The sequence below is a fragment of the Plecotus auritus genome, assembly GCF_963455305.1.
Source record: "Plecotus auritus genome assembly, chromosome: 3".
Classification (NCBI taxonomy): Eukaryota; Metazoa; Chordata; class Mammalia; order Chiroptera; family Vespertilionidae; genus Plecotus; species Plecotus auritus.
Window position 1 is genome coordinate 162687770 of NC_137772.1, and position 144179 is coordinate 162831948.

The 144179-nt window shown below is 41.2% G+C and overlaps 1 protein-coding gene across 1 annotated transcript; it reads left to right on the plus strand.

The window, feature by feature from the left end:
* The first annotated feature begins 34694 nt into the window (after positions 1-34694).
* WIF1 (WNT inhibitory factor 1) lies at positions 34695-116713 on the plus strand. The gene is made up of 10 exons (XM_080661152.1): positions 34695-35096; positions 35568-35707; positions 82914-83022; positions 98892-99032; positions 99964-100059; positions 101068-101163; positions 105703-105798; positions 111341-111436; positions 112213-112308; positions 115867-116713. Exons 1-10 carry the CDS (start codon positions 34949-34951, stop codon positions 115986-115988), a joined length of 1140 nt encoding a protein of 379 aa, XP_080517278.1. The 5' UTR covers positions 34695-34948; the 3' UTR covers positions 115989-116713.
* Positions 116714-144179: the final 27466 nt, after the last annotated feature.

Consider the following 144179-nt stretch of genomic DNA (forward strand, 5'->3'; position numbering starts at 1 on the left):
TACCCCCCACCCTGCCTCCAAGTGGCTGAAGCAGCCACGCCCAGGCTTCCTGTGGCCTAAGTAGATTTTTGATTTTTGCTGCCATCATCTACCCAGTGTCCCCTTGGCTCAGGGCTGTGCTGTCCTTCCCTTTGGATATCCTATCCCCCATCCCTTTTCCCTAAGTAGATTCAATTTTTCTTAAATCACCGTCTGAGATGGCTATTTAGTCTGCCCTCGCACCCCACCAAGTTAATCTTTCATATTGTATGTTCATTTTTATCTCCATTATTAGTTTGTTAACTATACCTCTTTATTTTATATTTTAGTGTTTTTCCCCCTAGGATTTAAAATATTTATCTTTAACTTAGTACAGTCTACTTTCAAATAACACTCTACTAAGCACATATAATGAAGAATCTTATTACAGTACTAGAGGCCGGGTGCACGAAATTCGTGCATGGGGGGGAGGGTGTCCCTTAGCCCAGCCTGCACCCTCTCCAATCTGGGACATCCCTCTCACAATCCAGGACTACTGGCTCCCAACTGCTAGCCTGCCTGCCTGCCTGATCACCCCCTAACCACTCCCCTGCCAGCCTGATCGATACCTAACTGCTCCCCTGCCAGTCTGATTGCCACTAACTGCCCTCCCTGCAGGCCTGGTCCCCCCCACATCTTGTGGCAGCCATCTTGTGTCCACATGGGGGCGGCCATCTTTGACCACATGGGGGCGGCCATCTTGTGTGTTGGAGTGAAGGTCAATTTGCATATTACCTCTTTATTATATAGGACTAGAGGCCCGGTGCATGAAATTCGCGCACGGGAAGGGGGTCCCCTAAGCTCGGCCTGCACGCTCTCCAATCGGGGACCCCTCAGGACCTCTGGCTCCTAACCGCTCACCTGCCTGACAGCCTGATCCCCCTAAATGCTCTCCCCTGACACCCTATTTGCCCTAACTGCTCTCCCCTGCTGGCCTGGTCCCCCTAACTGCTCTCCCCTGCCTGCCTGATCCCCTCTAACATCCTCTGCCTTGGCCCCGCCAACATGGCTTTGTCTGTTTCCTCCTTCTTATTCTTTGTGCTATTGCTCTTATATCTTTTACTTTAAACTTCACAATTCAAGGTCGTCCAGAAGATGTTCAGTCTAATTAGCATATTACCCTTTTATTAGTATAGATGCCACCTTGTCCTAAAAATGCAGGTTGTTCACAGGTTTTCCTATCGTGGAAGGGGAGCCCGCAGTAGCATCCTGGGTTCTGACCAGGGCTTATGCGCTTGTGCTTTATCTCAGCAGATGTGATTCCTTGAAGAAGACTCTTGGACGTACCTTGAACATTTCTATCGAATTTGCCAAATCATCCTCCAAAAATGTTGAACCACTTTAAACTCCCACCAGCAACCATGCATGTGCCCTCTGTGCCACTTTGATGCTGATATCATTGATTTCTCCCTAGAAGCTTCCCTCCAGTCAGCCAAGACTGCTTAGTACTTGAGCCAACCTCATTGTTCAGCTGGGGACTTGATTTCCCGAGACAGAATTATGGAGGAGGAAAAATAGTTTTCCTTTACTTTTCTGCGTTCTTAGTGGAGGCCCTTGTAATGAAAGACAGATCACCAAGAGAAAAACAAAAGTTCATTAATATGTGTACCTCGTGTATATGTGGGAGATCCCAGGGAAAAATGAGTAACTCCCCAAGGTGGCTTAGAATGCAGATTTAAATACCTTCTTCCTAGGGAAAGGGGACGGGAGATGTAGGCCTCTTAGAGGAGAGTAAATGATATTTAGGAAAGATGAATGGGGGTGGGGAAATAGTTTATAACAAAGTTTGGGTGTTATGTCAACTTCTACTCTCCTGTCCTGTGACAGGAGTCAGTCTTCTCTGCCTGATGACACTTCTCCTGTCAAGGAGAGCTATGACATTTAAGCTCCTTTAGTGGGGTCCGATTTTAGGCAGATCAGGAGACTTCAGTGAAATCCTCTGCATGCATTTGCTGTTTTTCAAGCATCTGCAGCTCAAGATCATCAATATAACAACACAGCATATGTTGGGGTGGCATGTTCTCTGACCTTCAGAATAAACCCAACAAAAGCTTGTTTCCTCTCTTAGATGATTTGCCACAATAGCATTATTCCCTGGAGACAGTATTCTGACCAGACCTTCCTGGCAGTGTTCATAACATACCTTGTGTTTGTAGAAAGGTGTGGGCCACATCACTAAATAATCCAGGGGCAGTTTTCTCATCTTGTGGAAAGGGAGATAAAGTTATGACAGTTTATCTCCCTTTCCACAGGTTTCTTACAGGTTTGTATCTCCGCTGCCCTCCCCCACCCGCCAGTAGCCCCAGCGCCTCCGCCTCAGGCCTTGGGGCTGCTGGGTGCCAGGCCTGCGGGTTTGTGTCTCCAATCCTCCCCATCCCCCCCCTTCCAGCCCCAGGTCTGTGGTGGCGGGCCTTGGGGCTGCTGGGTGCCAGCCTCCCTATGGGTTTGTGTCTCCAATCCAGCCCCCTGAAGCCCCAGCGCAGCCATGGCGGGGCTTGGGACTGCTGGGTGCCGGCCTCCCTGTGGGTTTGTGTCTCCCATCCGCCAGGCCGCCCCAGCACCACCGGCCGCTATGGGCCTCACCATCTTGGTTGGGTTAATTTGCATACTCACTCCTATTGGCTGGTAGCATAGTGGAGGTACGGTCAATTTGCATGCTTCTCTTTTATTAGATAGGATACTTCTGTTTCCTCCTTCTTATTCTTTGTGCTATTGCTCTTATATCTTTTACTTTAAACTTCACAATTCATTATTATTTTAGCTTTAAAAAGTCAATTTTTAAAAAGATATAATTTTATTGATTTCACAGAGGAAGGAAGAGAAAGAGAGAGATAGAAACATCAATGATGAGAGACAATCATTGATTGGCTGCCTCCTGCATGCCCCATACTGGGGATCGAGCCCAACACCCAGGCATGTGCCCTGACTGGGAATCGAACTGTGACCCCCTGGTTCATAGGTCCACACTCAACCACTGAGCCACTCCAGCTGGTCAAAAGTCAATTCTTTTTAAAGAAAAAAATTTTAAAGACAAACATTATTTTTATATTTATCCACATATTTAGCATTTCGGATTTTTATCTGATACTAGTGGCCTGGTGCACAAAATTCAGTTTATTGAGTTTCTTGGGTCTATGACTTTATAGTTTTCATCTAACTTGAGGTATTCAGATATTCTTTTTTCAAATATTCTTTTCTTCCCCATCTCCCTCCCTCTTTCTATAATTCTAATTACATATTTATATAAATCTGCTTAATATTGTTTCACAAATCACTGAAGGTCTATTTTTTTTCTGTCTTTTTTTCCTTCTCTGTGGTTTTGGCTTAGAAAATTTCTAATGCTGTGTCTTCAAGTTTTTTCTATTATATCTAATTCTGCTCTTAAGCCCATTCAGTCAACTTTTCATTTCAGATATAGCACTTTTCAGTGTACAAGTACAATTGTATCTTTATAGCTGCCATCTCTCTCTTCAGTATATTCATGTTTTCCTTTATGCCCTTGAGCATATTTAAAGTAGTTGCTTATAAGTCCTTATCTGTGAAGTCCAGCATTTCTTGGTCTTTTTCTTTTGACTTATTTGTCTTCTAATTAATGTGTTACCTTTCTTCTTCACATGCCTGGTAAATTTTTATTGGAAGTTAGACATTATAAATTTAGGTTTTAAATGTCTGGATTTAAAATCTTTTGTTTAAATACTGTTGAATCTTGTTTTGAAGGGAATTAACTTACTTGCATATTAGCTGGATCCTTTTGAATCTTGTTTTTAAGCTTTATTAGAGTACATCTAGGGTAGTCTTTACTCTAGAACATGTTTAACCCTACCATGAAAGGATTATCCTCGGGTCTCTACCAAGTGCCTCAGTGTTCAACAAGGTCTCATCACTTTGATTGATTGGAACCAAATGTCTCCTAGCTGTGTGAGCTCTAGAAATTTTTCAGCTTATAGTTTGCAGTAGCTCATATATATATATATATATATGTATATATATATATATACACATACATATCCTATATAATAAAAGCCTAATGTGCTAAGTGTCCGACTGTTCATTTGACCACTCTACCAGTCACTATGAAGCACAGTGACCACCAGGGGGCAGACACTCCGACCAGTAGGTTAGCTTGCTGCTGGGATCTGGCCAATAAAGACTGAGCGAGATGGGCCAGACACACCCTGAAGCCCTCCCGTGGTCCCTCCCTGGCCCCGATTGTGCACCGGTGGGGTCTTTCAGCCTGGCCTGTGCCTTCTTGCAACCTGCGACCCCTCGGGGGATGTTGGAGAGCCAGTTTTTGCCTGATCCCTGCAGGCCAGGCCGAGGGACCCCACCAGTGCACGAATCTGTGTACCAGGCCTCTAGTATATATATATATATTATTAATTTTAGAGAGGAAAGGAAAGGAAGAGAAAGATAGAAACATTAATGATGAGAGAGAATCATTGATCAGCTGCCTCTTGCATGCCCCCTACTGGTGATCAAGCCCGAAACCCAGCCATGTGCACTGGGAGTCAAACCGTGACCTTCTGGTTCATAGATCGATGCCAGCGCAGGGAGCGGGCCTAAGCCGGCAGGAAGACATTCCTTTCCCAGTCCGGGACCCCTCCCTCCTTACTGCCCACCTGCTTGCTGCTCCTTACTGCTAGGCTTGCTGCCCCTTAGCGCTGCTGCAGAGGCAGGAGAGGCTCCTGCCACTGCTGCTGTGCTCGCCAGCTGTGAGCCCAGCTTCTGGCTAAGTGGTGCTCTCCCTGTGGGAGCGCACTAACCACCAAGGGGCAGCTCCTGCATTGAGCGTCTGCCCCCTGGTGGTCAGTGCGCACCATAGTGACCAGTCATTCCACAGTCAAGATTCCGAACAGTTAACATTTCTCCCACCACACCCCTCCCCCACACCCCAGTTCGGTCGATTTGCATATTAGGGTTTTATTACATAAGATGCAATGGGAGGATGAGTTCAGTTACTTCATCATAGCCAGCAGAGAAAATTTCAGTTTCAGTAATTATCTACTCATGGACAATTTTATGTCATCTATACCTCCAGTTCCATCCCACTTTTCCTAAATATGCCACAGAAACTACCAATTTTAAGTTAATGGCGAGTGGGATGATTATAAACTCAATTATGAGTAACTAGTTGAAGGAGTACCACATGAAAGTAGATTGTGTGCCACAGATGCCAGAATCTACAGTTTGGGCATCAGTACCTTCTTCATTTTGCCTTCAAATCTATGGTTCAGCTGACAGACAATAAAGGTTCTTTAAATTTTTTTTTTAAATCATTTGAATTCACTGTGAAGCAATTTATTTATTTATTTTTAATATATATTTTTATTGATTTCAGAGAGGAAGGGATAGAGAAAGAGAGATGGAAACATCAATGATGAGAGAGAATCATTGATTGGCTGCCTCCTGCATGCCCCCCACTGGGGATTGAGCCCACAACCTGGGCATGTGCCTTGACTGGTAATTGAACCATGATTCATAAGTTGACGTTCAACCACTGAGCCATAATGGCTGGGCTGTTAAACAATTTATTAAAGTGATATTTATTTGGTTCTTTAAGAAAGCCAGCACACTGGATATGAATTACAGATCCTTAGCATAGGTATCAATTAGTGATTATCTAAATGTTATATTCTTGTTACTTATTCATGTAGCTTAATTGGTTGAATGGCTGTTAGGTAAGAAAATTTAAGGAACTAATAATCATTTTGACACCTATTATTTGGGTACCACCCAAAGTAAGGCATTTATTAGTTAATGTTCTCTGTTAACCATTTTAATTGCCTACAGTAAGTGAACTAAACATTTCTACAAGTTAAAATTTCCCAAAGTAGGTTCAGAAGGCTGCAGAATAAATACTATTAATGGCAAAAAGCCTTTAACACCCTAGCCAAAACACTGAACTATTGTAAACACCTTATAAAAAACATGAGATGTATTTTCTGTCAATAGAAGTACATTTTTCTTCTAGAAATGTAAGTGATGTTATTAAGAAAACATTTTTTTCTTTCTTAGTAAATTTAGATGGTAGTATAATATGAGCCCTGGTATTTTATTTTATTTTATTTTATTTTACTTTACTTTAAAGGTATAATACCAGCAATGAATGGAAAAACTTAAAAATTCACAGAATTCTTCCAGTTAGCACAAAACTAGTAAGGCAGTTGTGGTAATAAAAAAAAAAATCAGTAGAATAAGTGTCGAGGTTTTAATCTTAACTGCCAATAACTTACTGGTTGAGATGTAGTTCATTTATTGTCACGAATTCTATAAAAAAATGTTTTTCTCTCTACATATCCGACACTAAGTATCCTATCTAATAAAAGAGTAATATGCAAATTAACCATCAATCCGCCACACCCACAAGCCATGCCCACAAGCCATGCCCACAGACATAAAGCCAGTCACATAATCTGGCATTTAAATGTGTTCTTTTAAAAATTCATGAGGGCACATTTTTAAGATTACTATGGGCACAAATGATATTCAGTATTTTACCTAAATAAAGCCAGTCACATAATCTGGCAGGAGCAAATATGCAAATAAACCCAACCAAGATGGCTACAGCCACAGAGAGCAGGAGGGAGGCTTGGGTTTCCCCAGCAATGGAGGAAGCCAAGCTTTCCGCCTGCCCTTGTCGGCCTAGGCCTCCACTCAAGGCTACAAAGTTTCAATGATAGAAGATACATAAACCCAAACAGAAATGGCGGCAGCCACGGAGCTGGAAAGAGCAGGAGGCTAGGGTTGCCCCCGGCGATGGAGGAAGCCAAACTTTCCACACACCTTGGCCGGCCCAGGCCTCACTTAAGGCTACAAAGTTTCAATTATAGAAGATACATAAATCCCCCCAAAAATGGCTGCCACCATGGAGCAAGCAGAAGGCTTGGCTCCGCTCCAGGCTACAAAGTTTCAATTGTAGAAGATAAATAAACCCCAGATACCAGGGCCTCCGCTTGGGTCACCAGGGGGCGTGGCCAGCCTGCAAACCACCACAGGCCCCTCGCCCAGGCTGCCCCATGCCCAAGGGAACCCCCACCCTGATCCGGGACACCCTTCAGGGCAAACCAGCCAGCCCCCACCCGTGCACCAGGCCTCTATCCTATCTAATAAAAGAGTAATATGCAGATTGACCATCACTCCAACACACAAGATGGCTGCCCCATGTGGTCAAAGATCCTGCCCCCATGTGGACACAAGATGGCCACCACAAGATGGCCAGCAGGGGAGGGCAGTTGGGAGGGACCAGGCCTGCAGGGGAGGGCAGTTAGGGGTGACCAAGCTGGCAGAGGAGGGAAGTTGGGGGCAACCAGGCCTGCAGGGAAAGGCAGTTGGGAGGGACCCAGGCCTGCAGGGGAGAGCAGTTGGGCGGGACCCAGGCCTGCAGGGGAGAGCAGTTGGGGGGACCAGGGCTGCAGGGGAGGGCAGTTAGGGAAAAACAGGTTGGCAGGGAAACAGTTAGGCATCAATCAGGCTGGCAGGGGAGTGGTTAGGGGGTGATCAGGCTGGCAGGCAGAAGCAGTTAGGGGCAATCAGGAAGGCAGGCAGGCGAGCAGTTGGGAGCCAGCAGTCCTGGATTGTGAGAGGGATGTCTGACTTCCCGTTTAGGCCCGATCCTATTGGTAGGATTGGGCCTAAACGGGCAGTCGGACATCCCTCGAGGGGTCCCAGATTGGAGAGGGTGCAGGCTGGGCTGAGGGACACAACCCCTCCCCACCCCCCGTGCACAAATTTCGTGCACCGGGCCTCTAGTTTACAGGAGAATTGTGAGAATGAGTCATTCAGTCTCTAGAGATGTAGACAACTCTGTGGAGGCACGAATGTCATCAGTGGCTTCTATGCCTACCTAGCTCAGTGGGTCTCAACACTGAGACCCAACACTACCATTTTGGTTGTCTTATTTTCTGTGTTTTATTTGTGTGTGTGTTTTCATGTGTTTTTAAGCATTTAAAATTTTATAAACAGTAAAATTTATTTTTTTTAGTGGGCATGTCTATAAGTTTGACAAATGCATTGAGTTGTGTAATCCCTACCACAGTCAAGATTCCGAACAGTTAACATTTCTCCCACCACACCCCTCCCCACACCCCAAATTCCCTCATGCTGTCCCTTAGTAATAAACCTTCTTGGGAACCCCTAGCTTTTGGCAACCATGGATGTGTCTCCTGTTCTATAATGATTTTCCAGAATGTCACATAAATTGAATCACACAGTATATAGACTTTATAGACTGACCCCAAACTGCCTTTTTAAAAATAATAGGTATTCTGTTATTCCTGCTTTACTATACTTAAATAGAATTCAAAGATAATACTAGTATTATCTACACTGACACAAAATCTCAAAATAATAAATATGATGCTCTAATATATATAAGGGAAGCAAAAAAATAAGCAATAAAATAATATGTATTTGAAATGAAAATGGTTGAGCATGGCTATTCTTGACCTAATAAAGTAATCAGATGCCTGCATCTACTTTAATGAAAAAATTTGGTTTTAAGGGAAGCAAGAAGATCAGAAGCTAATATGGATAAAAAGTACAGGAAAAGAGCAGAAGTGTGATGTGATTTTTCCAAAATGTGAATAATTTTTGGTAAAGATCCAAAAAAAACCAAACACAATCTTACCTCTCACAGAATCTTACTATTCCCAGTAGAAGTGTTTCTGGAAAATTCAGTGTATATTAAAAACTATGTTTATATGTAAAATGGAGCTAGGTTTCTAGGTTGAGATCATTATAAATGAGTTTTCATGTACATGAATCTCCAGCAGGGTAATCAAAAGATGTGTAGACTGTGGGACTAGTCTGTTCACGTATGATCCTCTCTTGTGCATAGGAGGACATCTACCATCCCTGGTTTATACCCTGTAAGAGCCCAAAGCTCCCTCCGATCATTGTAACAACCAATAATACCCCCACAAATTTCTAAAATGCCTCCTAGTGGGGGGCTCACTGGCTAAGATGAAGTAACTCTTGTGCCATTCAATACTCTCATCTAGTGTTAATGTTTACCAATCTTTTGTTTACCAATTTAATTCTGCACATACCTTCATATTTGGAAAGGAAGGTCTTGCGTTCTAACTCTATAAATATATTTCCCATAATAGAAGTCAATAAAGTATCATTTTGGTTTACCCCAGTTCTGTTTTGAGTTTGCTTAGCTTGAAGAAATCTCTCAGATCCTGATCAACTTGAAAGTAACAAAACTAAGATTTGTCTGTACAACATAACTTCCTATTTCGTGTTAACTCTGCCAAGGTATTGCCCCCTCAATAAGCCTTACTTTCATAATTAGCTAATCTCCCTTGAAATTTTAAATGTGTTCTTTTAAAAATTCATGAGGGCACATTTTTAAGATTACTATGGGCACAAATGATATTCAGTATTTTACCTAAATAAAGCCAGTCACATAATCTGGCATTTAAAAATTTTGATTATTTCCACAAGTGGAAAGAAAATATGTCATATTGAGATGGTCCAAGGAAATTTGAGAATTCTCAAGAATGAGTGCAAAATAGAGGAGGGGGTGGAGGGGATGGGGAGAGATTAACTAAAGAACATATATGAGTAACCCATGGACACAGTCAATAGTGTGGGGAAGGCCTGGTGGGGGAGGCGGCAGGGGCTGGGTGGAGGGGAGTTAAGGGGGGGGAGTGAGGAACACCTGTAATACTGTCAACAATACATTTAAAAAAAAGAATGAGTACAAGATAGAAGAATTCAACTCTTATTGTGGGTATCAGTTATCAATGAGGCAACTTCCACAATATATATTATAAAATCCTTGGTAAAAGTTTAAAATTATGAAGTTTTTGTTTATTTGTACATGGGAAGAGTTTATAGAGTCACAGTGCTCTCTGAGATTCTAGTTGTTACTGCTGGATAGCACAGATGAAGAAGTTAGACCCATGCCCTTATCATCTACCGTGTTTCCCCGAAAATAAGACAGTGTCTTATATTAATTTTTGCTCCCAAAGACACGCTAGGTCTTCTTTTCAGGGGATGTCTTATTTTTCCATGAAGAAGAATACGGTACACATTTATTGTTAAATGAAAATAAAGGAAATTTATTACCTGTATACGGTACGGTAGTACGGTAGTTGTCAACACAAACCAGACAAACTGTGACTCCTACAGTATCAAGAATTTACTCATTTATTCAATGACAATCATGTCATCATCTTCTGGAACATCATCATAACAATCCAATTCCTGAATTTCCTGGTGAATTTCTTGTGACTCCATTTCTTTCAGAATCAGTGGACCAAATCTCTCATGTTTAGCAATAGCACTGTCTTTAAATGAGTACTTCTTGTCAAGGTAGCCTGCTTGCAGTGCATTTGCAATGCAACTGTCAGTGATTTTCTCCCATGAATTCTTCACCCAAGTCACAACTTCTTGCAGTTTAGGTTTCACAAAGTTTCCACGCTGATTTCTCTCCATTCTATTTTCAATGTAGTCATTAATTTCCATGCGCAAATTGTCTTTGAATGGCTTGTTTATTGCAATATCAAGAGTCTGGAGATAGGCCGTCATTCCTGCGGGAATCATCATCTGATCTATTTTTCTTTCGTGAAGAAATGTCTTCATGTCTTTAGCGCAGTGAGTGCTGGCTGCATCCCAGACTAGCAGACCTCTTTGGCTCCCTCGCATAACAAGCGGCAGCATTAAATCGACCCACTTCCTTATAACTGCTTGTGTGGCCCAGGCTTTTTCAATTTCAAGAATAAAAACGCCCAAAACACGTTCAATCTTTTCCTTCTTGCCCTTAGCAATGATTAAAGGTGGGATTTTAGTGCCATCCAGACGAATTGCCAAAATACAGGAAACAACGTGCACTTTCGTAAGCAGTGGAGGGAATGTACGCTAAGGAGGCACCCCGCTGTTCAATTGTTGTTTGAGATGATTGGCCCAGAAACACTGCAGTTTCATCCATAGCAATCATGTTGGAAAGACTGTATTTAGAGAAGTCAGCATCATCAATAAAGGACTTGAATGCAAGTGCTCGCTTAATAACTTGCGTATCTTCCAACCTAAACAATGTTGTAGATCTTCTTAAAGACAGTTCACTTCGCTGAAGAAAATTATCCAGCCAGTGTTGTGATGCTTTGAAGTCTTTGGGGGCTATGTCAAACTGTGGTGCCATTGCAAGGGCAAATTCTTGAATCTGAGCCCTATTCCCAACCAAAGCCTTTCCTCTCCTGTCAACAACCCATTCACAGATCAGGTCTTCCAGCTCGGAAAATAATGGTTGCTGACCTGATCCACACTTGTGCTTTTTAGCATTTCCCTTGTCCACTTGTTCAATGAGGTTACCATACTCTGCTCGCCATTTTCGGACCAATCAGATACTCAACATCTTCTCTTTGCAGAAAGCAGTAAGATTTTGGCCCCAAGAGTCTTCCACGATTCCTTTCTTGTACTCCACGGAGTAGCTTTTTCTTTTTGCGCTCATTTCTAGGGGTAAAAAAAAGGAATTGGGGTATCAAGGTGGGGGGAGGGGGATCACTCAAAATGACAGAGGGGGGGATCAGAGGGAGAAATCAAAATGGCACAGGAGAATCAGAGGGGGGATTACCATTTTAGTAACCCCTTTTGATCCTCCTGTGTCATTTTGATTGTCCCCTCTGATCCTCCTGTGTCATTTTGATTGTCCCCTCTGATCCTCCTTTGTCATTTTGATTGCCCCCTCTGATCCTCCTGTGTCATTTTAAGTGATCCCCCTCCCCCCACCCCTGTGCCACTGAACACCTTCACCAGACATTCCCCCTACCCCTTCATCAGACATTTACCCCCTGGGGCCTGCCTGGGGACTGTCACTGGGCTTCCCGGGGCCTGGATCTGGGCTGGAGCAGGGTCTGCCACTGACTGAGAACCTTCAGTCATCATGAAGGCGGCCGCGAGCATCAGGTAGTGTCACCAGAGACAGACCAGCACTCACCACCTTTGCTGCGTCCTGTCCGCTCTAATCCTCCTGTTCTTCTACACGCATCTGCAAAAGTCTCCTCCTCTCTCCCGCCCCGTGCTCACCGCTCACTCCAACCTCCGCTCCGCCTCCACACAGCAGTGACGTCAGGACTCCGCGTAACGTCACTGGTTGCTAGATGCCAGTCAGAGCGGCCCTAGTGACCAGTTTATGGTAAATTAATTTTCATTCTGAGACAGAGCCTGGGGGCCTTATTTTCGGGGGATGCCTTATATTTCACTCAGAAGGAAACCTGTAAGTAGGTCTTATTTTCGGAGGATGTTTTATTTTCGGGGAAACATGGTATTATATGGCAAAGGTTTTATTGCAATATCTAGAGGGCAAAGCAAAATTTCCTCCTGGGAATAAATTATATTAGTGATAAATGTCCAAGGCATTCATGTCATTAGAACAGTCTGAGTTAAGAGTAAATTTTTGCAGACTGACTGTAGTAAGTTGGAAGAGGCTAGTAACTTATAAGAGGGAACCAACCATAGCCATTTGGATTCAAATATTGCATTGTCTTTTAATGTATATCTAATAGTCACTCATAAAGTTCCTTTTATATTTTAGGCATTTTAAATCCAGAAGTATTAGTTACACTGAATCTGAGTTGAAGTAGCCAATCAATCAAAGTGTCCTTAAATACATGTACTCAATTATTGGGGGTAGGGGGTGCTATCCTGAGTCCACAATCTGCATTCTTTCCATTACCGTATATTGCTTCCCAAATACTAGTAGTGCTAAAAGCCTAAAGAAAAGGAGAAATTTTGTGGAGAAAGTAAGTACATAGTAAACAAGGCTCCAAACAGCATGCAATTCCTTGGTATTCTTGCAAAAAATGAGAAAGGTTTTTGTAAAACCTGATTTTATCAAGCTTGTTGATAGCTAACCTTTAATAATGCTATTGCAGATTCCCAAACAGTCATCATTCATGGGGAGCATGACATTTTTATTCAATCTCTTTGCTTGAAAAAAACCCAAACCATTAAATACCTTTCAAACAAAGGGAAATAACTTTACTATTCTTTCTTATTAATACCTGTATATTATAAAAGATTTAAATAACACAACCAAATGATATAAAGAAGAAAGTGAAAATCTGGAGAAACATAACCATCTAATATTAATAACTATTCACACAAGTAGTGTCTAGATATACACCAAATATGTTAAAATACAAACATATTTTATGTATTTATTTTTCATTGAATGCTTTATTTTATTTTATTTTTAATTACTACTATTTTAATATATTTTTATTGATTTCAGAGAGGAAGGGAGAGAGAGACAGAGATAGAAACATCAATGATGAGAGAGAAATCATTGATTGGCTGCCTTCTGCATGCCCCCTACTGGGGATTGAGCCTGCAACCCGGGCATGTGCCCTTGACTGGAATCAAACCCGAAACGTTTTAGTCCACAGGTTGACACTCTATCCACTGAGCCACACCGGCCAGGGCCAGACATATTTTAAACCATAGTGTATTTATACTGTAATTATACCACAATCATTCATGCTGTTTTGCAGCTCTTTTTTAAAATTTTAAAATAATGAGGCCTGGAAGAATGGGGAGGACAAAATGGTGGCGGAATAGACGGACGTGTCTTGAGCCTCGTCCTGGAGTAGATAGAATGAGCGGCTGAAACAAATAACATCCACCCTGAACTGGCGAAAGAGACTCAGCTGGTGAGACAATTTGCAGCTGGGAAGGGCAGAGGACCCCTGGAGAAAGGTAAAATCAAGGATCTGGGCAGGAGAGATCTGCCAGACCTCCAAGCCCAGAGGGTCAGAGGGAAACTGCACGGCACTGAGCCATGTCCCTTGGGACAGGCACAGCATCTGACTGTGGAAAGGAGGTCCGCAGGCTGCTGGTGGCAGGGGATTCTAGATCTGGGTCCACAATCACGAAAGATTGAGCCCAGAGGGGGCAGCCTGAAGGGCTGACGAGACCACGTAGTGCCGGCAGGAGAGGAGCTCACAGAGGCGCAGTCTTTCCCCTGTCCAAGGAGCAGTAGTTGTGTGAGTGGCCCACTCCCCCATCCAAGGAACAGCAACCACGCAAGCAGCATTTCCCTGTCCGAGGAGCAGCAGCTGCACAAGTAGCCTGCCCAGGACTGAGGAGCAGCAGCCCCACACAGCCTGCCCCCATCTGAGGAGCAGCAGCTGTGCGCAGCCCACAGCCTGCAGCCTGCACCCGTCCGAGGAGCAGCAGCTGTGTGAACAACCTGCCACTGTCCTAGGAGCAGCAGCTGCACGAGCAGCCTGTCCCCATCCGAGGAGAAATAGCTGTGTGAGCAGCCCATCCCAGTCGGAGGAGCAGCAGCTCCGTGAGAAGCCGCCCCCGTCCGAGGAGCAGCAACTGCGCAAGCAGCCCACTCCCATCTGAGGAGCAACAGCTGCACGAGCAGCCTGGCCTCATCTGAGGAGCAGAAGCTCCATGAGCAGCCTGCCCCATTTGAGGAGCCGCAGCCACCTGAGCAGTCTTCCCCAGTCCGAGGAGCAGCAGCACACGAGCAGACAGCCCACATCCGAGGAGCAGCAGCCATGTGCGGCCTACACCCACCTGAGGAGTAGCAGCCGGTTGAGCGGCGCACCCTCGCCTGAGGAGCAGCAGGTGCACGTGCAGCTCATTCCTGTCTGAGGAGCAGCAGCCGCACAAGCAGCCTGTTCTCCATCTGACGAGCAGCAGCCATGCGAGCAGCCTGCTCCCGTCTGAGGAGCAGCAGCTGTGTGAGCAGCCCAGCCCCAAACAAGAAGTAGCAGCCCTGTGAGCAACCTGCTCCTGTTCAAAAAGCAACAGCCTCACAAGCAGCTTGCCCTGTCCAAGGAGAAGCAGTGCATGCAGCCCGCCCTCGTCTGAGGAGCAGCACCTGTGTGCAGTTCACCCCCATCCAAGGAGCAGCAGTCTTGTGATCAGCCCACTCCCATCTGAAGAGCAGAAGCTGTGCACGCAACCTCCCCTCACCAGCCAGAGGAGCCACCACTGCTGCAAACAGCACCCACCAGAGGAGCCACTGCAAACTGAGGAGAAGCTGCTGCCATGACCACCCAAGGAGCAACTGCAGCCTGAGGAGCCACTGCCACCCAAGGAGCAGCCCCTGCATGACTCAACATCTAGATCCGTTGGTGAGTTCAAAAATGGGGAGACAAAGACACCCCCAAAGGAAAGCAAAGGAGGAATCACCAGAAAAGCAGCTAAGTGAAGCAGAGGCATGAAATATGTGAGAAAAAAGAATTCAGAATAAGGGTCATACAGTTCATAAACCAGATGGATGAAAAAAAACAACAACTTTTGTAAGAATCAAGAAGAAATGAAGAGTGATATAGCTGCAACAAAAAACACCATGGAAAGTTTCAATAGTAGACTAGGAGAAGCAGAGGACTGGATTAGCGAATTAGAAGATAGGGAAGCAAAGCACACCCAAACTGAACTACAATTGGAGAAAAAAATTAAAAGACAGGAGGAGAGCCTAAGGGAGCTATGGAACAACATGAAACGAAGCAACATACAAATAATAGGAGTGCCAGAACAACAGGAAGAGGAACAAGGGTTAGCAAACCTATTTGAATAAATAATGTCGGAAAACTCCCCTTATGTGGGGATAAAAAAGTCACACAAGCACAGAGAGTCCCAAACAAGATGAACCCGAAAATACCCACAGCAAGACACATCATAATTATGATGGCAAATGTTCAGGACAAAGAGAGAATCTTAAAGGCTGCAATAGAGAGACATAAAGTTATGTACAAGGGATCTCCCATTAGAATATCAAATGATTTCTCAACAGAAACACATCAGGCCAGAAAAGAATGGAAGGGAATTTACAAAGTGATGCAAACCAAGGGACTGAATCCAAGAATACTCTATCCAGCAAGGTTATCATTCAAAATTGAAGGGGAAATAAGGAGCTTCACAGACAAAAAAAAAAAAAAAAAAAAAAAAAAAAAAAAGGGCTAAGAAAGTTTGTCACTACAAAGCTGGAAATGTAAGAAATGTTAAAGGGACAGGTGTAAAAAGAAGAAGAAAAAAAAGGTAAGATGTAACACAGGCACAAAAAATAAAAATGGCTACAAACAAGTATCTATCAATAATAACTTTAAATGTATACAGAATAAATGCTCTAAACAAAAGACTTTGAGTGGCTGAATGGATAAAAAAACATGACCCATATATATTCTGTCTACAAGAGACCCACCTCAGAACAAGGCTCTCACACAGACTGAAAGTGAAAGGATGGAAAAATATCTTTCAGGCAAATGGAAATGAAAAAAAAAAAGCTGGGAAAGCAATACTTATATCTGACAAAATAGACCTCAAAGTGAAGGCCATAACAAGAGATAAAGAAGGCCACTTCATTATACTAAAGGGATCAATACAACAAGAGGATATAACCCTGATAAACATATATGCACCCAATGCAGGAGCACCCAAATACATAAAAAAACTCCTGGAAGATATCAAGGGAGAGATCAACAACAATACAATCATAGTAGGGGACTTTAATACACCACTGACATCATTGGATAAATCCTCTAGACAAAAAATCAGCAAAGAAACAGCAATCCCAAAAGACTCACTAGAGCAGATGAACTTAATTGACATCTTCAGAATATTTCACCCCAAAGTCACGGAATATACGTTCTTCTCAAGTGCACATGGGATATTTTCAATAATAGACCACATATGGGGTCACAAACAAAATCTCCCCAAATTCAAGAAGATTGAAATCATATCAAGCATCTTCTCAGACCACAAGGGCGTAATATTAGAAATAAACTACAATAAAAATAATCCAAAAAATTCAAACACTTGGAAGCTGAATAGCATGCTATTAAACAATAATTGGGTTACCAAAGAGATCAAAGAAGAAATTAAAACACAATAAAAACACAACAATCCAAAATCTATGGGACACAATGAAAGCAGTCCTGAGAGGGAAATTTATAGCTCTACAGGCCTACCTCAAAAAACAAGAAATAATGGTAGTAAATCATCTAATTCTACAACTTAAAGAATTAGAAAGAAAGCAACAAGAAAAGCCCAGAGTAAGCAGAAGGAAGGAGATAATAAAGATCAGAGCAGAAATAAATGACATAGAGACCAAAAAAATAATAATACAAAAGATCAATAAAACCAAGAGCTGGTTCTTTGAAAGGATAAACAAGATTGATGAACCTCTAGCCAGGCTCACCAAGAAGCCAAGAGAGAGGACCCAAATAAACAAAATCAAAAATGAGAGAGGCGAAATAACAACAGACCCCACTGAAATACAAAGGATTGTTAAAAAATTCTATGGACAACTCTATTCCAACAAACTAGACAACCTGAAGGAAATGGACATATTCCTAGAAAAATACAACCTTCCAAAACTCAATCAGGAAGATTCTAAAAATCTCAATAGGCTGATAACTATGGAAGAAACTGAAGCAGTCATCAAAAAGATTCCAGCAAACAAAAGCCCAGGGCCAGAAGGCTTCACAGGGGAGTTTTACCAAACATTCAAGGAACTATCCTCCTCAGACTATTCCAAAAAGTTCAAGAGGAAGGAACACTTCCAAGTTCATTCTATGAAGCCAGCATCACTCTAACACCAAAACCAGATAAAGACAACACAATGAAAGAGAATTACAAGCCAATATCTCTCATGAACATAGATGCCAAAATCCTCAACAAAATTCTAGCAAATCGGATCCAGCAGTACATCAGAAAGATCATACACCATGACCAAGTAGGATTTATCCTGGGGATGCAAGGATGGTACAATATTCGCAAATCAATAAACATGATACATCACATAAACAAACTGAGAGATAAAAATCACATAGTCATATCAATTGATGCAGAAAAAGCATTTGACAAAATCCAACACCCTTTCTTGATAAAAACTCTCAGCAAGGTGGGAATAGAAGGATCATACCTCAACATAATAAAAGCCATATATGACAAACTCACAGCCAACATCATACTCCATGGGCAAAAACTAAAACCATTTCCCCTAAGAACAGGAACAAGACAGGGTTGCCCACTCTCACCAATGCTGTTCAACATAGTACTGGAAGTACTAGCCATTGCAATTAGACAAGAAGAAGAAGAAGAAGAAATAAAAGGCATCCAAATTGAAAAAGAAGAAGTAAAACTGTCCTTATTCACAGAAGACATGATACTGTACATAGAAAACCCTAAAGACTCCATCAAAAAATTATTAGACTTAATAAATGAATTTGGCAATGTAGGAGGATACAAAATTAATGCCAAGAAATCTATGGCATTTCTATACACCAATAGTGAACTTACAGAAAGAGAGACTAAAAAAGCAATCCCATTTACCATCGCACCAAAAAAATTAAGATACCTAGGAATATACTTAACTAAGGAGATAAAAGACCTATACCTGGAAAACTACATGACACTGAAAAAAGAGATAGAGGAAAATGTAAACAGATGGAAGAACATACCATGTTCATGGATTGGTAGAATGAACATCATTAAAATGTCCATACTACCCAAAGCAATCTATAGATTCAATGCACTCCCCATTAAAATACCAACAGCATATTTCACAGACCTAGAACGAACTCTCCAGAAATTCATCTGGAATGAAAAAAGATCCCGAATAGCTTCTGCAATCCTGAGAAAGAAGAACAAAGTAGGTGGGATCTCAATACCAGATATCAAGCTGTATTACAAAGCCACTGTTCTCAAAACAGCCTAGTACTGGCACAAGAACAGACGTATAGATCAATGGAATAGAATAGAGAACCCAGAAATCGACCCAAATCACTATGCTCAATTAATATTTGATAAAGGAGGCATGAATATACAATGGAGTCAATACAGTCTCTTCAATAGATGGTGTTGGGAAAATTGGACAGATACATGCAAAAAAAATGAAACTAGACCCCAACTTACACCATACACAAAAATAAACTCAAAATGGATACAGAACTTAAACATAAGATGGGAAACCATACAAATACTAGAGGAATCCACAGGCAGCAAAATCTCTGACATATGCCAAAGCAATTTCTTCACTGATACCGCTCCTAGGGCAATGGAAGCTAAAGAGAAAATAAACAAATGGGACTACATCAAAATAAAAAGCTTTTGCACAGCAAAAGAAACCATCAATATAACAATAAGAAAGCCCACTGCATGGGAGAACATACTTACAAATGTTATCACTGATAAGGGTTTAATCTCCACCATTTATAGGGAACTCATACAACTTAACAAAAGGAAGATAAACAACCCAATCAAAAAATGGGCAAAGGGCCTAAATAGATACTTTTTGAAAGAAGACGGAAGGAAGGCCAAGAGACATATGAAAACCTGCTCAAAGTCACTAATCTTCTGAGAGATGCAACTCAAAACAACAGTGCGGTACCATCTCACACCTGTCAGAATGGCAATCATCAACAAATCAACAAATGACAAGTCCTGGTGAGGATGCAGAGAAAAAGGAACCCTTGTGCATTGCTGGTGGGAATGCAGACTGGTGCAGTCACTGTGGAGAACAGTATGGAGTTTCCTCAAAAAATTAAAAATGGAACTCCCATTTGACCCAGTGATCCCACTTCTAGGAATATATCCCAAGAAACAAGAAACACCCTTCAGAAAGGATATATGCATCCCTATGTTCATAGCAGCATAATTCACCATAGCTAAGATTTGGAAACAGCCTAAGTGCCCATCAGCAGATGAGTGGATTAGAATACTGTAGTACATCTACACAATGGAATACTATGCTGCAGTAAAAAAGAAGGAATTCTTACCATTTTCAACAGCATGGATGGAACTGGAGAGCATTATGCTAAGTGAAATAAGCTAGTCAGAGAAAGAGAAATGTAACATGATCTCACTCATTTATGGAATACAAGAGGCCCAGTGCATGAAATTCGTTCATGGGAGGGGGTTCCCTCAGCCCAGCCTGCACCCTCTTCAATCAGGTACCCCTTGGGGGATGTCAGACTGCCGGTTTAGGCCTGATCCCTGTGGGCCTGGCAGTCGGACATCCCTCTTGCAATCTGGGACCACTGGCTCCTAATCGCTCACCTGCCTGCTTGCCTAATCGCCCCTAACCACTCTGTCTGCCTGCTTGATCACCTCTAACTGCTCCCCTGCCAGCCTGATCACCCCCAACTGCCCTCCCCTACAGACCAGATCTCGCCCCCAAATGCCCTCCCCTGCTGGCATGATCGCCCCTAACTGCCTCTGCCTTGGCCCCCACCACCATGGCTTTGTCCAGAAAGAAGTTGGATGTCCAGAAGATGGCCAGTCGACCCGGTCTAATTCACATATTACACTTTTATTAGTATAGGTAGATTATATAGGATAGGATTGCTTAAATGGGGGGAGGGGGAGAGCCTTTTTCAGTAGGAGGAGATGCTCTTGGCAGACAAAAATACATAATCTCAATATCTGGACTGACAGCCCGCCATATGCACTATACTGCCAAACAAGTCATTAAAAAATTGAACTGCTTTCTTACACCTTACACCAAACAGCTGTTGCTCTTAAAACCCTTTCTCAGCCCCGACCTTAGGTTCTACCTTCGCAGTTCACTCAGATTAGGTTCTGATTGGTCTGTTTCTATGCCAGTCAGAGTCAAAAGCTCTGCCTCTTAGGCAGCCATTGGCTCCTTGCAGTTCACCCAGATTTGGTTCTGATTGGTTGGTTTCTATGCCAGTCAGCGTCTCCAGGCCTATCTCTGGGCCCAATCCGCAGCCTCTGTGGCAGCTGCACATCAGACCTTACCTCTCTCTCTCCAGGCCTTGCCAGCAGCCATGGTAGCTACTGATCAGGCACCACCTCTCTCTCTCTCTGGGCCTTACCAGCAGTCGTATTGGCTGCTTATCAGGCCCTGCCTCTTTCTCTCTCCAGGCCTTGCCAGCAGCTGCAGTGGCTGCAGATCAGGCCCTGCTTCTCTCTCCGGGCCTGATCCACAGCCGCTGCACCCACTTCACCCCACCCACACCCCCTCCGCCCCGCCCACCCGCAGGCTGCCAGCCTTGCTGTGATAGGAGCCTGTGGACTGCAGGGGAGGGACCGAGAGGTGCTCCATGCACTTCCTCGTGACTAGTCATCTGTCTGGTTATTTAGGTAGTGATGGCCCCTGGCCTTTTATAATGTAGACTAGTGGCCAGGTGTACAAAATTTGTGCACATTAAAAGGGGATTAATTAGAGGAAATATTTTAATATTGTTATTTGCCCTTTCTCTATAATAGAAGTGTCAGAGATGAAAGAAAATTAGTAAAATGTATATGAAAATCTTCCTCCTGTCAGAGTCTGGGGTGCACCACGAGACCCACAGTCAAGTCCCCGCCCACCCACATGCGCCTCAAAATCGACTAAGACCCAGACCCGGCCTGCCCCCCCCATTGGGCTAGATCCAGACCCAGCCAGTCCCACCCTTGTCAAGCCCCGCCAGGTGGGGTGCACAGCTTCAGGTCCCCTGGCCCAGCGTCAGGGTAGGGGGCTTAGCCTGAGGTCCCCCAGCCCGGGCCAGGATGGGGGTGTGCGCCTTGAGGTCCCTTGTCAAGCCCCGCTGGGTGGGGGATGTGGCCTGAGATCCCCTGTGAAGCCCTGCCTGGTGGGGGGCATGGCCTGAGGTCCCCCGTGAAGCCCCGCTGGGCAGGGGGTGCAGCTTAAGGTTCTCGGCCTGGTGCTGGGTGGAGGGTGTGGCCTGAGGTCCCCCGGCCTGGTGCTGGGGTTGGGGGAGCTGCCTGAGGTCCCCCGGCCCAGCACCAGGGTGGGGGGGTTGCACCTTGAAGTCCCCCGTCAAGCCACACTGGGCGGGGGGCACAACCTTAGGTCCCCCGTCAAGCCCCACTGGTCATGGGGCACGGCCTGAGGTCCCCCAGCCTGGCGCCAGGGTAGGGGGAGCAGCCTGAGGTCCCCTGTCAACCCCCATGGGGGCAGGGGGCGTGCAGACTTAGGTCCCTGCTGATTGCTTGTTAAGGCTCATTATGGGAACTTGGCCTCTGCTGTGGGTGCAGTCATTTTGTGTTACAGAAATCCCGCGTCTGCTGTGGGCACAGCCATCTTGTTTTATAGAAATCCTCGCCTCCGGCGTGGGCACCGCCATCTTTGTGGCAGAGTGACAGTCAATTTGCATATTCCTTCTTTATTATATATGTAGATAATGAACAACATAAACTGATGAACAAAAACAGATCCAGAAACAGAGAAGCATCAATCAGACTGTCAAACCTCAGAGGGAAGGTAGGGGAGGGTGGGGGTAAAGGGGGAGAGATCAACCAAAGGACTTTTATGCATGCATATAAGCCTAACCAATCGACATAGACAACAGGGGGGTGAGAGCATGAGTGGGGTTGTTGGGGGGGGGGATGGAGGGATAAGGACACATATGTAATACCTTAATCAATAAAGAAATTTAAAAAATAATAAAATAATGAGGACTTTTATGTCCACAAATTCCACTAGACACCATTTTAACTTGCAGCATGACATTGCACTATATGCTCACTCATTCAGTTTATGTGATATTATTTCTAATTCTTTAATATTGAAAAGTTTGTCAGGAAATTCTTGTTCATATATGTTTTATGTATACCTAATTATTTAATAAATTCTCAGAAGTAAAAATTCTTGTTAAAGAATATACATATATAAAACGTTGATACAAGATACTATATTGCTTTCTAGAAAGATTGCACCCATTTCTACATTCCCCAACAGCAAATGCTGTTGAATCGTCTTCATCTTTACTCTGGCAAAAGGTAAAAGAGAATATCTCATTATTTTTATTTGAATTTCTGGATATCTTTTAAAATGTTAAATGACCATAGATTTTTATTTATTTGTGGGTGTATGCCAATTACCTGAAACTGTACCCGTTTTCTATTGGGATATTCTCTTTTTCAATTTTAGTAAAAATCACCTTTTATTAAAGATTTGAACCCAACATTTCCCCCTCAACATGTTTTTTCTTTAATTAAAGTTTTTTTCAATTACAGCTTGAAAAAATAGTCAATATCATTTTGTATTAGTTTCAGGTGTACACTGGTTAGGCACTCATATATTTTGCAAAGTGTTTCCAATACCCAAATGACATTATACATAGTTATTACAGGATTATTGACTATATTTCCAATGCTGTACTTTATATCCTCATGACTATTTTGTAACTATCAATCTGTACTTCTCAATCCATTCACTTTTCACCCAGTCCTCCAACCCCTCTCTTCTCTGTCAACCACTAGTTTCTCTGTATCTATGAGACTTTTTCTGTTTTGTTTGTTCATTTATATTGTTCTTTAGGGTCTATATATAAATAAAATTATATGGTATTTATCTTTCTCTGACTGACTTATTTCACTTAATATAATTACCTCTAAGTCCATCCATACTGTTGCAAATAGTAAAATTTTATTGTTTTTTATGGTGGAGTAATATTCCATCATATATACTAGTATATGTATCACAGCTTTTTTTTATCCACTCAATTATTGATGGGCACTTGTCTAGAAAGCTCTTTATTTCTCCTTCAATTTTAAATGATAACCTTTGTGGGTAAAATAGTTTTGGTTGTGGGTCCTTGCTTTTTTTTAAATTTAAATTCTTCATTATTTAAAGTATACATATGTCTCCTTCTCCGCCCCCCCCCCCCCCCATTGACCTCTCCCTGGCTGCTCCCACCTCCCAGCACATGCCTTCACCCCCCTACTGTCTGTGTCCTTTGGTTGTGCTTATATGCATGCATACAAGTCCTTTGGTTGATTTCTTACCCACCCCCCTCCCACCTGTAGATCCTTGTTTTTTATCACTTTGAATATTTCATGCCAATCCCTTTGGGCCTGAAATGTTTTTGTTGCAAAATCAGCTGACAATTTTATGGTAGCTCCCTTGTAGGTAACTAATTGTCTTTCTCTTGCAGCCTTTAAGATTGTCTTTTTGTCTTTAACCTTTGCCATTTTAATTATAATGTGTCTCTTGGTATGGTCCTCCTTGGGTTCATCTTTTTTAGACTAGGTTTATGTGTCTTTTTCCTTCACCAGGTTAGGGAACTTTTCAGTCATTATTTCTTTAAATAGATCTCAACTTCTTGTGCTCGCTCTTCTTCTGGTACTCCTATGTTGTAGATATTGGTACATTTCATGTTGTCCCAAATGTCCCTTAAACTAGTCTCATGTTTTTTAATTCTTTTTTTTTCTTTTTGCTGCTCTGATCGGGTGTTTTCTGCTACCTTGCCTTCAAAAACACTTATTCTATCCTCTGCTTCTTCTAACCTACTGTTTATCCCTTCTAGTGTATTCTTCATTTCAGATATTGTATTCTTCCTTTCTGTATTTTTTGCTTCATGGTTTCTATGTTTGTTTGTTTTTCGTGCTTACAATATCTTTGTTTAAGTTCTCACTGATTTCATCCATTCTTTCCCTAAGTTCCTTTAACAGCCTTATAACCATTGCTTTGAATTCTATATCTGGTAGATTGCTTGCTTCCATTTCCTTTAGCTCCTTTTCTGGAGATTTCTCCTGTTTTTTCATTTGAGGCATGTTTCTCTGTGTTCACATTTTGGCTGCCTCTTTGTGTTTGTTTCTGTGTATTAGGTAGATCTGCTATATCTCCTAGTCTTGGTAGAATGGTCTTTGTCATAGGTGTCCTGTGGGACCCCGTAGTGCTGTCTCCTTGATCACCTGAGCTGGGTGCAGCAGGAATGTCCTTTGTGCGGGTTATGTGAACCCTCATGTTGTAATCGAGTCTTGTTTGTTGTTGACCATTTGTGCATGGGTTTATCCTCAGGCAGGCTGACTGTTGGATTGACCCCAACCATCATGCATTAGCTGCTGTGCAGGTGGAATTTGGCTCAGCACGGTCTGTAGCCTGCTGAGATCTCTCTTTGGATATACCATTTGTGAAACTAATTGGATCCTGCTCTGATGTTGTCTGAAGTTTGCCACTGATCTATTGGTTCTGGGGCCTCTTGGGAGGGACCCAGGTGCCTGTGCCTTGCCCTGAGCAACCTGTGTGGAGCTAAAAATATACCCACCATTTGTGGCTGCCTCTGCTGGGACTGGGTGTGTATGAGAAGGATCAAGTTGTACACTAAGGCCTGCTTCCTCCAGCAACAAGCCCAGGGGCAGGTCAGCCCAAAGCACCTCAAGATCTGTCTCTACCTACCTCCACCTGCCTTCACCTGTCAGCTGCCTGTTAGCCTCAGTCACTGAAAGAGCCTCTGGTGGTACTTGCATTGCATGAGATAGGTTCTCCATGAGTCACCAGGTAGGGGCAAAGTGGTGTTTGCCAAATTAATACAGGTTCAAATTCAGTGTCAGCGCTAGGTCTGAGGCCACTCAGGAGATGTCCCAAGGTACACCAAGGTTAGCTGCTATCTTCTGGATGCCTGCAAACCCCTGTGGTAAGGCAGGGTCTCACGGAGTCATCAGGGTGAGGCCAGCAGAGTTTATCAGGCCCAAACTGACCAAGATTTGGCCCTGTAAAGAGAGGGCTCTGTACTGGTTGGGTGAGCGAGGGAAAAATGGTCCTAGTCCTAGAGCCATACAACTCAGTCTGTCCTGGATTCTGCCTGGACCTCCTGGAGAGCCTGAGCTGGCAGGGCGGAGCAACAGGGAATCCAGAGGGTGGGGCTAGTGAGTCTCCCCACCCATCTGACCCAAGGGTGGGTAGAGGGAATGGTCACTACCCCAGAGCCACAGAATTCAGTCTGTCCCAGATTCTACCCAGACCTCCTGGTGAACCCGAGCTCTTCAGGGTGGGCTGCCAGGAGTTGGGAGTGTGGGGCCACTGGGAGTCCAGAGAGTGGGGCTAGTGGATCTCCTGTGAGGGGGAGGTGCTTGTGAGCCTCATGGGAAGGTGGGGGAAATAGAGCCCACCACAGAGCACAGGATTCAGTTACTGACCTTCCCTAAATCTGCCCACACCTCTACACCCTGGGCCCAGACAGCTAACTCCTCCCTAGGGCGTGAGCTCCACAGGGTGGGGTGACAGGGAGTCCAGAGGGTGGTGAGGCTCTTGCATTCCCCCAGACGAATGCTGTATGGAGGGGGAAGGCTCCACCCAAGAAAGAGGGCATCTGCAGTGTGAGAGAGGGACTCAGCTCAGGGACCCTCCCGTGGCTGTCCCTTCAGCTCTCTCTCTCTGGAGCTATAAACCCCAGTCTCTCCTCACACAACTCTAGTCTGTTCCACCCTCCCTCTGCCAGAGCCTTGTGTGAGTGGCTATAAGTGATATTTTGTATGCTGGCTCTTTAAGCGGCCGCCTGGGTGTCTAGTGGACTCCCATCTCTCCCTGATGGAGAGAATCCTCACTGATTTTCACAGCCAGATGTTATGTAGGCGACTCTTCCTGGCTTTGGTTCTCGGGGCTGGGGAGCCTGGAGTGGGGCTGAGACCTCACACTCCTCAGGGGAAACCTTTGCATCTGTGATATCCCCCTGATTCTCAGCCACCGCCCATGGGACTGAGGCCAGCCCTCTTTGTGACTTCACCCTTCCTACCAGTCTCAATGTGGCTTTTTGGTAAATCCTTGGTTGTAAGACTTCTGTTCAGCTAGTCTTCAGTTGGTTATTTGGGTTGATTGTTCTACATTTAGTTGTAATTCCAGTTTGGTCCTGGGAGGAGGTGTGTGTATCTTCTACATACTCTATCGCCATCTTGGATCTATCCCCTCAACATATTATTTATCTTTTAATGTTATTTCTTGTATCTATGAACATATAGAATATAGATATAGAGAAACACATATATAGATATGTAGCTATATGTATACAGAGACCATATAAAGATAGACGAGGAAAGAGAAGAAAAGAAAGAAAGAAAGAAAGAAAGAAAGAAAGAAAGAAAGAAAGAAAGAAAGGAAGAAAGAGAGGAGGAAGAAAGAGAGGAGAAAGAAAGAAGTTAGCAAACATATCAACATATCTTTGGTGTTTTTCTTAGAAAAATGGTCAGATGCTCACCTAAATTATTTTCTAGAATGTTTCTTTTCCCAACTGATATACAAAATAAATGTCTTCACCTCACCCCTCAGGTCTTTGCCATTCCTCAGCCTCACCAGAGAAAGAGTCAGAAAAGGAAGGAGTGAGTTATTTTGTGGAGGTAGGAGTCACATAGACACCAAAACAACCCTATCAAAATGATGGATGAGGAGGTGTGCCTGCTCCTGCTTGAGGCAAAATGGCCTTATCAAAGCTATGTCAATAGTGTCCTGCTGCTTTTTTTGAGGCTCATTATGAATTAAGCTCCTCCACATAGTACTCATGGGATTTTCCAGTGCTTCAGGTGTCTGTGTCCTAAGATACCTGTGTCTGTGATAACTTTCTGGATGTAAGAATGGGTGAAGGACTAGAACCCAGATTAGCAGGTAAATTGGAGAGAAGAATTGGGGGAAGGTTCATAATGCTCTGTAGACTTCAGAGATCAATGATCAAGAAACCCCTCCCACTGCTGTTTTGAGGATGGCCTCACATCCACAGGTGAGCGAGCAGCTTCATACCCAGGCCTTGAGTCAGCTCTTCAGACCACTGCTTCTAGAACTCATAAAATAGCAGCTACTGGTGAGGCTTTGCAGTTTCAAATGAATTATGTAGTTATTATTGAAATGACACATTTGGGTTCTGAGTTCCTTTTTCTTATAAATTTGTAATTTCTTTATATATTCTGGATAAGAGTCTTATATATCTCAGGTATCTTCTCCTACTCTATGGCTTCTCTTTTCACTCTCAACACTCTCTTTTGATAAAAAGAGGTTTTTAATTTTAATATAGTACAATTTACCAATTCTTTCTTTTATGGAGAGTGCTTTTTGTGTCCCAGTGAAACATCAATATTTTTTTATTTCTTTAAAAATTTTAAAACAAATTTAGTGAAATACACTTGACACATAATAAACTGCACATATTTAAAGTGTACGATTTTTTAACCTTTTGGGAGTGATGGACCGTGTACATCAAGCATGTCAAACTCAAAGGCTTACACGGGCCAAATAAACGAGGTTTAAGTTTATGTGGGCCGCAAAAAAACAAAAGCTTCAATTTTCATAGAAACATAGGTTTATTTCAATAGAGACATGCTGAATACAAAGGGCTGAAATAAATGAGTCACCATTAATATAAAATAATAGAACATTTTAATAAAAATTAATATTTCTTTCTTGAACATTAACTTACCAGGCACTGAATAACTGCACAAATTAATAAGTGTAACGCAAATAAACCTATCTTTCTTGTTCTCCGAAAGCAAAATATTTCCTGTTGCGCACACCAAACAAGTCAGTCTAAGACTATGTGGCCATTGGCTGCTAAAATATTCACTGCCAGTATTAGTGGAGAGGAGTGGTGCGCCTGCGTGTAAGGCGCGTTAATGGAAATGAATGCAACACGATTATAGTAATCAGTCACTAGTGAACGTTGTAGTTCATTATTAATAATTATGTATAACAGGATATTGTAAAAATTAAGTTATGAAATTTTTATTGAAATGTCTTGCTGGGCTGCAAAGATATTCATTGTGGGCTGCATGTGGCTTGTAGGCTGTGAGTTTGACATGCTTGGTGTACATTATCTTGGTTGTGATGATAATTTCATGGTTAAATACATATGTCGAAACATCAATTTTAATAGCTCACTAACATTTCACCCTATGAAGGTATTGTACTTTGTTTTCCATTTCTCTATTATTGTGCAATAAAATTATTTTCCTTTTCCTCCACCATAAAAGAAATACTTCTGTTAAGTGTCACAGGGATGCAGCAGCATGTATGAACAGAAAATAATAGATATGGTCTGTGGAAGAAAAGATATGTGGTAGGTTGCTTGGCAATGCCCTCACGTGAGGAAAGAATAGCTAGAGCGCTGCCCGGGGTGATGAGGAGTGCTCAGGTTGTGCTGTGCTCCAGTAATGAGCTGTCATGTGTTGTGATGCACAGTTCTTAAGTGATAAAGTATGCAGGCAGCATAGCAAGAGGTGCTGGCTTAGGCTGGTGACAGCTGCCTACTTTGGGAGAAACTGACTGAAGCAGGAAAGAAAAAGATCTTTCTCTTCTTAAAAATGGCTTTTAATTACATTTTTTAAACATCAGAAAATATTTGTGCTTAAAGTGAAATTTATTCCATAGTCCCAGGTCCCACTTCCCATAGATAAGTTCCTGGAACTATTTTGACATGTAACCTTTTAGATATTTTCTATGCATTGTTTTATATACATACTACAGGCCTAGTGCATGAAATTTGTGCACAGGTAGGGTCCCTAGCAGCTGCTGGCTGCCGGCCAGGGCCTCCCTTCCCTGGCTGCTGGCCGCCAGCCAGGGCCTTCCTTTGTTCCACGCCGCCCCCTGATGGTCAGCACACATCATAGCAAGCGATTGAACTCCTGGTCAGTTGAACTCCTGAGGGGACACTTTGCATATTAAGCTTTTATATAGATAGATTAACTACACACACACACACACACACACACACACACACACACACAGTTTATTTGTCTTTTAAAAACAGGACTGCATTAAAAATAATGCTTGGTGCCCTAGCCAGTTTGGCTCAGTGGATATAGCATTGGCCTATGGACTGAAGGGTCTTGGGTTTTATTCCGGTCAAGGGCATGTACCTCCGTTGCAGACTTGGTCAGAGTGTGTGCGGGAGGCAACCAATCGATGTCTCTCATTTACATCAGTGTTTCTCTCTCTCTGTCTCCCCACCTTCCTTCCACTCTCTAAAAATCAATGGGAAATATCCTTGGGTGAGGATTAACATAAATAAATAAATAAATAAATAAATAAATAAATAAATAAATAAATAAATAAGTAAAAATAATGCTTGATTACTTGCTCTATTCACTTTCTATGTCCCCCTTTCTATGCCAGTGTGCTACAAGGGGGCCTGCTTCCATCTTTCTCAAAACACAGCTCACGGTGCTGCAGATATGCCTCAATCTCAATCTCAACACCTGTAGTGACCAAGACAGCCTTGGCTGAGACCATGATGCAGAATGGCTGGCAGAAATGGCACTGACAAGATCCCCCTCTACAGCAGGCTTTGCCCTTTTTCCCACACAACCACACTTCCAGCCCCCTTAGCCCTGAGGTACTTTCTCCCTGCCTGTCCCATAGCCTCTCCTCCAGGCCACAACTCAGATGCCTAACGAAGCCCAGCAAGTCAAGTAGACAGTGAAAAGGCTCCATAGAGGAGTACTGTAACCGTAAGAAGTAGGGAGCACTAGCCCTGTTTGAATGGCAGTCCCTACTCACACACATCCCCTTGTGAGGAGGGAACACTGACAGAGGCCTAAATCTTCCTGGAAAAAGCCACGAGAAGCCAGAAAAGGCCTTAGGAAGCTAGAAATCCAAATTTTTATGAGAAATCTTCTGATTTTCAAATGTCAGCAGCTAAGTGTCTTGAATGCATCTAGGTATTTACCTTTTATTTTAAAATTAAACTTTATTTTTTAGAATAGCTTTACCGAAAAATGGCAAAGATAGTATAGAGAGTTCCCATCTACCCCATACTCAGTTTTCCCTTACTAACATTTTACATTAAGAATGGTGTATTTGTTATAACTAATCAGCCAATATTAACACATGGTTATTAACAGTTTATTCAGATTCTTTAGTTTTTATCCGATGTCCCTTTTCTGTTCCAGGATTCCATCCAGGATAGCATACTACATTTAGTTGTCATGTGTCTTCAGGCTCCTCGGCTGTGACAGTTTCTCAGACTTCCCTTATGTTTAATGACCTTGACAGTTTGGAGGATTACTCAGCAGATATTTTGTAGAATGTCTCTCAATTTGGCTTTTCTGATACTTTTCTCATGATTAGACAGAGGCTATGGGTTTTCAGGAGATGGCCACAGAAGTAAAGTGCCATTCTCATCACACCATATCAAGGGTACATACTGTCAACATAACTTATCACTGCTGGTGTTGACCTTGATCACCTAGGTGAGGTAATAGCTGTCAGGTCTCTCCATTGTAAAGTTACCTCCCTCTGCCTTTCCAAACTGAACTCTATGAAAGGAAGTCTCTCTGCACAGCCCACAGTTAAGGAGTGGGCAGTTATGCTTTACCTCCTTGAGGACAATGTCTCTCCATAAATTTGGGGGGATTCTTCTCAGCACAATCTTCCATAACCAACTCCTACCTTTTTTAGCTTCATCCAGCCACTCCCTCTTCCCCCCACTCCAGGTTCATCAGACTGCAGAGTGCTACTGGCAGATCCTTGATTGCACTATTCCTTCTCTAGTCTCCTTGTCCTTGCTATTGCCACTCTCTGTGCCTGGACACCCCTCCCTCCCTTGCATGTTCAATTTCCCTTTAACCATTAAGGCTGCTCAAGTTCCCTGCACTCTAGGAAGTTCTCCCAGAACACAATCTGCATCAAGAGATTTTCCCCACTCACCCCCACCCCCCCAGTCCCCAAGTACCCCGTTTACGTTTCCTCATGGTGTTCATTCCTACTGTTCATTCTTAACACGCTTGCCTGTTAGACTGAGAATCTGAGAACAGGGGCTGTCTTTTTAGTTGCCTTTCCCCTGTGCCTGTACAGGGCACACATAAGACACTTAGTTGATGTTTTTTGAATGGATGAATTAAAAAGCTTCCAGAATCCCAGATATGAGATTTCTTCTTTGAATTTCCAGTCCTCGTCAACAATCACTATATTCTGCCTTCCATTATGGTTACTTGGGTGCTTGTCTTACTCATTTTAACTCCAATGGTCTTCAAGGGCTGGGGTCACTTTTTGTTTTTCATGTAGTTTCATGATGTTTCTTTCTTTCTTTCTTTCTTTTTTTAATTTATCATTGATTAAGGTATCACATATTTGTCCTCATCCCCCCATTCCCATCCCAAACCCCTCCCCACGCATGCCCCACCCCCCTGTTGTCCGAGACCACTGGTTAGGCTTATATGCATGCATACAAGTCCTTTGGTTGATCTCTCCCCCTTACCCCCACCCTCCCCTACCTTCCCTCTGAGGTTTGACAGTCTGATCGATGCTTCCCTGTCTCCGGGTCTGTTTTTGTTCATCAGTTTATGTTGTTCATTATTTCCCCTAGATGAGTGAGATCATGTGATACTAGAAATACACTTATAAGAACCGAAAATGAGACAAGCAATTATGATGTTTCTTACTGCCTTTGTCTTTCCTGTACTTTCTAGGTCAGTGTCTTGCACAAAATAGATGCTTAATAAATCTTTTTTGGAATGAGTGAATGAGTTAATGAACAAATAAATGAACCTGCATGCAAATGTAATTGATGAGAATAAATTACACAAGGAAAGAAGGGATAATGGACTGGAAAATCAATGGTAGAATTTCCAAACTAAACAAAGTTGATTGGTAATACATTGTGTCCTAGCATATTATTTCCGAATTTTTATCATGTGCAAATATATGTTGTTGTATTTTTATTTGAGTGGAGAAACTTAAAAACATCACTGCATTCTGAATGAAAACAAAAGCCACTTTCACAGCTCCTTAGCAACAGAAAGTCAAGCCTGATTTAGCTCTTAGGTGGATCTTCCCCTCAAAAGACATACTCGGTTACTCTTGGAAATATCTGACCGGTGTATAACATATGTTTCTTCCTTCCCTTTAAAGACCAAAAGGGTTCAAATCCAAGATTTTTTAAAAATAACCTTTTCTCTATAATAAAATACGAATTTTCTAATTATTCACTGTTGGGGAGAAGTGAACAGAAACCATCCATTCTAGAAGGGAAAATAATTCTTTAGAGCAAGATATATTCCCATTATCACCAACACCAAACTCCGCTGCTGCAGAAGAATCCCACTTTGAGGAATTTGAATTAGGAAACTGAGTACCTCTTTTTCTCTACCAAAAAGGACATTTCATGGATTATTTTTTAATTACTGGTGTTTGATTAGAACAACCTGTAGAGGGCGTCATTGCACCAAGAGCCATAGGGGCTTGAGTAATACTAAGCAAAAAATTTCAATTAAAACCACACTTTCTGGAGTCAAAGAAAATGTCCATTGTTTTGTGAAATTATCTTTACTGAGGAGGCAATTGGCATTACAATGCTAAAGTGCTTTAAAGATTGCCCAATGCATATGAATACATTATATAAATGAATATTTTCTGAAATTTTTGAAAAGAGGTTAACTATTTTTATTTTAAAGGGAGAACAATTGTGAAGTTTTGGATTCAAACATACTTAAATGTTATTTACTTACCAGTATGAAGTATAGCAGTGAAGAGCATGGGCATTGAAATCACCGTGCCTGCCTGGGTTTTGAACCCTGACTCTGCCACTTACCAGCTAGGTAACCACAGGCAACTTATTGGACCTTTTTGAGCCTTGTTTCCCCATCAATAAAATGGAAATAATTATAGTACCTACTTAAAAGAGTTGTGAGGATTAAGTAAGCACTTCAAATAAAAATCCTTTTAAAATTAAGACACTGTAAGTTCAAATAGTCACGGGCTTATCTAAATCTCTTCAAAGATCAACAATTGTACAACTGAAAATATTTCATAACTGGAACCGCATATTCTGCTCTTTTTAGTAACTTCTCACGACCTAACATTGAATAACCTCTCATGACCTAACGTTTATTTAACTCCATGTGTGCACATGTTCAGCGTCTCCTCTGTTGTTTCTGTTTGGTTTTCCCTCTTGAACTGTCCACAAAGCACCGAGTGAAACACCGCCACAGCCCAGACACTCAGTCCTTGGGCATTTGTCGCAGCATCTGGGTACTAAAGAACAAAGAGAAGTAAACAAACCTTTTCTGAGTCTGAAATCTTTCTTTAAAAATAAAAAATAACCCCAACCTTTTGCTTCTGTTTTCTTTGCGCATCCAAGGGGCTGGGTAAGGGGAAAGTTAAGTCCCTTCTGCTGGGGGCGGGTGGGTGGGTGAGGCTGTAGTTCACTGCCAGGCAACTACTCTTCCCACGGCAAGACCAGCGCCTTGGGCTTGTCCTCCAGCGCCTGTGATTTCAGGACCAGAGCACGCCTCCAAGTTTTTTGAAACACCAGGAAATATAAAGATATTCACAACTTTTGGGAGCCCTACACCTACGGGGTCAGGGACTCCTGTCATCCAGAGCCCAGGGAACTGTTCCTGGCGCTGCTGGGTTAGCAGAGAGAAGGGCCTCCCCAACTGTGCAAGCACCCTCCAGGGTGCCTGACAAGTGCAGAATGAAAGCCCGCGTCAAGCCCAGTGCCTGCGCTCGGGGCAGCACCGGACGCTGGAGACTCGGGTTTTAAGAGCAGGGCAACGCGCAACATGTCAGCGTAGCGCGGATCAGAGAGGATGGCTTTGCAGAGAGCGGAATGATAGGCGGAAAGGGAGAAGTGGAAGAAAACGCGCCTTCATTTAGCACCAGGGTAGAAATGGGACCCGTCTTCATCACCATCGGCGCTCAATCAAGCCCTGAGAGCTCAGCTCACCCTATTTCCCTAGGCCCATGCCTCACCTGGCTGGAGTCATAGGCTAGTGCAGTCCTAGGGGTGCCTCCCAACACCCCTTTCGCAACCACCTCCACCACGCGCCTCCTTTGTACGCGTTCCCACTTGGCCCACCGCCGGGGAAACGCAGCCTCTGGGGTCCCGCGCCGCGCCGCCCCGCCCCCGCGCGCTCCGCAGCGCCCCCCCAGTGGCAGCTCGCTGGGCCTCGTCACTCCTCACACGCACCCCACTGGCGCCCTCCCTTCCCGCTCTTCCTCTCTCCCCGTATTTAACCCTCTGGCTGTAGGTCTCGCCGGGCGTGCTGGCATCTGCTGCTCTGCCAGTCTCGCGTCTCTGCGGTCCCCCTCGCTCCTGCGCCCTCGCCGGCAGCCCGGCTCGCGCCGCTCTTTCCCTCCCTCCTCCTCCGGTTCTCCCGGGCTCACTCGCCCGGAGCGGGACGCTACGCGCGCAGACGTCTACGCGGAACAGGGAGGGCGCGGGAGCTGCAGGTTGGGGTAGGTGCGGCCGAAGGAGTTTCAGCGGCGAGAGCCACCAGCGAGGAGGTCCGCACTAGCATGGCCCGAAGAAGCGCCCTTCCTGCCGCCGCGCTCGGGCTCTGGAGCATCCTCCCGTGCCTGTTGGGGCTGCGGGCGGAGGTCGGGCAGCCGCGGGAGGAAAGCCTGTACCTGTGGATCGATGCTCACCAGGCAAGAGTGCTCATAGGTAAGGCTCCAGAGCCCAGCACCTTCCTCTGCCTGTATCTTCACTCTCTTTCCAACTCTTCCATTAAAGAAGGAGAGATGCACGACTTTAGTATTTTTTAAAACTTAATTTCCAAGGAAGGTTGCTCCCCCTTCTAATGAGCTATTCCATCTGAAAGCATATAAACTTCTCTCTCACGAAACTTAGGCTCATCTAACATTCGGATCTTGCTGTTGTTAGTTTCTACAATCCTCCGTTTTTAGCTGGACCCAGCATTTGTTACCACCAGTTAACACCCCTTCTCCCTGAAAGCGTGAGCCTGTTGGCATCATTCTTATCACACACAGAGGAAAATGAATCGGTACCAAGGCAGGTGCTTTGTGGAAAGCAATGAACCATATGATTCTTTGGTGTTCTTCTTGCATGCACTGCTGATTTTGATTCTTTTAAGTCCACCTAGTTTGATAGTTTTGTTTCTTTTTCTAAAACCAGGATTTGAAGAAGATATCCTGATTGTTTCAGAAGGGAAAATGGCCCCCTTCACACATGATTTCAGAAAAGCACAACAGAGAATGCCAGCTATTCCTGTCAATATCCACTCCATGAATTTTACCTGGCAAGCTGCAGGCAAGGTAAGTTCTGATAACCAGAAAGGGTGGAGAAAATGACCCTTTAATATTTCCACTGCTAATGACAGTGTATATAATGACTGTATGGTGTGTAGTCTGGTATATTTTTATAATGTTTAAGAATGGTTTCTCATCTGATCTCCAAAACAAATAAAGAATTAACCCCCATTTATTTAAACATGCTACATAAATTAAGGATTCCCAAAGGAAAAGAGCAAGCAATGTGCCTAAAATCTCACTATTTTGATAAGACTCGGTGTCTTCAGACTGCTGGAATACAAAGACCTCAAATATCAACAGCACTAATTTCTGTAATTATTGACATTAAAATTTAACATAATATTTAAAAGGCTATTTTCCCCCCATAGCATATACTAATTACTTATGGCATTTATACTTTACAGTCCGTTTTAAAGCCTATACGTATTTTTGACATTGTGCACTTGAAAAAAATTGGTATGTTGAATGTTACTGGAATGATGTGAATGTTATATATTTCTGGTAGAAATTCATAGACTCAAAAAGTGTCATATAAGAACATTTGGCCCTGGCCAGTTTGGCTCAGTGGATAAAGCATCAATCTGAAGGGTCCTGGGTTCTATTTTGGTCAAGGGCACATGCCCGGGTTATGGGCTTAATCCCTGGGGGATTGGGGGTGCAGGAGGTAGCGATCAATGATTGTCTCTCATCATTGGTGTTTCTATCTCTCTCCCTCTCCCTTCCTCTCTGAAATCAATAAAAATAAATAAATATATATACATAAAAGAACATTTGTAAAATATTACAGGCTATTGACTTTTTAAAGTTACCATTTAAATAATTTTATATGAAAAAATAAAATTGCAATATATTTTTATAAAGAAGTATTTCTTTTATTTCCTAGCACATTAGCATCTTTCATATGTTACCTTTTGTACAGTTTCAGTATCACATAAATTACCTCTAATGACAAATGGTAAGTAATAAATTCTTTTGCTCATTGGTTGGTAAAATGTGTCTAATATAAAAATCATTGTAATTTTAATTAAAATCACATTTTCAGGTCTTTTTTTAATTGGTTGGTAAAATGTGTCTAATATGAAAATCATTGTAATTTTAATTAAAATCACATTTTCAGGCCTTTTTTAAAATTCTAAAATAATTAAATGGATATTTTCATGAAGACTGTGATCCAGAAAAAAACCTCTTTATAAAAAGTAACTATTTTAAATTGAGAAACCACATTGGTTCCTCTTAATTACTTGTTATAGTATGGGCATGACCGTTTTAGCTGTCTCTTTTCCCTCAGATCTATTCTCTCATTTTTCTTTTCCAAAGTAGATCAAACCTAAACCCTTTGACACTTCATTGTTGCAACAACAACAAAATAAATGAGAGAGATGTTTTGTATCCACCGAAGTTCATAGCCAGAAGGCCATCTATTCTGATACCCTCATTTTGCATTTGAGTTCACTGAGGCTCTTACTGCTCTCTAGAAAGATTATTGCTTTTCTTCCTACAATTCCCTCTTTATAGATACTTAATGGACAGTTAATTTTGGAATATTGTAAAACCAGTAATAAATCAATAAATGACCTTTTTATTATCATTTTGTTTCACCTGAATCGTTTACTTGTGTTTGACTCCTATCAAATGGGGTCAATATTAATTCTGTGTTTTTAAAAAGAACATTTTCCTTACCTATACTTTTATGGATTCATAAGAACCATTAGAAAGTAGCTTGACTTACACCCCTCCCTAGCTGAAAGCGTTTGGTAACTGTAGAAGAAGCAGAAAATGTCAATAGCTCTTATCTATTTATTATCTACTTATTTTTCATCTGAGTTTTGTCTTCCAAAGAATGGAATTTGAAGCAATGGCTTAAATTTCATGTTATTTCCCCTGTTGCTTTATGACATAGTGTGTGTTTGCAAACATTGGCACATTGTTGAGTACAAAATGGAATACATTTCAAACAACCTCAGGAAAATTTTTTTTGTAGGGGATTAGAGGAGATGGTAGAACTGGCATGGAGATGAAGCTTCTAGCATCTTTCTCTCTCCTGTTTGAGTGTTGATTACCCATGTGGATTACCTCATTATGCAGGACAATGCTAGCACCTCAATTAAATTATCTCCCTCTCTGTGCCCGGTCTGCTCTGGATAGGCTACCATAGGTAACTGAAATCTGGTGTCTGTTGTTCTTAGGGAGGAGGGTAGTGACAGGGTAGGATCTTTACAATGCCAAACAGCAAGACGTTTGAATATATTATTTAAATTTGACCCATTTTACTCCATAAAGTTATGTAATCCTAGTACCATAATTTTTGAAATGTGTGGAAATTTTGAAGGTGGGAAAAATAATGACTTCAATACTAATTAAATATTTTAAAAGGCATCTCTAGCTAAAGCCAAACCACATCAAAACATCTACATGGAAAATGTAAAGTTCATTCCATGATCTAGTTATTTCATCCAAATAATAGCAAACATTTAGGGATTTCAACACAAGCAAAACACATAACTGATTAATGAAAATTTAAACTTAATATGTAAGTGTTTTGGCAACACTGGAAGAAAGTTAAAATAATTTTAGGATTGAAGAGCTTGTAGAGGCAATAGGTGTTATCTATTTCCAGTAAGTGATCAGTCCAATAACCCAAGGTGTTCTTGGACGATTTAAAATAACGTTCAAGTTCTACTTCAAGCAAATACAAATAAAAATTACAGTGATACTCATTTCTCCACATCAAGTTGGTCAAGTTTTGTTGTTGTTGTTTTTTTTAGTGTTTTTAGTATGTGGAGAATTGTACATATTCATATGTGGCTGATGCATGTTAGCCCTTTCGCAAGGCAATTAGAATATGATGGCAAAAGGTTTGATCTAGATCCTTTGACTGGGCAATTTTACTTCCAGAGGTTCATCCTAAAGCTATAATCATGGATTTGAGTAAAAATTTTAGTGCAAGACTGTCCCTCATCATGCTTTTTATAAAAATTAAAAAATGGATGGAACCTAGGAGTCCACTGATAGTGGCAGGAGAATGCAATGAAGCATTAGTGAGAACATTCTAGACCTCTACTCAAAGCCATGGAAAGATGTTCATGACAAATTGTCAGTAGTCCATAACAGCATATTCTGTTTGATTGCATTACAAAATATGCAGGCAGACATAGGAAAAAAACATTTGATAAATGTCTGATCCTCCATGCTGTAAACATTGGTTACATCTGCATATGTTATATATATATTTTTTCCACAATGAATGTGCATTGATTTAGAATTAAAAATTATTTTATATTATATGTGTGTGAAAAGGTGTACTTTAGAGTTTAAAGTTATATGATATTTGTCTTATAGTTTATGGATGTTTATTATCTAGTGTCATTTTTACACTACACATTACAAAATGGTAAAACAAACGGTTTTCATAGCTGATCATAACTATGGATCCAAAAGAATTCTCTAACACTTATTGGATGGTCACCAGTATCTTTTGAGATCCCTGAAAATCTGCTTTGGAAGGCTTTCCTGCCTGAAATCAAATGACCTGACCTCTTTCTCTTCCTGAAATCCTCATTTTCCATGGAAAACACTGTCTCCACTTTATCATCCATTTAAAATACTCATTTTCTGTCATGCACCTTTTCAAGGCTTTTATATGAGAGAAGAATTTCTACAAAAGAAGCTTTAGGCTTAAAAGATTTTTAGTAATTAGGAAAATACCCTTTGTTACTGCATATAACTTTTAATAGTTGATATATTTTTTTTCTTTTTAATAAATCTTTATTGTTCAGATTATTACAATTGTTCCTCTTTTTTCCCCCATATCTCCCCTCCACCTGGTTCCCACCCCACCTTCTGCCCTTACCACCACCACCCGTCCTCATCCATAGGTGTACGATTTTTGTCCAGTCACTTCCCGCACCCCTCACACCCCTTTCCCCCCAAGAATTGTCAGTTCACTCCCTTTCTATGCCCCTGATTCTATTATATTCGCCAGTTTATTCTGTTCATCAGATTTTTTATTCACTTGATTTTTAGATTCATTTGTTGATAGATATGTATTTGTTGTTCATAATTTTTACCTTTACCTTTTTCTTCTTCTTCCTATTCTTAAAGAATACCTTTCAGCATTTCATATAATACTGGTTTGGCGGTGATGAACTCCTTTAGCTTTTTCTTATCTGTGAAGCTCTTTATATAACCTTCAATTCTGAATGATAGCTTTGCTGGGTAGAGTAATCTTGGTTGTAGGTTCTTGCTATTCATCACTTTGAATATTTCTTGCCACTCCCGTCTGGCCTGCATAGTTTCTGTTGAGAAATCAGCTGACAATCATATGGGTGCTCCCTTGTAAGTAACTAACTGTTTTTCTCTTGCTGCTTTTAATATTCTCTCTTTGTCTTTTGCTCTTGGCATTTTAATTATGATGTGTCTTGGTGTGGTCCTCTATGGATTCCTTTTGTTTGGGGTTCTCTGCGCTTCTTGGACTGGTAAGTCTATTTCTTTCACCAGGTGGGGGAAGTTTTCAGTCATTATTTCTTCAAATAGGTTTTCAGTATCTTGCTCTCTCTCTTCTTCTGGCACATCCATAATTCTGATGTTGGTATGCTTGAAGTTGTCCCAGAGGCTCCTTACACTATCTTCTTATTTTTGGATTCTTTTTTCTTTTTCGGTTGGGTGTTTTCTGCTTCTTCGTATTTCAAATCTTTGACTTGATTCTTGCGATCCTCTAGTCTGCTGTTGGATCTCTGTATAATATTTTTTATTTCAGTCAGTGTATGCTTAATTTCTAGTTGGTCCTTTTTCATATCCTCGAGGGTCTCACTAAATTTATTGGCCTTTTCTATAAAATCCTTGAAAAAACCTTATAATCATGGTTTTGAACTCTATATCCAGTCATTTGCTTTCCTCCATTTCTTTCATTTGTGACCTATTTCTTTGTCTCCACATTTTGGTTGCTTCCCTGAGTTGATAGAGTGGCTTTGTGTGCTAGGTGTCCTATAGGGCCCAGTGGCTCAGCCTCCCCAGTTACCTGAGGTGGACACTCTTGGTGCACCCCTTTGTGGGCTGTGTGCACAGTCTTGTTGTAGTTAAGCCTTGATTGTTGTTGGTATCACTGGGAGGAATTGACCTCCAGGCCTATTGGCTGTGAGGATCAGCTGTGTCTACGATGGGAGAACTTCTGTGCTGGAGACACCCTTATGAGATAAGACTTGCTTCAGTGGGGCTTTGGTGCTCACTGAGTCTGCCCCCTGAGTGTGTCCCTTATGGATCTGAGGAGTTGTAATCTGGATGGTCCCACTCTGACCCCTGGGTACACTGGCTCTTGGATCTCCAAGGAGGTGCTAATTTAGCCTCTGCCTGAGGCCACCCAGCAGGAGCTACGGAGAGATCTGCAGATTCCTCTTCTTTGTTTGGGTTTTGGAGGTGCCCAGATGAGTCCCAGCTGTGAAGCAGTGCAAGCTGCTGTGGGGCCTTGGGCCTTCTTTTGGATGTTCTGGGTCTCACTGACTCAGCTGTAGTTTGTTAGGTAAGTTTAGAATTCAAAGGACCCATTCATATGCAAAAGCCTCTGCGCTCAGCTTGGATGCGGGGGAGTCTCAGGGTGGAGCAACCAGCAATGGCTTCCCATCAGCCCTGCCCTAAGAGGCCCCTGGTTCTCAGTGTCCCACGGTAATCGCTGCAAGCACCTCTGAGAGAAAGCCGCCCTTGAGTTTCGCCCACTGCCAGACAGTCCAGTTTCTCCCCGTATGAGTCTGGGTCCCCAGAGTCTGGCCCGGAACTGGAGTTCAGAGAGGTCGGGAGCTTTTGTCTCCCTCCTGATTGAGAAAGCCAGCCACGTACTCAGTTGCCAATCCTCTCCAGGCACCCTCTCCACGTGCACGCCTCCGTACCTCTGCCTTCCGTAGCTCCTGTGAGTCTCAAGTGTGCTTTTCTCTTTCCTTCTAGTTGTAGAATTTTCTAGGTTCTGGATGATGTCCGTTTTGTCTTTTAGTTGTAGTTTTGAAAGTGTTGTGCGAGGCAGCAGTTTAGGTGTTTACCTATGCTGCCATCTTGGTTTCTCCATCTAATAGTTGATATTTTTCAATGAAGCATTCCTTATTCTAACCTTTCCCTGAATTTGAGACAGGTAGAGGTCATGAGCAACCACCCTAGTTTTCTAAACTATGCACTAATTAAACATTTTATTTGGAAAATAACCCCTTTCTAAACCTAATGGCTTTCAAATAAAATTTTAATGAGAAGTTTGTTAGACAAATCTGAATTCTAATATTAAGACACTGCTTCTCATTTCCATAGGAACCAATTTAACATAAGGCCAAGTTTTTTCATTTATGTAGATCATACAATAAATGTGTGTTTAACACAATCTTATAAAATTTGTAAAGATCGCATAGGCTTGATTTTAATAACTCTAATATAGTCTATCACCTGCATTACAATGCTAAGGCACTATGAATTGAGAACCTAGTTAATAGGGCATCTCTTTTAGGTTGGCTTTTTCAGCAGTGGTAATGGATTTATGCTGAGCCATCTATATACTACTTTTCCAGCCTCCTTGTGACCAAATGCCTGGTTTTCTGAGATCGTTGGTAAGGGCTGGGCTGAAATTGGTGTCTATGGAATAGAAATTCTCTGGATGAAGATAACTGGTCAATATTAACTCTAAACCTACCACTGGGATTACTAGCAAGTTCTAATCACTGTACTAACAGATCCAGATCTTAGAATAAGCTTTTTATCATGTATAGGGATCACAATTCTTTTTAAAAATATATATATTTTATTGATTTTTTTTACAGAGAGGAAGGGAGAGGGAGAGGGATAGAGAGTTAGAAACATCAATGAGAGAGAAACATCGATCAGCTGCCTCCTGCACACCTCCTTCTGGGGATGTGCCTGCAACCAAGGTATAGTCCGCAGGCCGACACTCTATCCACTGAGCCAAACTGGTTAGGGCGGGATCACAATTCTTATAACCACTAGAAGTCAGTGATATAGATTTATTTACTCAATTTCAAGATGTTTAAAAACAAAAATGAAAAGTACTACTGTGGGTACAGGATAGGAATTGCAGAATTTTGTCTGTTGTCCTGGGGAGCTGGGTGGTCATGTGTATATTGTAGAAGAATTGGTTTTATTGGGTTAAACTGCAGAAATGTGTTCCTTTGTTTTATGTATAACCATTGAAAATGGGAAATACTAGATATGCTGAAGATACAATGTATCCATGAGATATTTTCCAACATGAAAGGTTATTTATAAACGTGTTCATAACCCTTGCTGGCTCCCTATCAATGAAAAACAAAACTTCTTGAGTTATTGAAAACTGCCCAAAATAATAACAATAAAAATAATTCAAAATCAAGTCTAAAGAAAGCTTGACAACTTTGCCTGGATAGTGGTGTCTTTGTGAATGATTCCTATCAGTAACACCCAAATTCAGCTTTAAAATGAGGAAAATTCCATTGGGGAAAAGAAAAAGAAGTCATAAACAATCTATTTTCCTGACAACTGACCCACATTTTTTGCTGATGCTTTAAAAAATAGAATTACTCTATTGTTTCTGTAATATCAACTGGATAATCCGATTCTGTTATTAAAATTCCCGTAAAACTCCGGATAGCTTGTTTTTGCAATGTAGGGTTTGATATGATGTAATACTGGTCCCATTAAACTGGCTACAGTTTGCAGTCTCAAATTTCCTATTAGGCTGGTTAAGTTAAGGAGAACTGTATTAAAATACTTTCCCCCTTCCTTTCTCCCCATGACAAAAATCAAAGAAAAACAATAGTGAATTTAAATTCAAGTACCTCCTCTCCCTCTTCAAAGAAACTGCCAAATACCCCTACACACCTCCTTTCAACTCTGAAGTTACGGTAACACTCATTATTAACAGTATTATTTAAATCCCTTAATGTATACTGTCCGCATTTTTTCCTAATGGAGTTATGATTGTTTTGCTAGTTACAATCCAAGTGGCTGCATACCTCTGCCATCCTGGGGTTTGCCGTCATACCTTCGCGGTGGTTTTATATCACCAAATGGAGGAAATGCCTTATTTTGTGACCTCTGTTCCATGGTTTCAAAGTGGGAATGTGAATATGTTTACATACTGTGGGCATGATTTTTTTTTTAAAGAAGGTACTCATATTAAAAGTGCAGCTTTAAACCTTTAATGTTTAGGTACTGCTATGCTGTGGTGTTTTGCATTGTGGTGTTGTGGATATGCCACAAGGGATCAAAGAGTAATTCTGCAGAGAGCCCATTTCATTTAGCAAAGTAGGCATGTGCCAGCCATCTGTTGTATCTGCTGATAGAAAACAGCAGTAAGTTTCTCAAACTTTTGCCAGAAAAAAAAAAAAAAAGACTTTATTGCTTAGAGGAGATGAGTTACAAGGTACCTTGTAAGCAACATCTGGTTCTGTAGCGATTTACATGGCATAAATGTAAACTCCACTATGTCTTCCCTACACAGTGGCATAAAGGCCCGTAAACAGCCCCTTCCCCGCTATCCTCCATGTTTATTCCTGACTTTACAAAGCTTGCACAAATAAAAATCTCTTAAGTGGTCGTGGTGAAGAGAAAGGTATGATATTCAATAAAGCATTTTGTTTTGGATTAAATTCATTGAACTTAAATGTCCCTGATGAATAGGATGGGTGCTGTGAAGGGGAAACTTTGGGGATTAAAAGTTCAGTGAAAATGCTTCATCCTGTAGCCGGAGCTCTGTTGGATCAGGGCTTCTTTTGATGCAGTGATTAAAGCAGCTTGCCCCACTTGCCAACATGGGAGCAGTTTGGTCACATTTCCTTCGTGCAGTGGTCAGCAAACTGTGGCTCGCGAGCCACATGCGGCTCTTTGGCCCCTTGAGTGTGGCTCTTCCACAAAATACCACGTGTGGGCGCGCACAGACAGTGCAATTGAAACTTCGTGGCCCATGCGCAGAAGTCGGTTTTTGGCCTGGGCGAGTCTATTTTGGTTAGAACACTCAAGGGGCCAAAGAGCCGCATGTGGCTTAGTGGATGGGGCGGTTTTCCCCCCAAGCATTTTTTTCTGTATGCCTCAAGCACTCAATCAATAAACACAGGCACTGAGTTAGTCACAGATCATACCAAGAGAAATAAACATGGTCCTTGCCCTCAGGGAGCTCATTGTCTGGGAAACAAATATTCATCACACTCATTGAAATGAGGTTGGAAAGTATAGGGTTGGCTGAGAGCACAAAAAAACGCCACTCTTTTTCCTGCTTGGGGGAGGAAGGAAACCAGCTGGGAGCCCTTCCCTGAGCTCACTGAGCAGGTGTTGTCTAAAGTAATTCCTGAAGGTAATAAGCATTCATCAGACAAGCAAGGGGGCAAATGCCTTCCAAGTGGTGAGCTCGGGCTGTTCAAGTGCCTGGAGGTCTTAAAGGGGAAGGCACATTCTGTCAGGGGTGGGAAACCTTTTTTCTGCCAAGGGCCATTTGGATATTTATAACATCATTTTCAGGCTAGACAAAATTGTCAACTTAAAAATTAGCCTGCTATATTTGGTCAACCATTTAATTAACTCACCTTTAATGCCTTGGCAGAGCCAGACCAAATGAGTTCTCAGTCCTTACATGGCCTGTGGGTGCCACCCCTGTTCTAGGTAAGCATGAGGGGCCTCATATCTGAGAGGTAATGGAAATTCAATGAAGGGGATTTCAAGGTCAAATAATGGAGAAAGATTCTGGGGAGGAAAAAAAAGATAAAAACAGTTCAGGGAGATTTCTCTTCTCTGCTGTGAAGAGAATAGACTCAACATTTTGCAAGTTTGTCCCGGGGATGTATTAAGTCAATCTTTGGTTTATGTGTTGGGAGGACAGTGGTTTTTCCACACCATGATTTAGCTCTTCTTTTTCACTTAACTTTGTAAGAGTTTGTGATAATTAGTATCAGCTCCAGGTTAATTTTTTTAGGTGAGTAGGAAGGAACTATAAAAAATTGCTTTTATTTCTTTTAGTGCGTAGTATTTTTAAAAAATCAATTTAATTTTCTAATGCAACCTAGAACTTTGAACTTAATGTAAAACAATGAGTAAATAAGAAAAATAATGTTAATTTAAAAAAGAATTGATTTAGCATCTACTCTCAACTCCTATATTACTCTTTAAAATATCATGAGAAGTATAATAAAGGTACAGAAATTACGTCTGGAGATCCTTTAGTTAAAATAATGAGAGGTTGAACACTAGAAATGGGTTTATTTAAAACAAACCTGCTTCTTCAAGTGTTCTATGTTCACTTAAAACTTATTAATTAAAATTCAAAAGTCACGGGACAATTTCTGTTCGTCTCTGTTTTTCTCAGATAGAGCTACGGATATCTAGCCTCCAGAGCTGTACGCTTTGTCTTCTTTTTAAATGTTATGGATGAATATGATTAAAGACTCTTGGAAATTTTCAGGCATCTTTTGAAACTCATTCACCTGAACAAAATATCACAGAGCAGCTGTGTGTTTTGAAGGACTTGAAGGACACACTTGAAGCATATTGAACCTAGGACAAGGGACAGATTAGGGATTGAGTTCATCGCTGGCAACATTGGAAAGGAGCTAAACCCAGTCCTGGCTTCACCACTTGGGGCCAGAACTCAGATCCTGCCCTGGTGGGAAAACATAGTTTAGAACCAATTCCCTGACCTTGAGAAAATTTGAAGCTATCAGGAGAGGCAGACATATATAAACAGGTCACCTTAATAATTCCTGTTCTGTGATACTGTGGAAGTGCTGGGGTGTTCCTAGGTTATAATGAGCGCAGAGAGAAGTAACTCTGAGCTGTCTGATTTGAGTTAGCCAAGCAAAGCCTGGGAATGGGATGATTTCCAGGGAAGGGAAACGGTTTGAAGTAAGGCATAGAGCTTAGAAATGCTTTATTTGGGGAATTAGTACTTTGGTGTGGCTGGAGTGTTCGTAAAAGGTAGGAAGTGGAGAGGTAGGCAGGGCTAGTTCCTAAAGGACTTTGTCCAGCAGTAAAGCATTTGGGACTTACTCTACAAATATTAAGTCAACCCATGGAAAAGTCCAAAACAGAGAACAATAGGGTCAGAGTTAACTGTTTAGATCATCTTGTGAGCAGGATGGAAAATAGCTTTGAAGGGAGTTGACTGTAAGGGGAGAAATCAGGGATAATGAGATGTAAAATCAGCGAAGATGGGAAGGGAAAAATAGATTGGGGGAGCATTTAGGAGATAACAATCTGAAAGTCTTGGTGCTAGGAAGGAGCACCTCATTTCTTCCACTCCCTGCTTTGTTAACTTGGCAGTAGTCTTGTTAGCCTCTCTGTCCCCCCAACCCTCAAGCTCATCCTTCCTGCCTCAGGGCCTTTGCACATTAACTTTCCTTCACCTAACTGCACTCCTGCCTGATTTCTGTGTGGCTTGCTTCTGTGTTTCCCCCATGTCTGATAAAATGTTACATCCTTTAAAAGACTTTTTCCTGACTTCCCCTCTCTAAAACAACACGCCACCCCCCCACCCCCCCGTCACTCTGAGTCTCTCTCTACTGTCTATTTTTTTAAATGGCATTTAGTATAATGATACTTGATTATATTTTACTAGAGACCCGGTGCACGAAATTTGTGAACTTGGGGGGGGGGTGTCCCTCAGCCCAGCCTGCGCCCTCTTGCAGTCTAGGAGCCCTCAGGGGATGTCCGACAGATGGCTTAAGCCTGCTCCTCGCGGGGAGTGGGCCTAAGCCAGCAGTTGGATATCCTTAGTGCTGCGCGGAGGCGGGAGAGGCTCCTGCCACTGCTGCTGTGCTTGCCAGCTGTGAGCCCAGCTTCTGGCTGAGCAGTGCTCCCCCTGTGGGAGCACACTGACCACCAGGGGGCAGCTCCTGCATTAAGTGTCTGCCCCCTGGTGGTCAGTGAGCATCATAGTGACTGGTCATTCCCTGTTGGGCCGAAACTGGCTCTCCGACATCCCCCGAGGGGTCCCGGATTGCAAGAGGGCACAGGATGGGCCAAGGGACCCCACTGGTACATGATTGAGGCCAGGGAGGGATGTGGGAGGTTGGCCAGGTGGGGAGGGACCACAGGAGGGCTCCAGGGCATGTCCAGCCCATCTAGCTCAGTCCCGATCAGCCGGACCCTAGCAGCAAGCTAACCTACTGGTCAGAGTGTCTGCCCCCTGGTGGTCAGTGCATGTCAGAGCTAGCAGTTGAGCGGCTTTAGCATATCATTAGCATATTACACTTTGATTGGTTGAACGGCCAACCAGACACTTAGCACATTAGGCTTTTATTATATAGGATTTTAATTGTTTGACTCTCCCATTCAATGTAAGCTCATGAGAGCAAGGACTTTGTCCTGTTAAACATATAACTCCAGCCCCTGGAACAGCTCCTGACACAATAATAAGCAGTCAATAACTATTTGTTGAATGAATGAATGCATGAGGTAGGTCTCATTATTATTATTCCCATTTGATAGGTAGTAAGTGGCAGAGCTGGGATTCAAACCTAGGCAGTTGGGATTCAAACCTAACCCTTGCTCTGATAAAGTGCTAAATAGAGGTGTGAATACAGAGTGAGCTCTGGAACACAGAGGAGGAAGCAGCGAATTTTGGCTAAGGAAGTAGAGGGAAAGCTACTATAGAACTAGGATTTGAAAGACACACTTGAAGCATAGCCAATGCTACCATGTCCTAGGTTCTGAAAATACACACTTTAATCATCGGAGGTGGGAGTGGGGCATAGGAGGCAGGGCCATCACAGGCAGAGGCAAGGGAGTTGTGAGAGTGCATTCTGGGAGATGCTAATGGTGCCCAAGACTGGGATTGATGTGTGGAAGGAAGAATACTGGGGGCTAGGGTGGGGGAAGATAAGGCTAGAACTCAATTCTTTTATCTATTAGAAAAGCAGTTTGGATTGCCTCCAAACTCCTTCCAAATTCTAATATATATATATATATATATATATATATATATATATATATATATATATATATATATAATGTTCTTATTGATTTCAGAGAGAGGAACAGAGAGGGAGAGAGGGATAGAAACATCAATGATGAGGGAGAATCATCAATCAGCTGCCTCCTGCTTGCCACCTACTGGGGATGGAGCCTACAACATGGGTATGTACCCTGACCAGGAATCAAACCGTGACCTCCTGGTTCAAAGGTTGATGCTCAATCACTGAGCAACACTGGCTGGGCTAAATTCTAAAATATTTTTATTCTGTTTCTTAAGTAAAACCTCTTCCATCATTTAACATGTATGGTCATATCTTTATACAAACTGGGTATCTGTTTATATGTTTTTAAAAACCAAGAGAGAAATATTCTTCCTCCAAAATTGTCTTGATGTCCAACTTAAAAGAATTCACCTCAGAATACTCTATTTATTCTATGCTAATAATAATGAACAGCACCTACATAATGCATATTCTGGGCTGGGCACTCTTCTAAGCACTTACAATCACATTGTCACAATTACCCTGAGGTAGGCACCATTATTATCCCCATTAATGAGGAAACTAGAACATTAGAAAGTCAGGTTACTTGCCCAAAATTCCATAGCTAAGAACACTTATGTGCATGTTTATTATACACTTCGGAGATCTTCCTTTGATAACTTTTAAAATATCTTCTCATTTCAAAAAGTAACAATTCAAAAAACATTTATCAGTGCTACTATGTCCTAGGTTCTTAGTATTTACACTTTAATTGACCCAACTGCCTTCTGGGAATACACCAGCTGGTGGCAAAGACTGTGGCATCAATAAGGCAATCATAATAATTGTGATACGTTCTCAGGACCAACATGTGCAGTTGAATAAGGTTTTTCATTGCATAAGGGAACCTGACCAAACCAGCAAGTTCAACCCCACCAAGTTGAAATCCAGCCCACATTTCATTTGTCAAGTCTTACAGCTGGACACAGAGCCTCACAGCCCAGCAGGGACACTTCTACCTAATTTGCACAGAGCCTTCATATGGGCTAGCTGTGGCCCATTAAATACCCTATGAAAAGTCCTATGGGAGCATAAAGCCAGAGGATTTGCTGTTGATTGGGTAAATTTAGAATTTCGTATGTTCTGGAGAAGATAGCACAGAAGAGGTAAGATCTACACACAAAAGATGATCAGTAGGCAGACAGTGGCCACGGCAGGTGGGGATGAGATGGGCATTTGAGGTATACTGAATGACCCACAGGGCGGTACACAGGATTCAGAATCATTGGTGTACTTGGAAAAGGACAGTTCAGAATGGTTGGGGTTTATGGAACAGATCTGAGTAATATAGATCTAAAACAGTAAGTTTGGGAAGTTATGAGGATTTCTGTATGCCATAGTTGACTTGTCTTATAGAAAATGGGAAGCCATTGAAAGTTTAAAAATAGATGACAATATCATATCTGTGTGAAAGATAACGTGGGTGGCAGATGGAGGGTAAGGATGAGGTGCCTGGCTGAGTTCTAGGTGCCAAATAGGAAGTTAAGACACCGCAAGAGATGACAAGGGTGTGAATAAAGGCAAGCAGTGAGGAGAGAAGAAGGAACAGACTCTAGAGCTATCTGTTGGTGGAGTTGACAGGACTTAGTGAATGTGGGTGTTATGGAAATGAGAGTAGAGGATGACTCTGAGATGGTTATGTCTTAACTGAGAAATGATACAGAAAATGGATGAACAGTTTGAGGTTCAAAGATAGTGGAGTCCATTTAGAAATTGCTGAATGTGAATTTCTGCTCAGCATTCAGAGGGAAAAGTCTCCTATGCATTTGAAAATGAGTCTAGAACTAAGACATGAGGTGTAAAATAGAAGTGCTGACTTTGGAAACTGTGGATCCTTCTCTTCCTTCCTCTCTTCTTTTGACTTCAACTCAATAAATATTTACTGAGGGCCTACCTAATGCCAAAGCTTGTGCTGAATGCTAAAAAAACACACACAAAAGTAGCCTGGCCGGTGTGGCTCAGTGGTTGAAGCACTGACCTATGAACCAAGAGGTCTTGATTTGATTCCCCATCAGGGCACATGCCTGGGTTGCGGGCTTGATCCCCAGGGCGGGGTGTGTAGGAGGCAGCCAATCAATGCTTCTCTTTCCTCATTGATGTTTCTATCTCTCTTTTCCTCTCAGAAATCAATAAAAATATATTAAAAAAAGAAATGTAAATTGTGTATGGCACTTGCTTACAGGAGATTACAATAATGCAATGTTAAATGTGTTATTATTGCAATATGAACAAGGTGCTGTGAAAGTACCGAGGAGGGAGCATTAACTGTTGGTAGAGGAGTGAATTATCTGCACAGGGTTCCTGGTGTTGTTCAGGACATAGCCTGAGCAATGTATACCTAAGACATGCATATTTGGAACACCTTCTTTGCTTAACCCAGGGCTTTTATGTACTTGAGATAGTTTGGCTTAATGTATTCTGCCTTTCACTTGTATTTCCTGGAAATGAATACAAGTGACACCTTACCACTAGGTGACAGAGCAAGTCAGCCCTCCCAAATTGAACATCTACTAGTAGAACTACTCTTGAGGAAACAGTCTGTGGGAGCTGAAGATGGGCTTGAATAAACCCACATTGTATGGCTTGTTAGGTTGCCTCATTTCCAAGGGCTGTTTCAGTATTAGTCATGGATGCACCATTGGGAGGATTCACATCGGAAGTCAAGTCCGAGTAGGACATCTCCTGCTTAAGGCAATAACCAGATGGATCCCCAGTAGACTTGTAAAATTACTCTGTTATTTGGCTTTTGAGTACTTAGTGAAGTAACTTGATTCTTATCATTTGGAAGTTCAGTCAATATTTATATTTCCAGTTGGACCTTCAATAGGATGTGAGATTACATTTATGTTTCTGTCACTTACAGCAGTAGCCAGCAGGTGGCAATGTAAAAAGTTACTTCTTTGTAAAATTTTCCAACTCAACATTTTTTAAGGCTGTGCAGGTGCTCTCTAAGAGGCCCATTTGTGGGGTACAGTGATCTTTAGGCAGTTAATTTCAATAGACCATTAATACATCCAATAAGTCAGAAAATATACTTTCTCAAATTCAGTGTCACTGAAAGCATTACAACTCATCATATGTTTGAGAGCTCATCCTAAATAACCAAAAATGTGAATGGTTTCACTATACACTGATCACCTCTCTCTTTCTATTAAATAATTGCTCGATTTCATGTAGGAGTCAAGGAATCTGTATGTTCATCCATTTTTTTTCTTTGCTTTCTCTAGCTGTACTTTTAGATAGAATAGCAGAGTTGGAAGAGTTCCCAGAGTTCATCTACCCCATCAAGCCCAACCTTTCTCTGAAGCATCCATGAGTTATGGTCTCTCAACCTTTAGTTGAACATGCTCAGGGGCAGGGAACTTACTAAAGCAGAATTTATTTCATAATTTTGATTGTGGTGATCATAGGAAGTTGTTCTCTATCATGGGTCAAAACCTGCCTTCCAGGTGTAACTTTAACTTGAATATAGCAAGACCACTGGTCTCAGGACTCCCATTTGGAGACTCCTACCTTGCATTTATACCCTAAAGATGGCTGATTGGTCACCTCCATTGCTGATATAGGGCCTCAGGTTCATTTACTCCTGCTACTCCTCTAGCAAAGAGCAGCTATTTCTGAGTTCTTAGAAAGGCTGTATACATGCCATCTGGGAGGGAGTTGTCTTGACCTCTGCCGCTGCAGTGGGGCCTGGGAGAGGCTGCGTCTCAGGTCCAGGTGCAGCCTCTCCAAGCTCCTAAGCTATAAGGACTCAAGGGGTTGGCCTATGTTCCCCACAGGCCTTATGGCCTCAGAGCAGGTTGGCATTTTCTGGAGAAATGAGGAGTCTAGCCCTTTCCTCAGTTTGACATTGCACTTTGTCACTTGGTACCTAAAGCAGCATGGCTTAATACCCTGACCCCAACTGAAGACACCAACATGAATTTCCTGCAGCCCAAGTCCCCATAGAAGTTAGGCCTTGTCTTTAGTGCCAGGCCCTAGAATCTCTCAGTCTAAATGTTCATCTTGCACTGGCCAGTGTAGCTTAGTTATAAGAGTGTTGCCAGTGCACCACAGGATCTCGGGTTTGATTCCGGTCAAGAGTACATCCTGGGTTGCAGGTTTTGATCCCTGGCCCCAGTCAGAGTGTGTGTGGAAGGCAACCAATCGATTGATGTGTCTCTCTCACATCAATATTTCTTTCTCTCTTTCCCCCCAACCCTCCGTGCCTTCCACTCTCTCTAAAAATCAATGGAAAAAATATGCCCGGGTGCCTCCTGTCCCCTTACGCCCCAGGCAACTGCATAAAGAAATGTCCCTATTATCAGGTCCCCTGAATCTCATGTGTGCCAACGGGTGCCGCAGACCACCAGGCATAGCTGAACCCCAAATCCCAATAGAGGCTCCACTGGAATGCCTATCACATCTATAATTCTTGGCCTTCGTCCTCTGCCTGACCTCTGGACCCTGAGGGAGTATGTTTTAACCTCTTTTTGATTGGCAACCAACCCACAGGCATTTGAGGACAGCTCACATTGTCTGTTTTCTTTGCCAACATCCCCAATTTCTTCAGCTACTTCACATAAGCAGTTCTGTATTTCTTCAACCTTGACTCCTAAATACTTATCAAAAGTATAAAATTGTCAGAGATGAAATTTACTGGTACTTTACTCTTTATACTCTGATAAGAAGAGTTCATTGCTAAATTACAGATTAACTTTATTAGTTCTGGAATTGTGAAATCAGTTACTGGTCTGTAAATCTTATGTGATAAGGAAAAGAAGAAAGGAAGAGAAGATAAAAAGAGAGAAATAGCTAACACTTACTAGGTATATTTTACTTGCCATCATTGTGAAAATCACTTTTTTTCTAGTTTAATCCTCACAGCAACCCTTTGAGATAAGCACTACTAATATTCTCATTTTACAAAAACGGCAACTGGGTCACAAAAAGGTTAAGCAACTTGCCTAAGGTCACTCAACTAAGGGGTAATGGAGCCAGGATTTAAACTCAGGTGGTCTGACTCCAGAATCCGTGATGAAACTGCAACTTGAACCCTTTGAAACAGATTTTCCTGAACCTGCATCTATATTATTGAGACATTTTATTTCATCCATGCTGTGGAGTGTGAGTTAGGTAAGGACCCTGACCAGTAAAACCCTTACACTATTCAAGGAGGTTAAAATAGCATCACTTTACTAAATATTAGGTTGATGCACTTGAAGTTGTCATTTTTAGTCAGTCAAAATGGTTGAATTTCATCTGATTTAACCTATTAAGAACTGACCTTTATTGGACATTCACTGTGTGCACGCAGTTCTTCTCAGTAATTGACATAGATTATCTCATTTCATATTGGGACCTATTCTATGAGCTGAAGGTACTATTTTCATCTCCAGTAAAACATGTAAGAAGACTGAGATGTAGAGGAATTATGTAACTTGCCCAAGACCATATCTTAGTCACCTGAAGAGCCTGGATGTCAACCCTGGCAGTCGTATGGCAAAGTAGGCATATATATGTATATAGTTTTTCACCTCTATGTTATAAATGAGTAGCCAATCTGTCTATCCAAATCACTTTTTAAAGAAGACTTTCATTTAGAGAGACCCATCTTACAAGGTAAATATCAAATCATCTAAGTCAAGACACAGTTTAGGAGCCAGAGAGAACGAATGCAAAATCCCACTTGCCTCCAGACTGGCTGGATGTCTTTGGTTCCCAAAGTTGGATTTCTAAACTTACCTGATTTCTTGGGTATCTGCGGACTTGAGTTGGAGTTCTATGTTATCCAGGACTTGAAGGAACATTTACTCATGAACTGAGGGAGAGAGTATAAATTGGTACAGCTCTCTTGAATTGACGTAAGAGTTGTCCTATATTCTGCTAATAGCAGTGACACCTTTCTATATTGCACTTAATAGTTTAAAACATTCTTCCATTTATATCATCTCATAAGGTTAATTTAATCCTCACAATGACTGTGAAAAATCCTGCATTAATGAAACTGCAGATAACTCAATATGAGGAATAACTATATACTAGTAATTTGCAGTGAGTGGCCCATTGCCAAAAGTAAAATAATTCAAACCTGATCTTTACTAGCTGTGCATTTTTCTTTAATGTAAAAAATATTGGTGTGTTTATGCTTTTATAGAAATGCTTTTGCCTTTCAATAAAAATAAGTAAGGTCCCATTCAATAAATACTATATAAATTATAAGGAAACTTTCATTGGAAAATGTAAATGGATTACCATTCCATTCCATAGTAAGCATACAAATAATTACCCTTAGTCTGTTTTCATACTCAGTATTTCAGATATTTTTTTGCCATCAGTTCCTTGAGAAATCGTGCATACACAAGATTCTTCTAGAATGATACTTATATACCATATTTTCTGTCTTCCTGCCTAACAGTGAGAGAAGTTACTATCAAAGAGGCACCTCTGTAAATTTGTGCTCTGAGTGCCTTGCTTGCCTCCCCCTAGTCCAGGCCCTGAACATACTAGAGGACACGATGTGTGATGGGTAATTGTATGTGTCCAGAAATTTGGTCAAACATTATTCTTGATGTATCTGTGAAGGCATTTTGGAAACGATTAATATTTGACTTGGGTGGGCCTCATCCAATCAGTTGAATGCCTGAATAGAACAAAAAGGCAGACTCTCCTAGAAATAAGAGAGAACTCTTGTCTGACCTCCTGCAAACTGAAACACTGGCTCCTCTTGGGTCTGAGCCGGCCTGCTCTCAGACTGGAACTTACACCATTGGCTCTCCTCATTCCCAGGCCTTCGGACTCCGATCGAACTAAACCACTGGTCCTCAGTCTCTAGCTTGCCAACTACAGATCCGGGGACTTGTCAGCCTCCATGATCACATGAAACAATTCCTTAAAATAAATTTATCTATCTATCTATCTCTATCTATCTATCTCTGTTTTTCTCTCTATCCTATTGGTTCCTTTTCTCTGGAGAACTCTGACTAACATACCATATTTTCTGTCTTCACTGCCTAACAGTGGGAGAAGTTACTATCAAAGAGGCAAACAGCAGCAAGGGGTCAAATCTTGATCAACTTAAACTCTTGGGGACCTTGGTTTCTTCAAGTATTAAAAGGAAATAATTAATTTTCTGTTTACAGATGCAGCAATATGCAGTTGCATAATGTGTACAAAATACTTGACACGTAGTAGACACTGAAAAAGTAGGGTCCTTTCTTCCCTTTGTATTAGTGAGCTGTGAGTGCTAAGTGGGAGCCATGAGGCCAAAGAAAGGGAGTCTGCCAGACCCCAGGCTGGGGAGTGCGCTGGCAGGATGCCCAAATTCCACTCTAAGTGATGGCGTCCCACTCTCTGAACTCAGTGTCACACTGAGCTGGCCTGAGGAGACCTGGCTTCTGGCCCGGCTCCCACACCATCTATCTGGGACCTCAGACAAGTATTTCATTTTCTCATCTGTAAAATAATGGGGTTCCTTTTGGGTCTAAAAAGTCTGTGATTTATTATTAGTCATTATCATTTCTGCATTGTTCTTGGTTTTGTGTTTGAATTCAAGTCACAGAAAGAAAAACTTAGACAATGGGGTTAATTGTAACAAAAGAATAAAACAAACTTTGGGCAGAATTAACTTTTCAAAATACCATTTGTCCAAATAATGCTAATAAAGGCTACTAAAATCTATTTTAGTTAACTTTTATCTCGTTTCCCTACTATCTTGATTTCAGACCATTCAATTTGACTAATAAACTGACTTGGGGAGTTACATTCTGAGGCAGATAAGCAGGACAGCTATATTACTACTATTTCCCCTTTAAGACCTCCCCCAAACAGTAGCTCCTTTTAGATACCGAGAACAGTTATTCCTGGCATGGTTCTTTACAAAGAACTGAGGAATCAACTCTGAGATTTTTGTCTCTGTTGCAAATTGAGGTTGTTCACATTTCGAGCTGTCTCTGTAGTAATTATAACTTGCGAAACTCGTTACTCACTTGGGAACATGAACTGGACTTCATTATAGTTTGCAATACTTAATTTCCTGGGTGTAACTATTTCTTTTTATGAATCCTTACAGAGTTTTATTTTAAGTTCATTACTTTTTTCCATCATAAACTAGTATACACTCTAAAACTACAGAAAAAGAGAAAGCAGAATGGGAGAGGGTAATTCATGTATAGTTAACGCATGTAAGAAAATTTTAATATTTTGGTGTTTTCCCATCTAGTATTTTTCCATTGGAATACCAATTTGTGTCCCTTTTTTGGTTTGTTGTTTGCTTAAAGGCAGTGGGGCAGTTTCCCATGTTGTTACATATTCTATAAATGATTTTTTTAATGGCTGCACAATATTCTGTAATTTATTTAAACATTCTTTTATTTAGATGATGTCTTTGGATAACTTTTCACTGTTATAAATAACACTGTGAATAGCAACTTGATGCATAAAACTTTTTCCACATTAGCTTTACTACTTCCTTAGGACTGAGTTCCACAAGTGGAATTTCTGAGTCAAAGCATCTGATCATCGCACAGGCTCTTGGCACGTTATGTGATTGCTGAATGGCTTGTAACGGCTACTCCATATCCCAACAGCGTTATACCAGGATGTCGTTTTTAGTATCCCTTTGTGGCTTATTTCTAAACCTCCAAATGAAACTTTCCAAATGGTACTGGTGATTATTGATTTGTGCCTGCATTTTTAAGTTCTGACAGGTTTATCTCAGTGGGAATTTCATACTGTAGGGGGCAGTGAGGGATCAGTAAGCAGCTTCTCCCTTTTCATACTGGGATGTTAAGGCCCATCATGGTAAAAAGTTCTGCATGAGGTTGATTATTAATTGTGAACATAGGACTCTTCAAATAGATATTAATTATAAACGATACTTCTAGTCTACATATATAAAACTAATGGGTGATTTCTAAAAAATACAATAGGTAATTTTTTTAACATAGCAGGGAAACACATTTTCTACTAATTTTAAGTGAATATGAATAAACATTTATATGAGTTTCTCTGCACATATGTAGATATTTTTATCCAGAAATATTTTGAAATAACAGTGATTGGAACATTTATTTTTGCACATATGTTCTTTAATTTTTTATGTATTAATTTATTTCCCCAACACTCAGTGGTATAATATCCTCAGTTTTCATAGGGGCAAGGCACACAGGTGTTAGCAAGTAGTTATTGACATCAGTGGCTAGAACATAGCACTCTCTAAGAGGAAGAATGGTGTATTTGCTACATTTATCAAAATAAGGGCACTCCAAGCAAATAAATATACTCTTATGGGTGTTCTGTAAAAGGGAAGACAAATTTATTTGCTAGTCAGAGCTCCCAGAGCTGTACATCCAAGTGGAGGGAGGGAAAAGAGTAGAGCTATACAGAGAAGTCTTTAAGAGAAAGCACTCAGCAGACTCGAGCTGGTTTCACTTGAATCAGCAGTCCTGGTATCTTAGTAAATACTCCGCATGTTAGCCTTTGAAGTGTCTGTTAACTTCTGCTGAATTTGCTCTCTGTGGAATAGAATGTTTCAGGGAGTAACAAGAGCCTGGTAGGTAGACACAGATTATTGTTTATAAACTGCTGGCTTCTCGGCTGCAGAGCATCTTCTGCAGCCACTTCAAAGCCGGCAGCCCTTGTGTGCTTCTTTGAGCAAAATCTCCTGTGGCGAGCACAAGGCAAACAGAAGGGAAACAGGCAGGTCTGATGGAGGGAAGTCATTCTCAATCACACTGTTGGCTCACTCTGAATGATCTCGTCAATTGGTTATTAAAATGTATCTCTGAATTTTGAAAACACCAGAAATCTATAAAGGCAAAAGTGTGCACCCAAGGATGTCTGTGCAGCAATTTCCAGCTGTGTATGTATTAGAAAGATTACTCATTAGGTCTTAGATCATTAAAAGCACAGAACTAATATACTGAGACTTTAATATTGAGAACTAACTCTTTACTGAGCCCCATCCTCCACCTAGTTATCTAAGCAGAATGAACTGTATTCTTCACAGATGCTCAGGACTGTATATTAACCCTTAGATGAATTTGTCAAGGGCCTCCACTTAGTATCATAAACTCTTAGAATGGAAGGAATCTTAAAGATTCCTTCAACCACCTAATTTTTCAGACAGAAGAACTGAGGATCTGAGATGATGACCAACTCTCTGAGGATCACAGAGAGAACTGGCAACAGAGCTGACAAAAGAGCAAGTATCTTCTGGCAGCCAGAGCCGAGCTCTCCACATCACCACTACATCACAATTCAAAGGTCCCATAAAGTGGAAGGGAAGAATTGCTTACAATTTTTCTCCCAGAATGGAGTATGAGGAAGTCTGCTGATCTGTTATTCAGTCTAATAATCTCTCTCTTTCTCTCCCTCCCTCCCTTCCGCCCTCCTTCCTTCCCTCCCTCCCTCCCTCCCTCCTCCTCCTCCTCCTTCTTCCTCCTCTCTCTCTCTCTCCCTCCTTCCCCCCCCCCTCTCGTTCAGTTTTGAGGAGATAGCTAGAGGGGTGGTTAAGGCACTGCAGTTCTGGCTGTGATGCATTTCACCCAGCTTATTCCTAGGACGTGGTAGATATTTAACAATGGTGGTCCCCAAATCTCAGGCTAATGTCAGTGTTGGGTTCCCCCCTTTAATTTCAGCATTAGCCCAATGGAAATGGTTGGTAGGGTGGCAGTATGGTGTCATGAAAAGCATGCTGAACCAGTTCTGATGGATGGGACTTGGAATATAACAACTTCCCTGGCCTGCAGTTTCCCCACATGCTCTCCTAGAATTTTTCCAGCTCGAAAGTGTCTTGTTTGGCCATTTTAGCTTAGAGGTTCTTTGGGAAGACTAACTTGTTCACAGAGCTCTCTGAGATCCCTTATGGTGGAAATTCCATCAGCATCAAAAGGAACTACACATACAGATTTTTCAACGAGAGCTGGAAAGTATTTAATAGAGAATATATATATTTTAAAATAACATTGTTTTTACATAACTTTGAAAAGTTGTCCTGACTCTGTGCTAACCTGTTTCTAAGAGCTGAGTTCATAGATTGACTTTGTCTTTTATCCACTGCCGATGGAGGAAGAAAGACACAACATGTTGACCCTTATGTTCTGTTATCTTTCTCTTGATTCATGTTAGAATGTTGGCTCTTTCTTGGAAATGAATTCTTCACCTCAGAATCCACCAAACTAGCATTATAACCCCTCTCCCTTTCCTTTCTTCTTTCATTTAATAAACATGATCCCCCCCCCCATGGTACTAGAATTTCTGTTACTTTAATTTCCTTTAATAATTTTACCCAAAGTGATGTGGTGGATGTGGCACAAAAGAAAACTGAGGAAAAACAATAGGACAGAAATACATGAGAGATAATTTCAAGTTGATCCTAAAAAAGGCTGATGGGGAAATCATCAATAAGTTAACAAACAACAAATGTTGGTCAGGATGTGGAGAAAAGAGAACCCTCATGCACTGTGGTGGGAATGCAGATTGGTGCAAACATTTTGGAAAATAGTATGGAAGTTCCTCAAAATATTAAAAATGAAACTTCCTTATGACCCAACAATTCCACTTCTGGGTATATATCTGAAGAAATCCAAAACATTATTTTGAAAGACTATATGCACCCCTATATTTATTGTAGTGTTATTTACAATAGTCAAGATATGGAAGCAACCCAAGTGCCCATCAGTATACAAGTGTATAAAAAAGTGGTGGTACATCTATACAATGGAATATTACTTGGCCATAAAAAAGAATGAAACCATACCATTTGTGACAGCATGAATGAACGTAGATGGTATTATGCTAAGTGAAATAAGTCAGAGAGAGATACACAAATACCATATGATTTTACTTATATGTGGAATCTAAAAAGCAAAGTAAACAAAACAAAAACAGACTCATAGACACAGACATCAGACTGATGGTTGCCAGAGGGGAGGCAGGTTGGGGGACTGGGTAAAGATCGTTAAGGGATTAATATTATTTTGTGACAGATTGATAGTCACAAAATAGTCATGGGGATGTAAAGTACAGTATAGGGAATATAGTCAATAACATTGTAATAACTATATATGGAGCTAGTGAAATATCAGGGGGGCCACATTGTAAAGTATATGATTATCTAACCACTATGCTGTACACCTGAAACTAATCTATAATAATAAAAGCTTAATATGCAAATCGACTGAACAACTGCCCAGATGTCCTTTGAAGGACCTTCCAGAGGAAGCCAGGGCTGCAGCCACAGGAGGGATTGAGGCAGCTGCTGTGGCTGCAAGGGAAGGTTCGAGGTAGCCGCCACGGCTGCAAAGGCCTACTCTTGCAGAATTTCGTGTATCAGGCCTCTAGTACAAAATAATATTGGATATAAACTGTTATTAGAAAACAAAATGTTAAAAAAGAAAGAGCTCTATGGAAATATTTACTCTCTGGGAAGAAGATAATTTAGAAATAATTATTAGGGAAGGATTTGACTTTTTGGAACAAAGTAATTTTGGATTCGGAAGAGTAGTACAGAATAGCATGAGCAAATGATAAAACTTGGGAGTGGAAAAAGTAGAAAAAGAAGTAAACAATGGACCGGTACAGAGCAGAAGAGTGAGGAGGGATTGTTGGCAGGAAGACCACTTGTGAATGCAAGTATTTTTTTTTAAATTATAGTTGGCATACAACATCATATTATTTTCAGGTATACAATACAGTGACTTGACTACTATATACCTTACAAAATGATCACCATGGTAAGTCTAATAACCATCTGTTACATACAAAGTTATTACAATATTATTGACTGTATTCTCTATGCTGTACTTTACATCCCTGTGACTTATTTATTTTATAACTAGAAGTTTGTGCCTTTCAGCCCCCTCACTTTTTCACCATTTCCCCCATTGCCCTTCCCTCTGGCGACCATCAGTTTGTTCAAAAATAAACTGAACGAATAAACAAAACAAAACAGAAACAGCAAGAGTTTTTTTTTTTAATATATTTTATTGATTTTTTACAGAGAGGAAGAGAGAGGGACAGAAAGTCAGAAACATCGATGAGAGAGAGACATCGATCAGCTGCCTCCTGCACGCCCCCCACTGGGGATGTGCCCGCAACCCAGGTACATGCCCTTGACCGGAATCGAACCTGGGACCCTTCAGTCCGCAGGCCGACGCTCTATCCACTGAGCCAAACCAGTTAGGGCAACAGCAAGAGTTTTTTAAGGTCAACCATAGATTAGCAGAGCAGGAAGGGATCTCTGTATCTAACAGGAAGCATATAGGGGCAGACCTTTAACTACCTTCCGTAAGAACCCAGCCATCACTTTGGCTATCCAGAGTTTCAACATTTAAAAAAATTTTTTTAAATTGATTTCAGAGAGGAAGAGAGAGATAGAAACATCAATGATGAGAGACAATCATTGGTCAGCTGCCTCCTGCACACCCCAGGTATCAGGACCAGGAATCGAACCTTGACCTCCTAGTTCATAGGTCAATGTTCAACCCCTGAGCCACACCAACTGGGCTGGAGTTTCAACATTTTGATCGCCTACACTCCATCCAGAATCTTCCTTGGTACAATGAAGTCTTATTTCTTTTTGTTATACCTTTCAGGGCTTTAGAACAATAGACAAAAATTCAAGAACTATAGACAACAATGAACTTGGTAAAGTGATTAATCTGAATACTTAATTTAAAAAAACAGTTCTTCATAAGACTTTTTATTTTATTTATTTATTTATTTATTTATTTATTTATTTATTTATTTTTTTTAAAATATATTTTATTGATATTTTACAGAGAGGAAGGAAGAGGGATAGAGAGTTAGAAACATCGATCAGCTGCCTCTTGCACACCCCCTACTGGGGATGTGCCCGCAACCAAGGTACATGCCCTTGACCGGAATCGAACCTGGGACCTTTCAGTCCGCAGGCCGACGCTCTATCCACTGAGCCAAACCGGTTTTGGCATTCATAAGACTTTTTAAATAGTTTCATAAATTTTGATATGTTTTTCTGAATCCTTCTAATTCATTCATATCATTTAAAATAGATACTAGTATTATATCTAATGCATAGCATGGAGGAAGAATTTTTTTAAATATATTTTTATTGACTTTAGAGAGAGAGGAAGGGAGACAGAGATAGAAACATCAATGAGAGAGAAACATTGATCAGCTGCCTCCTGCATACTACCCACTGGGGATGGAGCCCCCAACCCAGGCATGTGCCCTGACCAGGTATTGAACCCAGGGACCTCTTGGTGCATGGGTTGACATTCAACCACAGAGACATGCCGGCCGGGGTAAAGGAAGAATTTTACAGACAAGTTCACTTTTTTCATATAACAAAATATTTCTAACTCATATTTAGCTTGTGGTAAACTATGATTTTCCAAATCTGATTTGCCTAGTCTCAGTTGCCTCACTATGCTTCCCATTATGCAACCCATTCTGTGGTTGGCCTTTTGAGCCTGAAAATTTTAATTCTAGTTTTAATGTTGTCATATTTAATTAGTTAAGAATTTTTGGATACTTCTTTCAGAGAATTAAAACCTAATTAGTTTTAAAAAGTCTACAACTTTTCTGGGTACCCTCACATACTATCTAATAAAATAATATTATGCAAATTAACCATCACTCTGCTACACCCACAAGCCACGCCCACCAGCCAATCAGGAGAGAGTATGCAAATTAACCCAACCAAGATGGCTGCGGTCACAGAGCGAGCAGGAGGCTTGGGTTTCCCCGGCAATGGAGGAAGACAAGCTTTCCACACACCTTGGTGGGCCCAGGCCTCCACTCAAGGCTACAAAGTTTCAATTATAGAAGATAAATAAATCCCAACAAAAATGGCGGCAGCCACGGAGCTGGAGAGAGCAGGAGGCTTGAGTTGCCCCCGGCGATGGAGGAAGCCAAACTTCTGAAGCCCTGGCCTGCCTTGGCCTCCGCTTAAGGCTACAAAGTTTCAATTATAGAAGATAAATAAATGCCAGATCCAAGGGCCTCTGCTTGGGTCACCAGGGGGTGTGGCTGGCCTGCAAACACCACAGGCCCCCTCGCCCAGGCCACCCCACACCCCAAGGGAACCCCCACCCTGATCTAGGACACCCTTCAGGGCAAACCAGCTGGCCCCCACCCATGCACCAGGCCTCTATCCTATCTAATAAAAGAGTAATATGCAAATTGACCATCACTCCAACACACAAGATGGCTGCCCCTATGTGGTCAAAGATCCTGCCCCCATGTGGACACAAGATGGCCACCACAAGATGGCCAGCAGGGGAGGGCAGTTGCTGGGGACCAGGCCTGCAGGGGAGGGCAGTTAGGGGTGACCAGGCCTGCAGGGGAGGGCAGTTAGGGGTGACCAGGCCCCAGGGAAGGGCAGTTAGGGGCAATCAGGCTGGCAGAGGAGCAGTTAGGCATCAATCAGGCTGTCAGGGGAATGGTTAGGGGGTGATCAGGCTGGCAGGCAGAAGTGGTTAGGGGCAATCAGGAAGGCAGGCAAACGAGCAGTTGGGAGCCAGCAGTGGATTGTGAGAGGGATGTCCGACTGCCCGTTTAGTAGGATCCGGCCTAAACGGGCAGTCAGACATCCCTTGAGGGGTTCCATATTGGAGATGGTGCAGGCTGGGCTAAGGGACCACCCCCCCCCCTCCGTGCATGAATTTCGTGCACCGGGCGGGCCTCTAGTTTTGTTTATAGAAGTCACTAATCAGAATATCTAATAGATTGGTTTTCAAGACCAATCTGAATGAAACACCACCCAGTATGTATTCCAGGCTGACATAGGTTTATGCTTTGGGTATGGCACTTAAGTGCATTGTTTTGTTTGTTTCTTTGTTTGTTTGTTTGTTTTTGATTTTTTGTTTTCTTTCTTTTTTTTTAATATATTTTATTGATTTTATTTTATTTTTTATTTTTTTAAATAAATCTTTATTCAGATTATTACAATTGTTTCTCCTTTTTCCCCCCATAGCTCCCCTCCACCTGGTTCCCACCCCACCTTCTGCCCTTACCTCCCCCCCACTGTCCTCATCCATAGGTGTATGATTTTTGTCCAGTCTCTTCCTGAACCCCCCATACTCCTTTCCCCCTGAGAATTATCAGTCCACTCCCTTTCTATGCCCCTGATTCTATTATATTCACCAGATTATTCTGTTCCTCAGGTTTTTAATTCATTTGATTTTTAGGTTCACTTGTTGATAGATATGTATTTGTTGTTCATAATTTTAATCTTTACTTTTTTCTTCTTCCTCTTCTTTAAGAATACCTTTCCGCATTTCATATAATACTGGTTTGGTGGTGATGAACTCCTTTAGCTTTTTCTTATCTGTGAAGCTCTTTATCTGCCTTCAATTCTGAATGATAGCTTTGCTGGGTAGAGTAATCTTGGTTGTAGGTTCTTGCTTTCATCACATTGAAAATTTCTTGCCACTCCCGTCTGGCCTGCATAGTTTCTGTTGAGCAATCAGCTGACAATCGTATGGGTGCTCCCTTGTAGGTAATTAACTGTTTTTCTCTTGCTGCTTTTAATATTCTCTCTTTGTCTTTTGCTCTTGGCATTTTAATTATGATGTGTCTTGGTGTGGTCCTCTTTGGATTCCTTTTGTTTGGGGTTCTGTGCGCTTCCTGGACTTGTAAGTCTATTTCTTTCACCAGGTGGGGGAAGTTTTCGGTCATTATTTCTTCAAATAGGTTTTCAGTATCTTGCTCTCTCTCTTCTTCTGGCACCCCCATAATTCTGATGTTGGTACGCTTGAAGTTGTCCCAGAGTCTTCTTACACTATCTTCAACTTTTTGGATTTTTATTTTTGCTTTTTGCTTTTTCGGTTGAGTGTTTTTTGCTTCTTTGTATTTCAATTCTTTGACTTGATTCTTGTGTTCCTCTAGTCTGTTTTTGGGTCTCTGTATAATATTTTTTATTTCAGTCAGTGTATGTTTAATTTCTAGTTGGTCCTTTTTCATATCTTCGAGGGTCTCGTTATATTTATCGGCCTTTTCTAAGATATTCTTGAAAAGCCTTATAACCGTGGTTTTGAATTCTATATCCAGTCATTTGTTTTCCTCCATTTCTTTCGTTTGTGATGTTTCTTTGATGCCGCATTTTCACTGCTTCCCTGAGTTGGTAGGGTAAATTTGTGTGCTAGGTTTCCTATATGGCCCAGTGGGTCAGCCTCCCCAGTTAACCTGAGGTGGACACTCTTGGTGCACCCCTTTGTGGATTGTGTGTACCGCCTTGTTGTAATGAAGTCTTGATTGTTGTTGGTATCACTGGGAGGAATTGACCTCCAGGCCAGTTGGCTGTAAGGATCAGCTGTGTCTATGCTGGGAGAAGTTCGGTGCTGGAGACAGCCTTATAGGATTAGACTTGCCAAATTGCAATAGCCTCTGTGCTCAGCTTGGATGGGGTGGAGTCTCAGGGCGGAGCAGACAGTCTTGGCTTCCCGTCAGCCTTGCCCTTGCGCGCACTCGTAGACCTCTGCCTTCCCCAGCTCCCGAGTCTCTGCCCGAGAGTCCAGACTCCCCCCACAAGAGCGTGGGTCCCCAGGGGCTCGCCTGGAACTGGGGTTCAGTGCAGTCAGAACTGGGGCTCAGTGCAGTCAGGAGCCTCTGACTCCCTTCCACTAGGGAAAGCCTGTGGCAACCTCCGCTGCCTTTGTGCGCACTGGCACGCGCGCGCCTTCAGACCTCTGCCTTCCCCGGCTCCTGAGTCTCCGCCCGAGAGTCCAGACTCCCCCCACAAGAGCGTGGGTCCCCAGGGTCTTAAGTGCATTGTTTAGCCATCCATAGAATGGTAAAGATGGGATTTCTCATTGAGGGAAGGAATCAGTAGTGATTTTGAAATGGAGGTAGTCTCTTTCTATTGATTCTTATCCTCTTTTTTGAGTAAGAACAGTTCTGTCAGGCACTGTTTGCTTCTTGTGACTCTATATTGATGTATAGGTTATTCCTCTACTTCATAACTATAATTTTGCTACTGTTAATGAATTGTAATGTAAATATCTGTGTTTTCCGATGGTCTTAGGCTCTACAGCAGCGGTTCTCAACCTGTGGGTCGCGACATTACGATTCATAACAGTAGCAAAATTACAGTTATGAAGTAGCAACGAAAATAATTTTATGGTTGGGGGTCACCACAACATGAGGAACTGTATTAAAGGATCGCAGCATTAGGAAGGTTGAGAACCACTGCTCTAGGTATTAAAAGAGCCATGAAAACAGATGCTGATGCTGTCTGGTCTACAATTTCCAGAGCCATCTATCTTTGTATGTGTGTGTGCCAAAAAAAAAAAAAAAAAAAAAAATGAAGAAGAAGAATTCCCAGTGTCTTTGAGCTTCCATACATTCACACAAATCATGATTCAGCTCTTATCAGCCCTGTTGATTTGCACACATCCAGTTTTCCCATTGGTCTATTTCTTTTCCACTTTATGTTGTCTGTTATCCTCTGTCACAACTGGAGACCAAAACCAGTTCACTGATATTTTCTTAAAGAACAATTAGTCAAGCTGAGCCTTCTCCCCATTGGTGTTACTGGTCTTCTTTGATCATCATCCCTTCTTTTGTGTGTGTGCAAGACATTTGAGATTACTTTTATAAGATAAAATTGGACAATTGAAAACAGATGGGTAAATTGTTATTTACCAATGTATATGTCTCTGTCTTTAGGAATTATAATTGAATAGAGGAGATATGGGGCCAAATATCACTTTTTAAAATGTAGATGATTACAATGAATGGAGTCAGTAATAATTAAAATTTTAATTTGAAAGCTATTTTCATGTGAAGAAGTTCTATATAGTGGCAGTAGTGTCACAAAGATTACTTTAACAGTGATATTTTGAACTAAAAAATCTAAATGTACATCAATTTGCTGGAAATTAGCTTTGGCAACTTTTGAATATGTTCCAAAAGAAAAATAATCATGATACAGGTAACAAAACTGAATCAGGTGACAATGGGGTGGGGTAGTATGGTTGTGAGGAAGGAGGCAGTCTTGCATAATACATATAGCTCTTCCCCAAACATAGCTGTTGAACTTTCTCAAAAGGCTATGAAACTTTTCACAGCTACTGTCAGCCTCAAACTGTTCAGGCCCTTAAGTTAGGGTGTGGGGACCTAATGCAAAAATAGCTGCTTTCATGTGCCCCCTTATTACTTACTGGTTTTGCCTTTGTCAACTCATCTCACTTTAAAGATCAGATGTTTAGTCCAAAAAGATGGGACTAATCTTTTTTGGACATCTTTTATTCTGTCATTAAGTGTCCCTTCAATTCAGACTTCTTTGTCCTCTTAGATCAGAAAACTCTGGGTTTTTGTTTTGTTTCTTAACTGCTGTGGGCCTGGGTTAGGTACTTTTCCTCCCAAATATTCTCTTGTAAGCTTACTGCTCTTATTCCCAAAGTGAAGCCAATTAAATTACACTGAACACCTACATTTTAAATTGAGTAATAATATAATTTAACTGGGAGGGAGAGGGAGAGGGAGAGGAAGAGAGAGAGAAAGAGAGAGAGAGAGAGAGAGAGAGAGAGAGAGAGAGAGAGAGAGAGAGAGAAACAGAGAAACAGAGAAATAAATATAAATGTTAGGTAATGTAGATAATGACATAATGGCTTCCTAACCAGGTCCCAGTCATTCGAGAACTTGACATGAGAGCATACCTTTGCTAAATGAATATACTTTCCACTTAAGCTTTTAACAATTATTTGTTGGAAAAGCCTTTTCTTTTCCAGGATACTGTATATTTTTAAAGCACACAAGCCATGCAGTTAAGTAAAAAGTTACTGGCTTAGATTAAATTGCTTTACACAAATGAGCATCAAATGGATTCGGGGGAAATATTTATTTTTTTAAGCTTTCCAAAAATTCTGTCCATTAGGTCCCCACACCCTAACTTAAGGGCCTGAACAGTTTGAGGCTGACAGTAGCTGTGAAAAGTTTCATAGCCTTTTGAGAAAGTTCAACGGCTATGTTTGGGGAAGAGCTATATGTATTATGCAAGACTGCTAGCGAGTACAGAGATTGTTACATATGGGATTCATAAAGGTCCAATTACAGGACCGTCACTGTTTGCCATGGTTTTAACTTATGTAAGTTATTGATTATACTTTCATGAGATCATAATCAAAAGGTTATTCTTTGGTAATGGTGTGTTAGAAGAGCTTTATCCCAAACTTCAAAGCTGTCCTCTGAGCCCTGAGAACAAAGGCTTAGAAGTTTGAAGCAGGAGCAGAATCAGTCTGTATGAGTTAACGACGTTCCAGCCATCCGGGAGCTGAATCAGCCCATCCACGTGCGTGGACTTCCTCTCATCACATCAGATCAACAGTCATCACTAAAAGATGACAGTAGATTCAGCTTTAATGTGCCTTTAAAAAAAATGAATCAGCATGACTAACCGTGGTGTCTGCTCACATCTGCTCCGTAACCATTTATTTTAACTATAAAGCCCTGTCATTCATGGTGCTCGAAGCAGAGACTGATGATCGTTAACTAGGTTTACATCTAGGAAGGGGAATGGCAAGTACTAAAAAATGTACAGAAAATAATTCTTAGAAATGAGAAAGCTGTATGTAATGTACAGTAATTAAAAGGTAATAAAGGAGAGTTCAGATTTGTCCTAATATTCTGGCATGCTTTAAGTGAAGTTGGTTACAATGGAAAATATGCTGCCCCCTCCTTGGCTTTTCAAATCCTAATAAGGATCTAAAAGCTTAAAGCTATTACACAAATCAGCATCTTTACTTTTTCACAAAGTCCCACAGACCTACCATGCAGGTTACTTCCTCCCTGGGCCTTCGATGAACCCTCAGGCAGACCCTGGAATTCTCTAGTCAGCCAGAGGTAATAAAATGTCTTCTGATTACTTTAGTGCTAAGCTTATTCTCATCTCAGTAATTAAATTACCCACCTCTCTGTAGTAGTTAGAATTCTGATTTTTATTCATAGTTAAAACTCCTCCCCACCCTTAGCTGCAGCCTGGAAGGCACCATGGCTGCCTTTTCTCACTAGACCGTACCTCCTGCTCCTGCAGGGCTGAAGGCCAGTGTGCAGGTAGGAGGCATGGAAGAGAGAGACAGGAGATAAGAAGCAGGGCATCAAGATCGCCTGCAGGGTTTACCTCTGGCCTCAGAGGATGTGTGGAGCTGGATCTTGTTATTATGGGCCCTTTCCAGGGTTCCTCCACAGGGAGCATCTGATCCTTTGCCTGTCACAGGGCAGTGCTTCCCCTCTGGCCACATACTGAGAACTACAGCGTGTCGCGCACTCTTGTCTTGCCACACTGGCCTCCCTTCTATTTCCTGATCATTCCAGGGGCCATCCCATCTGGGGTACTTGACACTAACTGTTCCTTTTGGTGTAGTGGTTTAGTCCCTGGTATTTGTTCAATTATTTACAAGTTTTCTAACACTCATATCCCCCTACCTGTATGGCTATAGAAACTTTTCTGATGAAGACAAAAATACATAATACGTTTTTAAGAAATACTGGTTTCAGTCAATAGTATTTATTGCCTATATTGTCGTGTACAGTGTTAGGCAAGGTGAGTGCTAAAGTCTGTCCTTATCTTTGAGAAACTCTGATGTATCTATAAAAGATAACTTAAAAAAAAAACCCTCAGTCCTGCCAGTGTGGCTCAGTGGTTGAGCATTGACCTATGAACCAGGAGGTCATGGTTCTATTCCTGGTCAGGGCACATGCCTGGGTTGTGGGTATGATCCCCAGTAGGGGGCGTACAGGAGGCAGTGGATTGATGAGTCTCTGTCATCATTGATACTAATCTTTCTCTCTCCCTCTCCCTTCTTCTCTGAAATCAATAAAAAATATATATTTTTAAAATACCCTCAAACCAATTAGAAATTATTTCTTAATATAATCAAATATCCAGTTAAATTTTCAACTGTCTCTCATAAATGTCATACTTTTTAACAAACATTTTAATGTCATATACTTTAAAAGGTCTGTGTATTTGACTGAGAACCCAGAAAAGGCCCGTACATCATGATTGGTTGATCTGTCTTTTAGGTCTTTTAGTCTGTGAGTTTCCCATCCACCTCTCTCATTTTTCATTCCTACAATTTTTTGTTGAGCAAACAGGGTTTTGGCCTACAAACTTTCCTTGCCTCGATTTTGCTGATTACATCTTCGTGGGGGTAGTTTTACTTGTTTTCTGTCCTCTAAATTTCCTGTAAATTAATGGTTCGATAAGACATTTCTAATTTGTTTTCAATCTAAAAAAATAAGGTGCCCAAACTCGTTTGGCTCAGTGGATAGAGTGTCAGCCTGCAGACTGAAGGGTCCCAGGTTCTATTCCAGTCAAGGGCACGTACCATGGTTGCAGGCTTATTCCCCAGTAGGGGCCATGCAAGAGGCAGCCAATTGATAATGTTCCTCTCTCATTGATGTTTCTATCTCTCTATCCTCTCACTTCCTCTCTCTCTCTAAGAAGTCAATAAAAACATATTAAAAAAAAAGAAATAAGGTAATTGTAATTTTGACTATATATACTAACCTGAACTGTAAACTCACATCTGCAATAAGCAGAAAAGGAAAAGAATTTTTAGACTATTTTCACAGCCGCTACTCTTCTTTTGAACTCTTCTTCCAATACACACAGCACATGGCTGATATCCTTCAGGAATGTGAGAGCACCCTTGATCACCCTCCTCCAGTCCCAAACACCCAGAAATACAAAGACTGCTCCTTCCTACCTACAGGTTCCCCCACTATCTGGAAACTTATGCCACATTTCCCCAACAAGAGTGGGTATTCTACTTGTGCATTAATCTACACTAATAAAAGAGAAAGATGCAACTTGACTGTACCTTCGTGATGCCCATCAGCCAATCAGGAGTGAGTATGCAAATTAACCCAACAAATATGGTGGGTTAATTTGCATACACTGGCCCCAGCAGCGGAGGGTGGGTTGCTTGTGTCGTTGCCATAGCGACGACGCAGGCATTCCGCACTGCCCCAGCCACTCTGGGCCTCTGGGCAGCATGGGAAGGCGGAAAGGCAGTTCCGGGGCCTGAGCAAAAGCGGTGCCAGCAGCCAGAGGAAGGAAGGCCCATTCTTGCATGAATCTTCATGCATCGGGCCTCTAGTCCTGTTAATAAAATGACTACAATTTGTTCAATGCTTGTTGTGTTCAACATTTGCTACCTACTTTACACGTTCTTTAATCCTTGCAGCAATGCTATCAAGTAGGTGCTGGCCTATCTTTAGTTCCTCAAGCTTGCCGAAGTCCTGTCAGAGCTTATACCCCTGCCTGACCTTCCTTCTGCTGAAAATGCTTCCCCCTCTTTCACCTCTTTAACTTCATCTAGCAAATCTCAGTTGTGCCTTCTTTCTTGGGCAAGCCTTTCTTGACCCCCTAGCTATATCAAATTACATATTCTCCCAAGTACAACATTCTTCTCCTCTGAAGCACTTTACCACAGTCTTAATTTTATAATTATTTGATTAATGATCAACTTTTGTCCAGCCTGCAAGCCAGACAGATTTCTCCATAAGGACAAATACTAGATCTCTTTTTATTCATCCTTGCAATTGTGGGCATACACAATGCCTAGTGCCTGACACACTCAATGCCTATGTGTTGAATGAATAAAAGGTGAAGACTTTGCCCAAGGCCAGCGAGTAAGTAGGTGGTATTAGAATTCAAGCCAAGTTGGTCTGACTGTAGCCTCAATTTTACCCCAGTTCACCCCTGCCTGTGCATGCTGTTGTTTGGACTGTTAGGTGTCTCCATGGAGAGCCAGATCAGGACCAGCTTAGTCTCCTGTGCATGGCCAGGTATCGCCCATTTCCTGCTGACCTGTGATTGGGATGCCGATGTCTACCTCTCTCAATCAAGGCTTCACTCGTATACTTGGGTTTCTTTTTCATTTAATGTCAGAAATTTCATGACTTGGAGTAGACATGGTAAGACATGATTCACCTATTTTTTGAGGGGCTATCACTAATTTATCTTAACACTTATATTTATTTTTTTTATAAACAGTTTTTGAGCCACAAAGAATATGCTAGTCCCTGGGGATTCAAATAAAAATAAATCCCCTCCTGAGACTAAAGTTTAATGGGGAAGACAAGTAAATAGATTGTTACTATAAGTATAATAATAAAGATAAGGGAAAATACAGGAAAGAAGCATGTGGAGCAGGAAGGCTTTACAAAGAGGTGACATTTCACCTGAGCCTGGAGCGGAAATCAGTTTTGCAGGAAGTAGACGTTCCAGGCATAAAATAAGGGCAGGGTTCATGAGAGAGTGTGGTGGCTCAGTGGACTCAAAGCTTGCTGTGGCTGGGTCAAGGACTTGGAAAGGAAGACATGAGAGAAGAGGCAGGTAGGTGGGCAGAACCAGTGAGAAATGTCCGAATTTTGGTAGTAACAATAGAAAGCAAGAGAAGAGAATAGATCTGAGAAATCAATGAAAGTTTATGGAGATGTTTGATAAAAGTTAGTCTAGAAAGACTGCCAAGTTTATGTCTTGGGCAGTCAGGTACATAGTGCTTGTTTTCTAAAGAAGATAAGTGAACAGGTTCATTGAGAAGGTAATGAGTTTGGTTCAGACATGTTAAATCCAAGACAGAGATGTCTGGTAGTCAGCTATTGATATGAATCTGGAGTTCGGAAGAAGGGTGAAACTGGAGATACAAATGGGAGGTCACTGAAATGTAGGTGTGAATTGAAGTTATGGAAACAGATAAGAGACCCTGAGAGTCATGGACTCTAAGAATGAGATGAAAGAGCTGAGTTCTGCTGTCCCCTGAGTCATATACATATGAACACAAAAGCTATGCGTTTTCTAAGGGTGCATTGAGCCCACATTCAGAACGCTTCGCAAGGTGCAGTTATATAAAGAGAAGCATATGAAGGTCATTCGCGATAGACTGATCAGAGAAGGAAAAGGAAAACTCAAAGACACTGTTGTTGCTATATATAGGTCAAAAAAGAAGAGGAAGAGAAGTTAATTGTAATAAAAAATTTCAGAGAATACAGGAGAGATTAAGGTGGAAAAGTGTTCAATGGATATAACAACTTGGACATCATCAGTGACCTTTCATCAAAACATTTTAATAGTAATGGGGGCAAAAGCCATACTGTAGTAAGCTGAAGACTTATGGGCAAGAAAACTGAGGCCATGATTATAGACGCATTGTGATGTCAGGAAGGAAGGAAGATAGCCTGGCAGAGACAAGTGTTTGGTTCTTAATCTTTTCATCACATTAATATATATGAGGGAAGATGACATTATTTAGGGAACCAATCTCAGAGGATATGGGAAGGAAGCAGGAATGAATGTGGCTGGAGGAAAACTTGAGAGAATTCATCATTAGCAAAATCTTTTCTTGAGGTAATCAGTTGAGTGAAGATAGCAGGAATGGGGTGGAGGACTTTGGTGAATCTATGGAATTGTTGCGTGTAGAAGGGAGAGACTAGTAATGTTAGAAAGAATTGCTCAGGGGTTTTAGGGGGCAATTGAAGTTGGCCACATAGATTTAACCAGTCCTCAGATTATGGATTTTCATCATCAGTGTTTTCCAGGATATTGCTTCTGTTCTGCCTCAGTTTCTCTTTTTCTTAAGGAGGTTGAATGGTGCAAATATCCAGAGGACCTTAGAAAATTAAAAAGGCTAATTGTGCTGCATGTTCTAGGGCCTATGGAAAAATTTATAGTGATAACTATGAGTTGAATCTTCTGTTAGCAAGACTTGTTCCCTAAATTTTGGACTTTGAAAATCTGTAACTGTGAAGTTACAGACTTATTTTTTTTCTGTTTGGCTCTTGGATTGGAACGGAACACCTAGACGTATCTTGTAATGCAGTATTCTGATACATGAAATTGCAACTATATGAACAAAGAAGTCAAATTAAGGCATATTTCATAACCTTTACCAAAGTAGTTTAATGCCTTTTTCCAAAACATAAAGTTAAAGAGAAAAGTCTGGTGTTTTTTTTTCTGGTTTTCATAAAAAAGTAAGTTAATAATGTCCATGTGGATTCAATGAAAAAATACACCAAGGAATTTCAGAAAACTACCTAAGGCTAAAACTAAGAAAAATATGGCCTAATGTTAAATCATTTGAAAGCCATCATTGGGAATATCTCCTGACATTTCTATGACAGCTAAAAAATTTCACTCACCTTTTATCAGTAGAGTAAAATTATACCCCTAGAGATAATGATACATTATACAGAACTCTGAAAGAAATGGGACATTAATTTTGCCTCTTTTGAGCTACGTGTCTGTGCTACCCAAATTTGTTTGTACATTTTATAATGTTATTCTGTGTTTTAAAATGTGGTGTGTTGAAATACACTGCCATGTTATTTGCATGAAGAAAAGATAACAAGGGGATGAGATGCTAATGAAGAATAAATGTACTACATGAGCTGTAAGAATAATTGTTCAGTTTTAAAATTATTGTTAAAGAAATAATTCTCGGCAATTCTCTCTCCCCCTTTATAAACGAATATCCAATGACTACTGCTTTTGAAGCTATAAGAAATATTTAAATATAAATTTTGTCCAGCCAGTGTGGCTCAGTGGATTGAGTGCTGTCTGATGCACCAAGAGGTCATTGGCTCGATTCTCAGTCAGGGCACATGCCCGGTTTGCAATCCCCAGTAGGGGGCATGCGGGATACAGCCAATCAGTGTTTCTAATCAATGTTTCTATCTAACTGTGAAATGCTTGAATTAGGGCAGGCTTACTGTGAGAAGGAGCCACTGTCCCAGAAACCTTGAGAAATAATGAGGAATGAAGTTTTCAGAAGCCCCACTGCTGCCTACATGCCCTTTCCATGGAAAGCATTGTGCTGAATGGGGACTCTATTTTGTTTAGAGCTTACTTTGTGTTTATACTGATATACCTTCCCCCCCCCCCCAAGTCTTTAAGAAAATAAAAATAAAACTTTTCCATTCCCCAATGCTCTGGTTTTCTATTTTCTTTTTTACCTCTCCCTCAGCATTAACAAATAAAACACTGTAGCTTTGGGTTTTATCTAATTTTGAATTCATATCTAATATGAATACATTGCTTTCATATCTTAAAAGAGAGTGACTAGCCAGTGATTTGTCAGATATCCTGGTCTGTTTCTGGTTTGCATGAGCAATGGTGATTCCAAACCGTAGGAGGAAAAAAATGGAAATGTTTTAGATATTTCAGATTTATGTGAAGCCAAACCGTGTGATCTCCTGCCAGTTTTAGTTTACAAAACTCTCATCCTGGATGTATTTACTTGGACTTTAAGTTTTAACATTACCATTATATTCCAATAACTTTACTCCCTCCACCCAGCCCTCTGACTGTGGTCTAATGTGTATTAAGATGATTACTAGGACAGATTGAGATTCTCTCTTTAAGCAATGTTCATTTAAATGTCAATTTAAGCCAAGACCAGTGAAAAAATTAACTACTCTGCAAGAGAAGGGACTGTTCTTTTTTGCTTCTGAAACAAGTTCTTCTTAGAGCCAGTTTCAAAGAAGTCAGGAAAAAAGTTATCGTTGATATTTCAGTTTCCACGTGATGTTGTAATTAAATATTGTAATTTATAGAAGGCAAAACTTATACAGTTTTATAAAACATAAACTTTTAAAATTAAATCAATTACATAAATCACAATATATGTAACTTTTGGAAGGAAACTCATGGGTAATGAAGAGCATTGGACAAAGCCATGTTTCAGAACTGGGCCTTGTTTGCACTATCTGCTCACATTCTTTCTGGGGGCCCCATTGCCTAGGTTTTGTCCCAGAACAAGTATAAAACAATTATAAACTACACACAGATTGGCTGGATATCAAATGTCAATGTTCCTTCAATTGCTATTTTTTTCAAAAATGTTCTCTATGTATGCTGTGGTGACTAGCTATACAGCAAAGTGAAAGAGATGGAACTGCCTTATGACCCAGCAATTCCACTTCTGGGAATGTATCCTAAGAATCCCAAAACACCAATCAGAAAGAATATATGAACCCCTATGTTCTTCATTGCAGCATTATTTACAATAGCCAAGATCTGGACCCAAGTGCCTATCAGTAGACGAGTGGATAAAAAAGCTATGGCACATTTACACAATGGAATACTACCAGGCTATAAAAAAGAAGGAAATCTTACCTTTTGTTACAACATGGAGGCACCTGGAGGGTATTATGCTAAGTGAAATAAGCCAGTCAGAGGAAGACAAATACCATATGACTTCATTTACATGTGGAATCTAATGAACAAAATAAGCTAACAAACAAAATAGAACCATAGATACATAGAATAGACTGACAGCTGTCAGAAAAGAGGCAGTTTGGGGGACTGGGTGAAAAAGATGAAGGGATTAATAAAAAAAAAAAAACCACATAGCCGAAACCGGTTTGGCTCAGTGGATAGAGCGTCAGCCTGCGGACTGAAGGGTCCCAGGTTCGAGTCCGGTTAAGGGCATGTACCTTGGTTGCGGGCACATCCCCAGTAGGGGGTGTGCAGGAGGCAGCTGATCGATGTTTCTCTCTCATCGATGTTTCTAGCTCTCTATCCCTCTCCCTTCCTCTCTGTAAAAAACCAATAAAATATATTTAAAAAACAAACAAACAAAAAAAAAACCACATAGATACAGACAACAGTATGGTGATTACCAGAGGGAAAGGGGGGTGGGGGAGGTGAAAGAGGGTAAAGGGTGGATAAATGGTGACAGAAAGAGACTTGACTTAGGGTGGGGAACGCATGATGAAGCATTCAGATGATGTGTTATAGAGTTGTAGACTTGAAACCTGTATGGTTTTATTAACCAATATCACCCCAATAAGTTTAATATATATGTAAAAAGATAATCTTTTGACCCATAAAAGTAATTTAGCAATTGCCAGAACAGAAAAGCTGCTGCTTGTCAGTGGAACCAGAAGCTAATGCCATTTCATCACAACAATGTGTTCAGGGATGCCCTGGCTTATGCATCTGGATGCTTCTCGGTAAATCATTCATTCATCCAGCAGATACTTATTAAATACCTTGCTTGTGCACAATGCTGCATGACTGCCGATAGAATGTTGGGAAAAAATGCAGCCTCATCCTTAACCACAAGTAATTCAAAATGTATATGATAATACATGACCTATACCTGTGAAAAGTTTAATAATGCATGGTGGTATATGTTTAAAGGCTGAGCTGATTTAAGTCCTATCACCGGTCAGTACAGATGAAAACACTAGGATAGAGAACATGGCTATGTTATATTCAGAGCAGGCCCAGTGAGATGCAGAAGACCCCTGTTGGAGAGTAGTAATCTAAAGAACAAAATAAGCAAACAAACGCAATTGAAACAGACTCAGACACCGAGAGTGGACTGGTGGTTGCCAGAGGGGAGAGGAGATGGGGAACTGGGTGAAAGAGGTGAAGAAATTGAGAAGTACAGATTGGTAGTTACAAATGGTCACAGGGATGTACAGTACAGCATAGGGAGTATAGTCAATAATATTGTAATAACCATGTATGGTGCCAGGTGGGTACTGGAAATATCGGAAAAAAACAATTTGTAAAGTATGATTGTCTCTAACCACGATGCTGCACACCTGAAACCAATACAAAATAATATTGAAAGTAAACTGTAATTGATAAATTAAAGTAAAACAAATAAATAAAATTTGGAGGACATTTAGGCCAAAGGCCTTATCTTGGAGATAAGGGAGACAGGAAAGGATTATGACATGGCAAAAGTTATGTTTTACTTAGATATATTGGTTTATATTATGCCAGATATATTAAAGAGGAAGGCAAGATGGATATTTCAGAAAATGTTATGATAATGCCAATGAAGAAGTAAAGGCTGGGTTAAGATGGAAGCAGTGGGAATGAAAGGAAGGGACAGAATCAAAAGATAGATAATGAGAAAGGATAAGATTTTGATGTTTGGCTATCGGGAGATGACATAGAGGCAAGAAACAATGACAAGTCTGAGGTTCAGTACCTTTGTGATAGGAAAAACGCTAATACTCTTGACAGACATAAAGAAATCGGGAGGGGAAGCTGGTTTGGGATGACAATAATTAGACTCCACGAGACAAGCATGGCCATGAGGCAGTGCCAATGGTTCACATCAAGCATCATTGCCCGAAAGGAAATATTTCCATCTGTGAGTGCATGAATTTTATGACAGAATATAAAGAGAGAAGAGAAGAGCTGAGGCCCAAGTCTTAGCGATTTTCTGTGATCAAGAGCTGAGAGGTGGAGAGTTAATGAGGAAATGTCGGAAACATGGGACCTGGGAGGAGAGTCAGCAGAGTGTCACAGAATCCAAGGAGAATGAGTTTTGAGTTTGAAGGACGAAATTTTACAGAGAGGTGACAAGAAGAATGCCGAGGGAGAATGTGAGATCTGAAAATTTCTGGTCTAGACATTCAGGCGTCAGGTTATTTTAAGCATTGGGCATGCTTATACGTTTGAGACTTTCACATTGAACTATTTTCCTCTCTTCATCATTTCAGTAGATTTCTTCTTGCCTTTCACACACATTGTAGGAGCTATTCCATAACCTTTTAATAATTCTCAAACTCCCTGTGCTGCTAATCTGGACATACATCTATGCTATAAAAATAGTAGGCTGCTGTGAGAATGAAATGAATAGTGACTCAACAAAAATTAGCTCTAAAGTTTTAAACCTTAAGGCATCTCTATGTTTTGTAACTCTAAACCACCTGAAAGTTTCTTTGGGACAAATATATTTTGGGGGGACAAAAAGTTTATTTGGGACAAATTGTTTTGGTGTTTTCCCATGAGCAATTAGCTCAGCATCAGGATATATGAAATTAAAAGAGGTTTGAGCACCTCTTTGAGAGCCTTCATGGTTTTATGAAGAACCTTTGATTCTTAACTCGGAGGATCCTGCAATTATTGTGCTTATTAGATTAAATATATATACCATAAACCCAAAACTTCAAATGTGGAAAGGAATACCAGGTTTTCTCCATTCCTCCCAATAGTTAATGCAATTCTCTGTTCTCTTTGTCTACCCAAAGAAAGCACGCCAGAATGAAGGCTGTATGAGTTGTCTCATTTTGCTGTTTAAATGATATCTTCATCACTTCTGAAAGGAACAACCCCAATATTCAGCCAAGTCTCTTAGGAACAAGTTAAATGGCCTCCAGCACTCCTCTCTTGATAAAGTTTGTGTGTCTTTTATACTTCTTCATGAAAAGAAAATTTACTGCATGCAAACCAGGCCAGCATGATTTTTCAGCAATTTAATTTAGAAGTGAATTATTCTCCTGAATAGGCCCATTCTTTGTTTGAATACAAGGCAATCTTTCATGTGTTTCCCAAATAAGCACTCTCCATGCCTCTACCTGAGTTTCCACCAGTGTCATTTAATGAAACAAAATGTACTTTTTCCTAATAGAGGTTGCATGCTCTCCAATATGCCACCTCCCTATTACAGTTCCTGCTCTGACTTCCTTTTATCTAAGTAGTAAATCTACAATTTATGAAACTTGTTCCCAAACTTTAAGGCTGGCTCTCTGTTCTCTTTGGCATAGAAGTTAGGTTTTCTTTGACCCCAAATAGTTTTTCCAGTGAAGAGGTTTGGGACTAAGAATATTTATTATATTATAAACAAAGTGAAAACAGAGAGTCCTGTCTAGAAGTTAGAATATGACATTACAAATCTATTGCTTATTTCATCAACCATTTTCTATAACATTGAGGGAAATATTTAAAATTTTATGTTAAATGAGTAATATATTTCAGCTCTGCCTCATGGTGATGATTGTCTATGGAAATATTTATATGGTATTGGTGGTTTTGGTAGATCTCTTTATAATGACAAAGTGAAACTTTAAAAGAAATCAGTGTCAAAATCAGAGACAAAGGGTTAGTCAATCTCTAAGTGGTTTTCAAGTTGGAATTCTTAATAAGGCAATGAAAATAATACATGAGCAAACAAACCACTTTTTAAAAAATATGCTAAGTATAAAGAAAATTACATATTTCAGAGATTATGAAACACTATCATCTTCTACAAGAGAGACAAACAAAAATGTTGACTCTGGCAACTGCCTTTGCTGATAAGATCCAAGTAAGAAATTGTTTGAATCAGTTCTTGACCTGTGATACAGTCTTAGAACTGCAGGAGAAAAACCATAATATAGACTGATTCTCAAAGAAATCAGCTAAAGCCTCTGAGGTGTGAAATTTGTTATTGATAAGATCAGAGTATTGGCTGTCCAGAGAAGTCCATCAAGCCTAAATACATCATGTTGAATGGTCATGCCAACTCCCTGATATTGAATACAGTGGATTCCATGCTTCTCAGCCTACTTAATGTGGCCATACTCAAAAGCTACAACAGGAGACCCAAATGCTCTATACAGTGATTTTCAACCGGTGTGCCACAACACACTGGTGTGCTAAAAGAATTTTTAAAACATGCAATATCTATTTAGTCAGAGGCACTGACCTCTTTTCCCTAGAATTTGTGAAACTTGTTCCCAAACTTTTAGGCTGGGTCTGTTCTCTTTGGCATAGAAGTTAGGTTTTCTTTAACACCAAACATTATCAGTAAAGTGTAAAGGGAAGTGTAGCTGGGAGAAGTAATTTATGATAACATTTTATTTATGTCATATAAAAAGTTGACAACAGCCAGCACAACAATAGCTGTCTGGTCTGAATAAATTAAAATTATACCCTTTTTTGCCAGGTTGACAAAAAATATATTTTTTGGTGTGCCACAGAATTTTAGTAGTTTATGTGCTATGATATGAGAAAAGTTGAAAATCGCTGCTCTATGAAGTTGTTTCTGGACTCTGAGTGAAATTCTTTCAGTTCCACATTCTTTGAACATCATCAACAGTTTCTGGAATAGACATTCAGAAGCTACTTTAATAGTGAGTGAAGGGTGGGGGTGGGCTAGAAGGGGTAAATGGGGGGGGGGGGGGAGAAAGGGGACATATGTAAATACTTTCAACAATAAATATTTTTTAAGTGAGTATTGTTTTCTTGAAGCACACTTTCAAGGAGACATGCAAGAGTTTTAAATGAGATTGTTATGTGAGCACAGCCACACTAAATAGAAGTCCAAGAAGAATAGTTGATTGATGATCACATGGGTACATGATTAATGTTTGCTTTTAAATAAATGTATTTATTTCACTATAAAAGGTATGGAACTACATGTAAAAAATTTGAAAAAGAGAGAGAAGCAAAAAAAAAGTTATTTATCCTACACTATCATTGTTTTCATCTTTATCTAATTTTTCATCCCTTTTCTTATTAACATATAAAATGATTTTTATAAATTACTGGGTACAAATATACACTAGAATACTACTCAGCCATAAGAAAAAATGAAATACTTCCATTTGCAACAATATGGATTCCTCTTGAGAATATCATGCTAAGCAAAATAAGTCAGATGGAAAAGGACAAGAGCCATATGATTTCACTCATGTAGGATATAAAACAGAAAGCAACAAATGAACAGACAAAACAAAAAGTTCATAGACACAGACAACAGTATGAAGGTTACCAGACGAAAAGGGGGCTGAGGCGGGGTGAAGAAGGTTAAGGGGGTCAGATATATGGTCACTTTGGGTGGTGAGCACACAAGTAATACACAGATGATGTATTTATAGAATCATACACTTGAAACTTATATAATCTTATTAATAAATGTCACCCCATTAAATAGTTTTTAAAACTTATTGAAATTATGTTTTTATAATTGTAATTTTAAATATACCAGCCATATAAACATAGATTTAATTTAGAATGTGATAAAGCTAGAGTATATATAATTATGGAGCAGCAAATGATAACTTATTAGAGGGTATTGGAAACAATATAGCCACTGAAATACTTTTTTTTCCAGAGTGTTTGCACTCCATCCATGCAATTCTTTTCCATTGTTATATGTACTGTTAATACAAATGTTTAGAATAAGTCTTGGCACATGGTATGCATACATGGACGTTTGTTGTATCATTGTCGCTAGTTGTTATTATTGTACCTGGCAATATAAATAATCCAAAGTTATTAAATATTAGTGCATCCAGCACTCAATCTATTCATAAAACCAACTAAAATATGTTTTGGAACAAAATGTTAAGTGATAAACATTATCAGTAAAGTGTAAGGAAAGTGTAGCTGGGAGAAGTAATTCATGATACACAATTTTAAGTGGTTATGTGCTCCAGAGGTCTGTAGTGAAAATGTCATTCTCCCTCAAAGGGATGAGTTGAGAAATGCCTTCTCACTCTCTGTGGTTTCCATGGTGCTGACTGTCATGCCATTTTTGTAGGCAGAATACTTCTATGAATTCCTGTCCTTGCGCTCTCTGGATAAAGGCATCATGGCAGATCCAACCGTCAATGTCCCTCTGCTGGGAACAGTGCCTCACAAGGCCTCAGGTGGGTGGTCTTTGCCTCAGAGAAAGGTTTACCCTTAAAATGTAATGATGATGGGAATAATATTTAAGATACAGATACCACCCATTAGAGGGATTATGGGATATTTTCCTGATAAGATTACTTGATTTTAGGACAGCTCAGTTGTTATGTCTTTACCAGTATATCCTTTGGGCAAAAAATAAGGATGGGAGTGAAGAAATGGCAGTTTTATAAATTCCTAAAAAAATTTAGGTAGTCCCAGCTCATATATTTCCAGATTAAAAACAAGAAAGTTTCCAGGTGAGATATATCTGGCCAGTGAGTGTGGATTATCGTAGTGCACAGAAATGTGGCAAAGATGGAAAGTGAGTGACTGGGGGCCAATGGGGTAAATGAAGAAAAACTGCAAAGTGAGCATTGTACAGTAGTCCCCCCTTATCTGCAGTTTCACTCTCTGTTGTTTCAGTTACCCTGGGATAATTGTGGTCCAAAAATGCTAAATGGAAAATTCCAGAAATAAACAATTTATAAATTTTAAATCGTGCACTGTTCTGAGTAGTGTGATGAAACTCACACCACCCCTCTGTCCAGCCCACAACGTGAATTATCCTTTTGTCCAGCACATCCATGCTGTATATGCTACACACCCATCTCAGGAATCAGACTATCACAGGGCTTGTGTTTTAGTAACTCTTATGTTACTCAATAAGGACCCCAAAGCAAAATAGTAGTGATGCTGGCAATTTGAATATGCCAAAGAGACACCAAAGTGTTTCTTTTAAGTGAAAAGGTGAATATAGTACAGTAAGTTATTTTTCAGAGAGACCACATTTACATAACGCTTATTGCAGTATCCTATATAATAAAAGCCTAATATGCTAAGTGTCCAGTCATCCGGTAGGCCGTTCAACCAATCAAAGCATAATATGCTAATGATATGCTAAGGCTGCTCAACCGCTTGCTCTAACTTGCACTGACCACCAAGAGGCAGATGCTCTGACTGATAGGTTAGCTTGCTGCTGGGGTCCAGCCGATCGGGACTGAGCAAGATGGGCCGGACATGCCCTGGAGCCCTCCTATGGTCCCGCCCCAGCTGGCCAACCTCCCGTCTCCCTCCCTGGCCCCAATCATGCGCTGGTGGGGTCCCTTGGACTGGCCTGTACCCTCTCGCAATCTGGGAACCCTCAGGGGATGTTGAAGAGCCAGTTTTAGCCTGATCCTGCAGGCCAGGCCGAGGGACCCCACTGGTGCACGAATTGGTACACCAGGCCGCTAGTATTATTAGAATTGTTCTATTGTATTATATTTTTTATTGTTAACCTCTTACTGTGCCTAATTTATAAATTAAACTTTATCATAGGTATGTATGTGTAGTGAAAAACGTATAGGGTTTGGTACTGTCTGTGGTTTCAGGCATCCACTGGGGGTCTTGGAACATCTCCCTCACAGGTAAGGGTGGACTACTGTATTAAATAGGAATTTTCCATATGAAAAAAGTGGAAGAAAGGGGGTTAGTCTTTCAGATCTAATCATTCTTCTTTGCTAAGAAAATAAAAGTATGTGATATTTAGTTAGAGCTTTTAGTTTGCAAAGTACCCATTCATGCATTATCTAATTTGAGTTCTGGGAGGCAGTCAAGGCCAGAATTACAGCTCCATTTTACAAATTAGAAAATGAAGGTTTATGAGGTTTAATTGACTTTCTCAAAGTCATATATTGGTAATAAGCAATGGAGCTGAAACTAGAGCCCAGGTTTTATGACTTTTAGAAAAATACAGATCACTTATGTTAACATGTTCAAATATTTTCTTCCAGTCTTTTTTCTATGAGCATATTTTTCATAGTTGTAGTAAAGTTATATAACTTTGGTTTTGCATCAATACTTTTTTTTCTTTTAGCATTTTAACATATGCATTTTCCTGTTTCATAGATTTTTCCAAAAGTTGTTTTTAATGCCCTTATAATATTCCATTTTATGAACCTGACATGATTTATTTATTCATTCCTTTATTGTGTGCTACTTAGATTGTTATCAGGGTCTGAATCTAGAAATATCACAATACACATCCTTTTTAAGTAGCAGACAGTCACTGGGCAGGAGTTCTGTGTTTTATTCACTGCAACTGCCAACACAAGGCCCAGCACAGAGTGGGCATTCAGAAAATACTTGATTAATGTGTGTGTCAAAATCTTGGTGCTCATCTCATTATTTTGGTAAAATATATTCTTAGAAGTCCAATTATTTTGTCAAAGGATATGAACTATGCACTTTTTAAAAGACTCTTAGAACAAATTGTCAAAATGCAATTACTTTCCACCAAGATTGCCCCCATTTGTACCCTGGCTAGCAGCGTGGGAGAGTGCCTGGCTTACTGTGTGTAACCTCTCAACATGGGTTATTGATCATCTTAACTGCTTGGCTGACTTAAAAAAGTGAAAAGTGGTTTCTCAGTGTTCTTTTAATTTGACTTTTAAAAATTCCTATTGAGGTAGAACATTTACTTTTATCTATTAGACAATGTAAAATGTCTATGTACCATCCGCATTTTTACATTGAAATAATAGTGTTCTTATTGATTTGCAAAGCTCTCTATATGCTAAGTATATTTACCCTTTAATGCAATTCTTTTCTTTTTTACTGAATGCATTGGAGTGACATTGGTTAATAAAATTATATAGGTTTCAGGTGTACAATTCTACAGTACATCATCTGTATATTGTACTGTGTGTTCACCAACTCAAATCATGTCTCCTTTCATCACCATTTATCTCCCCTTTTCCCTCTGGTAATCACTGTACTGTTATCTTTGTCTATGAGGTTTTTTTTTTCTTAATCCCTTCACCTTTTTTCACCATGCCCCTCCCCTATGACACCTGTCAGTCTGTTCTCTATCTATAAGTCTGTCTCTATTTTGTTTGTTAGTTTGTTTAAATACATTTTTTATTGATTTCAGAGAGGAAGGGAGAGAAAGAGAGTGATAGAAACATCAATAATGAGAGAGAATCATTGATTGGCTGCCTCCTGCACACCCCACACTGGGGATCAAGCCTGCAACCCGGGCATGTGCCCTGGCCTGGAATCGAACCGTGACCTCTTGTTTCATAGATTGACACTCAACCACTGAGCAACACTGGCCAGGCTGTTAGTTTATTTTGTTCATTTGATTCCACATATGAGTGAGATCATATGGCACTTGTCTTTCTCTGAGTGGCTTATTTCACTTAGCATAATCATCTCCAGGTTCCTCTACGCTGTCATAAAGAGATCATTCTTTTTTTTATGGCTGAGTAGTATCCCATTGTGTAAATGTGTACCACAGCTTTTTTATCCATTAATCTACTGATGGACACTTGGATTCCTTCCATAGCGTGGCTATTGTAAATAACACTACAATGAACATAGTAGGGGTGTGTATATTCTTTCAAATTAGTGCAATTCTTATTTAATATATTATTTTTATATTTTTTGAGGGAGGTAGAGTTTTCAGGGTCTTTAAAACTCTACGTGGTCAAACCTATCTTTTCTTTGTGATTTTTAAAATTACTTTTATGCTTGGAAATCAATTCCTCTTCTAAAGAGCAGGTAAGTGATAACTTAGACATGCTTCTAATGTTTTATATAAATTTATTTTGGCAATTGTATGAGGTAAGGCTGTCACCTGAATTATTTTTCTGAGTCATCAACTTTACCAATTTGAGATGTTGAATCAATTCATGATATCCTCTTTATTTCATACTAGAGGCCCAGTGCACGAAATTCATGCATGGGGGTGTCCCCTCAGCCCAGCCTGCACCCTCTCCAATCTGGGACTCCTTGGGGGATGTCCAACTGCTGGTTTAGGCCCAATCCCTGCCTGCCTGCCTGGTTGCCCCTAACTGCCTCCCCCCTGATGGCCTGTTTGCCCTTCACTGCCCCCCCTGCTGGCCTGGTCACTCCCAACTGCCCCCCCTGCTGGCCTGGTTGCCCCCAACTGCTCCCCCCCTACTGGCTAGTCGCCCCTCACTCCCCCCCACCCCTGCTGGCCTGATCGCCCTAACTGTGTCCTGCTACTGGCCAGGTCGCCCCCAACTGCCCCCTCCCTGCTGGCCTGGTTGCTCCTCACTGCCCCCCCGCCAACCTGGTCACCCCTTTCTGCCCCCCCGCCAGCCTGGTCACCCCCAACTGCCGCCCGCGCTGGCCTAGTTGACCCTCACTGCCCTGCCTGCCAGCCTAATCACCCCCAAATGGCCCCCCTGCCGGCCTGGTTGCCTCCAACTGCACCCCCCACCAGCCTGGTCACCCCTAACTGGTCGCCCCTAACTGCCCCCCCCCCCCGCCAGCCTGGTCGCCTCCAACTGCCCCCCCCCCCCGCTGGCCTGGTTGCCCCCAACTGCCCCCCCCCACCGGCCTGATTGCCCCTCACGTCCCCTTCCCGCCCCCCCCCCCCCCGCCAGCCTGGTTGCCCCACGCAGACTGTTCAGTCATTTGGTCGTCGCTCACTAACCCCCCTGCCGGCCTGGTTGCCCCACGCAGCCTGCTTGTATAGTCGTTTGGTTGTCCCTCACTAACCCCCCTGCTGGCCTGGTTGTAGGCAGCCATATTGTGAGGGCATGATGGTCATTTTGCATATTACCTCTTTATTACATAGGATTAACTTCTTTTATACATGGGGGTTGTTTTAGAGCATACTGTTTGTTCTAATACGGTATTATTTGTAGTTTTATAATATTTTTTAAATAATTGATAACATAACCTCTTTTTTTAAATTAGTCTTCTTCTAGAGAGATGTTAGATTTTGTCAGATGTCAAATGAAGATCTCATTAGGAGATAATTTAAATCTATTAAATAATCGGGAAATCAGTTACAGTTATCTACTTCCAATGGCTCAGTATTGCCATATCCCAGCATAAGAGCTGGGGACTGAATGAGCACAGAGCCTTCCTAATTTCCTGGCATAGTGCCAGTGTGAGTGTAGATAGGAAGAGTGAATTTGTGTTTCTCTTGGGTCATCCCAGTGCTGCAGTGTGACTAGCAGCCCACCCAGAGGATTTGCTTCCAATCTAATGGGCTTGAGGTTCTTGAAAGCCCATCTGAATGAATGAGGCCTTGGGTTCTGGAGATTCATTAGCCTGTGATATGTAGCTGCAGGGGCAGGGATATCCCACCGCAGAGACAGGGATATCCCAATTCCACTCAAATGGCATTTCTGGGGCTTTACTATATCATGGAGACACAGAAGACACTCTGATCACCAAGTTCTGGAATATGGCCATGTCACATGTCTCATATCATGTTATTTTTTTAAAAATATTTTTATTGATTTCAGAGAGGGATAGAGAGATAGAAATATCAATGATGATTATCATTGATCAGTTGCTTCCTGCACGCCCCCAACTGGGGATGGAGCCTGCAACCTGGGCTTGTGCCCTGACTGGGAATCAAAGCATGACCTCCTGGTTCATAGGTCAATGCTCAACCACTGAGCTACACCAGCCAGGCCTAAAATGCATAATTACATTAATTACACAGTTACACCTGCTCAATTCCAATTAAGTCTTAATTTTTTGAATTTATAATTTAATGCTTGAATCTTAAATTGTCCCAGCTTTATTCGCTTTTTGTAGTAAAAAAAGCTTACTGAAATTTTACTTCTCAGGATATTGAAACAATAAGAGTTTGAACATATGATGTGAGACTTTTAATAGATCATGTTTAGATACAACATCATCCTATCTAATAAAAGAGTAATATGCAAATTGACCATCACTCCAACACACAAGATGGCTGCCCCCATGTGGACACAAGATGGCCGCCACAAGATAGCCAGCAGGGGAGGGCAGTTGGGAGGGACCAGGCCTGCAAGGGAGGGCAGTTGGGGGCAATCAAGCCTGCAGGGGAGGGCAGTTAGGGGTGACCAGGCCAGCAGAGGAGGGAAGTTGGGGGCGACCGGGCCTGCAGGGAAGGGCAGTTGGGGGGAACCCAGGCCTGCAGAAGAGAACAGTTGGGGGCGACCGGGCCTGCAGGGAAGGGCAGTTGGGGGGAACCCAGGCCTGCAGAAGAGAATAGTTGGGGGGGACCAGGCCTGCAGGGGAGGGCAGTTAGGGGTGACCAGGCCTGCAGGGGAGGGCAGTTAGGGGCAAACAGGCTAGCAGGGGAGCAGTTAGGCATCAATCAGGCTGTCAGGGGAGTGTTTAGGGGGTGATCAGGCTAGCAGGCAGAAGCAGTTAGGGGCAATCAGGAAGGCAGGCAGGCGAGCAGTTGGGAGCCAACAGTCCTGGATTGTGAGAGGGATGTCCGACTGCCTGATCGGGCCTAAACGGGCAGTCGGACATCCATCGAGGGGTCCCAGATTGGAGAGGGTGCAGGCTGGGCTGAGGGACACACATACGCGTGCACGAATTTCATGCACCGGGCCTCTAGGGTTCTAATAATTTAGAATCTTTATACGTAATAAAATTTAGAGGGGAAAAAATGGATGATGCTTTGGGCAAGGAGACTTGAAAAAGAACAAGCCTTCCAGGACTAGGTTACTTGTGCACACACACGCACACACACACTTTGCATGTACAACTCCCCCACACAATAGGTTTTGGAGGCAGATGTAGGATTTGTTTGCAAAAAATGCAGGTGCAAGAAGTTTATGGGAATTTCAGTCCATTGCAGGGCAGTTATTCATTAGCCTCATTAGCTCAGTCCCCACAGTAGGAGCAGTGAGGGTACCTTGAATTATTAAAAAGTAACCAAATCAGTGTGTCTTTGCTCCTAAGCATTCAGGTAGTGTTCATTATTCTACTGGCCTATTTTATACCCCCAAGCTGCTAAGCCATTCTTTTATCCCACTGATTCCTTATATGCCTACCCATTGAAAAAGAAAACTCTTGATCTTTAACAGTTATGAAGTGCCTGCCTCTGGCATCTGCAGGGATCAAAAACAGGAAATACAAACTGCAGGGTGGTTCCGTAAAATAACGGAGTTGGATAACAAAAAACATAAAGTTTCCATAAAACCCAGGCTTTGCCTCTTTGAACACTCCGTCTGTGTCATACCAGGAAACCAAGAGAGCAGTGGTGTTTCTCAATCAAGACTTTCAGGAATCCAATGTCTAGAAACTTTTAAATAGGTGCTGAGGCTGGGAGGACCATCTTCTTGGTGCCCCAGTCCTTAGCAGAAAGTGAAGTTCAGAGGAGGTGCTCAGTATTTGCTGAGAGAACGAATGGCTGTCAGCACAGCTCTGAACACTGAGGACTGTTTGTGTGGATGGTTTATAATCCCGGAGCAGCATATTATCACATGGTGCTGAGAATGAGCTCTCTCCCCCATTTCTCACCTTCTCCCTTGTGAAGGCAGTGGGCTCCAGTGACTGGAGGCTGAGGCTGCATGAGCACCATGCTCATCTCAGCGTGGAAGAGGTATTTTGTCAGAACACATTTGTTGTTTACTTCTGTAGAAGAGGTTGTTTATATGCAAGCAATCGTGCATCAGTGTGTACTTGAACGCCATGTGAGTTATGTTCAATCTGCTTTAGTTTTTCTGAGTTGTTTTAATTTACCTCAGTTTCAATTATACAACCTAGACCACATTGGATTTTACAGCATCTGGTCTAATTTAATCTAGCTTTTGGTAAAAATGGCTCTCTATTCATTATTGTTGCAAAAACACAACGTAATTTTCACATTTCTACTATTCTTTGGAAGTGGAGACTATGCTTTTTCTGCTTTCCATGTCTCTTTCTCTTTGTACATGTGTTTTTTCAGGGTGCACGTTGTTAATATTCTATCACCTATATCTCCCACTGTCTATGGTGAATTTTTGTCTCTTTCTGTGTAGTGTGCATGTGTTATATGTGCAAGTGTATGCCTGTGTGTATAAAGGTATATTGGTGTGTCTCCCATGAGGTATATCTTTGTGTCTGTCAGTACCTAGGTTGTGACAGACAAATACTTGATGCTTAGATTACAAATAAGATATGGTCCTTGCCTTTGAAAATCTCAGATCTAGCAAAGGATGCAGAATCATAACTAAATCATGATGTCATGATTTAATAGTTATCATGCAGCATAACTAAATCATGCAATCATGGAGAGAGGTGTTTGTGAAATAGGTAAGTGAAGTGACATAGGTAGGGGGTGTTTGGAAAGGCTACAGAGAGCAGGGGCAGTTTAATTTGCATCTTGAAAGGTGAGTGGAAGGACACTGGACAGAAAAGAGGAGAAAGAGCACTCCACATAGCAGGTGAGCGTGCAGTCAGGGCACTGTGGGCGTGGGCCACATATTTGGGAACTGAAAGTGATCTAGTCTGGGTAGAGACAGTTGCTGAGATGAGGCTAACATATCCACCACTCACAAAAAGGAGCTCAAAATGGATTAAAGACCTAAATGTACAACCTAAAACCATGAAACTCCTAGAAGAAAACACAGGCATAAAGCTCCTTGACATAGGTCTTGGTAGTAACTTTTTAAATATGACACCTAAAACACAAGAAAAAATATAAACAATAAACAAGTGGGACTACATCAAACTAAAAAGCTTCTGCATAGCAAAGGAAACCATCAACAAAGTGAAAAGAAAACCTATGGCATGGGAATAAGTATTTGCAAACCATATACCTGATAAGGTTTAATATCCAAAATATATAAAGAACTCATACAATTAAATAGCAGAAAGAAAATAATTTAAAAATGCCAAGAACCTGAGTAGATATTTCTCCAAAGAAGATTTATGAAAGGCCAACAGGTACATGAAAAGATGCTCAACATTATGAGTCATTAGGTGAATGCAAATTAAAACCACAAAGAAAGCAAAATAACCCAGTCAGAGGAAGATGAGTATCACATGATCTCACTCATATGTGGAATTTTATGAACCAAATAAACTGATGAACAAAATAGATCCAGAGACATAGAAGCATGGTACAGACTCACAAATCTCAGAAGGAAGGCAGGAGTGGGGAGTGGGTGGGTGGGGAGAGATTAACCAGGGAACTTAACATGCATATATGCAATAGTGTGGTGAAAACCTGGGAGGGGTGCTGGGTAGAGAGAGTCAAGGTGGAAAAAGAGGGGGGCAGCTGTAATACTAGTACTTTCAACAATAAAGATAAATTAAAAAAAAAAAAGAACCACAATGAGACATCACCTCATGCCTGTTAGAATGGCTATTATCGAAAGACAAGAGACAACAAATGATGGCATGGATGTGGAGAAAGGGCTCATTTCTGCCCTGTTGGTGGGAATGTAATTTGGTACCGCTACTATGCAAAAACAGTATGGAGGTTCCTCAAAAATAAAAAAATAAACTATTATAGGATCCAGCAATTTGACTTCTAGGAAATACCCAAAGGAAATGAAAACATTAACTAAAAAAGATATCTACACCCACATGTTTATAGCAGCATTATTTACAATAGCCAAGCCATAGAAACCTAAGTGTCTATCAATGAATGGAGATTTTTCTAGATTTTTTAAATGATTAAAATATTTTACTATCACAAAATGTCTTCAAAATAAATCACTGAAACATAATCACCAAAAAGAGCAGGGGTTTTCATTTGTCTTTCCCACTAAAGTATCCTCAGTGTTTAGTACAGTGACTGGCACATAGTAATTACTCAGTAAAGCTTCATCTGTTCAATGAATTGGTATGTATTTTGACTCAAACCTGTATTTAACCATTTAGAGGGAAAATTCATCTTGAAAACCCTAAAGAAAGTTACTTATGGTGTTCTCCTCCTTGAAGTTTCTATTGGATTTTACATCCTGGTTTTTCCCCCCTGGGATGATTCAGAGCCATATGTTTTAGAACCCCAGGCCGGAGCTCTCTGTGCATCTCTTCACTTTGACAGACTTAGAGGCCAGGTTAGCAAACCACACACTTTCACGCGAGCACTCCAAACTCTCTAGAAGCACCCTCAGATGATGGGAGTGTGTGAACATGCAATCATACCTTAACCAGATTTGAAAATGGTTTGCTTTTAGCACATCTGAAAATATGGACAAACTAGCAGTTCTTCTTAACAATGCTGATAAACAGAAACGAAGCATTTACTTACAAACATCTCTTGCTTACCAATATTCTGAAAGCTAAAATAAAACTTGAAAGCCTCTTTGAAAGAATTGGGAGGGCTGCAAAGTGGAGGCTGAATAAGGTCCAGGAAAAAGATACACCTGGAACATAATAGTGTGGATTATGACATGTGGTGAGGAAGATTCTAAAAGTTCTATCTTTAAGTATCCTTTCAGGTTCTTCCACCCCCTCTCCCCCTTTTTTTTACCCTGAGGCAATTATTGGCCTACCTATCCATGCTGAGGATTCATGAGAATAGACTTGACTCAAAGGAACCGCTGAGAGGAGAAACCAAGATGGCGACATAGGTAAGCACCTAAACTGCTGCCTCGCACAACAATTTCAAAACTACAACTAAAAGACAGAACGTCTATCACCCAGAACCACGGGAAAGCTGGCTGAGTGGAAGTTCTACAACTAGAAGGAAAGAGCAAACAGCATTGAGGGGTGCACAAGCGCTGAAAAGTTGAGGTACGGAGACTCGCGAATCGGGCTGGCGACGGGTGACTAAAAGCGCTGCTGTTTTCAACCCGAAGGGAGATAAGCTCCCGATTACTCCGAACTCGTTTCTAGGGAGACGCGGGGGACCCAAACTCCTACGGGGAGAAGCTGGACTGTCTGCAGTGGGGTTGGAAAGTGAGGGAGGCTTGCTTGCAGGGCTGCAAGCAGGAACAATTGTTTATTGTGCTGGGGCGCGGGACGTGGGGACATGGTCGGAGACGCAGAGCTGCAGAGCCGGCTTACTGGTAGCCATCGCTCTTTGCCACGCCCTAGCCTAGTCATGCCCTGAGACCCCGCCCCGCACAATCTACGAACCCACCCAAGCTCCAAGCAGCGGCTTTAGCATATGATTGGCCTGCCCTTTCGCAGATTAACCTAGCAAACTTGCAGCCCGGGTCAGACAGCTCCAAAACCTCCAAACCCCAAGCAAAGAGGAGAAAACTGTAGTTCTTGCTGTAGCTCCTGCTGGGTGGCCTCAGACAGTAGCTGACCTGCACCCCATTGGAGATCCAGAAGCCAGTGTACCTAGTGGTCAGTGTGAGACACCAGATTTCAACTCCTCACATCCATAAGTGATACATTCAAGAGGCAGACTCAGTGAGCACCAAAGCCCCACTGAAACAAGTCCTGCACCATAAGCGTGTCTCCAGCGCAGCAGTTCTTCCATTATAGACACAGCGGGTCCTCACAGCCAATTGGCCTGGAGGTCAATTCCTCCCAGTGTACCAACAGCAATCAAGGCTTAACTACACCAAGACTTTGCACTCAGCCCACAAAGGGGTGTACCAAAGGCGTCCACCTCAGGTGATTGGGGAGGCTGAGCTACTGGCCCCTATAGGTCACCTACCACACAAAGCCACTCCATCAACACAGGGAAGCAGCAAAATGCAGAGACAAAGAAACATGTCACGAATGAGAGAAATGGAGGAAAGCAAACTAATGGACGACATAGAGTTCAGAACCACATTTATAAGGTTACTCAAGAATCTTCTAAAAACCGCCGAGAAACTTGATGAGACCTCCGAGGAGCTTAGTGAGACCTTCAAGGACCTTAATGAGAATGCCAAAAAAAATGGAAAAGGACCAGTCAGAAATTAAGCATACACTGTCTGAAATAAAGAATATACAGAAACTCAACTGTAGATCAACGTACCCCAAGAATCAAACCAAAGATCTGAACTATGAGGAAACAAAAAACACCCAACCAGAAAAACAAAAAGAAAAAATCCAAAAATATGAAGATAGTGTAAGGAGCCTCTGGGACAACTTTAAGCGTACCAACATCCAAATTTTGGGGGTGCCAGAAGAAGAGAGAGAGCAAAATATTGAAAACCTATTAGAAGAAATAATGACAGAAAACTTTCCCTACCTGGTGAAAGAAATAGACTTACAAGTTCAGGAAGCACACAGAACCCCATACAAGAGGAATCCAAAGAGGACCACACCAAGACACATCATAATTAAAATGCCAAGGGCAAAAGACAAAGAGAGAATCTTGAAAGCAGCAAGAGAAAAATGGTTAGTTACCTACAAGGGAGCACCCATACGACTGTCAGCTGAGTTCTCGGCAGAAACTATGCAGGCCAGAAGGGAGTGGCAAGAAATATTCAAAGTGATGAACAGCAAGAACCTACAACCAAGATTACTCTACCCAGCAAAGCTATCATTCAGAGTTGAAGGTCAGATAAAGAGCTTCACAGACAAGAAAAAGCTAAAGGAGTTCATCACCACCAAACCAGGATTACATGAAATGCTGAAGGGTGTTCTTTAAGAAGAGGAAGAAGAAGAAAAAGGTAAAGATAAAAATTATGAACAACAAAATGACATCAAATACATACCTACCAACAAGTGAATCTAAAAATCAAGTGAATAAAAAATCTGAAGAACAGTATGGACTGGTGAATATAATAGAATCAGGGACATAGAAAGGGAGTGGACTGACAATTCTCAGGGGGAAGGGGGTGTGAGGGGTGCGGGAAGAGACTGGACAAAAAGCTTACACCTATGGATGAAGACAGTGGCGGGGGGTAAGGGCATGGGGTGGGGTGGGGAATCAGGTGGAGGGGAGCTAGGGGGAAAAAAAGAGGAACACCTGTAATAATCTGAACAATAAAGATTTATTAAAAAAGAAAAAAAAAAAAAAGGAACCGCTGAGCTAAAGCTAGTCGATGGTTTTGGAAGATTTGACTTTGGTGGTGGGCACACAATGTACTATACATATGATGTATTATAGAAGTGTACACTTGAAACCTATGTAATTTTATTAACCAATGTTATCACAATAAATTTAATTAATAATAATAATAATAAGCAAGCCAAAATATTCATGAGAAAGATAAATAAAAGTTTATAATTGAACAAAGTGAAAATTATAACAGAGTTAACAGGTGAAAGAAATCCTTCATAAGCTCCTTTGCTTCCCTCTGAAGTGGAAATAGCCACAATGGATTTCTGTGTTTTGTAAACTGGCGTTTTCATATATAAGATTTCATTAAACCAAGGCTTCCTTCCCTCCCTCTTTCCTTCTTATCTTTATCGTTGAAAGTATTACATAGTCCTCCTTTTCTCCCCATTAACCTCTTCCAGCCTGCTTCCGCCTCCACCCTCCCGCCCCCGCCCTCACCACATATTGTCTGTGTCCACAGGTTATGCATATATGCATACAAGTTCATTGGTTGATCTCTTCCCACCCACCTTCCCTCTGAGGTTAACAGTCTATGTTTCTATGAAACCAAGGCTTTCAATGGGGACAATTTTACTTTGGAACTTCAGACACACCTTTAGCTTTTTCTCTCTTTTTATTTCTGTTAAAATATCTGTATATCCTTTTCAACACGTAATTGATTATTTGCAATGCTAACATCTTAAGGTTCAGGAGAACTGGAAATCCATGTTGTTTTGAGATTGGCACAGTAATGAACACTGACAATGCCAAAACCTTGCGAGGAGTGTTGGTTGCCAAAGCACGTTAAGAAGATTGTATGACCAGCTTGTGTGCAGTGCCGTATGGAAAAGAGCAGACCAATTTCCAGCTCATTTTTCTTATAAACCTAAGGGAAAGGCTTATGAAAACTCTAAAGGGAAAGGATTTTTCTTGGCTTGGTATACCTTTCCCAAAGTTGGCAGTAGCTATTACCTGCCACACAAAAACAAAGTGAAACAAAATTTCATGTGTATATCTCTTAGCCATATTTTTTTCCTATTTCTAAGGAAGAACTAAAGTCTAATGGATCAGCTAGATCAGTCCCAGTAGATACGTTATGATAATCAAGTGGCTTTTAGAAATTTACATGGTCAGTCTCTCAGCCAGTGACTTGAGCCAATTCCCACCATTGGTGGCCTTCTCGCCCTCTCTGTACAGCACCGTTTGTTCCTAAGTCAGCACATACACACTCTAAATGATGACTAGACTCACAAAATAGAAGTGGCCTCCTCTTTAGGAACCTAAACCATTAGAAATAAGACTATCATGAGATTATTTTAATCACACCAACCTCTCTTCTAGATTCCCCAAGATATGGGCACTTCTTAATATTAACCAACTAGAGGCCTGGTGCACGAAATTCTTGCACGGCGGGGGGGTCCCCTTAGCCCAGCCTGCACCCTCTCCAATCCGGGACATCCCTCTCACAATCCTGGACTGCTGGCTCCTAATTGCTCACATGCCTGCATGCCTGGTCTAACTGCCCCCCTCTGCCGGCCTGATTGCCCCTAACTGCCCCCCCCCCCAGCCTGGTCACCCCTAACTTCCCCCTCCCTGCTGGCCTGGTTGCTCCTAACTGCCCCCCCCCTCACCAGCCTGGTCACCCCTAACTGCCCCCACCCCCCGCTGGTCTGGCCGTCCCCAATTACCCCCCTCTGCAGGCCTGGTTGTCCCTAACTGCCCCGCCCTGCTGGCTTGGTCGCCCCCAACTGCCCCCCCCACTGGCCTAGTCACCCCTCACTGTCCCCCCCGCCAGCCTGGTCGCCCCCAACAGCACACCCTGCTGGCCTGGTCACCCCCCAACTGCCCACTCTGCCAGCCTGGTCACCCCTCATGGCCCCCCTGCTGGCCTGGTTGCCCCACGCAGCCTGCTTGTCCAGTCCTTTGGTCGTCCCTCAGGCTGGCCCTGGGTGGCTGGGCAGCTGACATCCGAGGCTTGCCTGTGCCTCGGGCCAGCCCTGGGAAGCTGGGGGGCTGAGGGGACTGGGCACCACCATCTTGTGGCTGTGGGTGCTGCCATCTTTGAGGGTGTGGCAGTCAATTAGCATATGCCCTCCTTATTGGGTGCCGCCATCTTTGGGGGGGGCATGATGGCCAATTAGCATATTCCCTGTTTATTGGATAGGACTAGAGGCCCGGTGCACAAAATTTGTGCACAGTGGGTGGGGGGGGGGGTCCCTCAGCCCAGCCTGAACCCTCTCCAATCTGGGACCCCTCAAGGAATATCCAACATCGCTCTCACAATCCAGGACTGCTGGCTCCCAACTGCTTGCCTGCCTGCCTGCCTGATTGCTCCTAACCGCTTCTGCCTGCCAGCCTGATCACCCCCTAACCACTCCCCTGCCAGCCTGATTGAAGCCTAACCGCTCCCCTGTTGGCCCGATTGCCCCTAACTGCCTCCCCTGCCAGCCTGGTCGCCCCCAACTGCCCTCCCCTGCAAGCCTGGTCGCTCCCAACTGCCCTCCCCTGTTGGCCATCTTGTGGTGGCCATCTTGTGTCCACATGGGAGCGGCCATCTTTGACCACATGGGGGCAGCCATCTTGTGTGTTGGAGTGATAGTCAATTTGCATATCACCTCTTTATTACATAGGATAGCCTGAGAAAATATTAACTTCATTAACTCAGTCCAGTGATTGGAGTCTAGTCTGATTTACAGAATATTTCCAAAGAAGGTACTTTGTCACTTTCAAGCACACAGAGTAAACTAGTGGGGTATTGCTTATAGGGATTTATTTAATGGATTCTGAAATGTTGAGTTTTAGTTGTTTTTTGGATTAAATGGAAGCTGGTGAAGATACCCACAAAACTTCTCCCCCTGACTAATTAATTTATGCTGCCTATTTGTACCTTTACTTTTCAGAGAAAATCTTTTTGGGATAGTACAAGCCAGACTACAAACAAAATATCCCCAAGGACATTTTTAGTAGGGTAATTCATTCTTTCTTCACCCAGCATCATGTACAAGTTCTGTGGAGAATGTCCAGATGATCAAAATGCACTCCCTGCTTCAGTGGAGGTACAAGGATGTCAAATAATGAAATGTGAACATTATCGCCTTGTTCTTTGTCTCTCTTACCAGGATTTCTGTGAAACTGGAAGAGAATGGATAAACAATTTCTCAATACTTTCTTTTTCTTTAGTTGTTCAAGTTGGTTTCCCATGCCTTGGAAAACAAGACGGAGTGGCAGCATTTGAAGTGAATGTGATTGTAATGAATTCTGAAGGCAACACCATCCTACAAACGCCTCAGAATGCTATCTTCTTTAAAACATGTCAGCAAGGTAATTAGTGATGGTGATTCAAGAGAAAGCTCATAAGGCTTCCAGGTATGATTTGGGTCAAAATTATAGGTAGGTAGGTAGGTAGGTAGGTAGGTAGGTAGGTAGATAAGTGTTGGTGTAATTATAATCATACCAATGGGAGGAGAGGCCACTAACAGTACCTAGAAAGACTTTCTCTGCTTTAACCCCACTCATATTTTAGGAACTCTAATACCTCCTTCAAAATGCCCTGCCTTCTACCTCCCTCCTTCCCCTCGTCCAGTGCAACCTTTGGGAGTCATCAGGGGTATCTCACCTATGGTCACGACTTACCTCCTTTTCTTGTTCTGGATCCTCATAGCAAGGTTGGCAGTCATAGCAGCAACTGCCACCTGTCAAGGCAACACTCCCCACTCCCCCACCCAAAGCTTGGTGCTGCTGACTTCCATGGAGGACAGGGTGCCACCATTATGCTAGCGATCTCCACCAGGCAAAGGCACCTCATCCCCACACTCTGGATGCCCATTTAAGCATGAAGGCCTGGCTCCTTTCCCACCCTGGTACAAACTTTTCCAGCATAGAATTTACACTCTGGAAACTTTTCGTGCTGTAAAGATGCACCAAGAGGTCATTCCACCCTCTGAAAGTGAATATTGACAGCACAGTCATTCATTCCATTTCAGCATGAAGTTAAGGAGGTACAGTAGATTGATAAGTGGGGATGATGGCAGAATAAGGCTTCCTTTGCCTTCTTCCATGAGTCCCCTACTGTACGAAGTCAGATTGAGAGATAGACAATCTTATTTTGAAGAAGACTTGATGAAGTCCAAGTGGTATAGAAAGAAAGGGGTAGAAGTATTGTTATTGAATGAATTATGATCATTGGTGCACTGTGGAAAAATGACTTCTTCAAAGGTGTCCACTTAATCTTGTTTCTTTCTCTTTGGTGAAGCTGAATGCCCAGGAGGGTGCCGAAATGGAGGGTTTTGTAATGAGAGGCGTGTCTGTGAGTGCCCTGATGGATTCTATGGCCCTCACTGTGAGAAAGGTAAAGTCACTTCCCTGGCTTGCTCCCTAAGGACATGGAGGTCACACAGGAGCCCCACATGAACTTTTAACACATCCCCTGAAATTATTTTTCTGGTCACATTATAAGGGTTGATGAAATCTTTAAAAAGCCACAGAAGAGCTATTGGAAATTATTTCGTCTAGGAATGGTTTTCTGTTGAATCCAAATATGTGGTGACAGGGTCAGAGAACTTTGGCACAATGTCTACATTTTTTGTGGCCACTCCTCCCTTGCCCCGACTCTGAAAAATATTAACAATTATATACACTATGCTTTGACATTATCTTATAAAAGTTTTGAGGTTTTTTCACTCTACCTAAATTGCATTTTAAAAGCTAGTATTCTGATCGATTTGAAAGTTTCTTCTCCAATTAAAAGTAACTTAATTCACAATTAAGTCTATACCTGAGTTATGAAGTTTCTATAAGGCAAAAAATAAAAAAAGATGAATATCATTTGTGTAGTGAGTACATCCATTTAAGTGAAATCACTATTAAGTAAGTTATATGAAAAAAATAGATAAAAGAGAGAAAATGTGTATTAACCACAATATACTTAAATACTAAGAGTTTATTTGACCAAAATACTGAATATATTTTTCATTTTCAAGGAGTAAGAATTTGTCTTGCTTGCATTTTATTTTAGAAAATCAAGGAAATAGGGCAGGAAAATATATTACAGTCTTAAGACCACATCTTAGTTGAAATAATAATCCAGGGCAAATTTCCATCTGTCATTCAAAGAGAATAATTCCAAAATTCTCTTCCATGAAAATGGTTAAAAAATTAGTCTGATATAAAAAAAAATTGTCTGATTTATAGCACAAAAATAAATTTTAATTTAGAGAACTTATATCTCTTAAGAGTGACAATTTTTTAGTGAACCACCAAACTTGAAAATGTAGACCGGTTATCGCATTGACATTTTTAAAATGCTGCTGCCCCCAAACCCTACTTGGCCTTAATCAGAGCTCTCTCTCCCTACTAGCCCTTTGCACACCACGGTGTATGAATGGCGGGCTTTGTGTTACTCCTGGTTTCTGCATCTGCCCACCTGGATTCTATGGAGTCAATTGTGATAAAGGTAACAAGTGTTGTTGTTTTTAAGAACAAGGACCTTTCTGCTTTCTGTTGTTAATCCTCACCCAAGGGTATTTTTTCCATTGATTTTTAGAGAGAATGGAATGCAGGAAGGGAGGGGGAGAGACACAGAGAGAAACCTGAATGTGAGAGAGATACACAAATTGGTTCCCTCCCACACATGCCCCAACGGGGCTGGGGCTCGAGCCTACAACCCAGGTACTTGCCCTTGATGGGGAATCAAACTCTTGACCCCTCGGTGCCCAGGCTGATGCTCTAACCACTTAGCACACTGGCCAGGTCTCTATATTTACTTTTTAAATGTTTACTAAAAGACATTTAATATATCATCACTCTTAATAACAGTGTGTATCACTTAGCTGGCTGCTGTAATAACTTTAACCCCAACTTTTAGTGTAGCTTAACACAGTAGAAGTTTATTTTCACTCACAGAATGCCCCTGTGCGGGAATTACTTACCTGGTCAGTGGGCAAGGCAGCTTTGCTCCTTGCAGTGGACTCAGGGACTCGGGGGCCTTGCATCTGTTGTCCTATCTAGAGCTTTGGAGCTCTTTTGATCCAGCCAATAAGCAGAGAAAGAGCGACTGGAGCAGGCACTGCTTAAAAACAAAACACACACACACACACAAACCTGGCTCAGTAGTGACCCACAGAAGTTCCACACCTATTCCATAGGTAGGAATTAACCCCATAGTTCTCCCTCGATGCAGGCAGGAGAAATGTCATCCCTGGCAGAACAGCTGTCTTCCACTGACAACTGTATGGGAGGGAGCTGGCTTTCTGTGAACAACTACCTGTCCCTGCCACATGGGTTTTGGTAGGTCCTAATCAGTTTTTTAAGACGGAGATGAAACAACCTGCTCCAAATTGCCTGACCTAGAAGTCCACTGACCCCCAATTCAATGCTGTTAATAGATCACGTCCCTGAGAGATCAGGTTCCTCCTTCCTATAACGCAGCATCACAGCCAGAGTTTACTCTTAAAAAGTGAACTCAAACTCAGTCCTAATTATTATTGAATGATTTATACTCCTTACAAGATACCTGTCTATTTTGCCCAGTTCACATCTTTTATGGAAAAAGATTAAATAATATACTGCAAAGGGTATGCATTTAATGAACTTGTCGTTGTGTCAAAAGTGATGGTTGCATGAGTAGAGCACTATTTTTAAAATAAATATATGCTTGAATTAAAATGAGTGTTATTTTTTAGAAATGTCTCTTCAGTGATAATGCAGTTAGCACCAATTAAGACTGAAATGAGCAGCTTTAAAAAATAAATAATAAAAGAAAGAAAAGCTAAAGGAAAGAGCATGAGTCAGAATAAAAATTGCCTGCTATTTTCTGGTACAGAGTACTTTCATATAATTACCTGATTTTATTCCCAACAACCCATGTAAAATGTTACCCATCACATTCCCAGTTAAATGAGGTTTTCAGAGCTGGAGGGGCTTGGTCCAGATTCATGTCTTCCACTGTACCATGTTGACACTCAGGCCACCTGTGTCGGGTCCTGGTTCCTCCAGGAGTCACTCTGGATCTGGGCAAATATCCTGATCTCTCTGTGGGTCCTGCTTTTCCCATTCCTAAACTGGAAATTAACCACTGACCCCTGATCTCTCCACCCCACCGCTAATTGAGATAATATGTGAGACCATCTCTACCTTTTATTTTTAAATAATCTTTTAAAAGTAGAGCATTGGGTTAAAAACAATTTTAAAATTTTGTATTCATAAAAAATAAGCACTGATGACACTGATAATAATTAACAGCCAGTGGGTACAATTCTTTATCGTGAATCTTTGTTGTTTTTTTTTTACTTGTCTAAATTTTTCATTCAGCATCTTGGCTATTTCAAAATTGGGCATTTTTTGAAGCTGAATTAAATTCATGTTATATCGAAACTATTAGGAAATAGAGCAAATCCTTCAGAGATTTGGATGAGGAACTCAGGCATTAACCGGTTTAACAAGAACATCTGCGAGCCCTGCTTACCCAGATATGGCTGTTATTGATGTAGGCAGCACAGTGGCGTGACAGTGGCATTGCTTTTTCTATCGGTATGGGTTCACAAACACTATATGATCACTGTTGAAGGAAAATATCTATATTCCAGTACTTTTTACAGTTGGCAATATTTTATCTTTAAATGAAAATTTTCCTCCTTGTTAGATTCCAAATAAAAGTCTGTTGAAATTTCATTTGGTCTCACTAGAGACCAGGGAACATTAAAAAACATTGTTTTACTCCCTCAACAAAAAATGCTTTTATTGTTTAAAGGGAGTATAGAGCTTCTGAAAAATGGTTTAGTTACTGGCATGGAGCTAGACCTTAGCTCTGTATACTTAGAGAAACATTAAAGAGTAATTTTCATTGGCTCTTGGGACGTCAGGCACAAACTTCAGGAATTGAGTAGTTAAGTATTGGCCTGCATACGCTCTGTGCCTGTGAAAGTCACTTAGTGTCTGCGGTTCTTTTTCTGGTCAAGAATGATCACACAGCAGAAATGTAGATGAGCTTGGTCAGGACAGTAACATATTATGCAAATACTAAGAGTGCGGCCAGATTCTATGACCAGCTTTGTCATATTCTATAACTTTCAAATAAGCTCCCAGGTTCACTGTATTCTACATGTTAATAAGGGACAGTGCCCAGAGGGCTGCGGCCAAGTGGGCACTGATCCTAATGTTTTCACATCATACTATCCCCAGGAGAAGCTGGGACCAGTGGGGGGACAGGATGCACTCACAGACTCAACTTCCAGCCCTAACAATCCTGGCACCAAGTAGCAAAGGGGAAACTCAAAGAGCTGGTTCTCCGAAATCCAAATTCCGAATCCTATACCCAAATGCTGCTGCTCCCTTCTCTCCCCGCCCCCCACCCGCCCCTGCCGCTATGTCAGGAGGCTTGATTTTGCCTAAATGAGTACATCATTGTCTTAAGCTGAGAGATACTTAGGATTTTAAACAAAAACATTTCTCATTTAAGATAATCATAGAACATTCTAGTTGGACTTCTTTTTCACAAAGAAAGCACACACTTATGACTTTTGGATTGCCTTTCTGAAGGTTACTCCAGCTTTTGTTCATCTATAGCCACCGTTGGCCTGTTTTATATATATAGGACAAGAACAAATAGGTCATATAATTGGAATTGCTGAGAATCTGAGAATCCAAGCTTTTATTTTAATCTTTTATAGAATGAGCCAACTTGTCTATTTTTAGATATTTGCTCCTCCCCCCCACCCCCGTCCCCATTTCTATCATCCCTCTATTTTAGGTGCCAGTGAACAGTCAAATTTCAGATGTTGACACCGAGAGAGGGTTTAGTGTGAATCCCACACAGTCGATTTTTACCTGGATGGCCCAGTGAATTGGATGCCCACAATAATATACCCAAGTTCTTCATCCCTGGCTCATGCTGCTGCCACTTCCCTGCCTATGGGGCCTCATGAGGGTCGGCAGGCTGTCTTTTCCTGAATACAGTGATCCTTTCTTCCAAACACCATAAAAAGTCAAGTTTTTAAAAAATCTCTTTTACATAAGATGAATCTCTGTTCTTATTCTGAAAAAAAAGTTGCTTTCTCCTCTGTTGGATCTAAATACTTAGGGCTTCTCTTTCTTTTACCTATTTCAACTTTGAAAGTTTTCTCCATTTTCCTCTTCCTTTAGCTTAAAAAAGGAAGGGGGGTGTTTTCCATGGAGCATTATGTAGAAGTAGGACATTACTTCCCTTTAGACATTGTATTTCCCCCTTTCACTATTCCAAACAGCTTTTAAGGCAAATCCGGCTCAAGAATATAAGTGAGGAGCTTTACAAAGGGTCCACTGAGTGTCACCTTAACTGGAGAGGAGGTGACATGAATTGGGTTTGAGCAGGGTGAAGGCTGAAGATGTAGTCCAAACAAATTTCTTCGAAGGGTTATATTTTACCTTTAAACATCATGCAAAATTTCTATCATATCCATATAGCTTCATGTCTGTTTTACAAAAAAGCAATGTTTTAATTTCTAAAAAAAATGCGGGGGATTTATATTGGTCTTCTTTTAAGGGTATTCAGCCGTGGGCAAACTACGGCCCGCGGGCCGGATCCGGCTGTTTTATCCGGTTCTCTTGCTCTCCCCTCCGCTCCTTTACTTTGAATTTATATTAGTTCACACAAACACTCCATCCATGCTTTTGTTCCGGCCCTCCGGTCCAGTTTAAGAACCCATTGTGGCCCTCGAGTCAAAAAGTTTGCCCACCCCTGGAGATGTTTATAAGAAAATAAAAAATAATTTTTTACATACTGTACCTCTTTCCACTAAGATGTAACCCTCGGGGTGGGTACTACATAGCATGCATGGTATCCTATTGTGTTGTTGGAGTCTGCATATGGTCAGGCAGTTGGTTCCAATTCCTGTGTTTGAAAAGTGGTGGGTGAGAAGCAGATGCCTCCAAAGTGTCACCGAACTGTAAGTGAAGTTTTTTCTTCTTTAGATTTAACCTATCGTCTAACGCAACACCCTGCTATTCATTCTCACAGCGAACTGCTCAACTACCTGCTTTAATGGAGGGACCTGTTTCTACCCTGGAAAGTGTATTTGCCCTCCAGGACTAGAGGGAGAACAGTGTGAAATAAGTGAGTATTGGCCTTTTGCATTCTCTTTTATTTTCAGGGACCTTAGCAACTCCATCTAACCCTTTCATCAATGAGCAATCTGAAGCCCAGAGACAATGAATTGCTTGTCCAAGGTCTCAGGCCAGTGGTTTATTTTCACTACACTCAGCCCCCATTCACTTGGCTAAAGGTGGAGCAGAGTGACATAGCTCAGCTCAGATGACTCAGAGCAAAGGCTCTCTGACTCAGTTACGTCTGGGTGTGGGCTGCTCCGCATGTTGCATTGTTCTTGGTGATTCTGTCCCCCTCGCATGTGCAGAGCCTGTAGTTCAGCCTAGTTAGATGGGTTCCCGAGCTGAGTAGCCCATCTAAGAGAAAAGGGCAGACTCAAAAAAAAAGGAGAAAAAAGGATGCCCAGCAAGAAAGAAGAACAAACCAATAGCACACACCACAACATGAATGAATCGCACCGATGTGAAGTAAAAGGAGCTAGACACAAAAACATACATACTGCATGATTCCATTTTTATGAAGTTCAAGAACAGGCAAAACTAATGGATGATGGGAAACCAGGGTAGTGGTTGGGGCACAAAGGAACTTGATGGGCTGCCAAAAATGCTCTGTATCTTGATTGATGAAGTGTCACATGAGTGTTTTATTTATGTAAAAAAATAGTTGAGCTGTAATGGGGTATGTTATGCCTTCACTATATATTAGACCTGCTCCAATACCAAAAAAGTAAAAACTTACAAGTAGAATGTGGTAGATAATCATTGCTTTGGGAATCAGGACATCAAAATGCCTGTCCTGGCTTTGTCACCTACCATCCATGTAACCCTCAGCAAGTCACTGACGTTCTCTACTAAACTCAGAAATGAGCTGACCCCCATTCTAGGTGGCTTTATGACCCAGAAGGCAGGTAACATGGGAGCTCTGCTCAGGAAGGCGCAAAAGCAACGCGAGCATGTCCCTGCCTTTCTGGAGGTTCTGGAATACGGCATTTTCATTTCCAGCCACATTATATCTGTAGAACACCACTGCGTTTGGTACAGTCATAGTTTCTGAAGTTGTGAGTTCAAAATTGAATAAAACCGACTTCTTATTTTAACTTTCAACCTCTAATTTATTTGTGGGTTTTTGTACTTTAATGAGCACTAGATGAAGTAACCATTTTTTATAGAGTTCACATGAAATACCTCTGAAGTTTCCATAGAACATGTAATTAACTGTCAGGATGTGGTTCTGTTCTTATTAGTGACCCAGCCCTGATAAAGATATCTGTGAGCTCACTCCCCTCAATTTTGCCCTGTACTTACTCTCAGACTTTGCATAGTTAGTTGGTTCATGTTTATGGATCTTTGTTTATGGCCTCATTTCTCTTCATATAAGTGTGCCCTTTCATGCTCTCAGGTTTACAACCTTTCCATTGGCAGTGACAATGTTTTCTATTCTTATTTTATTTTGTTCCCCTATCTGCACCAAAAATGTGGGCTTTTGAAAGCTCCTGATTATCCCTATCATAAATCATATTCAAATCCTTTTAGGAAATTTTCTGTTTCAATCACAGGAGCCACATTACAAAAAATAAAAAATAAAAAAGGTGGAAATAGGTCTCGAATAGAAGTACCTCTGGTGTAATAGAGACAAAAAGTTTAATTATGTATTCTTTTTAAAAAAACAACCACCTGTGTTTTATGGTATACCTCAGAAAATAAAGGAGAAATTAAGAGGAAAATTTAAAAGCAAATAAAAGAAATAACTTCCCACTATAATAACTGCTTTACAATCTTTTGTAATTCTTTGAATTCTGGAGTATTCTCTCATAGCTGGGTCATTGATGAAACAGTTCCTTGAGTTAAATAATGCTATTATTTTATGTATTCTTCTTTTTAATTGAGATATAGTTTACATGCTATAAAATTTACCATTGTAAAGTATGCAACTCGGTATATTCACAAAATCATGCAGCACTTCTAGCTAATACCGAAACATGCCATCACCCCGAAAAGAAACTGTATCCATTAGCAGTCACTTCTTATTTCCCTCTTCCCAAGACCCTAGAAACCACTAATCCACATTCTCTGTCTTTAGATTTTCCTATTCTGTGTCTAGATTTTCCTATTCCTACTCATATAAGTATAATCATATAACATACGGCCATTTGTGTCTGACTTCTTTCACTTAGCATGATATTTTCAAGGTTCCTCCATACTGTAGCATGTATCATGCTTCCTTTTAATTGTGGATAATATTCCATTGTATGGATATACGAACCTCATTTTGTTTACCAATTCATCAATTGATAAACATTTGTTTGTTTCCTCTTTGGGGCTATTATGAATAATGCTGCTATGAACATTCATGTATAAGTTCTGTGTGAACATATGTTTTCAGGTCTCTTGAGTCTCTAGGAGTAGAATTGCCGGACTGTATGTTAACTCCATATTTAATTTTTTGAGGAGCTGCCAAACTATTTTCTAAAGAGGCTGTGCCATTTTACATTCCCTCAGTAAGGACAAGGGTTCCAATTTCTCCATATCCTTGCCAATACTTGTTATTTATTGTTAAAAGAAAATATAGATAGCATCAATATATATTTTCACTTAAAAAGGAAAATTTTTAAGTGAAAATATATATTGATGCTATCTATATTTTCTTTTTTTCTGGCCTCTGTTAGGATTGATCTCTTCTCAAATTTCATTCTGACTTGATTATGAGAAACATTTGTAGGTTAACAAAGAAGACCATGAGTAGAGGTATCTGGATATAATATATATTTATTATTATTTAAGGTGTATAGATTTCCCTAAAATTTTTAATGAACCTTCGATTAAAAAGACCACACAAATTATTTATACTGTATGGTAAATTGGTTTTTAAAATAACTTCACAGATTCTTATGATTATAAAAGTTCTCTGTAAAAATTTTAGAGTATTTAATGAAATAATTACAAATCACCCACAATCCTAAAACCCAGAGATGATGACTGTTGGTACTTATTGTAAACCTTTCTAATCTTTTTCTATGTGAAGTGGAGTAGCAAATTGAAGGTGTCCCACAATCCAATGGGTGGAGGACGTTTAATGCTTTATTTTGTCAATATTTCATTGTCCTTACCAGACTCATCCACCAAAAATGCTAACTGTTCAAACTTAATCAAATCTGTTTGTCTCCAGCAATCCTTGGCCTCTTTTTGGTAATCTCTCAAGTTGACTCAATTTTCCACTGTCTAATGGATAGAATTTGGTTATAAAGTATTTTCAGGAAAAAGAAGTCAATATTAAAGATACTTATGAGCCTCTGAGTTTTAAAACAATCAATCTTTATGAGATTTTGGCTTCATGAGGTTTGATCCAGGAGGGGCCTTCTACCAGTTGCCTGCAGTCACATTTCTGTTGTGTGATAACCAGGAGAGAACGTCCTCCTTCCTGGCTGCAGTGAACCTCTTGCCAAGAAAATGTAAGACCTGGGGAGTCCATGAACAAGTTTTCTCCACCAATCATTCTCTGTTTGACCACGTTCTCTTCTCACAGAACATGGGGAAAGGTGGGCTTACCAAGTATTTCACAATAAGTACAAGATCTTTTCTGCCATATAATTATTGTCCCACATCTTGCTTTCTTGAAAAACCTCAGTGCATTGCAGAACACTGTGATATGATCCAATTTTGTGCATACAATAGTCAGATTTTTAAAAATGCAAACAGAAATTCAGAGTTAGGTACTCCTTTTCTTTAGGGAAGGGTTAGGATCTTAACCAAATAGTAAGCGCTATTCTTTGTATCCAAACCTAGCAAAAAGGACCCTTTTGGGTTTTTAATGGTCAATGATAAGGTGGTAATCTATTATTAAGGTTGTTTTAATAATTAAGGTTATTCCTGTTTCTGGAACACCCCATGCATCAGAAAAACATAAAGGTCTAGTGGCATCCTAGGTTTTTGAGAGATTCTAACATCTCAATATTAAGTCTATATTGTCTCACCATGACCAAATGCTGCTTCATTTGATTTATATGTGAAGAAAGTTCTTTTGAATAAGTAAAGTGTGTTTTTAGCAAAATGATTTTCATAATGGAATTCACTTCATGTTTGTTAAGCATAGTGCTTGCCGGTAAACTATTATAGTAGTTCACTTATTTCAAAGCTTCATTTGACCATAAAAGAACTTAGAGAAGGAAAGGTGGGTTGTTATTTTAGGATAAAGATTTAATTTCTTCTCCTTATGTATTTAGGCCTTTGCGGTGAGTATTCTGCTAAAGTGGAAAAGAAGAATAACAACAATAACAAAAATACGTTATCCAAACTCCTCCACTACCAAAATCTACTGGTTGTTTGCTCTCTTTGCAACATCGTTGTGCCAGTTACAGGATGTGGTTTCAGCTCTGGGTGGACAAACCTTTCTCTTGTACTTCTTCAAAAAATTCAGCCTTAGGATGGAAAATTCTAGGTTGCAAAGGGATAATAAGTAGCTTCTGGAGTAAGAAGAAAATTATTATATAGTTTTTACATCTAAGGCCCTATTCAGCTCTAAAATCCTGTGATTCAAAGATCTGTGAAAACATTAGCAATACTCATTTGGCATATAGATTAAAAAAAAAAAAGAATGATGTGTTATTAGGATCTGAGACATTCCAGAAAAATGCACAGGTGTGGTATTAGGCACCTTTTGTGCACCTCTGACATCCTTCTCAGCCAGCCTTTCCCTCCAGCCACCACTGCGACAACCTGATTTTCACACAAATAACCTGATTGCACCTCATCTTAGCTGTTCCACAGTTCTCTTGCTTTCTACTCATACTCCTCTGAGTCCTAAAAAAAAATACCGCCTGTACTCACACAGTGGCAAAATGGAAGCACAAGGAAGTTATCCTATGGGGTGACCCTTGACCAGTGGGACACAGGTGCTGATGAATAGATGCTCCCCTCTCCCTTCTTGAAGGTGCCCATCTACAGGGCTCCTCAGCAGGATGCAGTAGGGTAGAACCCAATTGCCACAGCGATGATGACCCACTCACAAACATACTTTTGTGTTGGCTTTCCCTCCTGTTTCACTCTTCCCATTCCCCATTCCTGTTTCCTAGGATCACTTCCCCAAGTAAACTATGTGCATGTAAGCCCTCCTTTCTGGAGAATCTTAGGCTAAGACAGATGCTATCAGGTACAGGTGTCAGCCTGCTTTCAGAAAAAGTGATACTCAAAAATCAGAACGCAAAGGAAAGATCATTTACAGGGACATCATATCTCAGCTGTTAGTATATCTTAAACTATAAGGGCTTATGAATCAATTAAAATATTGTTTATGAAAAAGTAATGCAAAGATAGCATTTGGGCAACACATTAATTGTAAAAGATAAATATTCAAAAATTTAAGTAAAAATACTAGCCTGATTGTTCCAAAAATGAAATTCAAACAGAATAAAAGCCAGATTAAATCTGAAATAAATAGAAATGACTGCCATTTAGTAGCTTCATCCTCCCCAAGCCTGGCAGTTTCTTTGAAAAATGTAATTACCTCTGAACAAAACACGGAGTTCCTTGCTTATTTGCATTCTTCTCTGTTTCAGGCAAATGCCCACAACCCTGTCGAAATGGAGGTAAATGCATTGGTAAAAGCAAATGTAAGTGCTCCAAAGGTTACCAAGGAGACCTCTGTTCAAAGCGTGAGTACCCCGTACACATGGGTCTGGGTAAGGGATTATGAAAGTAGCCCTAGTCTTGTTCTGCATAACTTCTGTGCCTGCTGCATGTTACTTAGACATAAACCTTTCTTTCCTGACATATACACTGAGTGGCCAGATTATTATGACCTCTGAACGCATAATAATCTGGCCACTCAGTGTATATCCTATATAATAAAAGGCTAATATGCAAATTGTCCCCTCAACCAGGAGTTCAACCAGCAGGCAGGCCGGCCAACCACCCATGTCCCCTCACCCTGGCCAGACTGGCTGGACCCCATCCATTCACGAATTCATGCACTGGGCCTCTTATATATACACACTGAGTGGCCAGATTATTATGCATTCAGAGATCATAATAATCTGGCCACTCAGTGTAGGTTTCCTTTATGTAGACTAAAAACATTGTATGAAATTCACACATGTATAAAAAGTTAGACACATTCACACATACGAATGAACTTTTTAACCTTTTAGGAGTTTTCTTAAGGGAAATAAACTTCCATTGCCCAGCAGTTTTGAAGTCTTGCAAAGTGTCTCTTGTGAATGAGAAACATCGAACTTAGTTTAAGATCACTCTCAGGACCTTCTCAATAAGTCCCAAACCAACTTGGAGCTGAAGATTGACAGGAAAAAAAAGAAATGAGGGGATGAAGCCAACACTAACACATTCTAAAGAATAGCAAGGAAAACAGCTGTGTATTTCTGTTGAGAAATGAAAGCTCAGGAAACATCCTTTTTATCTCCTTTGATTCTAGCTGTCTGCGAGCCTGGCTGTGGGACACATGGAACCTGCCATGAGCCCAACAAATGTCAGTGTCAGGAAGGCTGGCATGGAAGACACTGCAATAAAAGTGAGTGAGGTGGCCTCTTTTACGTCTGTTCCTTGGCTCCAAAGACTGAAAGACAACTCATAACTTCGCCTGCTTTCCATTTCATTAAAGCAACTTCTTCTCTGCCTCTTCTCTCCATCTTCCTCCTGCTGCCTGCAGCTCTCTACACTTTAGTCTAAGCTTGAGAGTGTAAAGAGAATGCCTCATTGTAAAATATCACCACAAAGATTTCCTAGATTAAATTAGTAAAACAGGTTGATTTGGAAATACGGGTCTATTAAGTATGGAAGCAATGACAAGTAAAAGTAAGATTTTAAATCAAATATAGAATTGTATATTCGTGGCTCTGATTTTGTCATTCAAGATTTATCAACTAGCATAGCTAACATAAAGAGTTCTGCTGTTTAAAATCTTTAAAAATTGTACTGGTATGGTATGTTTTAAATGAGTTCTTTTGAGGGAGAGAAAGGGTTAAGAAGTATGAGAGAGATTCTATGATGGAGTTGCGGTTTTTTTCCAATTTACTGATGATCAGAAACAAACTAGCTATTGAGATAATAAACCACTGGCCTGTTTTATACACAAAATGAGACTTGCTAAACACAACTGTTTCATTGTGGTTGATATCTTCTCTGTGCTAAGTATGAATCTGGGCACTGGGGACACACCAGTGAACAGAAAGAGGAGGCTCTGCTGGGTGGAGCCCAGGTTGTGGTGGGAGGGACAGGCAATTTGCAAGTGGACCACAGAAACAATGCAGATTCAGTGTGGTCGGCAGCTAGAGCTCAGTCTCCTAAGCTGCGCCCACTGTCTACTCAGCTTCCAGGAGAGGAAGACTTTAGCCCAGGGGTGGGCAAACTTTTTGACTCGAGGGCCACAATGCGTTCTTAAACTGGACCGGAGGGCCGGAACAAAAGCATGGATGGAGTGTTTGTGTGAACTAATATAAATTCAAAGTAAAGGAGCGGAGGGGAGAGCAAGAGAACCGAATAGAACAGCCGGATCCGGCCCGCGGGCCGTAGTTTGCCCATGGCTGCTTTAGCCTATAACACCCTGCGATAACAGAACTCCACATGTGTCTAGCACAGCCATGTTCAACCTTTTTCATCTCATAGTGCACACAGACTAATTACTAATGTTCTGCAGCACATCAAAATACATATTTTGCCCATCTGACAAAAAAAAAAGTAGGTAGAATTTTGATTCATTCACACCAGATGCTATAGTTGTGTTGGCCGTTGTCATTTTTTATTTGACAACCTAAGGGAAAAGAGGTCAGTGTCCCTGACTAGTCAGATATTGCATGTTTTAAAAATTCTTGTGGCACACCAGTTGAAAATCACTGGTTTACCATATCGTGTCTCCAAAATAATGGATACAACTGAACACATCATTTACAGGTCAGATGTTTTTCTAGATCAAGGGTCTCCAAAGGGTGAAGCATGTAGCCCAGTAAATGTGGAAATGATCAACAGAGGTGCTGAGAAAAATATATTCGTTTTAAAATATATCTGATATCATCTTATTTATATTAACATAAATAGGTAACATAAGTATTTACATTTTCAACCTCAAGTTTATTTTTGTGCTGATTTGAAAATGCTCACATTATATTATTCTTACGTATATGTAATACACTTATATGTAGGTGCACATGTTTATTTTAAGGTAGTTGGGTCTGGTTTAGGCTACACTAATACATTGACTTCATTCTTTTTCACCTACTGAATTGATTGGATGGTAGATTGAATTGACTTCAGGTGGACACAGTTTAAAAAGAAATGTGGCTCCTCTGGGAAATAGCACTTTACCCAAGTGGTGATGGTTGAATGGTATCCCTGTTAGGACATACATACCAGGAAACCTTCTTTGGACCAAAAGGCCTATAGAAAGCTAACCTTTTCTAGAGCTATTTTGGGAAAGAGTAAACCAAACCCTTTGTTCTACCTTAAACTGGATATAAACCTTGAGGCTTGTCCCAAAATCAGATTACTTTTTCAGAAGTCCTAGGGATGAGGTCAGACCACCCATCCCAGGATTCAACTACAAAGGTCCTCTGGGACTCACGTCTGGATCCTGGTGGCCCCTGAGAGTGATGGGAGGACAGCATGAGGGGCACTGTCCCTGCTGACACTCCTGGCACTCTTCCAAAAAGAAGGCAAGCCAGGGGCGTCATGGAGCATAGATGAGCAATTCTGACAGGTCTGCCAACTTCAGATAGCACCCCACTTGTAGACCGTGTTGCTGAAAGCTCCGTCATCAGTCTACCTCCTTCTGAGCAAGGCATTGCACACCCAGAAGATGCCCTGGTGCTTAATTAAAATGCAAATGTGTGTTTGGGAGAGGCCACACAACTATTTTATACATTAGCTAAGAGAATCAAGGCAGAAAGAATGAAGTTTATTTCAACTAGAAGGTGGTAATAAGGAAGCTCTAAGACACAGAGTTCTTCTGTGAACAGATTCCCAGTGGGGTGACACGTTGGGAGGTCCCCGGCACCCAGGCATCTCAGTGGGAAGGAGGATACTGGAGACAGACTTCTCCGCTTAGGCTCACCCTCACCAGCAGGGAGGTTTGGGCTTCATGGGTGGCAGGGCGAGAGGCAGGGTAGGGATTTCCTCCAGCACATTATTGGCTCATGTTTTGGCTGTCCCCTGAGCTACTAGTCTGCATACTGACAATTCAAAGAAACACATTCAGGCACAAAGTATTCTGTTCTCAGTACGTATTTAATGGCATGCTTGCATTTAAAAACCACGAGGAACAAATGAAATGCCGAACTTGACTCTAATGCACAGGAAGATGGAGGCAGATTTTTACAATGTGATTGCAGTCTTGGATCAGTTTTAGGAAATCAGTAGAAATGAACCGGTGCTCCGAGCACCTCCAAAAGTTCGCAAGTAGGAGCAAGGGAGGTCTCAAGTTGTGTAACTCAGTGCTACACTCTACTTAACAACAACCGAGCTGGAAATAGATACATGCCCACCTCGACTAAACTCACAAAACCCCACTGATAAGGAGTCAGTTCAAATCACAACCCTTTTTCTAAATGTGCAATGGAAGTCCTTAATTTTTACAAAATTCCTATTTTGTGTTAGTGCAATAGCCATACCTGATCGTGTGGTCTATATGAAGAGTAGAGGTTATTATATTGATTATATTGAACAATAGAATCTAGGCTAGTTTATGCGTGAAAAGAATCAATAGTCAAACCTTCTACAAAAGTCTTCCTACATTAGAGATCTCAGCGCTACCTCGTTCCCAGCCCTTGGGTGGAGAAGATCCTTCCATTCAATCATATTCATCCAAACTTTGCATCAGGAGTTTCTGCGTGGCCAAAATACATAGTGAGTCAGACATTCCATGGAAGCCGGAGTTGATGGAGTTAGTAAAATGGATTTCTTTTAACAGGGATTTTGAACGTGTAGCATCTCTTCCTTCAGGTAGCTTTTTGTGGTTGCTGTGGTCTTCCACTCTGGGTTGAAAAGGGAAAATGGATTTCATTTGAATGGTTAATAATGAATGTGAAGAGCCTGTTTTTATAGTTTCTTTTCTTTTAAGCTGTGAATAATTTTGCAGGGTACGGAGCCAGCCTCATGCATGCCCTGAGGCCAGCAGGCACAGGGCTCAGGCAGCACACGCCTTCACCTAAAAAGGCCGAGGAGCGGCAGGATCCACCTGAATCCAATTACATCTGGTGAACTCCAACATCTGAAACGTTTTAAGTTACACCAAGTTCATAGCCTTTGTTAACCTTTCATGTGTTGAATGTTCAAATAATGTTCATTACAGTTAAGAATACTGGCCTGAATTTTATTAGCTTCATTATAAATCACTGAGCTGATATTTACTCTTCCTTTTAAGTTTTCTAAGTACATCTGTAGCATGATGGTATCAATTTTCTAGTTTCAGTGCTTTGGGACAGATTTTATATTATGGCAGTTGATCAGGTTAACATTTTGTCTTTTCAGTGTGTAGTTGACAGGTAATTTCCAAAATCACAGTGCATCCATGGTGTGGAAGGGTTGGGGTACGTTAGAGAAGGTAAGTGGAACAAACAAGCATAAATCACAAGGGTTTGGATGAAACAGTTAATCGTGAAGTTATAGCATTTCAAATTTTACTGTCATGTATTTAGACATTTGTCATTTTTAATTGTCCTTCTTTTTAAACTCTCAATACAATATATTTGACCTTACCATGATTCCAGAGAATTCACTATTAAAAAAAGAAAAGAAGTAACACTGTGGGAGTGGCATTTAAACAATATAATATATTGTGAACACAATAAAATAGGGAATATAATGTATGAACTTTTGGCATTGGCTTGAAGCAATATAATATATTGTAAACAAAACACAGCTCTTACATAATAAACATTTTATACTGTTTGTATGTATAAAATAAAGGTGCTGCTTTAGTTTTCAGAGTGTTTTATGGAGTGATCTTTGCATGTGCTATCTTATGGAAATAAAGTTGGTTACAGTTGAGCATTAGTTGAAACTCCAGCACTCTTAAGAAGAGAAGCTCTCCCCCTTAACCCCACCCTCCCCTACCTTCCCTCTGAGGTTTGATGGTAACACCTTAATCAATCAAGAATTTTTTTTAAAAAAGAGAAGCTATTCCATCCTCAGACCCTGTCCTAGCTCTCTATCCTCGTCTCTCCCTCCCAACTCACTCTCTCTACACAGCACCCCGTTGTCACTGCCTGCAGCACTCCGATTTATGTCCGTTCTCAGCTCAGTTGTGTCTTTCAAGAGGTCTTCCCTAACTGGAATGTGTCAAATATCCATCTGTGGAAGACTTTCTGAAGGTGTCAGAATGGCATCAATGAAAAGTGCTATCATAATTAAAAACCTGTTGATTCCCACAAACATTATGTGTGTTATCTTACAATCCTAGGAGGCAGGTATCATTGTGCACTTTTACAGACAAAAAAACTGAGTCATGATGACAAGAAGCAATTTACCAAGATCACACCTGGTAGGGAATGGTTTCAAATGATAGGGACAGGTTTCAATCCTCGCATCTGACTCTGGAGCCTTAGACTCTGCTGTCCTTTCTTCTTCCTTTCTCTCAGCAAATATAGTAGAAGGCAAAACTCCATAAATCCTAGGTAGTGACTTTCCAACATACTTTATTCTCCCAAGGAAATGTGAACTTTATTTTACCGATATTCTGAAGTCTACAAGCTTTCCTATGCTAGGGAGTGGTGATGATCAGGGATTTATGGAAGTGTCTGTTACAGGAGGTGGTCCAGGCAGAGGTGGCAGCAGAGGGAACATGCCTTGTTATGGTTATGGTGCTGGACCTTGGCAGTCTTTCTCTTCTAACTAGTCAGAGCCCAGAGTGTCAGCCTGGGGTCACACAGAGCTCACAAAGCAGACCAGCAGCCAGGAAGCTAACCTTGGGATCCTAACATGAGAATCAACTTATTTATTTAAGACTTTTAAGTAAAAATCCAATTGCATGATAATAAGGATCTAAGTGGCAGAAAATTAAATTTGGGGATAGGATGATAATCCTATCTAATAAAAGAGTAATATGCAAATTGACAGTACCTCTGCTATACCCACAAGCCATGCCCACCAGCCAATCGGGAGCGAGTATGCAAATTAACCCAACCAAGATGGCTGCGGCCACGGAGCTGCAGCAAACAGGAGGTTTGGGTTTCCCCAGCAATGGAGGAAGCCAAGCTTCCCTGCTGCCCTGGCCCAGGCCTACACTCAAGGCTACAAAGTTTCAATTATAGAAGATAAATAAATCCAAACAAAAATGGCGGCAGCCACAGAGCTGGAGAGAGCAGGAGGCTTGAGTTGCCCCAGGCGATGGAGGAAGCCAAATTTCCGCAGCCCTGGCCTGCCTTGGCCTCCACTCAAGGCTACAAAGTTTCAATTGTAGAAGATAAGTAAATCCCAGATACCAGGGCCTCCGCTTGGGTCACCAGGGGGCATGGCCGGCCTGCAAACCACCACAGGCTCCTCACCCAGGCCGCCCCACGCCCCAAGGGAACCCCCACCCTGATCTGGGACATCCTTCAGGGCAAACCAGCTGGCCCCCATCCATGCACCAGGCCTCTATCCTATCTAATAAAAGAGTAATATGCCAATTGACCATCACTCCAACATATAAGATGGCTGCCCCCATGTGGTCAAAGATGGCTGCCCCCATGTGGACACAAGATGGTCACCACAAGATGGCCAGCAGGGGAGGGCAGTTGGGGGGGGGGACCCAGGCCTGCAGGGGAGGGCAGTTAGGGTTGACCAGGCTGGCAGGCAGAAGCAGTTAGGGGCTATCAGGAAGGCAAGCAGGCAAGCAGTTGGGAGCCAGCAGTCCTGGATTGTGAGAGGGATGTCCGACTGCCCATTTAGGCCCGATCCTACCGGGACCAGGCCTAAACAGGCAGTCAGACATCCCTCGAGGGGTCCCATATTAGAGAGGGTGCAGGCTGGGCTGAGGGACACGCCTTCCCCCATGCATGAATTTCGTGCACCGGGCCTCTAGTAATTATAATAATAACAGAGCTAACATTTATATAGTGCTTAGTTTATTCTAAGCATTTTACTTGTAAGCTCATAGATGAAAAATAGGATGGTGAGAAGTTAGACCGGAGGCAGGGTGGCAAACTGTAATAGACTAGGTTGGTCATCCCCAGACCATTCTGATTGCATAACCCATTATAAATAGTTGAGCACATAGTCTTATGTATATATGACTATATAATGTATACATTATAAGAGCCAGAAATGTTAAAATGAAGAGAGAAAAATATAAATAGGAGCTCTAATATTTTATTCACTTACCCAAAAGATGGTTTGGTGTACACCCTGGAGCACACACACACCCCATAGGAGACCTCAGGTAAAGGGGAGAGATAACAGAATCTGAAATGGCGTTAGTGTCAGAGAGGAGAGTTTGGACTCAGCAGAGAGTTCACGTCTAAGCAGGGGACTAGATGACTGGGAGTCCAGGGTTTAAGAAGAGAGAGGAACCTGGACAGCCATGCTATGCACTAGGGAGGAATGTGTGGGCTTCCAGAGATATGAATTCAGCTTTGAAGATGTTAAGTTTAAAGTTCCTTTAGGACATCTTGGTGGGAAATGTCTTGAAAATACAGTTAGAAGGTTAGGCCAATACTTTATTAAGTATTATTTACATTATAAATGAATAGTACTAATTACATGTTGAGTTAATTTAAATATATATATATATATAATGGCTTTGGTGAAATGCAGTAGGCTTCACTTGTGTTTTTAGACTCCACATACAGTAAACATCCCTTACTGCTTACCTATGTATATCTTTATTTATATAACAGTACCGACTTCACTCTTTGGCAAACTCATTGAGCACTTCATCCCTCCCCTCTCCCCATAACCATATATATTGAGTTTTTATCCAAGATATACCCTTTCGCTACTTTGTCACTTTATGTAGAATCACAACAGTGGAGATCAGCTCTTGAAACAAATGCCACTAATCTGGGATATGAAATAATTGTTATTACTCATATGAAGTTATACCACAGAAGAGGAAGAGGGGGAGGAAGAGGAGAAAGGAGAATATTTAAAACACCTCTAAATAATAATTTAAAAGTTAGAGTAGTAAGGAGTGAAGGCAGTCTGAAAAGATGTATATAAACTATTTGCTAAGATAAAATGAGTGGGAAAATGAGGCTAAAGGAAATCAAGGTTAGACCACAAATTAGGTCCAGGGGAGACCCCTGCACACTTGTGAGATGTGCACCGCATATTTAGCTCTAAGCTCTGCTCCAGCCACCTCGAATGGGAAGCCATGACTCATTTCAGTTCCCAAAGACCATAAACACAAAAACTAACTAGTTGCTCAGGAGAAGTTAAACTATACAAAGAACTTACATTTAGGCTGGATTAAGACATATAGGTCAACAGGAAAACTACTCTTGGCATCCCTTCCATTTGAGGGTCTTTAAAATAAACTCTTCCACATTTATTTATAGAGGAGCTACATGAATAAGAGGTTAAAAATAAAAAAATGTGACTGACAGAGTTCAGCTTCTCATCCACCATCTTAGGAAATTTGCCACTTCCCTCTGACCCAAAAATCCTGTGCCCCACCCAGCCAACGAAAACTCTCCAGTTAAATCCATCCAAGCTACTCAGAGGGAAGTTCATTAAGCATATTGTTACTTGAGCAAGCTCCTTGAAATTCTTAACATCCCCTCCAAATGGCTTCTCAAAGTATTCCCTCCAACCATATGCAGTGGTCCTTCTAAAAAAAATTTGGGGGAACTAATTCTTTTACCATCTCATTCCAAGTCCAGTGAGACTTTTAACACAATTTTAGCCTGATATGCTGAGGCATAGCCGAAGATGAAGCCCTTATTCTGTTCTAATTGAGAGCAGAGAGCAGTGTTCCCTGTGGGTTCCCATAAAGAGCTGAGAGTGCTTGTAATACACAGTGCTCTCCATAACAGGGAGTAATCACAGATAGGACTGTTCTCATGTTCTTGAAGAAGGCACACATCATCACAATGATGTGCAGTTTCATAAAAACATTTCTACCAAAGTAGGGGAGAGGAAGGGGATGTCGTGAGGTGAGAAATTTTTAATTTTGGTAAATGAGAAACATGGCCATTTTAGGGGAATTTCGTGGGGCAATAAAAAGGAAAAAAAAACACACAAAACAAAATCAAATGACTGTCCAAGGACAGGAGTGTCATCGTCATAATTTTTAGATGGTTTATGCAAGTGGTACAAATATAAAGGTTTAATAAGCATATTGAATAAATGTCCTCCATATGGATTTCTATACAAAATGGAAACCACATTCAGGAAACTGACACCATAAAACCAAGTATTCAGGTGTTCAGTAAGATTTCTTAAAATTCTAATGAAAACTCCAAATGTAAATGGATTTTGCAGCTGTTTACTGGTTTATTGTCAATAAGAGTATACACATTACAAATGAAAAATAATTTTTATTAAGCATTGGCATTGCACGGTTTTTCCTTGGAAACACATTTGCCTTCCTAATCGTGTTCAATTTGCACAACTGTTGAAATTACCGGGCATTTCTTGAAGTCCAAAGCAAGAAAAAGCTACTTTGCAATGACAAATCATCTGTCAAATCCACAGGGATCAATCAAACTTGACTCACTGTGGGCTGAATACCCAGCACCCTGCTCCTGGGGACATGACACTAGACAGTCCAGCCTTGAGCATGGTCTTGAGGCTGGATTGGGGCCATGGCTGGGCAGCTATAACCCAGGAGAACCACCAGCAATATAATTTGAGGGGCCCAGAGAAAAGTTTAAATGTGGGACCCTTGTTTTAAATGTATTAAGAATTTTAAGAAGGTGACAGAGCATCAAACAAAGCCAGGCCCTGTGCAGCTGCACATGTCACATACCTATGAAGTTGGCCTTGTCAAGGAGTACGTTCTCAGGTCCATGTACAAGGAAGTTCAGGTAAAAACATCTGCCTCTCTTCAGGCACTTGCCAAATGAGCTCTTTCCTTGCCTTTCCCTCTCTCAACTCCAGCCTCACGGAGGACTGTCACAACCCAAAGCTTTGAGAATGGAAGAATCATTAACCAGCAAACCAGCTAAGTCAGTGACCATTTACTGAATTTCTCCTGTTCTTAGCATGGCAAGCACAAAAATAAGAGAGAAAGTAGAGGGCAAATTAAGGGGACACAATTTACTGTCTTCTGCTTCAATCCAGTCATGTCATTTGAACCTCAGTTCCTGCTTTAGAAAGAAAGAATTTGTAGCTTTAAGTTTATAGCTCACAAGGGAAAGATAGTTTTCAGAATTCTGTGAACAATCCATTTTAACCAAAAAGATAATCTTGGGTCATTCCTACTTATAACTGTTGTTTTTTATTAGGAGACAGGAAGGCAGAAACCTGGCTGGAGTGGGGCACTTAAGTCTTGTGACAGAAATGAAGTTCATCCCCACCCATGGAAGCTTGATTTAATGAAGAGCCTCGAGATGCTCTCCAGAAACCCCAAATCCAAATGTCCCCAAATCCAAATGAGTTTTGCCTCACTTCGAGGAAACACCCCAAACAAAAAAGCAAATCTGTTATCTTTTTTCTATTCTGCAAAGATGAATATTTGCTCAGAGTCTGCATCTGTGCCTACAACACAACACAACACAACACACTTTGGGAAGGAGCAAGTGCTGCCTCTGAGGAAGCCAGCTAGCCAGCGGGTCCCGGTCCCCGGGGCACCTTGGTGAATAATGAATCCTTGGCTTGTGTCACAAGAGGTAAACCCTACTGGAGTTTGAAAGTTGCTTTGCTTCTCAGTCAGTTGGATAGTCTGCCCTGCCTTGTTTATTTGGATTACGTACTACTTTGTTTCTAAACCAAAACCAGACTTGAGAAGGCAGCTTCAGAGTAACGAGCCGAGGTAAGCCTTCAGGCTGCAGCCGTCCTGGCTCCACATGTAAGCCATCCCTGAAATGATGTGAACACAGGTTATTCCATGACAACTTGTCTCCAGCTAAATGGCTAAAAACATATGAAAGGAAATTACTACAGCGGTTGCGCCTTTAGAACAAAAATATGACCTTTGAAACAGACCATCACGTAGAAATTGAAGCAAGTTGTAGCTTCCCTGGCTTTGCCAAGTGCCCGAGCTCTTCCATGTGTGCCAACCCGAAACTGAGAACTTAGAGAGGTACCTTAGTGAGAGTCTTAGCAGAGTGGAGTAACAGAACCAGGAAGGTGGCTTTCCGGTAGTGAGCATTAGCCCAACACAGAAGTAGCCTCCCAAAGCTTTTAGAGAACCCTGCTGTGGAAATTCCCGGTCACTGCATCTCTGAGAGGGGGTTGTTCATTCAAAGGAGAAACAGCGCAGGATGTGGAAATCACAAAACAGTTTAGAAGCAGTAATCACCCTGGTGTGGGGATTCCAAACTCATGTCCTGGAGAATGCTAGTTGCTGGAGGTATTAATAGATGTTATATGAAAACGAGGTTCTGGGAAGTCTAAGAGACGGGGGAGTTACACTAAGTGAGGAAGATGTCTTCACAGGAGCACCACTCAGAGGCTTTATCACGAGACTGTGCCTTGTACATCTCAAAGAGGGCACTGACATTCAGCATTCTCCAAACCTAACTTGATCAAAGAGAACTTTTTCCCTAAAGTATTTCCCAGGAATAAAATTCCACACAGCACACCTTGGGGAACATAGCCTTAGAATAACCAGGTCTCTGAAGCTGGAGCTTTACTACATTCTTTTTTTTTCTTCAAAAAATTTAATGCAATCTAATTCAAGGAAAACGGGAGCTTGTAATTTGCAACACAAAGAACTTCCATTTTATTATTTTAAAAAAAATCATTGATTGGCTGCCTCCTACTGAGGATGTACCTGCAACCAAGGCATATGCCCTTGACTGGAATCGAACCTGCTACCCTTTAGTCTGCAGGCCAATGCTCTATCCACTGAGCCAAACCAGCTAGGGCAGAACTTCTGTTTTAAATAGTAAATCAGTTGGCTTTTGGTAATTGGCCTCTTTTCCCCCTATGTATTAACATTGTTGAAAACATTTCTTAAAATGGTGTTTCCATGTATTTAGAGATCAATCAGGCACCCTAACCTAACCTCAGCTTAAGGACCATACACCAGGGTACACATAAATGAAGAACATTTACTTGTAATAAGTAAAAAGGGGTGAGTTTGAAACCTCCCAACTTAATAGGAAACAGAGTGGAGATGGAAATGATATCCTCTTGTTCTTTCATAAATCTGTGTCTTGGGGTCTTGTACAAAGCAGACTCAAAATTAATGCATATTGGATTGGTTCATTCAAAAAACTAATAACTACATTCCCTTTTCCTAAAATTCCAGACTCATATAATCACCAGCTAACTCTTCTTGGATTCTGAAATCCAAAAGGGAAAATCATTTATTGAACAAATGCTATTGGGTTTCTTCAGGAGACAACCTCTCTGCAAGAAGGTGTGTGCTTGCTCCAGCTGACACATGTGCATAGTTGCTTCATGAGAGCCAGAATGTCACTGGTTTTGGCCTTTCTGCTAAAGTAACAAGGAAATGACCATGGAGATAAGCTCTAGAAATTTTTCTTTCATACAACTATTAGTGATTTTTTTTTTTAATCTCAGAAAGACCTTAGGATAGACTTCAGAAATTAGATACCTACTGTAAAAATTGCAGTTTACCAGGATTACAGGTTAGTCTTGGGTCTCAAGTCACATGTTATAAAGATGTAAAGGTCATCATTTGGAGAAACACAGTTTGTAAAATACTGGTGTACTCTGATAACAACCTCTCTGGGGCCCCAAAAGATGATGGTAACTACTTCACAAGATTGATGAAGGGATAACATGTTATGAGCAGGGATTGGCACACACCAAGTAGCACCTAATAAATGATTGTGGTAATGGTGGTTATCACTCTTTAAATATAAAGAAAAAGAGGAGGAAAGGTAAATAACTAATAATCATTTGAAAGGACATTCAATCTCCTTAGTGAGCAATCAGGTAAATGCAAATTTAAACCAAAAATGGGATCCCATTTTTTTAGTTACTCCAGCTCAGTACCAAGAGTTAGAAAAAATGTGAAGCAACAGGGATGCCCAACCACTGCTATGGGGACATAATCTGATACAACCAAGTTGGAAAAGAGTTTCACATTATCTTGAAAAGTTGAGCATACCCATCCTCTATGACCCAGCAATTCCACCCCCAGGTACATAATCTAGAAAGATTTTGCATATAATGTCTCAGGAATCATGAGCAAGAATGTTTGTCACAGTGTTGTTTATAATACCAAGACGTTAGAAACAGCCCAACTCTCCAACAGACACTAGATGAAAAAATGGTGGTATATACACACAAGAGAATACTGTACAGTGGTAAAAACTAATGAACTACAGCTGTAAAAATCAAACATTGGTGAATTTTAGAAATACAAAGTTGAAATGCAGAAGACTACACACAGTATGATTCTATTTTCATGCCATTTGGGGACACAAAAAGACAATGGTTCCTTTGTGAAGACGCTGAGGAATGAGACTGGGAGGCACCCATGGGGTTTCAACAAAAAAAAAAATTGGTGGCAACCTATTTCTGAAGGTGGGTGGTAGGTTCAGGAGTGTTCATTTCTCTAAATATGTTTCCTGGCATGTATAAATTATTTCTAATGAAAATGAAAATAAATCATAATTCCCAACAGAAAAATCAATAAAGAATTTGATCAGGTAATCCCCAAAAGAAGAGATGTCAATGACTAATGAACTGATTTTTAAATATTCAAATTTACTAGTAATAGTTGTAAATTTTTTTAATGAGCAGCATTTTCATCAATCAGATCGGCAAAGGTATTTTTTAATAATACTTAATGCATGTGTTAATGCGATGAGGTGGACATAGTTATACTCTGCAGCTGAAAGTGTTGCCAGACAACTTTCTAAAAAGCTATTTAATGATATTTATTAGGAAGCCTTAAAATTTGTTCTTTTAAATCAGTATCCAAAAAAATCACAAAATATTTAGTCAAAGATTTAGACTCAATACAACATTGTTCACAACAGCCAAAAATGAAAAACATTTATCCATTCATTTGACAAATATTAGTTGAGTACCTACTATAGTGTTTTGGGACCTGCAATACGTTGGTGAACAAAATTAACAAAAATATCTACCCTCCTGGAATTTACATGATAGAGGGAAGAATAAAAAATAAATAGAAAACTTAGTAAATAACTAATGTAAAATAGTGCATGAGAAAATAATAGATGCTATTGGAAAAAATTTAAAGCAAAGCAAGATATGGGAGAGCAGAAGTGGCTGGAGGCAAGATGGAGAGAAGCATGTTGCTTTGTTAAGCAGATAACACTTGAGCAAAGATTTGAAGGAGGTGAGATAGCTGGGTAGTAGGTCCTTGGGCATTCCAGTAAGAGGGAACAGGGGTGAAAAGGTCCAAGGGTACAAATCTGCCTGGCAATTAGAGTGATAATAGGGAGTCTAGTGTATCTGAAATGGCCTGAGAATTGAAAGGAATAGTAGATGAATACAGAGACCAGAGAGGTAATTTGGGGGTAGTTGTGAAGGGCCTCAAAGGACTTAAGCTTTTACTCTTAGCAAAACAGGGAGCCCTTGCAGGCTTTGGAGCAGAGGACCATGATGTGACATATTTTTAAAGAATCAAAATGTTCAAACAATAGGGAAATATCTAAATACATTACAGTAAGTCCTGTGCTTGTTCATCATAGAAGCTAAAAAAATATTTAAAGAACAAATGACTATAATGGAATATTATACAACTACTAGAGGCCCATTGCACGAAGAGATTCGTGCAATAGGCCTTCCTTCCCTTGGCTTCCAGCACCTGTTTTCCTCCGGCACCCGGGACCCAGGCCTTCACTCCGGCCAGAGTCTGCCTTCTTCGTCATTGCTGCAGACTCCGGCTGGAGTCTGCCATCTTCGTCTTCGCTGCAGACTCCAGAGTCTGCAGTCCTGTCTTCGCTGCGGCACTCTGCTCCTGTAGATCCCTTCGCCCCACCCTCCCTCTCATAGCAGGTGTCCTGCCCCGCCTGGCCACTCTGCGCCTGGAGCAGCTGGGCAGCTGCCATCTTTGGCATTCTAATTTGCATACTCACTCTGATTGGCTGTGGGTGTAGCAGAGGTATGGTCAATTTACATGTTTGTCTATTATTAGGTAAGATTAAAGTTATAACTTCAAAGAATATTTAGTGACAAGGAAAATGTTTATCATACATAGTAAATGAAAATAATCTAATTTAAAAATTACATGAAAGTTATGGCTCCAATTTTGGATAGAGAGATGGATAGATAGACAGATAGATAATAGAAAAAGAAATAGATAAAAACCATAATGAAATACCATCAAATATGAAATGGTTTTAAGTAAGTGGTAAAATTATAGGTGTTTTAATAGTATTTGTTATACTTTTGAATTTTCTATAATAATAATGTATTACTTTTATAATCAGAACAAATGCAATTTTAAAATACCTACCATAACCACAAAATATTCTTTATGAACTTAACAGTAAATGTCAGAAAATATGTCCACTGATCAAAATTATTAGATATTTCCTGGGTTTCTTGGAAAATAGAAGGTACTTGATATTCGCTGGCTGAATTTAGCAGCCTGCAGTTCATCAGTGTGGCTGTCACCAGTAGTTCAATAAATCCATTGGAATCACTACAGAAGAATTTCTAATGGGATCATGGAAACAATTTGGCCAGTAAAAAACAAATGATTAAAAAGTCATTACATTATCTACACAGGGAAGAGAATTGCCTAATTTAATCATGAAAGTCACTGCAAAAGACCAAAATAATTACAGTGTAAATGGATACCCAAAATAAGGGAATCATTTGATTTTAATGATACCTTGAGAGAAAATTAGAGGTGCGGGGTGAGTTTGCCAGAACCGTGTAAAACAGCTCATTAGCACCCTCACTGGACTCAATTGACTGCTCATTTGGAACTGAGGAGTCCCATCCCCCTCCTGGGAGCTCCTTGACGTTAATTTCATTTTGGGGTCTGGATCTGATGTCTTCAGATGCCTGAGTCTCAGGTAAGCATGCCAAGGACAGGTTTCCCATGAGATCTATCTCCTTTTAAGTTCCTACAAGGCTCAAATTTTAGCAGGATTCCAGTCTTCTGTCACCAAGAATACATTGAACCACCAGGAAAAAAATGTGGTAAATTGGTTCGTGAGGGATATGGAGTGATGAACAAAGAAAGAGTCCTAAAGAAAACCAAAAGTGGGATTCCCAAGACACATTTGAAAAGCTCCCAGAAATTTGCTTTCCCTCCCTAAAGGGAAGGTTCCATGTCCTGAGGAACTGGTACAACTCCCTTCCTTGTACAACCTAATCTTCAAATCGGATGTGTCTTACCGGCAAAGGTGGCTGTGGAATTAAACTGTTGTTCATTTATTTAATCATGTAACAGATATTCACTGAGTTTCTACCATGTGCCAAGTGTAAAGATGAATGGGTCCCTGCATTAAGAAGTGAATCGTTTAGGAGGGAAAGCAGGTAATTTATTAGCCTTCTGTAGAGCAGAGGGTGCTGTGGGAACACAATGAAGAGGCGTGAGCTAGGGTGGCTAAGTTTCCTTCTACAGGAAATGCCTCAAGTTAATTTCTAAACAAGTTAGACAGGTGGAAAGGGGGGTGATGGGATAGTTTTTATAGTGTCTGACATAAAACATTCCACAAATAAGCCTGAAACTGCTGGTTTTTATTGTTATTGGTGTTGTTTTATTTTTATGAAAACAGCTTTTCCCTCTAATTATAAATGTAATGCATGCTAAGCATGAAGTTCTTGTATTTCACCAGTCGGAGATAATAAATCTTACACTCCAAAGGTCTTAATCTGGGTGTTTAGCCTGCAAGCAGGATCATCTCACATATTTTTTCAAACAGCCAAGATTCTTATAAGAAAGGTTAACTGAAACAGAAAGCAGCAAGCTTTTATATTAAATTCCCTCTTCTGAATTAAGAGGCAATACATTCTCTCCCTGCAGAGCTCAGAGGTGAACTTTTGGAGCTACTATAATCATATAACTAATACAGATTCAGGAATTCCAAATCCTTCCCTGACCACCATCTTTCTCATCACCGAATTTCTGTACTCATAGGAAATAATAGACAAACTGCAACAAAATCCCACTTTATTAGCATCTATGCAAGTCCCAATACCCCAGCAAAGTGCTTATTTAGATGTGGAAGTTTAAATAGGACTTCTTGTTTTCTTTGCCCATTTTCTCCAAAACCTAAATAATATTCAAGTATGTTTTCCAGAAGAAAGAAGCTGAAGCAAAGATAGAGGGAGAGAGAGAAACAGAGAGATATAAATTATAAATAAAAAGCAAATGTTGTCAAGTTTACCCACCCAGCTTTTTCTTTAAAAAAGATGTGATATTTAGGGTATCACTAGCTGCTATAACTAAAACCCCCCAAATTTAAAGACTTATCCAAATAAGTTAATTTCTGGTGGTGCCTTCTGTAGCTGAGCAGCTTTCCTCTACAGAGTGACTCAGGGACCCACTCTCACCTTCTAGCTCTGCTTCTGGACTTTGATATATATTTTTTAATCATAATCCATAGCAGTATACTAGCATTAATTTACATTAATTTTAATTCATTTTTTAGATAATGAGGGAAGATGTTTAGTTAATAAGAGAGGAGACAACATGATAGTGTAGAAAGGACACAGGTTGAGAGGCATAAATGATATTAATCCCTAATGTTGCCCAAGTGCTGACTCTGTGACAAGTTCTACTCTAAGTGCTTTGCCTTCATGAACTTGCTCAGTCCTCATAACAGCCTATAAAACTCCTGAATATAGGCAGTTGGCTTCAAAACCTATGCTCTTAACCATTACAGGTTATTCTTTCTCTAAATGGGTTTGAAATCAGGGTCTACCCTTTAAAAATCTATGCATACGTGCACAAGTTCTTTAATTTCTCAGATCCTGTCTCCAGTCAATAAAAGTGGTTTTTATTAAGATCAAATAATGTGAGGTCAATGACATCATAATGGGTGCTCAGGAAATATGAAATCATTCATTTAAATATTTTTAAGCTCTATGTGCTAAGCACTGTGTTAAGCTCTGGGTTATTCGAGCCTGATAAAATTCATGTCCTCAAGGAGCCTAAAGTCTAGTAGAAAACAGCCATTAAATAAACAATTGTAGGAGTAATAAACTGTAGCTGGGTAAGCTCTATATAACAAGACCAGGGTGACAGACTCAACCTTGTTCAGAGATGGGATGATCCATAGCAATGTGTAAGTAAAGTCCAGAAAAATGGTTAGGAATCCCATTTTTATTTATGTCTAGGCTTAAAGGAAAAGAAACGGATAAGCACTAATGAGGTCACTACAGTTAACTTATTATTCTACCTGTGTTTTTTCATGACTGTTATTATTGACTAGAGACCCAGTGCACGAAATTTGTGCATGGGGGCGGGGGTGTCCCTCAGCCCAGCCTGCATCCTCTCCAATCTGGGACCCTTCAAGGGATGTCTGACTGCCCCTAACTGCTCTCATCGCCCCTAACTGCTCTCCCCTGCTGGTCTGGTCCCCCCCCCCCCCCGCAACTTCCCTCTCCTGCAGGCCTGGTCCCTCCCAACTGCCCTTCCCTGCAGGCCTGGTCACCCCTAACTGCCCTCCCCTACAGGCCTAGACCCCCCAACTGCCCTCCCCTGCAGGCCTCGATCCCCCCAAACTGCCCTCCCCTGCAGGCCTGGTCCCCTCCCCCCCCAACTGCTCTCCCCTGCAGGCCTGGGTCCCCCCAACTGTCCCTGTAGGTCCAGTTGCCCCCAACTTCCCTCCTCTGCCGGCCTGGTCACCCCTAACTGCCCTCCCCTGCAGGCTTGATCGCCCCCAACTGCCCTCCCTTGCAGGCCTGGTCCCTCCCAACTGCCCTCCCCTGCTGGCCATCTTGTGTGTCCACATAGGGGTAGCCATCTTTGACCACATGGGGGCAGCCATCTTGTGTGTTGGAGTGACAGTCAATTTGCATATTACTTTTTTATTAGATAGGAATCTTATCTTATTTCTGGATCTTTTAAAATAGATTATTTTATTTTTTTATTAAATTTATTGGGGTGACATTGGTTAACAAGCAATTATTTTAAATTTAGGGAAAATTACAGAAAACAGTGGGGTCCTCTGGTTTATCAGCACAAGCTCCAAGAGAACTTCGGGTCCTGGAAGAATGCAGATAATGACATTGCAACTGATGCTTGTGTTTTAGAACCCTGGATTAAGCACCTCAACCAAGAAAAGAGGCCCAAAACTGGCCTCAAACTCCTGGGAGTGCCTTTAGGTGGTAGGGTCTTTCTGAGGTGGAAAAAGATCAAGGATCCTGGGAAAAACAGGGGCAGTGATGTGGGTGTGATGGGAAGGCAGTACCACTGGAATGCCCTCTAGGCCAGCTTGGGGTTAATGAAATAGAATCCAACTGCTCCCTCATCCCACCCCTCTCCACAATAACAATGTAGACAGGTCTTGGGTGTGACCAAGATCCCTTTGGTAGAAGGAAGGGTGGCAACTCCACTTCCAGTGATTCTCTTTATTGATAGCTACAAATTAAAGGCAGTCTTCTAACTGAAATTGTTACCCAGTCTTCAATTTTATGGATTAGCCCAGGGTTACTGGAAATTGTAATAAGATTTATATGGTGAACACTTTTCTGAAAACTATGATACAAAAAATCAGATATTTCTCCTTACTAGTCTGAAGTATACCTCTTTCTCAATTCAAAAGATATGGGTGAACTATCTAAACTGTATATCATTAATCCTTAAAAAATTATGCTGAATACATTTTTCTGGGCCAAAAGTTAAAAGAAAACTCTTCTCCCCCCTATTTCCCTTCCCTCTCCTTTCTCTTTTCCTTCTTTCCCCAAAAATTCAGTACTAAACCTATTGGGGATTGACCGAGATGGGCTTCTACACAGGCAGTAGGAGAGGGAAGGGAGCTGCAGGGCCCAGAGCAGAGTGCCAGAGTCCAGGTAGGATAAGAAGGGGTCCATACATGGAGACAGCAACAACAGGGTGTCAGAGTCCAGATAAGGGAAGGAGGAAGCTATGTGCAGGGACAGTCCAGCACACAGAGTGTCAGAGCCTTGTGAAGGGTGGGCAGCACAGGTGGCCAGAGACAAGAGCAGGTGAACAGGGTGCCCAACAGGTGGTGGTCCAGCATGGATGTCAGAGTCCAACCAGGGTGAGGAAAGGCCACAGGAGGGGCCACCCAATGGAGGGTGAGCCCCAGCAGGGTGTGAGGGTGTGGGGGGTGACCATACAGAAGAGGGGATGATGGCAGGGGAGAAGGGAGATTAATTATGTTCAAGGAGATAGATCAAATAAGCAAACATATTAGGGATAATAATGTCTCTCATTATCAGAAAAGGAAGCTACACATATAAGCCCTGTGATGTTGGTGTTGGACAAGAATAAAAGGTATGGATGTGAACTCGTAGTTTTCTATATACAAAGCAAGTCATAGAAATAAAGGGGTGTGTGTGTGTGTGTGTAGTTCTTGGAGAAAGTACAAGATGAGTCTGGAATATGTTATGCCAGGAAACAAAGAAGTACTCAAAGAATGATGAAGATTTATCATATGACACAGAAGCCAACTTGAAGGGGGTCCACTGACCAAATTAAGGGACAATTAGAGCATCTAAAGAAATAATGATAGTAATCCATCACACATAGCCCACTAAATAAATAGGAAGAAACCATGAGTCCATACAGACTTAATAAATGAATAAACTAAAAGTTTGATGATGAATAGAATATTTACATAGTTTCAAATTGCCTTCCCCCCCAAATAACTATAATTATAAGTAACTATACAGTGGAGAAACCAGGCACACACCACCTTAATCAAGTAATCAAAGGGAACATTTCCAGTCATGGGACAAATTAAAGTCCTGCACAACTTACAGGAGGCAATGAGAGGAACACAGCCTCATTTCTGTGGTTTCACTGCCAAAAACAAGTAACCAAAATCTAATGAGAAAGCAACAGAGAAACCCAAATTGAGGGAGAGTCTACTAAATAAATGGCCTGCAATCTTTTAAAGTGTGAAGGTCATGGAAGTCAAGGAAAGACAGAAGAACTGCTTCCCACTGAAGGAAACCGAAGAGACATGACAACTAAAGGCAAAGCATGGCTGTGAACTGTGTCTGTGTCCTGTAAAGAGCATTACTGAGACCGCTCAGTAATGTGACACTCTGAAGGAGACTGCAGTTTAGATGGCCGTGATGCCTCTGTTAACTTCCTGAATCTGATGGTTGTACTATGGCTATGTAGGAAAAAGTCCTCATGTGTTCAATCCACAAGGAAACATTCAGTGATGAGGGGCATCAGGTGGGCAAGTTACTCTTACATAGTTCAGAAGAAATGTTTTTACAGCACAGTTGCCACTTTTCTGTAAGTTTATGATTGTGTAAGCGAAATTTTAAGTATTTTTTTAAATGCCAGGACAAATATGTCCTCTGGTGACAACAAAATAACCTGACAAGAAGGCTGTCCTGGAAATGTCGGGCTGTCTGCTTTTCTATCAACTGGGACAAGACAGAATCCCGGGGGTCGGGGGAGTTCTTTTGTTTCTTCCAAGGCCAGTTGGGCTTTTACACCTGTTTGATTTTCTCTCTGCCATGGAGCTTTTGTCCCAGATGAGCCACATTTATTAGCATGGTTTCCCCAGGCTTGAAAATCCATCCTATGCTTAAGAGAACTTAAATCACAAAAAGGCCAGGTCCTCGTCCACTGAGCTTCCCTGCCAGAGCAGCACTGAGATGCTGCCACCAGCTGACATCTGTGAACTGGGTGGGGGCCGTTTCTCACTTCTGAAGGACGACAAATGGTTGGTGCCAGAAAATCAAAAGAAAGCCATTCTTTCCTTTTTGATTGAATAAATATTAAGTACTTATTATGAGGCAAATGTTGTACCCAGAGTAGGGGATAGAGCTGTGAATAAAAACAAAATCTCTCTTTTCAAGGAAAGCACATGGCGCTTTTTTAATTTTTATTTTTTTTTTGAGAGAGAGAGGAAGGGAGAGGGAGAGAGACAGAGAGAAACATTGATTGGTTGCCTCCCGCAGGTGCCCCAACCAGGTATCCCTCAACCCGGGTATGTGACCTGACAGGGAATTGAACCAGAGACCTTTTGGTGTCCTAGACAATGTCCAACCAACTGAGCCACACAAGCCAGGGTACAAGGACACTTTTTAAAAATGTATCTTTTTTTTACTGATTTCAGAGAGGAAGGGAGAGGGAGAGAGATAGAAACATCAATGATGAGAATCATTGATAGGCTGCTTCCTGCATGCCCCACACTGGAGACTAAGCTCGCAACCTGGGCATGTACCCAGACTGGGAATGGAACTATGACCTCCTGGTTCATAGGTTGATGCTCAACCACTAAGCCACACCAGCCAGGCTAAGGAACTTTTTAAAGACAACTTTTTAAAATTGAACAGTAACATACACACACACAAAGCACACAGATCCTAACTGTACTGCTCAGTGAATTTTCACAAACCAAAAACGCCTGTGTAACCGGCACCCAGGAGCCATGTTGCTATTTCCAATCACTACCACTCCTCCTGATCCCCAGGGTTGGTTTTGCCAGAAGCAGTTCACTTTCAAAGGAGATTTCAAGGAGGAAAAATATCAGGGTGATAATTTCGTGAGTTATGTAAATGTCTAATCACTGGGTTGTACACCTGAAACTAATCTAATATTGTGCATCAACTATAATAAAAATTATTTAAAAATAAAAATTCAAACTCTTGTGCACTGCTGGTGGGAATGCAGACTGGTGCAGCCACTGTGGAGAACAGTATGGAGTTTCCTCAAAAAACTAAAAATGGAACTCCCATTTGACCCAGTAATCCCACTTCTAGGAATATATCCCAAGAAACAAGAAACACCAATCAGAAAGGATATATGCACCCCTAAATTCATAGCAGCACAATTTGCAATAGCTAAGATTTGGAAACAGCCTAAGTGCCCATCAGCAGATGAGTGGATTAGAAAAGTGTGGTACATCTACACAATGGAATATTATGCCAAGGATAAAAAAGAAGGAATTCTTACCATTTGCAACAGCATGGATGGAACTGGAGAGCACTATGCTAAGCGAAATAAGCCAGTCAGAGAAAGATAAATTTCACATGATCTCACTCATTTGTGGAATATAATGAACAACATAAACTGATGAACAAAAACAGATCCAGAGACAGAGAAGCATTGATCAGACTATCAAACCTCAGAGGGAAGGTAGGGGAGGGTGGGGGTAAGGGAGAGATCAACCAAAGGACTTATATGCATGCATATAAGCCTAACCAATGGACACAGACACCGGCGGGGGGGAGAGGGGGGTGGTAAGGGTAAGGGGGGGGCAATGGGAAGATAAGGACACATATGTAATACCTTAATCAATAAAGAAAAATTTAAAAATAAAAATAAAAATTTAAAAATGTTTAAATACAGGAGGAAAACTAAGTATTATTGATTCTTCCAGAACAGAGCTTCTCATCTCGGGGACCAGGGTCACACAGCACTAACAGCGTTTCTGTGCAGAGAGCCAGTCTGCTTCCCCACAGTGCTGGAGTTGCTGATTAGTGGGTGACAACCTAAGCCTTGCCTGGCATGGACCTGAACAATAATCCCCACATGAAAGAGTTTGAGCAGAGCTTCTGAGTTTGGTTGCCAGGAGGGGGCCCCTGCTGAAATCCAGCCTGGTCCCTTTTGTCAGAGCAAGTGCAACATGGCAGGATACTGCCTTTGTCACTCTCCCACAAAGGCCTTGTGGCAATCCTGAGTGTGCAAGCTATTTGGGCTGGGAAAGTGAGTGGAGAGGTGTAATGACCTTTATCCATGGGTCCAATGGGCAATTAATGGGCTTGTGTGATTTTTGGGTGATTAATGGGCTTATGTGATCCAAAGGAGCCCAGCCTGATTCTTTCACAGGCTGTAAAGGATGCTATCCAAATTTTCCTGGTGGTGCTGCTCCTCTGTGTCAATGGGTTCCTCTTCTGTGCCCAAGACTGTTGAGCTCAAGGGCTCTTTCATTTGTGTAACATAAAGCCCATAGAGCTCAAGAGGAAATATGTGTAGATTTCCAATGAGGCCAGTTGAAGCATCTCTAGTTTCTTGGTGTTACTTCTTTTCAGGAAATTTTGAGCAATAGGGGGGCTGTTGAACCCATAAGCTGAGCTCTCTCATTCCAAGGGTTGCCCAGAACAAAGTCCATTCCTCACAGTGGCTGTAGTTTCTTGCCTCACCAATCTCTTGCTCATGTCCTCTTCCTTTTCCTCTCATGTTGGCCAGACTTTCCTTTTCACTTTTCTCTTCCTTTCCTTCCTTTTTCCTCTCACTCTGTATAGTTTTTAGGTTTCTACTTGGGCCTCACCATTTGCAATCATATGAAAAACAGAAAGAAAGAAAGATGACTTTCCCCCAAAGAAAGGCAGAAAGGAGAATGCTCGTCAAATGGCAATCATGTATGCCAAATGCGTTTAGCAAGGAAACAGGAAGATGGCTGCCAATGGGAAGGCAGACCGCAAAATACTGTGTGAGTGAGAAAACAAAGGGAGAGTGTGTGGTCGCACAGGGAGTGTTTGTTGGTGAGTTGAGGGACAGCTATCCTCCAGGAGACTGTGGGGAACTGCTGGACAGGGCTCCCCTGACTGGGCAGCCCACACTGCTGCTGGGTTCCCTCCCGGAGCGAACGGCTCGGACGTGGAGACCACGCCATCTTGAAGGGGAAAGTGGATGTTGTTGGAAACCTGAAAATCTACAACTACGGCACCCACCAAACAACTGCGAACCCAAGAACATCGGTCCCCAATTGGCGCAAACACGCAGATTCAGAGGAGCTCTACACTCCACCACAGAAAGGTCAGATTTCGCCTGGGATAAGGTGAGGTCTCTGGTCCCGGCAGGAGAGAGAAATGCGCACACTGTGGGAGCTGGAGGACCAGGGGAAGTCTGCGCCTAGAAAAATCCGTGGCTGTTGGGGCTGGCGTGATCCATGAATGTGAAAGGGGGTCCTCAGAGCTGCTAACAGAAGGGAACTCTAAAAAGCAACCCATTTTGATCTGACGCAAAAGGACAGCCTAAAAATTTTAAAAGTGTGCTGGCTGCTTAGACCTAAGGGGGAAAAAAAAAACTGCAGAGACTTGCGTGCAGCCCCAGAGTTCGCACACTTAAACTGGCTTTTTTTTTTCTTCTTTTTCCTCTTTAAATCCTTGCTTCTGATTACTAAGCCCAATACATAGGATCACCCAATTGGGGACACCCTAAGAGACTGCAGGGGAAAGTTGTTTTTCTGGAACCTGGGGATCAGAGCGGGGAATAACCATCAGAGAACCAGCTCTGGGACAACCCACTCTCACAAACCGGTATTGAGTGCCACAGGGAAAGCAGGATCTAAGCACTGGCTAGAGAGGTCCTATAGACCCGGAGGTCAATCCAGAAACACTGCCACCCAGGGGTTGAATCACAAATTTACTCTTGTGTAAACACAAATAAAGGAATACAAGAAATTAAGACATACTGCCTACTTAAAAATCAGGACTGGCTTACAACACTGAGGAGCAGTGGAACGCAGGGAACTGCAATACTATCCTGACTAGGAAACAGGTGTGCCAAACAGAACAGTAGAGGAAGTGAATGACCTTCACTACTGCACATTTTTATTTTTATTTTTTTTCATCTTTTACTTAAGAAACTATTTTTTTTTATTTTTTCCTCACTTGATTTTACCTTTTTAATTATTACATTTTTATTTTCAATCAGTATTATTACTACTACTATTTTACCTTTTTTTGTAAATAAAAGTGTCATTTTATTTTCTCTTTATTTTACTTTGGGATTAGTGTTCTACATTCTACTTTCATCTTTCCTTTAGCATCATTTTACTCTATCTCAACTTTACCTTTATGCCATCACTCTCTTCCTAACTTTTTCCCTTTTGTTGTCCTGTTTCTCTTACCCTTTTCTTGCTTTAGATTTTCCCTATTCTTTCTTTTTACCCCCTGATAAAATTTGACCCTACTTATATATCTAATTTCCAATCCCCTGCTCAAGTCCATACACACCTCTCTTCTCTGTCTTCACTATCCAAAAAAATTTTTCCCCCCTGTCCTTTTGTTGTTGTTCACTTGATTATTGATTATATCGATTTTTTATGCTTGTTTGTGAGACTGTTTTGCTTATTCTGTTTGTTTGTTTTGTTTTTATTTTTTGCTTCTGTTTTCCCTCGCCTAGCTTGATATTAGTTGTTGTTTGTAGTTTGTATTCATCTTCAGGTACTTGTTGCTCGCATTTGTTGGGATTAGTGGCTGTTCTATTGGAGTTTTCTCCCCATATATATAGTTTGTTCCCCTCTTCTTTCTTATTCTCTTTCTTTTCTCTCTTACTTTTTTTTTCCTTTTCCCAATTTCATTTTTGCACTCTTTTTTTTTTTTCTGTTCTTCTTTCTCTCCTATCCTCTAATTTGCCTTTCTCTAGTGGTCACCTTTATTTGGGTTATTTGGTTATTAATAGCGTGAATACATTTCTGTTCAGTGCCTTGTGTGTTGTACCTGGTTGTGTTGTATTTTGTGCCTTTAAATCAACGCAGGAGAGAGAGACCTACATAACCAGACACCCAGAGAAGAGAGACCATGGGGAGACAAAGAAACAGCCTGCATATAAAAGAAAAGCAGGCATCACCAGAAAAGAAAGTAAACGAAATGGAGGCAAGCAACCTGTCAGAGAAAGAATTCAGAGAAATGGTCATAAGGTGGCTGAAAAGAATGGAAGACAAATACGACAATGTGTGTAAAAACCAAGAGGAAATTAAGAAGAACTAAGAAGAAATGAAAAATGACATCGCTGCTGTAAAGAACTCAATAGAAAGCATCAAGAGTAGACTAGAAGAAGCAGAGGACCACATCAGTGAGCTAGAAGACAAGGTAGGAAAAAATACCCAAGTAGAGCAGCTTCTAGAAAAAAAAATTTTAAAGCAGGAGGAGAGCCTAAGGGAACTTTGGGACAACACGAAACAAAACAACATCCGCATAATATGGGTTCCAGAAGGAGAGGAAACTGAGCAAGGAATAGAAAACCTGTTTGAAGAAATGACAGAAAACATCCCTGATATAGGGAAGAAAACATTCTTATCACCAGGAATGAGGAGTTGAGGCCAAGAGAAATCTGTGCAAACAAACCTTGTTATACCAATTCTTATCTTCCTAGTCACTTCGCCATAACTAACCACCCTAGCCCAAGCCCCTTGGCCTTGACACATTTTCACAATTCACTACTCTTTGTCCAACTTAGTGTATAAGCATTCGACTCTAGTTGCTTCTTTGGGTCTTCATTTTTCTTGTGAGGGCTCCAATGTACATATAAATAATAATTAAAACTTTGGTGCTTTCCCCTTGTTAATCTATCTTCTGTCAGTTTAATTCTTAGACCCAGCTGGAGACCCTAAGAGGGAAGAGGAGATATTTTTCTTTCCTTACAATAGCAATATGTGTCTCTAGGTTCTATTTGCTAAATGCATTTTTAAAATATTTTTTTATTGTTTAAAGTATTACATGTAGTAGTACATATATCTCCTTTTTTCCCCCTTGACCTTCCCCCAGCCTCCCCTAGCCCCTGTCACATGCCCTCATCCCACCCCCGCCCCCCATCCCTTGTGTCCATTTGTTGTGCTTATATGCATGCATACAAGTCCTTTGGTTGATCTCTTTCCCCCCCTCCCCAACACTCCCCTGCTTTCCCACTGTAATTTGACAGTCTGTTCAGTGCTTTACTGCCTCTGTATCTATCTTTTTGTTTATCAGGTTATAATGTTCTTTATTTTCCATAAATGAGTGAGATCATGTGGTATTTTTCTTTCATTGCCTGGCTTATTTCACTTAACATAATGCTCTCCAGGTCCATCCATGCTGCTGCAAATGGTAAGAATTCCTTCTTTTTTATAGCAGTGTAGTATTCCATTGTATAGATGTACCATAGTTTTCTAATCCACTCATCTGCTGATGGGCATTTAAACTGTTTCCAAATGTTAGCTATGGTGAATTGTGCTGCTATGAATTTAGGGGTGCATATATCCTTTCTGATGGGTGTTTCTAGTTTCTTGGGATATATTCCTAGAAGTGGGATCACTGGGTCAAATGGGAGTTCCATTTTTAGTTTTTTGAGGAAACTCCATACTGTTCTCCACAGTGGCTGCACCAGTCTGCATTCCCACCAGCAGTGCATGAGGGTTCCTTTTTCTCTGCATCCTCACCAGCACTTGTTGTTTGTTGATGATTGCCATTCTGACAGGTGTGAGATGGTACCACATTGTCGTTTTGATTTGCATCTCTCAGATAATTAGTGACTTTGAGCATGTTTTCATATGTCTCTTGGCCTTCCGTCTTCTTTCGAAAAGATTCTATTTAGGTCTGTTGCCCACTTTTTTATTGGATCATTTACCTTCCTTTTATTAAGTTGTATAAGTTCCCTATAGATTTTGGAGATTAAACCTTTATCAGTGATAACATTTGCAAATATGTTCTCCCATACAGTGGGCTTTTGTTGTTTTGTTGATGGTTTCTTTTGCTGTACAAAAGCTTTTTATTTTGATGTAGTCCCATTTGTTTATTTTCTCTTTAGTTTCCATTGCTCTAGGAGCAGTATTGGTGAAGAAATTGCTTCGGCATATGTCTGAGATTTCTCTGCCTGTGGATTCCTCCAGTATTTTTATGGTTTCCCATCTATGTTTAAGTCCTGTATCCATTTTGAGTTTATTTTTGTGTATGGTGTAAGTTGGTGGTCTAGTTTCATTTTTTTGCATGTATCTGTCCAATTTTCCCAACACCATTTATTGAAGAGACTGTCTTGACTCCATTGTATGTTCATACCTCCTTTGTCAAATATGTAAAAAATAAAAATGTAAAAAAAATTATTTAAAAGAAAGATAAGAATGTTTCTTTCCTCCTGGTATATGGAGGACATCTCCCATATGGGAGTTTCCTCTTTTGCTTTTAGAAAGAAAAAAGGTCAGAGGACCCTTCTTGCATCTGCTGTTTTTCAAATCCTTTTATTTTTTTTCTTTATTAAGGTATTACATGTGTCCTTATCCTCCCATTGCCCCCCACCTCCCCACTCGTGCCCTCACCCCCCTAGTGTCTGTGTCCATTGGTTATGCTTATATGCATGCATACATGTCCTTTGTTTGATCTCTCCCCCTTCCCTCACCCTCCCCTGCCTTCCCTCTAGGTTTGATGGTCTGATCAATGCTTCTCTAATTAATATGCAGCATGATTTGGGGTGGTGTATTCTGAAGTATTTCACTATATAGGAAATACTCTACGTGAGGTTTTTCCTTTAAATAGAATCTTAAGAAAGGATGACTAAGAGTTATGTCCATGGGAAGGAATAAAATAAATATAAAGTTATAGAATATTTAATTTGAAGGCACTTACAGAATTTAGAGGGTTTTGAAACGTCATCCAACCCAACACCTTTATTTTATGGATTAGAAAGCAGACCCAGAGATGCTATCTGATTTACTTACAGGTACACAAGTAGTCAGTGGCAGGAGCCTACATCTGCAGTTCCCAAAACGGTGCTCTTTCCCTCATGATTGTTCTTGTAAATTGGAAAGACACAAACCAACTTCATCCTAGGTGTCCTGCTCTGGCAAGCTCCGGCAAGTTGAGAAATTAAGAACTACAGTATTATTTGCAAAAGCATCCATCAGAACTTATTCCAGCCTTCAGAAGCACAATACAAAGGAACCCTCTCCCCTACTACCTTAAATTATGGGCAGCACATTTAGTGAGGTTTCCCTAACTTACTTGTTTTGGAAGTGTTGAAACTTTGCTGAGGAGTCCAATCTTTTTGTCTTCCTGCGGTTTGTTTGAAATTCATTACCCCCTTTCATCCCCTCTGATCCCTTTCTCGCTCTCTCCCTTCTCCACCCTTCCACCCCACCCTAGTCCCGTGTCAAATCTAAAGGATCTTAAAGAGAAATATCACAGTCACTAAGGACTTATCATCACCAAGATTGATCCCATATGGTGTCAGATGAAGAGTGAGGCTACAGCTCTCATGGGCTCCACAGGGACAATGTGGGAACACAACTTTTTGCTCTTCATTCCCCATCCCTGAGATGAGCTCAGACTGCTAGAACCAAGAATTTATATTCCCCTGGCTTCAACAGAGTTTCCAGCTATGCTTTTTTTTTTCATTTTTTTCAACTCCATTTCAAGAGCAACAGAATTCAGAGTTTTGAAAGGCATACAAAAATATATTTCATCTGATCCCGTGCCTACAGAATTCATGCTCCAATTTACCTTTGAGCTTTTGCCTATTTTTACTAATTCAATTCTTTCTTTTGTGTCTATAAATTGTGTTTGAATTTTTTTCTTTCCTCTAGTTTGTTTAGTTTCCAGGATGGAAGAAATCTCATCTCAGACTTTAATTACAGCTCCAGCACTAATCTGTCATTTGTTTCCAAGATGTTGGAAGAATTGTCTCACTGAGTTCTTCCACTTCGAGTTGGTGTCTCAGAATGTCAGTGGAGATTTCCAGAAGCTTCTTGCATTGGTCATGCATTGATCTGGAACCTGATCGTTTCCCCCAAGGTGATGTCCCACCATGGAGGCAGGGAGGCAGCAAAGAGCAAGCCCAGGAAATGCCGGGCGAGGATGGCACCCAGCCACCAGCTCTGACATTATTCCTGTGGCATCGGTTCCCGAAGCATCTTTTTGGCAACTATTTATACTGTCTTGAATTTGTTTCTTTTAAAGAAAGAAGTGACTTACTGTTTGGTTTCTTCCCATAGTCTTTGTTTGGCCTGCTGTGTTTGGAGAAGCCAGGAAAGCCTGGCTGAAGAAGGAAGAGCTGTCTGGCTTCACTAACTGCTTGCCCAGTTATCCCAGCATCACAGCTCATGCCAAAGGCTTTGCTATTGAAGAGACAGCCAGAAATGGAATGAAAGGGAAAGGACACATAAAAGCAATTCTGCTCTGGTAAACTGCTTCATGGCATTCAAAGGGGGAAAGACAAACAACTCAAAATACAACCTTAAACTGCACTCAGCAAGAAACAAACTGCCCACCGAGGGCCTTTGGAACTTTGTTCTGATACAGAGTTCAATTATACAAGAAGTACCTAGTGAGGGAAGGCCAGGCGGTGGTGCAAGGGAATAGGCACCCTCGCCCTATAGAGTGCGGCTCTGAAAAAGATTTATCACATACATGATGGACTTGCCACATGTTGAGGACTTGCTTTAATTTCATGAATTCTTTCCTTCTCTCCCCGCCCCCCACACACAAAAAGGTAATTCTGGTGATGGGAAAATGTCTGTAACAATTTTAACATATGTGAGGTTACCCAAGAGGTGTATCATATTTAGAAGGCTTCAGAATTTCATTAATCCACCTTCTAGGAATGTGATATCTTACAGATTGTACTTGTACACACTACAAAGACAGACAGCTAATTCTTAACAGACACCGAGGAGCAAGCCCTCCTTTTGCAACATGCTCCTCACATTTCTCTAGGTATTCAAACATAGAAAGTAACTTATTGGATGCTCAGCCCCTGGCTTTGTGTCCAGATCCCATTCAGAAAACAACTAATTTCCGCTTGAATAAAGCTGACATAAGATGGGATTCAGGGCCAGACATTCTATTAGCTAATTGGACGTGAGTGGCACCTGTTAATTTCTCTTTGTTAGATTTGCTACAAACTTCATTTCAAAGATATAAAAATACGTATCACCAAGGTGAAGCATCTTTGCAGGGCAGACCAGGCAAATTCCAGCAATGAATTTTCAGGGTTGACCATTTACAACTGTCTCCTTTACCTAAATATTAAATAAGAATGCCACTTTTTTTTTTTAGGCAAAAACATCTACTACCCATGAGCCTCTGTGCTTTTGTTAAATGCCATTGTTAATCTGAAGACTTTTTCCTCGTTTGGAATATGATCTCTGAATGTGTTATTGAATCAAGGCATAGTACGGAATGAGTATCTTCTTGTTAGGATCCGACTCATTGACTCTCTGCCAACAAAACAAGCAGAGATCTGAATTTAAACTGGAAATGTTTCACCATAATTCAGGATGAAGTGCCACCATTGTCCAAAATTTAGAAATATGGAGAAGTACAAATGGGAATTTAGCTCATCACTAGATAGAACCCTGTCCACATAATCCCCCAAAAGGTTTTAAAATTTAAAAAGAATGAGATTCAGTAATTGTTGAGTGCTTCCAGTGCTGGGGGAAAAAAATAAGTATTACACACATCTTGACTAAAGGAACTAACACATTGATGGTAAAAAGAGTTATATAAAATGATTATAGAGGATTACACGACCCTGCTCCGTTTTCATAA

What these genes read in the sequence shown, in the direction of transcription:
- WIF1 (XM_080661152.1), top strand. Translation starts at nt 34,949, where the DNA reads ATGGCCCGAAGAAGCGCCCTTCCTGCCGCCGCGCTCGGGCTCTGGAGC. An exon ending in AGTGCCTCACAAGGCCTCAG is followed by an intron (nt 83,023 to 98,891) that starts GTGGGTGGTCTT and finishes CTTTTTCTTTAG; the next exon opens with TTGTTCAAGTTGGTTTCCCA. An exon ending in TGGAGTCAATTGTGATAAAG is followed by an intron (nt 101,164 to 105,702) that starts GTAACAAGTGTT and finishes TCATTCTCACAG; the next exon opens with CGAACTGCTCAACTACCTGC.